This window comes from Mus musculus, chromosome 2 (assembly GCF_000001635.26).
Source record: "Mus musculus strain C57BL/6J chromosome 2, GRCm38.p6 C57BL/6J".
In the NCBI taxonomy this organism is placed as follows: domain Eukaryota; kingdom Metazoa; phylum Chordata; class Mammalia; order Rodentia; family Muridae; genus Mus; species Mus musculus.
Genome location: NC_000068.7, coordinates 14,387,885 through 14,509,293, shown reverse-complemented (window position 1 = coordinate 14,509,293; position 121,409 = coordinate 14,387,885). Strand labels below are relative to the sequence as shown.

Genomic DNA, 121,409 nt, shown 5'->3' with positions numbered 1-121,409 from the left:
TCAAAGGAATACTAATTGGAAAGGAAGAAGTCAAAATATCACTTTTTGCAGATGATATGATAGTATATATAAGTGACCCTAAAAATTCCACCAGAGAACTCCTAAACCTGAAAAACAACTTCATTGAACTAGCTGGATATAAAATTAACTCAAACAAGTCAGTGGCCTTTCTCTATACAAAAGATAAACAGGATGAGAAAGAAATTAGGGAAACAACACACTTCACAATAATCACAAATAATATAAAATACCTTGGTGTAATTCTAATTAAGGAAGTGAAAGATCTGTATGATAAGACCTTCATGTCCCTGAAGAAAGAAATTGAAGAAGATCTCAGAAGATGGAAAGATCTCCCATGCTCATGGATTGGCAAGATTAATATCGTCAAAATGGTTGTGTTTCTAAAAGCTATCATAGATTCAATGCAATCCCCATCAAAATTCCAACTCAATTCTTCACTGAGTTAGAAAGGGATATTTCCAAATTCATCTGGAATATCAAAAAACTTAGGATTGCAAAAACTCTTTTCAACAATAAAAGAACCTCTGGTGGAATCACCATGCCTGACCTCAAGGTGTACTACAGAGGAATTTTGATAAGACTGCATGGTACTGGGACAGTGACAGACAGGTAGATCAATGGAACAGAATTGAAGAAATGAACCCACACACTTGATCTTTGATAGAGGAGCTAAAACCATCCAGTGGAAAGAAGACAGCATCTTCAACAAATGGTGCTGTGTCAACTGGCAGTTAGCATGTAGAAGAATGTGAATTAATCCATTCTTATCTCCTTGTACCAAGCTCAATTCTAAGTAGATCCAGTAACTCCACATAAAACCAGAGACACTGAAACTTATAGAGGAGAAAGTGGAGAAGAGCCTTGAAAATATGGGCACAGGGGAAAGAATCCTGATCAAAACACCAATGGCTTGTGCTGTAAGATCAAGAATCAACAGATGGGACCTCATAAAAATGCAAAGCTTCTGTAATGCAAAGGATACTCCCAATAAGACCAAAAGGCAACCACCAGATTGGGAAAAGATCTTTACCAATCCTAAATGTAATGGGGGACTAATAACCAATATATATAAAGAACTCAAGAAGTTGGACTCCAGAAAACCAAATAACCCTATTAAAAATGGGGTACAGAGCTAAACAAAGAATTCTCAACTGAGGAATTCAGTTGAGGAATGGCTGAAAAGCACCTGAAAAAAAATGTTCAACATCCTTAATCAAAAGGGAAATGCAAATCAAAAAAACCCTGTGAGTCCACCTCACATCAGTCAGAATGGCTAAGACCAAAAACTCAGGTGACAGCAGATGCTGGCAAGGATGTGGACAAAGAGGAACACTCCTCCATTGCTGGTTGGATTGCAAGCTTGTACAACCACTCTGGAAATCAGTCTGGTAGTTTCTCAGAAAATTGAACATAGTAGTACCCAGAAGATGTTCCAACTTGTAATAAGGACACATGCTCCACTATGTTCATAGCAGCCTTATTTATGATAGCCAGAAGCTGGAAAGAACCCAGATGTCCCTCAACAGAGGAATGTATACAGGAAATGTGGTACATTTACACAATGGTGTACTATGCAGCTATTAAAACCAATGTTTATGAAATTCTTAGAAAGATGGATGGATCTGGAGTGAGATAAACCAATCACAAAAGATCACACATGATATGCATTCACTAATAAGTGGATATTATCCCAGAAGCTCAGAATCCTTCTTAGGAGGAAAACAAAATACCCATGGAAGGATTTACAGAGACAAAGTTCAGAGCAGAGCCTAAAGGAACAACCATACAGAGATGCCCCACTTGGGGATCCACCCCATAAACAACCACCAAACCCAGACACTATGGCAGATGCCAAGAAGGGCCTGCCGACAGGAGCCTGATATAACTGTCTTCAGAGGGCCTTTGCCAGTGCCTGGCAAATACAGAAGTGGATGCTGACAATCATCCATTGGATGGAGCACAAGGTCCCCAATGAAGGAGCTAAAGAAAGTATCCAAAGAGCTGAAGGGATCTGAAGCCCCAAAGGATAGACATTAATATGAACTAACCAGTACCCACAGAGTTCCTTGGAACTAAACCACCAAACAAAGAAAACACGTAATGGGACATATGGCTCTAGGTATGTAAGTAGCTGAAGATGGCCTAGTTGGTCATGAATGGGAGGAAAGGCCCTGGGTCCTGTGAAGGTTCTATGCCCCAGTATAGTGGAAGGCCAGGACTGGGAATGGGAGTGGGTGGGTTGGGTTGGGGAGCAGGGGAACGGGGAAGGGATAGGGGTCTTTCAGAGGGGAAACTAGAAAAGGCAACAACATTTGAAATGTAAATAAAGAAAATGTCTAATAAAATAAGTAAAAAAAAAAAAGCTGAGAGCAATGAACAATAACATTCAGTTCCCTTTCTTTTTTAAAAGCAAAGTCAAGAATCTCCCCCATGGAATGGTGTTGCCCACATTGAGGTTAGGTCTTTCCATCTCAATTAAGCACATCTAGAAACTCCTTCACTGATAAACACAAAAGTCTATGTCCTATGTAATTCTATGCCATCACTTTGACAAAATTAACTAGCACAGCAGGCCCACTCCAGTCTGATGTGGTCCTAGGAACTATGTGAAAGCTGTGTAGTAGTCTGATCCAGTAGCCAGTGCCATTTCTTACCTGCTCTCCTCTACCTTAGGTCAATGCTTATTTGCCATGCTGTGTACTACTTTCTCTCCTTTGGGAATGTGGTGGTGCCCTTCTTGAACAGCTATAAAAAAAGTCCCAGGTCAAACCACTTTGAAAAGCCAAATGTAGCCAAGAGATACACTGGTATCAAAGTGGTTAAGCCAAAGCAAAGAGGAGCATGAGAAAGACTGTAAATTCACAAGAAAATATGGAGCAGCAAGCATTTCATGAGGAAAAATAAGAAAGTTCATATTTTCTCTTGAGTGAAATGTCAAACCATAAACTGAGATTTCTGGTGCCTTCCCAATGTGCTGGATAGTCTCTTGTCAACTTGACACAAGCTAAAGTCATCAGAGTGAAAGGAGCCTCAACTGAGAAATTGCTTCTATAAGATCGAGCTGTAGGCAAGCCTATACAGCTTTGTTTTAATTAGTGATTGATAGGGAAGGGCCTAGTATATTGTGGGATGTGCTACCTCTGGAATATGGTCTGAGTTATATAAGAAATCAAACTAATCATGCCACAAAGAGCAAGCCAGTAAGCTGCACCCCTCCATGGCATCTCCATCAGCTCCTGCCTCTAAGTTTCTACCCTGTTTGAGTTCATGTTCTGACTTCCTTTAATGATGTGCTACACTGTAGAAGTGTAAGCCAAATATGTCCTTTCCTCCTCAAACTGCTTTGGATCACGGTGTTTCATCACAGCAGTAATAACCTTAAGTAGGACACACAGTTTTACTTTCCCAAGTTCATCATCTGTGATTTGATCACCTTCGTTCTATGATTCACCTAACTACCATTGCTCTCCAAACTTGTATGCATGTCCTGTGTTTTTCAAGGCCTTTCTTACCACCTGGAAAATTCAGCTGTGGTTGACAAACCATCCACCCTCACAGAAACAGATCAACTCCCTCTTCTAGCACAAATCCAAGTGATCACAGGGTCTGGAAGGGTTGAGTGAACTGTGGATAGCCACACAAGTTTCTTGGACCAGGATCCATATAGAATGGACTCTGTGTATATGTTGTGCAGAGTACAGGGCTCAGAGGTCAGATCCTGGCCAAAAACTGGGCAGACATGAGAAAGTGGTTAAAAGCTGGATCTCTAAACCAAGAAAGTTAAACGAAGAGCAAAAGACAACAACAAAATAGCATCTCCATGAAGAAATCAGATGTTGCAAAACAGCAGGAAGCCAACGAACAGTTTCATGCTGGCATGAGTACCAACTGAACTGAATCTTGGGGCTGGAATCTCCTGCTTCTTCTGAGTCTAAATGCTGATCCCACTCCTCAGCAAACCTGGCATCACTGCAGTAGCTCCCCATACACTTGCTCCACTTCCCTGCAGATGATGAACTCCTGGATGACTAGTGCTCCTTCCACACAGTAGAAGGCACAGTGCCTTTCAAAAATAAAGTTCAATGGCTGTGTTGATTTGGTGGATGGAGCATGAGTTAGAGCTCTGGGTGCTTTTTGTCCTCTAGCTTATCAAACACTGTGGGAAATAGTTATGGATTGCAGCTAGAAGAGAGAAATAACTGATAATGTTCTGTAGCATAGTAGGAAAACCGTTGATGACAATACTTAATTGCATATTTCAATAGGTGCTATAGAGGCCTCTTAATGTTACCAACACAAAGTGATATGTTTGAAATATGGCTCTATCAGGTTAGTTGATATAATCATTACACCTGCATACTTATATGTCACTTTACTCGGTACCCTGAAATGTTGCACATCACCTAACAACTTTAACAATATTTATAAAAATTACTTGAATACAGAAGGGATATACATGGATTCTCTGACCGTACCACCACCATATAAGCCACCAGAATTCCTCTGTTTTCACAGTTTGAGTACGAAATGCCTCCCAGGAGGCTCAAATTTTAAAGACTTAGTTCCTGTCCTGTTGTTTTATTTGGGAAGGTTCTAGAAAGTCTAGGAGGTGTTACCTACATGGAGGGTGTCGGTGAATGGGTGGAGGCCCTTTGGGGTGACTTGTCTGTGACCCTTTCCTCTCTGCTTTTCTGTAGCTCTCCTCTGCCATGTATTCCCATTATGATGATTTGCTCAAGTGCATGGGGTTCAAGCAACTATGGAACAAACCATCCAAATCTATGAATCCTAAACAAATGTTCATCCTTTAAGCTGTTCTCTCCAATATTTTTGTTGTACAAATGCAAAAGCTAACAAACCTGCATATTTAGTCAACTAATAGGCTCTGTGATTAATTTACTTATTCACCATCCACCATTCCCATCTGGAACTCAAGCCCAGAAATGCAAAGTGATTTTACCAACACCAATGAAGGTTTAGCAGAACTGGAACCAGGATATGCTAGGCTTCATGGTCTGCCTCTAGAAGTCTTAGCTGTTTCCCAGAGATGCTGCTCACAGGTACACCAGCCTGTCCACCTGTAAACTAGAACAATCACTTACCGTGGAACTTCTTCATGGGTCTCTGATTGAGAAAAGAACACTGTAACCAGGAGATATAGAGCCACTAACACGGTCTTCGGAATCCTAAGTGTCCCCCTTTAACAAAGACACATTTTCCTTCACCCAATGAAATTTCTAAAACTAATTCATTTTCTATAACAAAGATGAGGGGTAGGGAGATGGCTCAGTTGTAAAATCCTTGCTATGCAAACATGAGGACCTCAGTTTAGATCCTCACTACCCATTTTTTTTAAAGCCAGGTATAATAGCATTTATCTGCAACTTCAGTGCTATGAGGCAGAGACAGGCAGATCTGTGAGACTTACTAAGTAGCTAGTCTAGGCAAACCAATGTTCTCCAGGTTCACTTTGAACCACATTTCAAAATATAATGCAGGGAAGAGTTTGAGGTAGATGCTTGATATAAACCACTGGCATTCATGCATGTGTATATAGGTACATGAGCACCATTTATACAAATGTTCATATATACACATGAATACATGCACACACAAACAAATAAAGGCTTGAGAGATGTCTCAGTTAGTAAAAGTACAAAGATAAGTTTTATCCTCAGCATCCACAAAAATCAAACAAAGCAAAGCAAAACAAAATAAAACAACAACAACAAAACCCCAATAAACAAAAGCCTCATAGGCATGGTAGTGTGTGTGTAATTACAATGCTTGGGAGACAGAAACCAGACTCTGAGTCTTATTGGCTACCAGTCTCTTTGTTGAGTTTCAGACCAGAGAGAAACCCTCTCTCCTAAAAGGTAGACAGGACCTGGGGAGTGATACCTGAGGTTGTCTTCTTGTTTCCATACTTTTGGGCAAACTTGCACCCATGTATACATATGAATATGTGCTTGTACGTATACACACACACACACACACACACACACACACACACACACACACACCACCACCACCACCACCACCACCACCACCACCACCACCACCAATTTGTAAAACCTCATTCTCTCAGATTAGAAGCATCCATTATGTAATGACTCACCAACAGAACAAATGAGTGCCAAGGCCTTGATCCTCTGCATCCTCATGTTCTTGGTCCTAAATAATAATACCAAAAAGGAGCTGCTGAAAGTTGAGCCACATGGGGCAAGAACAGCATCCCAGTTCTGCAAGCAGCTGAACAGTGAATATTAGTTCAGGAAGAACAGGGCAAGAAAGGATGCTTTCTCTTAGTTCTTTAGAACCTTTTAAATCCCCAGCTTGTGTGGAAAAGGAGTAGGAGGTGGTATTGAGTTATCCTAACAAAGCTCTGGTACCCAAATCCCCAAGTCATGCCCAAGACAGGAGATATGTGGGGACCCTGGTAGGTTGATTTCCTGGGAGGTTTCCCCATACAATCCAGGCAACTTGGAGCCTGCATATCTGTCACCATAAAACACTAACAGGAGGACAGCTCTACTGCAGTGTTGACCTTATCTGAAAGGCTTTATGTGACCAGAGGAGACTTGGCAACCTACACAGACTGCAGGGAGGAAGGGGCTGTAGTGCCGATGTCTGCTGCCCCAGCTCTTTTCAACTAGGTGAGCCAAATGAAGGCATAGCAAACAGGGTGTCAATGTGATGACTGAGGGAACGCAAACCAGAGACAGCCTCGCCAAGTTAAGTACATTCAAAGGAGAAATATTTATGTTTTACATTTTAAATAGTCCCTGAGGGACATGCAATGTGTTTCTCATCTCACTTGTGTTTAAGAATGTACCATGCTTGAAAAGTGAAGCAGGCCCCCAAGCTGTGTATTCAAGTGATAGCGAACTTCTTATCAGATGGATCAAAATAACAGACTCTGAACACAAACACACTTTCTATGCAAATGGAGGTTTTTTTCTGGAAAAGGGAAAAGGACAGTCCTAATGACGTGAGCACATACTGTCACAAGACCTGGCCCTCTGGACACAAGGGACTAAAAGATGCCATGTGCACTGAGTTTTTCCTGGGTACTTATGAAACAGAAATGCACACTCTCTGGAATGTGGTTCCTCCTAGAGGAAGATACTTCCTTGAGACAGGTACAGATCTTTGAAATGTGAGAATCAGAAACATTTCAGAAACTCCCAGAAGATGTCTATCTCGGGGTGACCCTCAATGGAAATAGAGATGGCATCATTCTAAACTAGTCAGGGAGACAGGATGGTCATTTTTCAAGGTTCCTAAATGATCAGAAAGAGGATCATGTAGTTGTTCATCTCAGTAGAAACCCAGGCAGATGAACAGACAGAACTGGGTGGTAGAGTGTTAAACAGCGCTGTTCAGGGGAATGAGGAAAGAAGTTATCAGGTAGGGCCCTTCAGCAGCTAAGTCACAGGCCCAATTTCCATCAAGGGCGACAACATATGGAAAAATATCAGACTAGCTTCTGAGAATGAAGGAATGAGTCTACTATGTTCTACCCCTGTGACTCAGACTAACTTAACCCCCGTGACTGCTTCCTCCTGCTGAAGAATGGGGTAAACTGGACTCCTCTCTGCCCATTTTAATAAACACACACAGCTAGTACTATGTGGCAGAAACTGTTCTAGGTAATAACTATTTAGGCATTGATTCTTACAATGACAGTTCCAATGGTTAGAATGTATCATGTGCTCATATGGCATGTGCTTTTGGCCATGTTAGCTTCTATTAACTTATAGACATGACATGCTTTCCAAAAGTTCATGAGTTGAAGTCCTGGTTCCCAGTACAGAAGTCAGAGACAGTACACTGGCAACTGACAGGATCATGAGGGTTCTAACATAATCAATGGACTAACATACTGATAGATTCTTAATTCAATGGTATTATTTTGTTGGTGATAGAAAATAAAATCTAGTTGAAGAGAGTTGGTCATTGGGGGCTTGCCTTGAGGGGAGCACCTATCTCCTAGCATCTTTCCTAGTTCTTTCTATTTCCTAGCTGCCCCCCCCCCCGACACACACACAGTGAGGAGTTCTCTATTGCCACAGATTTCTACTACACTCTACCTTATCATGCCCATGTGATTGCACCAGCCATGGATTGGAACCTCTGAATCTGTGGGTCAAAATACATATTTCTTCCTTGAAGTTGTTTTTCAAAGTGTTTTGTTACAGCCATGCAAAAGTGACTGACATATGCCCCTTGCATATATGAATACTTCAAATTAGAGAGTTTTATATCCAAGATGAGCAGTGATGCATGAAGAACTTAAAAAATTTGCCTAAATCAACACAGGCAATGTCAGAAGTATACTTCAAAACTCAAATTATCTCACTATTTCAGTCTATGACAGTTGGGCTTGATAAATGAGGTACAGTACTAGTGAGTGGCTGCAGATTCTTCTTGACTTAATAGGATTATGTACTGATAAACTCTTAAGTTGAAAGTAGTGTAATTTAGCAGTAGATCTAAGACATCTCATCTATCAAATATCATAAATCATGCAGCTCTTTCTTAATCAATTGTTATTACCCTTTAGGAGGAATGCTTACATCAGCCTTACATATGGGGCAAACCCATATGGCACAATCCCTATTTTATGTTACAGTGTTGAGCAACTTTATTGAAAGCCCATATTAATAAAGTGCTGGCAACTGGAGGGTATCGGATGTTCGGTGTATTCACAGTATAAAACATGACACATGGTAGTGCAAAGAAGGCATGATGGAGGTGCTGATGCGAGATAGACCTATTATATTTGGTGAGACCTACCATGGTCAGAGAACTTCCCCAGGAGGCTGTGCCTAAAGCCTGACAGACAAAAAGACCACTCAGTAAATACATGGAAGTGAGAAGCAGCAGGTGTGCACAGGGATCACACAAGCACACAATTGTGTGGGAGCACAAAACACAAAGAAGATGATGGGGCACACAACAAGGGAATTTGGAAGACTAGTCTCAGATAGTCTTGATTTTCTGTTAATCAACAAGGGTATGTCTGGAAGGCAAGAAGGAGAAACAAAATGTTTTGATTAAAATTAAGTGACCTGGGTTGTTTAATATATCATCTTAATTTTGCATTTGCTAGCAAGATGAACAAGTTGTATGGGAGATGGCATGTTTACATGAAAATATTAAATCTAAGGTGAAGACAAGCAAGGGTTAGCTTTGGAATCTCTGCTGAGTGCCAGGACAGCAGTATGAATATTTGAGAAGAGCACACTCAAATATAGTTAGCAAACCAAAGGAGCTCCAAAAATGTGTAGGAAAATGCTTCCTTTTTCTGAACTGTATGTAGAACAAAGTTTGGGTCTTTGTAGGGCAAATACACTTTCATTCTCTAGTTTGCCTTTGCAGGAGTATCTGTTTCCAGATTTTGGTGTCTTAGAAGTTACCCAGCTCTCCTCCCTTTCTCTCTCTCTCTCTCTCTCTCTCTCTCTCTCTCTCTCTCTCTCTCTCTCTCTCTCTCTCTCTCTCTCTCCATCTCTCTCTCCCTCTCTCCTTCCCTCCCTCCCTCTCTCTCCCTCCCCCTCTCTCTCCCCCTCACTCTCTCTCTCCCTCTCTCTCCTCCTCCTTCTTCTCCTCCTCCTCCTCCTTCTTCTTCTCCTTTTACACACTGATTTCTTACTGTTTTGCTACTATGTGAAGCAGGCTGGACTTGAACTCATGGTGATCTTCCTATTTGTCTTTTCTTAGTGTTAGTAGCATTCCAGGAACTTGCAATATGTACACCCAGCTATTTATTTTTCACAGTGTCCTGCTTACCTCACTCTTTTCCACTTTAAAAATGCTCCATTTTTCCATCATAAGCTTTATCATATTAATTACACCAATTTACACTCCTAGTCTAATAACTCCAACATCTCTGTCCATCCTGAACCTATCTGTGGCTCTTGCACTGTCTTTTTACCTATGTTCTCTTGTCTTTTTGACTGCCTTGTAACTTTGCAATGAGAGCCAACATTATATTTTTGATAAAAAGAAGTGATTCATATAGGCCTTTAACAGAGTTTTATGGTTATCTGGCCAGGAGTCAGATTTTGTGTATTCTAAACAGATCATTTCTTCTATGGTTCTTGCCTCCCATATTCTGTCTTTCACTGGAGAGTCCTCTGGACTGTAAGATTTTTCAGTTTCATTCCCCTCTGATTCTATAGGTACTGCACTCTGCTGTACTGTGCACGGGAGAAGATTTAATCCCATGATTAAATCTTAATCTTTTAACCTAGGGTCCTAGACCTTGACCGCTATAACTACATCCCTGTTTCATTTATTTTTGCCTTCTAGTATGTGTATTACAACACACATATGTAATACACACATGTGTATTACATACACACACACATGCCACTTTACAATTAGGAAGAGGTTTGTCATGATAAAGAGAGAAAAGCAACAGGGATTTACAAATTTGCAATGTGGCTAAGCAGAATGTGGGAAAGATCTTGTAGGACATATATTTTTTTCTTGGGGACATGAATACTGGGATGGATGTATTGAATTTTAGATATGTAGTGGTGTATGGGAAGGGGCCAGTTAAGCCCACTCCTGGCTTAGAGTAAAGCCATCTCTTAGTCTCTCAAAACTTCTCCTACATTTCATTTGCATTTTAAATGGTACACCATAACCTAAAGCTTATTTCTCAACACTAAAGGACGTTTGCTTGGAGTATATGTTCAGCCTCTACAGACCAGGGTACCCTTCTTAGGAGTACAAGCTGTTTGTACTCTCAGCTGGAGGACACTTCTCTATTTAAATAGACCAGGGCTCCATCAAGCCAATGCCCTGCTTCCCTGTTTTTTTGAGGGGCTGGTTTCAGAGAACAGAGAGGTTCAGTGGGACTACCGTTTTGTTTTCCTTGAGTCAAAATCAAGTGTTGGCAACAGCCTTGACCTCAGACAGATCCTTCTCAGCCAGCTTCCATTATCATTCTCAGAAGGATAACTGCAGAGGAGTATAATAGGTTTTCACATATTGTGAGAGAGAAGAAGTAAATGCAGAGGACTCATGCTGAGTGTAAGTATTATGACCAGAGTGATAGAGCTTATATGGGAGAGTGTGCAGAGTAGGGAGGGCATGCCAAAGGGGCTCCATCTCTTATTCTCTAGATGTGAGTAAAGGTGAAGCCCACTGGCACATGTGTGACACACACACATGCACACGCACATTTGCAGTATGTTATTGGCTCTCTGGAGAAGCTGGTTTGGAGGATTTAAAGAGAATTATAGAAGGATATGGCTTTTAATATGTTTTTGTCAGCCCTGAGGATTGAACTTACAGCCTTCTACATGCTAAGCAAGCAAGCTTTCTACTGTAATGCCTCAAGCCCAGGGGCACAATATATTTTTAAAAGGTTCAATCCCCACTCCACACCAATAAAAAGCCTTTCCTTGATGAAGAATACAGAACTAAGAAAGATTTGAATCTACCAGAAAAAGGAAATATCAACGAGAGGTATTAAATATTTTGAATCATTATTAATATTTTGCAGGCTCTGCGCTAAGTGTTTCACAAGCAGTATTTTATACTGACATCACCACAATCTTATTTTAATGGACAAAAAGGAATTGTCATTCCAAGAAGTATGGCTAGGGTTTGAACCTAGATCTCACTTTGGCACCTGAATTCTTAATGACTCAACTGATGAGCACAGACTAACCTTAGTGATTACCACTTGTGACCAGGTCCTTTATCTCCACTCCAAAGAGGAAAGAACATTGTCAATGGGCTATGTCTTGAGAAATGAGTCTCAAAAAGAGATTCAAAGTCTTACCTGCAATGCTAGGTTCTGGGAAAGGGCAGAGCAGTTAGGAGTGGCTACAGTTCATAGACATATTTACCTAAGAGTCTGGGTCAACTCAGCCTTCAGTTGTGAAGCCATTTCCCCAGACTTTACAAAGCCACACCATGAGCCAATTCCTCTGTCTCTAAAAAAAGACCTGTCAGTAGATGATAGATGCTTAAATAAGACAGATACATGTTCCACTCTTTGATTTTACCCCAGCAACATTTCTGGTTCAGTGGAAGAATAAGAATAGGAATACGAGGAGGAGGAAGAAGAGGAGGGGGGAAGAGAAGGGGGAGGAGGGGTAGTGAGGATGGTGGTAGAGAACAAGGGGGAGGAGGAAGAGGAGGAGGCAGACAAATCACTAATCAGAAGTACAATAGAGACCCCAACTGAGTCTTAGGAAACACACCTGCTCCAAAAATTGAAAAACCTGATTTAAAAAAAAAAAACAGTTTACCCTAAAAGAAAAACACTGTCAGTCTACCCAAATTTAAGTTCAGGTCATTTTCAGAGGGCAAGGAACTGTCATCATATTTTTACTATTATTACTGAATCTTGAGGAATAAAAACAGTTTTGAAAAAAGTATGTGTCTGTAAGCATGTGTGTGAATGTTGATACATGCTTGCTTGCTACAGTATACATATGGAGATCAGAGTACGAAGTTTGGAAATTAGTTCTCCCCTTCCACTTTGCTTTGGGGCCAGGTCTCACTTGTTCATTTAGGTCTCATTCTAGGCGAGGTGGCCCATGAAAGCTAAGTCAGCCTCCCATCTTGCTGCATGGGGACTGGAATTACAGATGCATGCTAACGTATTTCACTTTCTGTATGTGATTTGGGATCCAACTCAAGTTAACAGGTTGATGTGGCTCGTGCTTTTACACTGAATCATCTCCCTGGCCCCGTTTAGCAATTCTAAGACTACTTATGGTATGCTGCCTGGAACACAATTTTCATTATCAGCAAATCAACGATAAGGTAAAGAGGAGGAAAGGGGAACCCAAAAAGGTTCCTCAGAAGCTACTATGCCCTACTACCCTTAGGATGCTATCTGAGTGACTCAGTCTCTGCTTTCAATCAGGGAACACTAGTGATAAGCTTTTGAAGGGCTTGGAATGTTTCCTTCTGATAGCTGGCAGTGTTCAACCCCGCTGCACCCTATTCACAACCCTACCAGCATCAAGATCACTCAAAGCTGAAGGTCATAGAGTCAGTAGCTCACATCTCAAATTTTAATTTAGTTTGTTTAACCTTGAACCAGAAACACAGTCATCCATCACAGCTGTTCCAATTAAGCTAGCATAAATGAAGGCTAAATAACAAAATCAGAACATGGGCATTAAAACACGTCCACAGATCATATCTGGTACTTTGTGTTTGTAACCTCTACCCCAGGATGTCCTGTGCAAAGGAGTGCTTGTTCAATTTGCTTTACTCGCCTAAAACAGAAAGCTGAGGCTCTATTTGTCAGGTCTAGCTCGCTCTTTGAAAATCATCCAAGCACAGAAGTTTTAAGCAACTTAGTCAAAAACACACAGCTCTTGACCTGTTCTGTCTCAGAGCCAGGTCTGTCTGACTTTTTTCACCAATGGTGTACAGAGTCTGGCCACAGCTAGCATCTTTAACAATACCTGGGAGTTCTAAGTCAAGGTCTCAGTACTCTCTCAGACACACAGAGTCAGAAGTTCTGAGAATGGAGTCAGCCACTTGTATTCTCACTTATATAGTTAAGTTGTTCCTGAGGTACACTGAATTCTTGTACACAATAGCCCAAAGTCTGAGCATTCACCTAAGACAGCTGGACAAGTCCACTTTATTTTGAAATCAAAGCAAGGTGTTTTTTAAGTGACTATGTTTGGGTTGGGGCATGACAAAGAACTTCTACCAGTTGGTGAGTAAGAGGTAGGAGATACATAACTGTGTGCCATGAGTCACAGTAAAAACAAAATAACCTTTTCCCTTGTCAAGATCCACCATTAAAAACTAAGAGAAATAGAAGGCACCCATATTCTAAGGGACAAAATGACTAAAGAGTAGGTCATTTTCTATCTTAATAATTTTCTGTGTTATCAGTAATGTTCCTTGTTCATGAATTCACCTACTGCTATCCTCTTTAAAGTGACCTCAGAAACAATGCAAACATATGATTCATCAGTGAAATTACACACACACACACACACACACACACACACACACACACACACACACCTGTTCACCTGTTCTATAATCTGTGAAAGCTGAGTCGTTGGTTTTCTGCCCGACTCTTTGTTGCCTTATTGATTTGGGAACTTTGCCTTTTGTTTACAGTTCTTGTTGCCTACCACAGATATGTGCTGAGTTTGACAGGAGGACAGGTGGGATATTCTGCTGTATCTTTTAGACCTCCCCAAGTGGATTATTTACATAAACTGCTGAACCAAGGCTTGGTTCTTCCAGCTGATCATGTTGTACTAGCTTGTAAGAGAGGATTTGTTCAGAAAGGTAATTGAAACTAGCCTTTATTACATTTCTACAATTATATTTGCTTATGCTTTACTAATCACATAGAAAACAATATATTATTAACAATTTAAAAAACAACGACAAAAATGTCTGCTTCAAATATAAGGAATAAACATTCTTTTGTAGGGAAATAATATTTTTGCAGCTGACTAGAATTAAGAATTTTCTAACACTAAACATTATTGTGGCCAATCACAGTGTCAGAAACAAAAATAAAGATTTTAATCCAAGCCAGACTCACATATATATATTTCTAAAAATTTATAATACAGAATTAATAAGTTAAGATAAATGACAAATTCTTTGCCTCGAATATAAATACCAAATTAGTGATTGGCATAGAGAACATGGAAGATACGAGATATGAGCAGATAATTACATTTTGGAAGCCATTAGAGATTCTTAACTTATATTTTAATATTCTGTTCATATACAGCTAAGAGCAAAAGAGAAAACCAGCCAAGGACCAATCCGACATTCTGCAGGAGAAACGTCATCCAGGGTCGTTGTGTCTGAACATGAGTCATTTCAGGAAGCTAAAAAAAGAACAAGAAACCAGAATAAGATCCAGATATATTCAACTGCCGAGAAAAGCTTTGTGGGAAAGCACAAGCAATTCTGTTATTCAGAACTTAATACCCTTCAATGTTCCCCAAATAGTTACCCAATGTTTAGTTCCTATTCTTGACATGAGTTTGAAATGTAAGCTAACTGGAGCCACTTGCTGGTAGTGGGAAGGACACTCTCATTGGCGTATGTCTGAAAGCAACACAGCTTTCAACAGAAGCCAGCTCTCCCTTTATTTCCAGAATATGCTTAAATGTGAAATAGACAAGACTTAAAAAGTACAGTTTCCAATTGTTCCATTAGGCTTATGAAATGGCTAAATATATGAGCTTTTGCAAAGCACTAATGTTTATTTGCTGTCTAAGAGAAAACCAAGGTCCCCATGAAATTTAGAACAATGAAGAAATCATTTCCTAGGACTATATTTTATTCTCAAACAAACAAGTGGACATAACTTCATGTCTACCAAATGTCATAGCACCATTTGGAAAGAAAGGTGCATCTGGGCTTCTATGAGAAGAACCCAAAGTTGTTGGACTATGTATTAGTTCAAATTCCTCACCCTCACAAGACCATAGAGAATGTCATGGCATGACTGTTTCCTTTGGAGTGTGTAAAGACTCAAGTCAGTTTGGCCTGGAGATCTAACTTAATGTTGGTATCATTGAGAGCCTATTGTGTGGTCAGCTGTGTCCTTGGTTATACTAGATGTCATGGGCATATGCTCCCTTGTGATGACAATCAGACATAGATAATGACTTTGTCTAGTGTCTTGGTAATATGTTTACATCTAGGTTATATTAAAGTTTATGTGTGTAATAGGCAGTATTTATTCTTCGGAGCTTAGGTTTGGTGCTATCTTTAAAGAATTAACAATATGAACTGAACTTACCCAACATATTTGAATGTCAACAATTTTAAGCAATTTTTGATGGTTAATTTTAATGATAGGCAACAAAATTATATTGCAATCCTATCTCCCATGGTCATTTAATGGATCATATTTTGAATAAACTTATTTCCAAGTACTGAGCTAAGATTTCCTCTCTTCCTTATAGTTTGCAACTATATGAAAAGTTAGAGGCCAACATAGGATACATAAGACTGTCTCAAAAACTAAAAGTCACCAAAAACTTAAACAACTGTACTGTTCTTATCAAACTATGCCTACAGACTTGCTGCTTTACTTAGTGTCTAACAAATGAGAGAGGAACACACCTGTTTGTAAGAGCCACAGAACCTCCACCAGTGAGAAAATCATTGATGCTCAATTCTGTGCAGATGGCACCATGCTTGAGAAAACACCACAACTATTTTATGCAGCACAAATAGTGACAGCATTCACATTAAATATACTTTTAGAACACTTAAGCTACAAAGTCTGATGTACATTCTATTTGATTTTTTTTTTCCATTTTTTATTAGGTATTTAACTCATTTACATTTCCAATGCTATACCAAAAGTCCCCCATATCCACCCACCCCCACTCCCCTGCCCACCCACTCCCCCTTTTTGGCCCTGGTGTCCCCCTGTACTGGGGCATATAAAGTTTGCAAGTCCAATGGGCCTCTCTTTCCAGTGATGGCCGACTAGGCCATCTTTTGATATATATGCAGCTAGAGTCAAGAGCTCCGGGGTACTGGTTAGTTCATAATGTTGTTCCACCTATAGGGTTGCAGATCCCTTTAGCTCTTTGGCTACTTTCTCTAGCTCCTCCATTGGGAGCCCTATGATCCATCCATTAGCTGACTGTGAGCATCCACTTCTGTGTTTGCTAGGCCCCGGCATAGTCTCACAAGAGACAGCTACATCTGGGTCCTTTCAATAAAATCTTGCTAGTGTATGCAATGGTGTCAGCGTTTGGATGCTGATTATGGGGTGGATCCCTGGATATGGCAGTCTCTACATGGTCCATCCTTTCATCTCAGCTCCTAACTTTGGCTCTGTAACTCCATTCCATGGGTGTTTTGTTCCCAAATATAAGGAGGGGCATAGTGTCCACACTTCAGTCTTCATTCTTCTTGAGTTTCATGTGTTTAACAAATTATATCTTATATCTTGGGTATCCTAGGTTTGGGGCTAATATCCACTTATCAGTGAATACATATTGTGTGAGTTTCCTTGTGAATGTGTTACCTCACTCAGGATGATGCCCTCCAGGTCCATCCATTTGGCTAGGAACTTCATAAATTCATTCTTTTTAATAGCTGAGTAGTACTCCATTGTGTAGATGTACCACATTTTCTGTATCCATTCCTCTGTTGAAGGGCATCTAGGTTCTTTCCAGCTTCTGGCTATTATAAATAAGGCTGCTATGAACATAGTGGAGCATGTGTCCTTCTTACCTGTTGGGGCATCTTCTGGATATATGCCCAGGAGAGGTATTGCTGGATCCTCCAGGAGTACTATGTCCAGTTTTCTGAGGAACCGCCAGACTGATTTCCAGAGTGGTTGTACAAGCCTGCACTCCCACCAACAATGGAGGAGTGTTCCTCTTTCTCCACATCCACGCCAGCATCTGCTGTCACCTGAATTTTTGATCTTAGCCATTCTGACTGGTGTGAGGTGGAATCTCAGGGTTGTTTTGATTTGCATTTCCCTGATGATTAAGGATGTTGAACATTTTTTCAAGTGCTTCTCTGCCATTCGGTATTCCTCAGGTGAGAATTCTTTGTTCAGTTCTGAGCCCCATTTTTTAATGGGGTTATTTGATTTTCTGAAGTCCACCTTCTTGAGTTCTTTATATATGTTGGATATTAGTGCCCTATCTGATTTAGGATAGGTAAAGATCCTTTCCCAATCTGTTGGTGGTCTTTTTGTCTTCTTGACGGTGTCTTTTGCCTTGCAGAAACTTTGGAGTTTCATTAGGTCCCATTTGTCAATTCTTGATCTTACAGCACAAGCCATTGCTGTTCTGTTCAGGAATTTTTCCCCTGTGCCCATATCTTCAAGGCTTTCCCCCACTTTCTCCTCTATAAGTTTCAGTGTCTCTGGTTTTATGTGAAGTTCCTTGATCCACTTAGATTTGACCTTAGTACAAGGAGATAAGTATGGATCGATTCGCATTCTTCTACACGATAACAACCAGTTTGATTTTCATATAACCCCATTTACACATTCTTCCTTATGTTTCCTCTGACACCCTTAAGCTCTGTTTCCTCATAATTCTACAAGAGATAAAAAGCTTATTTCATAGCTTCAGTTATGTGGAAGCAATGTCTCTGGAAAGATAATAGCTCATTCAGAGCTATACAGATGTGATACTAGATCCAGGACCAGAGACAAATCAGCTCATTCAGGGGCAGAAAGCCTAACTGAAATTCATCCTTACCTGTTATGAAAATACCTTCCTATGTCATTAGAAAAAATGCAAAAATAACAATGTTAAAAGGTGTTCATTATATAGAAAACTTTCATTCTATATAAAGAAAATGATAAAAATACAGAACAAAGCACAAGTACAGCGGCATCTTTGCCATAAAGACAGCATAGCAGTAATATTCCATGTTTCCAAGACATATAATGTGAATTTAAAATCTACAGAGACAGACTGCCTTATGCTTCAAAAGTGAACAAGCAATGAAAATTCATATTTCAAAAGATTTTATGGAATTTGCAACCCCACATGGAAGTTTTAATTTTAATATAGGGGACCTGTCTGAAAGTCCCTGACCACTGCAAAAATGATTTGGTAACACAATGCAGGGAATTTGCTTTTGAGATAACACTTGCCTCTTACAGCAAAGTAGATATAGGAGTCACAGTGTTTCTTGGACACACATCAAAATCCCAGAGAATACTTTGGAGTGTCTTTTTAAGAGGGACAAATATAAAATGCCAAGGGTCAGGACATATGTAATTATCACTTCTCAGTTCTCAGAATCCACTCATAATCTACCCCATTTCAGTCAACAACTTTTCAAAGTAATAATGGGAATTTATTCTCAGGGGCATAAATTTCTCCCTGTTTTGAAAATTCTTAACAAGAATTGAAACTTACACTTGTCACCCCAAGGCTTCCGTTAATAAAAGTCTCCTTCCAGTACAGGGTAATAGACTTGTAGTATCGACCATTTTGATCATGCTTTGATATATAATAAAAAATAAGAGATGACTGGTTGACACCAGCCCCAAGCCACCTTGGGCGCAAACTCAGCAGACGGCCCCATGGTTCCCAGAGGACTCTCCACGCCTCAGGTGCTATAGCACACCCAGAATCTTGGGATCACTGGTAAGTGGAATGCAACATCTGTTCCAAAACAACCCAAAGGGGCTTGGGCCAGCAGGGAAACAGGAAACCTGCCTGACCAGAGGCTGGAGTTCCTTCTGGTCTGCACCAGCCCCGCGTCACCTTGGGCGTAAACTCAGTGGACAGTCCCATGGTCCCCAAAGGCACCCTAGCACACCCAGGATCTTAGGATCACTGAGAAGATTTGGCCTCCAGAGAGGGCTCTGATCCTGGGACTCAGGTGAGAGAGCCATCTTGTATCCCAGGTCTCTCAAAGACCAGTTTGCACAGGAGAGAGCACTTGGGCCACAGAAGCAACAGAGCTTCTTGGACAGAGTCCCTTCGTGCCTTCACCTTCAGTCAAGAGGTGGATCTGAGCTCCAGAACTCTGTGCACCTTCCCCGCAAGAGGAGAGATTGCCTTCAGAGAGTGCTCCTGACCACTAGGACTCATGAGACAGTTGGATTCCCAGGAGTGCTGACAGAGGCTAACAGAATCACAGGAGGAACAAGCTCCAGCCAGAGACAGCTAGAACATCTAACACCAGAGATTATCAGATGTAAAAAGGAAAACTTAAGAATCTTACTAAGAGAAACCAAGAACATTGGGCATCATCAGAACCCAAGATGCCCACCACAGTGAGTCCTGGATAACCCAACAAGCCTGAAAAGCAAGATTCGGATTTAAAATCATATCTCATGATGCTGGTAGAGGAGTTTAAGAAGGGCATTAGTAATTCACTTAAAGAAATACAGGAGAACACTGCTAAACAGGTAGAAGACCTTAAACAGGAAACACAAAAATCCTTTAAAGAATTACAGGAAAACACAACCAAACAGGTGATGGAATTAAACAAAACCATGCAAGATCTAAAAATGGAAGTAGAAACAATAAAGAAAACCCAAAGGGAGACAACTCTGGAGATAGAAAACCTAAGAAAGAAATCAGAAACCAGAGATGTGAGCATCAGCAACAGAATACAAGAGTTGGAGGAGAGAATCTCATGTACAGAAGACTCCACTGAAAATATGAACACAACAATCAAAGAAAATGCAAAATGCAAAATGCAAAAGGATCCTAACTCAAAACATCTAGGAAATCCACGACATAATGAGAAGACCAAACCTAAGGATAATAGGTATAGAAGAGAATGAAGATTTTCAACTTAAAGGGTCAGTGAATATCTTCAACAAAATTATAAAAGAAGACTTCCCTAACCTAAAGAAAGAGATGCCCATGAACATACAAGAAGCCTACAGGACTCCAAATAGACTGGACCAGAAAAGAAATTCCTCCCGACACATAATAATCAGAACAAAAAATGCACTAAGCAAAGCAAGAATATTAAAAGCAGTAAGGGAAAAATGTCAAGTAACATATAAAGGCAGACCTATAAGAATTACACCAGACTTCTCTACAGAGACTATGAAAGTCAGAAGATGTCATACAGACCCTAAGAGAACACAAATACCAGCCCATGCTACTATATCAAGCAAAACTCTCAATTACCATAGACGGAGAAACCAAAGTATTCCATGACAATACCAAATTCACACAATATCTTACACGAATCCAGCCCTTCAAAGGATAGTAAAGGGAAAACACCAACACAAAGAGGGAAATGACACCCTAGAAAAAGCAAGAAAACTGGGCAGTGTCGGTGCACACCTTTAATCCCAGCACTTGGGAAGCAGAGGCAGGTGGATTTCTGAGTTCAAGGCCAACCTGGTCTACAAAGTGAGTTCCAGGACAGCCAGGGCTATACAGAGAAACCATGTCTTGAAAAACTAAACCAAACAAACAAACAAACAAACAAAACACAAACAAACAAACAAAACAAACCAAGAAAGTAATCCTTCAACAAACCTAAAAGAAGACAGCCACAGGAACAGAATCCCAACTCTAACAACAAAAATAACAGGAAGCAAAAATTACTTTTCCTTAGTGTCTCTTAATATCAATGGACTCAATTCCCCAATAAAAAGACACGGAGTAATAGACTGGCTACATAAACAGGACCCAACATTTTGCTGTATATAGGAAACCCACCTCAGGGACAAAGAGAGACACTACCTCAGAATGAAAGACTGGAAAACAATTTTCCAAGCAAATAGTCTGAAGAAACAGGTAGGAGTAGCCATTCTAATATTGAACAAAATTGATTTCCAACCAAAGTTATCAAAAAAGACAAGAGGGACACTTCATACTCATCAAAGATAAAATCTTCCAAAAGGAACTCTCAATTCTGAATATCTATGCTCCAAATGCAAGGGCACCCACATTCATTAAAGAAGCTTTAGTAAAGCACAAAGCACACATTGCACCTCACACAATAATAGTGGGAGACTTCAACACACCACTTTCATCAATGGACAGATCCTGGAAACAGAAACTAAACAGGGACACAGTGAAACTAACAGAAGTTATGAAACAAATGGATTTAACAGATATCTATAGAACAATTTATCATAAAACAAAAGGATATACCTTCTTTGCAGCACCTCATGGTACCTTCTCCAAAACTGACCATATAATTGGTCACAAAACAGGCCTCATTAGATACAAAAATATGGAAATTATCCCATGCATACTATCAGATCACCACAGACTAAGGCTGACCTTCCATAACAACATAAATAATAGAAAGCCAACATTCATGTGGAAACTGAGCAACACTCTACTCAATGATACCTTGGTCAAGGAAGAAATACAGAAAGAGATTAAAGATTTTTTAGAGTTTAATGAAAATGAAGCCACAACATATCCAAACTTATGGAGTTAAATGAAAGCATTCCTAAGAGGAAAACTCGTAGCTCTGAGTTCCTCCAAAAAAAAAAAAAAAAAAAAAAAAAAAAAAAAAAAAAAAAAAACTAGAGAGAGCATACACTAGCAGCTTGACAGAACAACAACAACAAAAAAGCTCTAGAACAAAATAAAAGCAAATTCACCCAAGAGAAGTAGACATCAGGAAATAATCAAACTTAGGGTTGAAATCAACCAAGTGTAAACAAAAAGAACTATACAAATAATCAACCAAACCAGGAGCTGGTTCTTTGAAAAAATCAACACGATAGATAAATCCTTAGCCAGACTAACAAGAGGGCACAGGGAAATTATCTTATTTAACAAAATCAGAAATGAAAAGGGAGTCATAAAAACAGAACCTGCAGAAATCCAAAACATCATCAGGTCCTCTTACAAAGGCTATACTCAACAAATCTGAAAAACCTGCATGAAATGGACAATTTTCTAGACAGATACCAGGTACCAAAGTTAAATCAGGATCAGATTAAGAATATAAACAGTCCCATTTCCCCTAAAGAATTAGAAGTGGTCACTAATAGTCTCCCAACAACAACAACAACAACAAAAAAGCACAAGACCAGATGGGTTTAGTGCAGAGTTCTATCAGACCTTCAAAGAAGATCTAATTCCTATTCTCCTCAAACTATCCCACAAAATAGAAACAGAAGGTACTCTACCCAATTCATTCTGTGAAGCCCCAGTTACTCCAATACCCAAACCGCACAATAACCTAATAAAAAAAAAGAACTTCAGACCAATTTCCCTTATAAATATCGATGCAAAAAATACTCAATAAAATTCTCACAAACCAAATCCAAGAACACATCAAAAGGATCATCCATCATGATCAAGTTGGCTTCATCCCAAAGATGCAGGGATGGTTTACTATACAGAAATCCATCAACATAATCCACTATATAAACAAACTCAAAGACAAAACCATATGATCATCTCATTAGATGCTGAGAAAGCATTTGACAAAATCCAACACCTATTCATAATAAAAGTCTTGGAAAGATCAGGAATTCAAGGCCCATAGCTAAACATAATAAAAGCAATATACAGCAAACCAGTAGCCAACATCAAACTAAATGGAGATAAACTGGAAGCAATCCAAATAAAATCAGGAACTAGGCAAGGCTGCCCACTTTCTCCCTACCTATTCAATATAGTACTTGAAATCTTATCCAGAGCAATTAGACAACAAAAGTAGATCAAGAGGATACAAATTGGAAAGGAAAAAGTCAAAATACCACTATTTGCAGATGATATGATAATATATATAAGTTATCCTAAAAATTCTACCAGAGAAATCCAAAACCTGATAAACAGCTTCAGTGCAGTATCTGGATATAAAATTAACTCAAACAAGACAGTGTGGCCTTTCTCTACACCATGCCTGATCTCAAGCTGTACTACAGAGCAATTGTGATAAAAAAAAACAAACAAACAAACAAACAAAAAAACTGCATGGTACTGGTACAGAGACAGACAGGTAGACCAAAGGAATACAATTGAAGACCCAGAAATGAAACCACACACCTATGGTCACTTGATTTTTGACAAGGGAGCTAAAACCTTCCAGTGGAAAAAAGACAGCTTTTCCAACAAATGGTGCTGTGTCAACTGGTGGTTATCATGTAGAAGAATTTGAATTGATCCATTCTTATCTCCTTGTACAAAGCTCAAGTCTAAGTGGATCAAGGAACTCCACATCAAACCAGAGACACTGAAACATACAAAGGAAAATGTGGGGGAGAAAAAAAAAACCTCGAAGGGCACAGGGTAAAAAATTTCTGAACAGAACAGCAATGGCTTGTGCTGTAAGATTGAGAATAGATAAATGGAACCTCATAAAATTGCAAACCTTCTGTAGGGCAAAAGACACCGTCAATAAGACAAAAAGGTCACCAACAGATTGGGAAAGGATCTTTACCAATCTTAAATCTGATAGGGGACTAATATCCAATATATACAAAGAACTCAGGAAGCTGGACTATAGAAAATCGCATGACCACATTAAAAATGGGGTACAGAGCTAAACAAACACTTTTCACCTGAGGAATACCGAATGGCTGAGAAGCACCTGAAAAAAATGTTCAACATCCTTAATCATCAGTGAATGCAAATCAAAACAGCCTTGAGATTCCACCTCACACCAGTCAGAATTCCTAAGATTAAAAATTCGGGTGTCAGCAGATGCTGGCGAGGATGTGGTGAAAAAGGAACGCTCCTCCATTGCTGGTGGGATTGCAAGCTGGTACAATCACTCTGGAAATCAGTCTGGTAGTTTCTCAGAAAATTGAACATAGTAGTACCGGAGGATCCAGAAATACCTTTCCTGGGCATATACTCAGAAGATGTTCCAACTTGTAATAAGGACACATGCTCCACTATGTTCATAGCAGCCTTATTTATGATAGCCAGAAGCTGGAAAGAACCCAGATGTCCCTCAACAGAGGAATGTATACAGGAAATGTGGTACATTTACACAATGGAGTACAACTCAGATACTTAAAACAATGAATTTATGAAATTTGTAGGCAAATGGATGGATCTGGGGATATCATCCTGAGTGAAGTAACCCAATCAAAAAGGAATGCACATGATATGCACTCATTGATAAGTGGATATTAGCCCAGAAACTTAGACTACTCAAGATAAAATTTGCAAAACGCATGAAACTCAAGAAGACTTAGAATGGGGAACAAAATACCCATGAAGGGTGTTAAAAATACAAAATTGGAGCTGAGATGGAAGGACCATCTAGAGACTGCCCCACCTGGGGATCCATCCCATAAACAAGCCACCAAACCCAGACAATATTGCATATGCCAGTAAAATTTTGCTGACATGATCCTGATATAGCTGTCTCTTGTGAGGCTATGCCATTGCCTGGCAAATACAGAAGTGGATGCTCACAGTCATCTATAGGATGGATCACAGGGCCCCCAATGGAGGAGCTAGAGAAAGTACACAAGGAGCTGAAGGGGTCTGCAACCCTATAGGTGGAACAACAATATGAACTAACCAGTACCCCAGAGCTCGTGTCCCTAGCTGCATATGTAGCAGAAGATAGCCTAGTTGGCCATCATTGGGAGGAGAGGCCCTTGGTCTTGCGAAGATTGTATGCACCAGTACAGGGGAACACCGGGGCCAGGAGGAAGGGAGTGGGTGGGTTGGGGAGCAGGGTGTGTCAAGTGTATAGGGTACTTTCAGGATAGAATTTGAAATGTAGATGAAGAAAATATCTAATAAAAAATAAGAGATGAAAGTGTGGATAGAGTAAATTATCACTGAGGTATAGAGGCAGGAAAATAATTTTAGCAAAGCCATCTTTCCCAGAGATGTGTTAAGGAAAAGGTTCTTTATAGTTTTGCTAGAAATTTTGAAGCCTTGAAGTAAAAAGCAATTTAACTCTTTTATAACATGTTTGGGGCTTACTAAGTTGCTTAACTCAAATCAACATCTTATAACTAAGGAATTTTAATTTTCTGGGGAAACTCATCTTTACCCAAAGCAGTTTTTTTCTTTACGATCTATTTGACAATGTTTCGAATCATCATGAAGAAATATACCAGGGGCATATCTATGAAGGTCTTTCCACGAAATTAGAACTAGGAAGACAGTATCATCCCATGGGCTATGATTCAGAACTGAACAAAAAGGAGAATGTGAACTGAGCACCAGACACACGGTCATTGTCTTAGTTATGTTTTTACTGCTGTGATCAGACACCATGATCAAGGCAACTCTTATAAGGACAACATTTAATTGGAATTGGCTTACTGGTTCACAGGTTCAGTCTATTATCATCAAGGTGGGAGCATGGCAGGGTCTGGGCAGACATGGTGCAGGAGGAGCTGAGTGTTCTAAATCTTCATCTGAAGAGTGCTAGCAGAATACTGGCTTCCAGGCAGCTAGGACTAGAATATTAAGCCCACGCCCACATGACATAACCACTCCAATAAGACCACACCTTCTCCAGCAAGACTGAACTTCCAAATAATGCCACTCCCTGGGCCAAGCATAGGAATTATCACAGTCACACGTGTATCTGCCACCATGCCTTCTCCATATAATCGAAATTCCTCATATAAAATTCCAAAAAGCTGGAAAATTCATACAAGGCTAATAACATTCTAGGCCCCTCTAAAATTAAGTCAAGCAAGAATAAGCAATTTAACTGGTTATTTAACAAGCGTTAGTATTAGAGACATCTCCCAACAAAGACACTTGTAGAAATTGATGAATTACTGTTGAATTCTACCACATTGTAATAGAAGAGTACTCCTCAAAACATTCCATAACTGACCTGAAAGCCTTTTTCCTGAAGACTAGCTCTCATAATATCCAAAGATGCCATGCAAGCTACCAAAGGAGAAAACTAATTGACAATTGTTAATGGCTGTGAAACCCACCAACCACAATACCATGGCAAAATATCTTGGAATCAACCAATAGCTGTCTAATTGAATTTAAGTCTCACTCAATAGGATGGAGTTCGTGACTGGTACTATAAACCTAACTGACTATCTATGTCTGGAGATCATAAACATACTGCTGCCTCTTTTCTAAACCATTATAATTTCTGACTGTATTCCAAATTATTATTCTTATACCTAGAGATAGGAGTACCTTTCACTCCACATCAAACAAACTTGACTATCACAGAAACCCACAACTAAGTGCAGAGAAAAATAGACAGGTTTAGATGTATCAACCTCAATTGATAAATATACAATACAATCCTGACACTTAAGGCTCAGGGGACTTGTGATAGAGGGAGCATAAGGACTGTAAGAGTCAGAGAACCATGTTGTCTTTTGAAATATAAGGTTATCTACAAATGACTAGGAAAATTTCAATAATGAAATCACAAGTTTGTGGTCACCTAAACAAGATCACTTCAGAATGACATCATTGACTTGTCAAGATAGATGGGAAGACTTTCACAAGGCTCCATCCATAAATGAAGTGCTATAGGTAATATGGCTACTGAGAAAAAGAGAAGCCGTCTTCTTGAGGGTTGAGTCCCTTGACAGCTTATCCAATTCCAAGTGGTCAGCCATAAATACACATATGAGCAACATTAAATGGACCCATTAGGGTGTGTGAGCATATGTGAGCATGTGTTTATATGTGTGTATGTCTATAACAATAATTAAAGAACAGTTTGTAAATTCAAGGAGAAGCCATGAGGAGACTTAGATAGAGAATTGAGAAAAATAGAAATTATGTAAATACAGTAAATTCTTAAAGTTTAAAAAATTTTAATTACAAGAAAGTCCCACACAACTGAAAATGAAGGAATACTGCCAATCTAATTCAATGAAATTTTAAAATAAATTTCAAGTGATGAAAAAGAAACAGATCAAACTTATAAATCAATTTTTCTGATGAGCACATGTTCAAAATTCTCAACAAAATAGTTGCAAGTCCAATTTGACATATTAAAAAAAAAAACACAGTCAACTTAGTTTTATTCCAAGGTTGCAAGAATGTTTCAGCATATGCAATTCTAATAAACATAATATAGCACCTAAATATATTTAGGGATAGAAATCACATGATTATCTCAAATATATGCAGAAAAGACCTGTGACAAAGCTCAATATCCCTGTATGATGAAGCCACAAAGATACTAAGAATATGTGCTGGATCTTTATTTATTTGTTGTCAACTTTACACAAGCTAAAATCACTAGAGTCATCTAGGAGGGGTGAAAAATTGCCCCTATCAAAATGGGCCATAGGCAACTCAATCAAGTATTTTCTTGACTGATGACTGGTATAGGAAGACCCAGCCTACTGTGGGTGGTATAACCCTGGGTAGGTGGTTCTGGGTTGTATAAAGAAGAAAACAGAGCAAGCCATGGGAAGCAAGCCAGTAAACAACATCTTTCCATGGTCTCTACTTCTGTTCCTGCTTGAGTTCCTGTCCTGATTTCTCTTAGAAAATGAACTTTGACATGGAAGTTGTAACTCAAATAAACTCATTCCTTCTCCAAGTTAGTTTGAGTCAGTACTTTATCACAGCAAAGAAAACTAGGATTGAATGTATGGCTAATACCTCCACATAATTAGGTTTATACATGTTAACTCTTTTCAATATTATATTAGAAAAGATGGAAACATTTATTTCAGTATTAAAAATGAGACAGTGATATCTACATTCTAGTCATTCAATATAATGTTTGAAGTTGTAGTACAAGCTAAGTAATTCAAAATGTCAGAAACAGGTAAAGAAGATGATATGACAATATGCTGAAAGATACTATAGTCCCCATGAGAAAACTCTTAGGCTTGATAAACACAGTAAAGTAACAAGCTACAAAATCTGCATACAAAAATTAGAAGCTTTTCCTAAAGATCAATAATAAACTCATGAGATAGAGATTAGAGGGAGATTCCTATTGACCATAACTTTAAATTTAAACCTTAAATAATTCCAAGTAAGGAGATAAAGGACATCACAATATACTAGAATGCCCCCAAGTGAACACCTCCAAGGATTATCAGAATGAATATAGACAACATTACGAAAACTGGTCTGCCAATTAAATCCAATCTCTGTAAAATTTCCAATAACTTTTTTTATAGAACTTGCAGAAAAGCTAAAATTCACATGAGTGCACAGGGCACTCATGGTCAGTGTGAAGCAGAAGGAACAGTGTGAAGGTTATTCAATACTTAATTACAAGTTATACCATAGACCTATAGTAACAGAAAAGCATGGTACGGGTACAAAATATGAAAGATGAAAGAAAATAGAGGTGCCAGAAATAAACTCACATAATTTTCAACAAAGATTCCAAAACCACACATTGGAACAAAGATAGCTTCTTCAACAAATGGTGCCTGGAAATTTTCATCCGCCTGGAGAAGAATGAAACTAGGTTCATATCTATCGCTGTGTAAAAAGAGCCTATTCAAAATGGATTAAAGACCTGGATGTAATTGTGAGGAGAAACTACGTCAGAATACAAGTGTCAATAAAGATGTGATGAAAGGGCTCCAATCACTCGGGAGGTAAGGCAACAACGGGCAAGTGGAGCTGTGTGAAATTACAAGCTTCTGTACAGCAGAAAAGCTAGCTGTGGAGAAAGAGCCAACAGAATGGGAAGAAGTCTTTGCCAACCATAAATGCTGATGGGGGATTAGTCACCAAATCTACAAAGAACTCAGTGGGTGACAGACTTGCTGAATAAGCATGAACATCTGGGTTTGAGTTTCCAGCACTTACATTAAAACCAAGGCAAGCATGGTTGCACACATACAAACAATGCTATGTGGAACTGCCAGCCCAGCTCTAGGTTCAGTGAAAGATTCTGTCGCCAAGAAATAAGGTACAGAGTGATAGAGCAAGACATGCAGTGTCCTCCTCTAGACTCCAGTTATGTGCACATAAATTCACAGGCACAAATATGCAAATGTGCACACATCTCTCACACACATACACACATAAGCATACACACAAACACAAACAAAGAGAACTCAAAATTAAACACAAAAGGTCCAAATTATTCAATACATAAATATACAAATGAACCAAGCAGAGAGTATGTATATGTGTATATGTGAAATGTGTATATGCACACACATATGTATATATATGTGTATGTGTATATATATATATATATATGTATATATATATATATATATATATATGAAATGTTATGTAAAACAGATATTTGACAACCTTAGCTATCATAGAAATACAAATTGGAACTATAGCACATGAATTTATTGAGTGATTTTGGAGACTGAGACTATTTCATGTTAATTAGAATGACTAACTTGAAGGAAAACAGTCAGGGGTTGGGAAATGACTCAGTGGAAAACATTTGTCATGCAAGTGTAAGGATCAGTTCAGATCCCTGAACCTCCATAAACCTGGGATAGCCATATCTGTCACCTATAATCTCAACATTGAAGAAGCAAAGACAGGGGATTCCCACAGCAAAGCAATCAGTTGGACCATCTACAATTGGTACACTCTGGGTTCAGATAGAAACTCTACCTATGGAAAATAGAATATGGGGGAAGTCATCAAACATCAATTTCATGTCTCCACATGCATGTGTATACCATATGCATATGTATCTATATACATATACACATGAATTACTGTACACTAATATACATGCAAGAAAAGAAAAACCCAGTAATAATTCTGGTAAGGGTACATGGAAAGGAACTGTTACACACTACTGTGGGAATGCAACCTAACTCTGCTCCTGTGGAAATGAGTGGTGACAGCAAGTGTTCTTACCCTCTCAGTGATTGTGCTGACCCCTGTTTTTGTATCTGTTGTATTCCTAAATGAGAATTGCTATGATGCAATTACACCACTCCAGTACACAACTCAAAGGGAATCTCAGACAGCATGGCACCAAGATGGGTGCACACTCACGATTGTTACAGCACTATCCACAATAGCCAAGACATGGATCCTTCCCTGACTTTCCCTTCCACAGATGTTATCAGCCACCTGGCCATGGGTGTAAGCAGAGCAGAGTCGGGGGAAGAGCAGAGTTCAGACAGCCTCAGAGTGAATACCGGAACAAAATCTCTTGCTTCTGGCAGGGGTAGAAAAAAATTGTTTATGTTAAATAAGCCAGATTTCCTGCTCATTCTAATGAGGCCTGTCTACAGGGAGTAATTAAGCAGAGCCTGACTTTATTGGTTTTAATAGATCCTTAGTAACCTACACCTGGCAGATGGGGCCTGACCAACTCTAACTGCCCCCAGCCATTCTTCTCTCTGTGGGCAAAGAAGGAGGCAAGACAAGCACAACTGAAACATCACAAACACAGAGTAGGTTCACAGGACTATGTGGGGAACCTCACAACCTATCTAAGGATTGGGATACAAACCTGTTATCCTAGCACTCAAGAGGCTGGAGCAAAAGGACCATAAATTCAAAGGAAGTCTGAACCAAAGATTTTCAGGTAACAAGACCACAATTCAAACAATATACCAGGAACAAAACAAGGGTGGGCATAATTACTAATAGGGTAAAAACACTTGCTGTCAGTCTGATGACTGGAGTTAGATTCCCCAGGACCCACATGTGGCAGGCAAAAAATGACTCCCCAAAGTTGTCCTCTGACCTTGATGTGCACATTGAGGTATGTGCCCACAAAATTAGCAATATTAATAATAATAACAAGAACAACACACTAACCTGAACATAGAATTCCTTCTTACCTTGCTTCTACATTACTAAGGCCAATTTGGCTCAATTCCTTTTATCTAATATATTAGGCCCAATTCTGAACAAAAGCAGGATTAGCTCATAATAAATCAAGAGATAGTTGAAGGAGATAGCAGGCATGTTGGAATTACAAGACCAGAAACATTTTAATATTTCAATTAACAAGTTAAAGAAGTAAATGGGAAAGGGAAACAGTGGATAAGTAGAGAGAGGGAAATTTAACGATGAAATCACAATATATATATTGGAAATAAAATACTGTAACAGAAAACAATGTGATTGGTGAGCTCAATAAAGAGATCAAGCGTGGCCATAGAAAGAAGGTCTGAGTTTGAGGCAAACACACAAGAAACTTCAACAAGAGCAGAGAACAGGGAGACCAAAAAGATACAGGATATCTGAGAATTTTGAGAAAACTACAAAAAATATGAATTATAATTAGAATACTGCAGTATATCTGATCACACTGTGAACCCTGAGATTACATTCTGGAAAAACCTATTTCTAGTTGTGGTGTGGCTCGGCCCTAGCACACACTTTAATCCAAGAGTGTTCTGTTTATTGTAAATAACAGTAAATAAAGTCAACTGTAGGCAAAGAGGCAGAGCAAGCAACCAGTTGACAGGGAGTGAACATAGAAGAAAAACCAGAGAGTGGAAGAAAGAGTCAGGAGAATGGATAGAGAGAGATGTACAGGAAGTAGAAAGGAGGAACATACAGTTTGGAGAGAGTATTTAAGAGAGAAAAAGGAGAACATGCTCTTTTCTTCTGGGACATCAGTTGAAAAAGAATGTCATCTGGGTGCTCTGTTCTGCCTCTCTGAGCTAATAGGCTTTCACCCCAGTATCTGGCTCCTGAGTCTTCATTCAGTGAAACTGAATGATTGGGATTTTGTTTAAAAACAACATGGGGAGAAAAGAAAGAATTCTATGTATTAAAGAGTTGTTATCAAGAATTTTCCCAAATAGATGTCAAGAGACTAAATATCCAGGAAATTCAGAGATTACAAAGCAGTATAAATGCCAAAAATTCTGTATCTTGATCAAGCATTTTAAAACTTAAGTCTTACAAGAAACCAGAATACACTGCCTTACCTTTAAATAAATGAAAATAATAACTATATGGCATGTCTGTAGAGACTATGGAAGCAAGAAGTTGGAGTGGAATACTCAACTAGTAAAAGAAAAATACATATACCAGCAAAACTCTACATATTGTATAACAGTATCATTTAAAACTGAAGGAGCAGTCTGGTGACATGGCTCACAGTAAAGGGCTTGCTGCACCAGCATGAGAGACTGAAGTCAGATTCACAGCCCCCACATTTTAGAAGAAAGCCAGGTGGTTCTGATCCAGTGATAGGGAATGAGACAGCCAATCTATCCAAAAAAACATGAATCCTAGGTTCGGTGAGAGCGCCATAGAGAAAGACACTCAATAACAGCCTCTAGCCTCCAGATCTGCATACCCAGGCAAGTACAGCAGTGCACACACACACACACACACACACACACACTTACATACACAGAGAAAGACAGAGGACATAAATGATCTTGCAGAATATAAAGTCAAGGAAAATATTCAAGTATTCTGTTCTTTACTAACAAATAGCACAAACAAACTTACCTTATGATAAAAGAAAAAAATTCTTGATAAAAGGAAAAGTGTAGAGGTCAGCAACGTAAGTGTACACATAGGTATATAATTCAAGAAAGAGTGAGTGAAATCAAATAGTTTTATTATTATTGCATTGCTACCAGAACAGCAGAGAGCTTTTAGAAAGTAAACTTGAGATTGTTGTAAATTTATATTGCAACTTGAAGACAAACTGGTTACTCTTCTAGAGAACCTGGTTTTATTCCCAGCACCCACATGGCATCTCACAACTGGCAGTCAGATGATTCCATGGATTTAGCTCTCTTCTAGCCTCCATGAGCACCAGACAGAATATAGTGAGTAGACATACATGTAGACAAAACACCCATACACATAAAAACTTTTAAAATGTCATCAAAGAATTAAAAAAATAAAAAGGGATGCTAAACATCCTGCAAAGAAGAAAAAGTAGAGTCAACATAAAATGCTATTTTATGAACCATAAAGAGGCAGGAAATAAGTACAAGAGAAAAAAAAGAGTACAGAACAAATAAAAGTAACATGGTAGAAATATGGTAGATGTTAATACAAATATGTCTGTAATCATCACAACAGCTGTGGTCTGAACACATCCATTGAAAAGCATTATCAGAGTGGGTCAAAAAGCAAGACTCAATGATACAAGTCTACCAGACGCATGCTTTTAATGTGCAGGTGTTTCGGGGTTACAAGGGCGGCTATGAGAAAGATTCACCATGCAAATACTACTAAAGGAGTCAGAGTATCTGTGTTAACTCTAGACAGAGCAAGCTGCAAAACTAGGAAAGTTATCAGGAGTAAAAAGAGCATTCCATATGATAATATATAGCACTCCAGGAAGACATAAAATCTTTAGTTAGTAAATACACCTAAAACACAACACTGTGGGACAGTGTGAGCTGTGCACAGACAGTCTGGTACCCAGACGAACACAGGCCTTGAACCCCAGTGACCCTAAGGGATGGCAGGTGTTCAGCCAGGCCTTCTGGGCTATTGGCTCCTGTTTCAGCTACAGTCTCCCCCACCCCACCCCCTTGCAGAGAGGTGTGTGGCCATCAGTCACATAAGCAATGCCCCAAGCTCCTGGTATTCTGTCTGAACTCTACCCCCACAGTTACCTGGCAATAACCAGGTAGGCCGGGCCCACTATAAAAGGGGCTGTTTGCCCACTCCTCCCTCTCTCTCTTACTCTCTTACCCAGTTGTTCTTACTCTTTTACTCTCATCTCTTACCCTCCTGCTCCCTCTCCCTTCCCTCCCTCTCTCTACATGGCCATGGCCAGATTCAACTTCTCTACCCTTCTCCCTCTCTGCCTTTCTACAATAAACGCCTTTTATCTATGGACTGACTCTTCTCATCAAGACCGCCATGCTGGAACAATGGAGCAGGTCTTACCTAACAAGCTAACCTCCCACCAGGAGGCCTCCCTGCACTTCCAGCCATGGCCACCAGCCAACTGAAGCCAAGCCGCCCAAACAAGCCCAAGACTCTCATCCCCAAGGGACCTAGTCAGAGTTCTCTCCTACTGTTTTCCCCTCGGCCCCTGGACAGAGTCTATCTGTGGGCCCCTACTCTGTTCTCAGTTCTTCTGTGACATCCAGCAGCATCTGCAGTGTCCAAGACTGAGAACCTGACATCCCTGACCTCCATGTGGCACAGGGACCTCACAACCAGCTCTTCCACGGCACCCTGTGGTGCCTGAGAGTCTGAGCCCAACTCTGGCAGGTCCATGGGGACTTCAGACTGCACCTTCCCCACCTCCGGAGCGGGGTCCTTCAGCTTCTCACAACCCAATGCCTGCCCAGTGGTGTTGTGGAGGTGCACACAGTAAAAACTTCCTGCGTCCCATCTTGCCCAAGCAGATGCGGGACCCCATTTCTGACCCACACAACACTGGGATATATGAGGCAAAACTATTAGAATTAACAGGAGAAATACATTAATATATGTTGCTCTGTGTGTGTGTGTGTGTGTGTGTGTGTGTGTGTGTGTGTGTGTGTGTGTACGCGCCACTATATACCTCCATGTGGAGATCAGAGCACAACCTACAGGAGTTTGTTCTCTTCCTGTGGGTCCTGAGGTGTGAACTCAGGTCTTCAGGCTTGAAGGCAGGCACTTTACCCACTGACTCATCCCACCTTCCCTGTTCCAATGTACTATTTTAACTACAGACTTTAACTCCTCTCTGTGATAAAGACACTGGATTCAGTAGCACCAGCAGCAACTGAGTATAGCTGGCGTCTATAGGCTCCTCCATCCTGGGAGACCAGACTACAAATCTTTCTGTAGATCAAACAGAACATTCAGTAAGACAAATCATTTCAGGTCGTAAGACATATCTGGACAGCTACAACTTTAAGAACTACAAGCCATATAGAATCTGCTCTTACAATTCAACTAAAGATGTGTAACAAGAAGACTTCAAGAAAAACCCTTAAGTTAATGAAAAATGTTCATAGCAGCTAAATTATTTTAAGTATAAAAAGATAAAATAAATTTCATCAAAATATACGGGGTGAAGGAAAAGCAGTAAAAAGAAATTCATATTATTGAGGACATGTTTTAGACAACAAGAAAAATTTAAACTGATATTCTAAACTTTGATCTTAGCAAACCAGGAAAAAAACAAATTAAATCCAAAGTAACCAGAACAAAAGCAATATTATATTAAACAGATTAAAGACATTTAATGAAATTGGATAACACTAAATAAAACCTAATGCTGATAGTGAGAGACAAAAGACCCAGAATACTAGCTTGGTATTGACAAATAAGAGCAAAGTTGGAAAGTTGTTACCTATCATCAAGGCTTGGTATAAAATTTCAAAACAATCAGGATGACATTGGCAAAACAAGAAATAGATTGATGTTCTGGAAGAATCAGATATAGACCCAGCTCTGCAAATAGTTCTGAAGCAATGTAGCCAATGTAAAATATTAAGACTCTCTAGCATCCTCATAAAGTATTTCAAAAGAGATCATATATCTAATATAAACTAAGAATATTAGTTGTCCTTGTATATAATAATCACTTTAGAGGAGGAGCCCATGTGTATGTAGGTATGCTCACCTCTCTGTGAATGTGTATCGACCAATGGTTGTAGTCCACCTTAATTTTTGAGACAGACTTTCTTACTAAACTGTGGCTAGTAAATCCTAGAGTCCTACTTTTTTTTTTCTATGCTATAACACCCCCTGCCATTGTTGGGATCACATGGGATGCATGACACAGCTCCCATATTTTATAAGGGTGCTGAGAGTCTGACGTTTTACTGGCTGAGTCTTCTCCCAAGCCCCCATGGAGCACCTTTTAGATGAAATTCTTGGTCCATTTTCTGTCACTAATCAGATAATATGGAGTGAATTATTTATAAGGATATAGGCGTTTATTTGGCTTATAGTATTTCAAGATGTGATAGCTGCCATTTGTCCAAGTCTTTCTTGTTGCTACTAATTACCTGTCAGAATGGTTAAGTCAGGAGAATAACTCCAAATGCTGGGGCAAGAAGAAAGCTCATTCACTGATGGTGGGATTGCACAATGGTGCAGCCACTCTCCTACAAAACTAAGCATATTCTTTTTTATTATTAAACTAATAAAATTTATTTTAAAATATACAACTCAGTATTGACATTTTTTAAGTCATCAAAATAATTTCTAATGCCTAAATGCCTCTTAAATATACATGGTATCTTCTGAAGCTAAAAGTAATATGCACTCAACCAATGTTTAAAATCTATTTGAAACATTAAACATGATAGAAGTAGGAAAAAAACTCATAAAGTCCTCTATGAAAGTAAATTATGACAGGTTCCTGATTAGACAGAAACCATTGCATCTCCAAAGGAGAATATACAGCATAACTGTGGCTTCATAGAATGAATTGGGTAGTGTTCGTTCTGTTTCTATTTTGTGAGATAGTTTGAAGAGTATTGGTATTAGGTCTTCTTTGAAGTTCTGATAGAATTCTGCGCTAAAACTTTTTGGTCCTGGGTTTTTGTTTGTTTGTTTGTTTGTTTGTTTTTTGGTTGGGACACTTTTAATGACTGCTTCTAAATCTTTAGGGGTTATGTTTAGATGCTTAATCTGATCCTGATTTAATTTTGAAACTTGATATCTGTCTAGAAAATCGTTCATTTCATCCAGATTTTCCAGTTTTGTTAAATAGGCTTTTGTAGTAGGATCTGATGTTTGTTTTTTTTAATTTCCTCATTTTCTGTTGTTATATCTCCACTTTCATTTCTGATTTTGTTAATTTTGATACTGTCACTGTGCCCTCTTGTTAGTCTGGCTAAGGGTTTATCTATCTTGTTGATTTACTCAAAGAACCAACTCCTGGTTTGGTTGATTCTTTGTATAGTTCTTTTTGTTTCTACTTGGTTGATTTCAGCCCTGATGTTGATTATTTTCTGCCATCTAGTCCTTTTGGGTGTATTTGCTCCTTTTTTGTTCTAGAGATTTCGGGTGTGCTGTTAACCTGCTAGTGTATGCTTTCTTCAGTTTCTTTTTGGAGGAACTCAGAACTGAGTTTTCCTATTAGCACTGCTTTCATTGTATCCCATAAGTTTGGGTATGTTGTGCCTTCATTTTTATTATATTCTAAAAATTCTTTAATTTCTTTCTTTATTTCTTCCTTGGCCAAGTTCTCATTGAGTAGGGCATTGTTTAGCTTCCATGGGTATGTGGGCTTTCTGTTGCTTTTGTTGGAATTTAAGACCAGCCTTAATCCATGGTGATTTGCTAGGATGCATGGGATTATTTCAATCTTCTTGTATTTGAGGACTGTTTCGTGACCAATTATATGGTCAATTTTGGAGAAGGTACCATGAGATACTGAGAAGAAGGTATATTCTTTTGTTTTAGGTTGAAATGTTATATATATATCTATTAAATCCATTTGATCCATACCTTCTGTTAGTTTCAATGTGTCTCTGCAAAACTAAGCATGTTCTTACTGTGTGGTCCAACAGTCATGCCTCTTAGCATTTGATCAAAAGTCTAAGTTGGAAGGAACTAAGCTGCTTGCTAGTAGGTAGTGAATGAAATGTATTAGATTTAGGCAATGGAATATTTCTTAGAAAAAAGCTATAAATTGATGAAAATCATAAAAGAAACGTGTTTTCACTTTTTGTTCTTTTTTCCAATGTTTTGTAATTAAAATGATTACACAGTTTCTCCATTCCTTCTCTGCCCTCTAACTCTCCCTGTTTATCCCCAAACCCTCTCAAATTCATATCTTCTCTTTTTTATTGTTATACATACATGTATATGTACATATATGCATAAATATACAAATACAACGTAATTAGGCCATTTAGTGTTGCTTGTATGTATGATCTCAGGGCTGACAGTTGGTACTGGATATGCAAATAGGGAGCTCATCCCTGGCAAAGCCTATTTTACCTGCTTTCAGAATTCCCTAATTGTACATAGTTGGAAAAAGATAACTTTCTGAGCAATAAGCCTTAGTTTCTCAATGCATAGGAACATGGTATTTTCAAAGAAACAATAAACATATTATAGCTTTTGAAAAGCAATCAGGAACCAAACAAACATGTTTCTCCTTTGAATCCAAGAGAAAGTCTCATTTGTTCCTGGGGTTCATTTCAAGGGGTACCTGTGTTATGATTGCTATACCTCCTTTCTTCTCATCCATTGTTCACTACAGGGAAAGAGGCTCATACTTCAAAAAGCAACTGCCACAGACACCTGGGTCTGTTTTCCTCAGTTGAACTCAGAGAAGTTTCATGGGCACAACTCTATCAGCTAGCAAAAGTAGGGTCTTAGATGTGTATATCTAAGTATATGAAGACAAATTAAAATGGCAGTATGCTAGAAAACTATGTTTTTATATGGGAAAAGCATATAGAAACGATAAAAAAATAAATGTGGTTGACATACATTAAAGGAAAGGAAGGAAGGAAGGAAGGAAAAGAGAGAGAGAACAAGAGAGGAGAAAGAAAGAAAGAAAGAAAAAAGAAAGAAAGAAAGAAAGGAAGGAAGGAAGGAAGGAAGGAAGGAAGGAAGGAAGGAAGGAAGGAAGAAAGAAAGAAAAGAAAGAAGGAAGGAAGGAAGGAAGGAAGGAAGGAAGGAAGGAGGGAGGGAGGGAGGGAGGGAGGGAGGGAGGAAGGAAGGAAGGAAGGAAGGAAGGAAGGAAGGAAGGAAGGAAGGAAGGAAGGAAAGAAAGAAAGAAAGAAAGAAAGAAAGAAAGAAAGAAAGAAAGAAAGAAAGAAAGAAAGAAAGAAAGAAAGAAAGGTAGGTAGGTCAGAGAGAGCATGAATATATTTAGGTGGGTGAAAATACTCTGTGTAATATGACAGTGACAGAGTCATGGTATCATGTATCTGTCAAAATCCATGGTCACAGAATACTCACAGTGAACACTAATACAAACTGTGCACTTTGAGTCACATTAACATGTCAATGATCAATGTTGGGGTCAAAGATTTTAAGAGTTGTGCGATTTCAGGGTACTGATAGAGGAGTAAGTGTGCACATGTGGGACCAGAGGCACAGAGAACTACTCATGCTCTCTGTGTCTTCAGGTATATGTTTTAGGGGTGTTGTTTTGGGAGGTTTGGTACTTGTTAGTGGGTATGCACATGCAGGTGCATATAGAAGCTACTGTTGGATGGTGGTGTCTTTCCTCAACCACTCCCCACCTTCATTAATTAACTAATTAATGATATACACTTATGAATGTGTGTGTGTGTGTGTGTGTGTGTGTGTGTGTGTTGTGTGTGTGTACAGCTGTAATTCTTTATTAGCTCTTCACCTTATCACCTTGCAATAGAGTCTCTCCATGAAAAGGAAGATCACATTTTCAGTGAGGCTAGCTGGCCAGCAAGCTCTCAGGGATTACTGACTCTGTCCCCAGTGCTAGAGTTATAAGCCCATGCAGCAGTACTTAGCTTTTATGTGGATTCCAGGGATTCTAATTCAGACCCTCATGTTTTTAGAGCAAGAGTTATCCTCTAAACACCTGACATCTTTATCTTCTGAGACAGAATCTTCTAGGAACCTGAAGCTTATTGACTCTGCCAGGCTTGATGGCCGATGACTTTTAGGGTTTGCCTGTCTGTATTCTCCTCTCAAACCCTACCCCATGCTGGGATTAGAGATCTGTGTCCCATGTCTAGCCTTTTCTTTTTGATGTTGTGATTGAATCTCAGGTCTTTATGCTTTCCAGGAAAATACTTTACCAACTGAGCCATCTTCCCAAAACCTGTTTTTGGTTTTATGAGATAGCTTCTCATTGTGTACCCAAGTTTGTCTTTGAACTGCCAGTTCTCCTGCCTCAGCACCATAGGGCTGGGATTCCTGATAAGTGCCGTCATAATCTACTTTATATCAGCAGAGTTCAACCTGTGGGTCATGATGCCTTTGGGGGTCAAATATCACATATCCTGCATATCAATATTTACATTACTATTCATAGCTATCAAAATTACAGTTATGAAGTAGTAACAAAAAGGATTTAATGGTTGCAGTTCACAATATGAGAGGCTGTATTAAAGGGTCACAGTACTAAGAGAGTTGAGAACCACTGATCTATATGCTATTATTAGTTTGATGTGATTCTAAAACTTGGAAATTTATAACTAAAAATTCCATTTTCTAGTTACCCTAGTCTCATTTGAATGATCTATATGAGATTGCCACTGGGGTGGTGTGAGGAAGGAAGCTGCTTCCCTATGCCCAGTGTAAATGAAGGACACAGCCTTACTTCTACATGATCTGTACCTGTCTAAGGAAGGATGATAGTGCTGTGGAGCAGTGTGTGTGTGTGTGTGTGTGTGTGTGTGTGTGTGTGTGTGTCTTCCTTTTTTTTTTAATTGGGAAAAATTTAATAAGCATCAAATCCACTATACATTGATAATGCAATACGGAAATTGTTAAATTTTAAATATTGTTTTCTCAAAAAAACTTAGTGATTTCTTTTTTTGTGAGACATGTGGAGACAGAACTAAGCGTTCACGTGGCCAGTCCAGATTTAGTTGACACTAATGTCTAAATAGTTGTTCATATTTCATCTCTATAGTAAGGTAGATTGTGAACTGCTTGTATCTCTGAATCTCAGCATAGGTTTCATGAGACAATTTATAGGATTGTCAAATATTTGATGTGCAAACTCAAAAAGCTCTAGATTGGAATTTGGTTTTGTTCAGCTTTACTTCAGTGCACTTAACTTGAGGACACAGCAACTATTTTCTTTCCTAATTCCTATGAAAAAGATTTCTGCAGTAAAGCTTGTTTCTTCTTTACTATAACTGGGTTGTTTTTGAGAAAGATTATCAGCTTTGTGGTTGGTTTTCCACTTGGTAAAAATCTATCAAAAACATCCTATTATAATTTGTAAGGAAAAAGAGTTGTTAAAGGCTGTAGGATCAGGAAAGAAATCGTCCTTCTTAGCTGTGTAAGCACAAACACTCAGACTCCACGGTGTTCAACTGTCCTGTACAAGTGAACAAATGTCTATTTCTGTCACTTCCAGGCTACTGGTAAGCAGAATGAGCTGCACTGCAGTTGTTTGCTGTGTGTCTTCTGTCCTATAAAATATCCATTCTGAACTTTATATGCCTCAGTACGGGGGAACGCCAGGGCCAAGAAGTGGGAGTGGGTGGGTAGGGGAGTGGCAGGGAGGGTCTGGGAGACTTTTGGAATAGCATTTGAAATGTAAATAAAGAAAATACCTAATTAAAAAATAAAAATAAAAACAAACAAACAAACAAGCAAACAACAACAACAACAACAAAAATCCATTCTGTTCCATGTATTTTTGAAGTAGAAAAAAGAAGAAAAACCCATAGCCTATTCTGAGTTACTGTGACAGGTATATAAGTGAAAAGCTAGATTGTACCATTGTTACATCATCTATTAATGTTCAGCAAAAGAAGATTTGGTTCAAGTATTTTATATAACATTATACTTATACCAGTAAGTGGATTTTTCTAAAAAAAAAAAAAAAAAAGTGATAATCACTCCTGTAAAACTTCACTAAACATATTCCTGTATTCCAACACATGGCATAAACAACAAGAAGAAAAGTTATTTTCGACCATCTACTCACTCATTTTGGAACAATACTCATATGACATTCAGCTAACTTTCATCTTGAGTTTCAAAGTATAGCTACTGACACCAGGTTATTTTGATAAATGATTACCAAGACACCTAGAGTCCTCCATTATACAAGCAGATAAATAAATATGATCCTTAGTGACAGCCAAATTTTGCAGTTTTTACAAAATATAACAATATGTATAATCCTTTGTTTATGCACTATCTCCAAGAGAATTCACATTAAAAAAATCATCTGTAAGCCACCTTATCAAGAATTGGTAAATTAGGAAAATTGTTCATAGTAGTGCATCTTTCTCTATCTGTGTAATTTAAAATCAAAGAAAACTAAAATATATATTAGATAACCAAAGTTCTGATTTCTGTTTCTAGCTAGTTTGAAGAACCTAACAGCCTTATGTGATTGGTATGGAATCTTCTAGGCTTATAAATGTGTTTCTTATTTGTGTATTTGTATTTACTATAACATAATACTATCTAAAAATAATTCCTTACAGTATATATCCTTTTGTTAAATAATAACTTCTTATGTAGCATCTATAACTTTTTAACTCCTAAAATGTTGAATAAACTTTGTTAGAACTTAATCTGACACTGTGTGAAGAAAGAAAGAAAGAAAGAAAGAAAGAAAGAAAGAAAGAAAGAAAGAAAGAAAGGAAGGAAGGAAGGAAGGAAGGAAGGAAGGAAGGAAGGAAGGAAGAAAGAAAGAAGAAAAAGAAAAAAAAATCTCAAAATTGACCAAAGGCCTAAATATTTGAGATTCAATATTACATAATTATTAAAAGAAAATACAGAAGATTTATGAAAATTGACTTATTTTTCCAAGATATGAAACTCATAGGTAAGAAGAGAATAGTAGATAAAGTGAGCATTATCAAAATTTATCCTTATGCTCACTGGGAGGTATGTTTCTAACTCTCATTTTTGCTTTATTTCACAGCAGATACAGAGTATGGAAGACATCCACAACTGGTCAAAACACAGAGAACAGGTCATTGGGATCTGCCCAACCCCAACCAATACATCTACACTACATCTCCTACTCCTAAGACTCAGGGAACATCCGAGACTCGAAGCACAAAGATTTCAAGCATCAGAGTACCAGGATAATTGCTACAAGATAGCATCTTCTACATATGACAGGAAATATCATCCATTTAAACCTCAACAATCTGGTCCCTAAAAAAGCCCCGCAAAATGACACCAGTTGGCATACTAACACGTACAAAGGAAATCTTATAAGGTCCCACACCTAGATGATGAGCTATCAGCAATTAGTGACTGCTGGGATAGGGAGAACCAGTCCTCTCTAGGTGTGAGCACCTTTTAAGTTATCTTATCCCGAGAGGTCAGCCCTAGACACATACATATGAGCAGCACTAGATGGACTTAGCAGAATATGTATGTGTGTATTAGTATATACACATGTGTGTGTACACGTATATATGTATATATGTGTGGTATGTGTGAATGTATATGTATGTTAAAATATTAATTTAAGAAGAAAAGGTCAGTAATTCGAGAGGTAGTTGTGGTTTGTGGAAGCAGGAGGGGAAAACACAAGGTATAGAAATGAGTTAAAAATAGTATAGCATATAAAATTCTCAAAAACAAAAAAAAAAAAAAAAAACCTAAAAGACTAAAACCTGGTCACCTGTAGAATTTGTGGACTTTTATGTCCAGTTCTGATTTATGAAATTCTATCTTCCCTTGTATGTTCACAGAGACCACCCACTTCACACTCCTCTTATGAGACATTAAGCCCATTATACAGGCTCCATGCATCTGACCCCATCAACACTAGCTACCATAGGCCCTTCCTCCTAGTTTCATCATTATAGAGATTAAAGTTGATGTTTGCCTTTGATTTACCAGTTATGAGATTATAAGCATATATCATAACATAAAACATTTTATCTGAATCCTGGGATGGGATTGTGGCCTTATAAGATTTCCTTAGAACAGGAGAAACTGTCTTCCTCAGGAAGAGGCCTCCTAACTGGTCATTCGAGACCATGTGATGTTACTGCTGAGAGACACTTCTCCTGAGTACAGTAGCTAGTAAATTCCTCTAAATAATGCCCTTTACTCTGGCTTTTCTTCTTCCATTATCACATAAGACATGCATAAAAAGTATTGATAGTCTTGAAAAGGATGAGCCATTGTTAAGGAACATCCAAAAATGTATGGGACAAGATTCAGAAAACTGTGGTATGTTGATGGGTGTGTGCACGTGTGGGCAAAAACAAAACAAAACAAAACAAAACAAAACAAAACAAAACAAAACAAAACAAACAAAAAACTGGGCATCTAGTCATTCCTCAGTATCCAGGAAACCTTTATTCCAGGGATTCCCTCCAGTGCCAAAATTTGAAGATGCCCCGAGTAATTCAATATTTGCACATAGTCAATATAATCCTCCTTTATACTGTGAATCAACTGGTCGTTTATAAGATGTTAGAAGACAAAGATAACACAAACATAATTGTTATTCTGTACTGTTTAGAGAAAAATGACAAGAGAAATCCCTGTGTCCAGTGCAGATGGAATTCTTTCTTAGGTTCTCTGGTCTGTGGATAACCACCTCCTTAATACTAAAGCTATAGCTATGCAGAACTGCCTAAATTCTCAACTGATTTGCCTTGGATTTTCAAGGAAATGGTACCTGAATTCTACTTGAGTTTTCTTCTTTCCACACTGCCACCTCAGTGAGATTTAGTTCTCTAATATCCACTAGTTCTATTAACACAGTGGACCCTGGGCACTTGTCCAATTCCCCCAATTCCAGAGACATCTCTAGTTACAACTGCAGTAAGAGTCCCTTGAGGTTTATACTCACTTGTTGCTATAGAAACTGACTTTCAGGATCTAAAACCTTAGGAAAAATGCCTGAAGGTTTGCGACTTTGCCTCAGCTCCAAAAATAAACCATCCTTGGCATAACCATGTATTTTTTTAAAAAATTAATTCATGTATTATAGAATACATGATAGTCATTCAAAAATGAAGCTTCTCTACCCAGCTTGCTGAAGAACTTACTTTGAGGGTTCATTTCTCCTTACATCTAAGTGATTTATTAAATTGAAAGATGCTGAGCCTGAGAAATCCTGTACACTTTCAATTCTGAGAATTTTCTCAGAAGGGATTTTAGTTTCTCAGACAGAAAAAAATGCATTTACAAAGCTGTCTCCATTTCCAATTACATCTAAACATAAGATGGTACCAAAGGGATGGATACGTTTTCAACAGCTGCTATTAACAGATGACCATAAACTGAGTATCTTGAAACAATAAAAATACACTATCTTATAGTTCCATGGGTCCCGATTTTAGCAAGACTCCTGCCAGGTTAAGATTCCTGTGCGGGGCTTTATTCTTAAGCTTTGGAGAAGAGCCAATTTTCCATCCGTCTTCTAGACTAGAGAGTACCCATGTTCCCTAGCTCCTGGCCTTTCCCTCTGTCTTTAAATCTAGCAATGTTACATATCTCTAACCTTCATTTTATCATTTTCGCTTTTTTCCCACTGATCATAGCCAGATCAAGACTTTCTATTTTCCAGACTCATTTTCAAACATTTAAACCTCCATGACATCTGCAAGTCCTTTTTGAATTTAGATAATGTAGTCACAGACTCTTCCAGATTAGGAGGAGTTATATGTATATAACTTTGATAGAATGTTGTATCTATAAAGATTATTTCTTATAAAATATTTGTAGCAAACAGGAGACTAGGAATGAAACATCAAACCAAAGGAATCTGGTTATAATTAAGATTTGGAGCAAATGTAACAGCAAATGAAAACAGAGGGGAGGAATACTGAAGATGGAAATGTGTAAACAGAAATGGGAAGATATGGAGTGTGGAAAGTAGTTATGTGAAACTAAGGGTATATGAAAAAGCCATATGGAAATGTATTACTTTATAAGCTAATTTTAAAATATTGGCAAAGTCCTTTAGAAAAAGATATTTAGTGATGGTACTATGCATGACTGGGTAGTACTGATCCCAGAAAACAAGGTTTATTGAATGAAAATCCTAGTGCCAGATATGGGACACTTCCCTAGGTGTAGATGGTCAGGAAGGCCCTAGAAATTTATCCAAAATAAATTGAGTGGGTTATGGTCATTGTTATTAGTTGTTCACAAGAACTAGATGTTAGGAGCCTATTGCTGAAGATATCACTTATTTTGGCTGCAGAATAAAAGAAATCCCAGCTAGAACTGAACTGGAAGCTTACGCCCTTGTGGCTAGCGTTTGTTGTGACAGAGGTTACTATGTGGGCACCTGGGGAAGGAGAGCTAGCAATGCTGTTTCCAAACGTTAGTCTTTGCATCCTACAGTACCAACTTGCACAGCAAGACCTGCTTACTGGAACAATAATGGCATGATAGTTATAGGGGAAAACAACTAATTTCTGATTAGATCTGATGCCTGCTCCATAGGAGGAAGTTAAGGCCTAGTACCAAAGACCTTATCTTAAAGGCCCATAGCTGGGAGGACATATAAGTACAAGGAGTGAACTACTACCATTGTTTGCTATTGTCAAACTGCCACTAAATTGTTCATTTACACCAATAGGCAAGTGGTATCCTAAGCATTAATTTTAAAAAAATGATCTCTTTGCAGCAAACAGCATCTAATTCAAAGATTCATGTTTGGTCAAGATGCTGAGAGCTAGTCACTGTTGAATGTTCATGATTAAACAGGATACCCATGTCTGTCCTCCACAGTTCAGGAAACATTAAGAAGAAAGGGTATTTTAAAAACGGGTATAAATAATGGAAGAGCTACATGATAGAGACAGGGCATAAAATGCTGACTTATAGGCATAACATGGTGTGGCACTCACAAACTCACAATAGCTGTGGATGCCCACATACAGAATTCAGAAAACAAATCCAGTAAACATCTATCCACTGATGGGGGAGTGGCTGATGGGACCTCAGACCACCCCAGGGACATAATGACTATCTAAAGTTATCAGGAGAGAGGAAGTTATGGTCTTTAGGGATATACCCTACAATGAGTTACTCATCCTCTAGTAGACAACTTCATACCCATGCCTGCATAAGGGGTCCTGATTAAAACTAATGGGTCAAAAAGAGAAAACAAAGACATGAAAATGATATGGAGACTGAGTGGGAGGAAGGCAGTGGAGGCAGGAGAGAGATAAGAGGGTAGAAAAATGACTGTGACTACAGTATAATACATATAAGCATATAAAGTTTTCATATACTATAAATATGTATGAAATAGCAAATATATGTATAAGACTGTCAACTACTATTTTGGTGGCTGCTCTTGGTTGTCAACTTGACGACACCTGGAATTAGCTAAAACCAAGTTGGTTGGGTACAGATTATTTTCTTAATTAAATTCCTTAAAGTGGGAAGACACACTTTTATCTAGAAATTTTAAGGTGGGAAATACACCTTTAATCCAGATATTTAATGTGGGAACAGGCTTCAATAGATTCGATAGATAGATAGATAGATAGATAGATAGATAGATAGATAGATAATTATTCTAGACAGATATATAAATTCATTTTATAAATTTGATTACTCTAGAGAAACATGATTAATATAATTATATGTATGTGAAGTATATGTATCATATAGATGTGTACAAAATTATATATTACGCATATTAAATATATATTACAAATATTATACATGTATTAAAGCATATATATAAAATATGAAAGTGTCATATATTATATACATGTAATAAATTGTCCAAGGACAATTTAATCATTTGTAGAACTTGAACAAGCAAGGTGAATGGACAATAGAGATATTGGTAATGTCAGACACTTCTGCTACATCCCCTTCAAGTAGTCTGAGTTATACCTCTTATTTCCCAAACAGTTAAGACAAGAAAGACACCAAGGCAAGGATGTTTTCTCAAACAGAGATGGTAGAAGTGTCAGTTCACCAGGGAGATACAGCAGGCATGCAATGAGTGTTACATGTGTCTCTCCAGAACTTACATATGAAAACCATACTACCTACTGAAAAAGCCTTTGAAGATGAGGTCCTGAGAAGTCTACCAGCTGCTTTTCTACAGCTATCACCAAAAAAATCCATTCTGAAAACTTACAGAGAGGAAATGTTTGTTTTAGTTCACAGTGTGAATGTGCCCACGGACACTTCGATCTGTAATTCTGTGCCCATGTTGTGGCAGATCATCATGGGGTGAGCAACATATGGAGATTTTTCACTTCATGATGGAGCGAACACACTCACATACACATAGAAGTGGGAAAGGTGGAAGAAGAGAGAGAGAGAGAGAGAGAGAGAGAGACAGACAGACAGACAGACAGACAGACAGACAGACAGAAGACAGAAAGGGAGTGGGGCCAAATATACCTTTCAAAGATACATCATTAGTGCTATAATGGCTGTTCCTGGTTGTCAACTTGACTATATCTGGAATGAACTACAATCCAGAAATGGAGGACACACCTGTGATCCAGATCTTGAGGCTGGAAGATTCAGGCTTCTGACCTGGATCTTGACATGGAGATATTGACATGGATCTTGGCCATAAAAAGTTTAGGCTGAGACAAGGTACTACATGCCTTAATCCCAGGAGATTAAAGCAAACAGATCTCTGAATTCAAGGTCAGCCTGGGACAAAGCAAATTCCAGATCCATGCATGGTGGTACATCTCTGCTGGAGGTCTACATAAGGATAATGGAAGAAGGAAGATTCACTCTTCTTTGATTGCTTGCACTTACTTGCTAGCACATCTGTTGGAACCTGCTTCTACAGAAGATCAACTGAAACAACTAGCCTCATGGGACTGAGCAACTACTAGACTCTTGGCCTTGTCATTCACAACTGACCATTGTTGGGTTAGCTGGACTATGGACTATAAATTATTCCAATAAATTCTCTCAATAGAGAGAGACATTCCATAAGTTCTGTGACTCTAGAGAACCCTGACTAAGACAATGCCTTACTTCCTATAGCACACCTCATTTCTTATTTATTTATTTATTTATTTGCATTTTTATTGGATATTTTCTTTATTTACATTTCAAATGTTATCCCCTTTCCCGGTTTCCCACTCCTTTCCAGAAATGTCCTATCTAATGTCCCCTCCCCCTATTTCTATGAGGGTGTTCCCCTTTCTAAGAAGGACCCAAGCACCCACATGTTGGTCTTCCTTCTTCTTGAGCTTCACGTGGTCTATGAATTGTATCTTGGGTATTATTAGCTTTTGGGCTAATATCAACTTATCACTGAATGCATATCATGTGGGTTCTTTGTGGTTGGGTTACCTTACTCAATATATTTTCTAGTTCCATCCATTGCCTAAGAACTTCATAAATTCATTGTTTTTATTTTTATTTTATTTGTAGAAGATGATTTTAATATTTTCAACTGTTGATCAACAAACAATAATTATTTTAAGATATATTTTGTTGTTATGTCTCCCTTTTCATTTCTGACTTTATTAATTTGGATACTCTTTCTGTGTCCTCTGGTTAATCTGGCTAAGGGTTTATCTGTCTTGTTTTTCTCAAAGAAACAGTTCCTGGTTTTGTTGATTCTTTGTATAGTTTTTGTTTATACTTGCTTGATTACAGCCCTGAGTTTGATCATTTCCTGCCATCTACTCCTCCTGGGTTTATTTGCTTCTTTTTGTTCTAGAGCTTTCAGGTGTGATGTCAAGTTGCTAGTGTAAGCTCTCTTCAGCTTCTTTCTGGAGCCACTTAGAGGTATGAGTTTTCCTCTTACCACTGCTTTCATAGTGTCCCATAGGTTTTGTTATGATGTGTCTTCATTTTTATTAAATTCTAAAAAGTGTTTAGTTTCTTTCTTTATTTCTTGCTTGACCAATTATCATTGAGTAGAGCATTGTTCAGCTTCCATGTGTATGTGTGCTTTCAGTTGTTTTTCTTAATTTAAGATCAGCCTTAGTCTGTGGTGATCTGATAGGGTGCATGGGACTATTTCCATCTTCTTGTACCTGTTAAGGCCCGTTTTGTGACTAATTATATGGTCAATTTTGAAGAAGATACTATAAGGTGCTGAGAAGAAGGTTTATTCTTTTGCTTTAGGATGGAATGTTCTATAAATATCTGTTAGATCCATTTGGTCCATAACTTCTGTAAATTTCACTGTGTCTCTATTTAGTTTCTGTTTCCATGATATGTCCATTGCTGAATGTGGAGTGGTGAAGTCTCCCACTATTATCATGTGGGGTGCAATGTGGGCTTTGAGCTTTAGTAAAGTTTCTTTTATGAGTGTGGATGTCCTTGCATTGGCACATAGATGTTCAGAGTTGAGAGTTCATCTTGGTAAATTTTTCCTTTGTCCAGTATAAAGTGTCCTTTTTGATAACTTTTGGTTGAAAGTTGAGTTTATTCGATATTAGAATGGCTACTCTAGCTTGTTTCATGGCACCATTTGCTTGAAAAATTGTTTCCCAACCTTTGATTCTAAGGTAGTGTCTGTCTTTGTTCCTGAGGTGTGTTCTCTGTATGCAGAAAAATGCTGGGTCCTGTTTACATATCTAGTCTGTTATCTTTGGGGGGATTGAATTCATTGATGTTAAGAGATATTAAGGAAAAGTGATTATTACTTCCTGTTATTTTTCTTGTTAGAGGTGGAATTATGTTTGTGTGCCTATCTTCTTTTGGGTTTGTTGAAAGATTACTTTTTTGCTTTTTCTAGGGTGTAGTTTCCCTCATTGTATTGTGTTTTCCATCTATTATCCTTGCTAAGGCTGGATATAAAAAATATGTTGTGTAAATTTGGTTTTGTCATGGAATATCTTGTTTGCTCCATCTATGTTAATTGAGAATTTTGGTATTTGGGTATAGTAACCTGGGCTGGCATTTGTGTTCTCTTAGGGTCTGTATAACATCTGTCCAGGATTTTCTAGCTTTCATAGTCTCTGGTGAGAAGTCTGGTGTAATTCTGATAAGTCTGCCTTTATATGTTATTTGAACTTTTTCTCTTATTGCTTTTAATATTCTTTCATTGTTTAGTGCATTTGGTGTTTTGATTATTATGTAATGGGAGGAATTTCTTTTCTGGTCCAGTCTATTTGGAATTCTGTGGGCTTCTTCTATGTTGTGAGCATCTCTTTCTTTAGGTGAGGGAAGTTTTCTTCTATAATTTTGTTGAAGATATTTATTGACCCTTTAAAGTGGGAATCTTCACTCTCTTCTATACCTATTATCCTTATGTTTGGTCTTCTCATTGTGTCCTGGATTTCCTGGATGTTTTGTGTTACGAGCTTTTTGCATTTTGCATTTTCTCTGACTGTTGTGTCAATGTTTTCTATAGTATCCTCTGCCCCTGAGATTCTATCTTTTATCTCTTGTATTCTGTTGGTGATGCTTGCATCTGTGACTCCTGATCTCTTTCCTAGGTTTTCTATTTCCAGATTGGCCTCCCTTTGTTATTTCTTTATTGTTTCTATTTCATATTTTAGATCTTGGATTGTTTTGTCCATTTCCTTTGTCTGTTTGATTGTGTTTTCCTGTAATTCTTTAAGAGATTTTTGTGTTTCCTCTTTAAGGGCTTCTTGCTGTTTACCTGTGTTTTCCTGTATTTCTTTAAGGGAGTTATTTCTATCCTTCTTAAAATCCTCTATCATCATCATGAGAAGTGATTTTAGATCCAAGTCTTGCTTTTCCAGTGTGATGGTGTATCCAGGACTTGTTATGGTGGATGAATTGTGTTCTGATGATGCCAAGTAACCTTCTGTTTCTTATGTTCTTGCACTTGCTTCCCACCATCTAAATATCTCTAGTGCAACCTGCCCTATCTACCTGACTGGAGCCTATCCTTCCTGTAATCCTGGTTGTGTCAGAACTCCTCATAGTCCAGCTGCCTCTGTGATCCTGTGATTCTGTGTGTGTCAGAGTTCCTGGGAGTCAAGTGGCCTCTGGGACCCTGACATCCTGGTGTGACCAAGCTCCTGGGATCCTGTGGACCTGAGCATGTTAGAATGGAGCTTCCTCTGGGTGTTGTGGGACTAGCTGCCTGCTTCACCTCTTAAAGTTACTAGTACCTTACAAATCATCCAACTAGCTATGAGTCAAGCATTTAATATATAAACCTATCACACATACATCATATTCAAACCACATCAGAAATTAATTAGGACATGAGTGTCAGTCCATCATGGCAGAATTAGTACCACTGTAAGAGATGAGGGATTGAAATTCTGAAATTCCCACTCATTGCTGGGTCCCCCCATTAGATCATAGCAAAATGATGTCTGTCTGATACCAAGAGTGCTTTGAGCAGGGACCCAATTGGCCAAAACCTTTATCTTATACTTCCTAGTCTGTACTATGATGATAAGTACTTCTGTTGCAAGGTCCACCAAGACTGTGGTGTTTTATTACAGCAGCCTAAACTGACAAAGGAAATATTCAAATATATATGTAGCTAATGACAGAAGCCCAGACCCATGAAACAACATGGCAGAACTAAGAGAAGAAGCAGGCAACGCACAGACAGGAACTGATAGATTTAGCATTAAATCAGTGGGAGAAATCGGGAATTAATCTGAAAATATGACTCATAGTATTAATCAAATTGAATTAACTGGTGCTCTCATAACTGCATACCTAACAACAAAAAAATTATCCATCAAAATAGATTGTGTGGTATACAAGTCTCAAGGCATACCTGTGCACCAATATAAAAAAACATACCTGATCTAAAATTCCATTTAATTAAGTCAGCAACTGAAAGACATTTAGATTTCAAATACTGCTTAGAAAATATACTTTTATATAATCCATGCATCAAAAAGAAAACAAAATAACAGAGAAATTTGAAAACAGTTCAAAGGAGCATACTGAAAGCACAAACTATAAGTGGGTCGGTAAGTGATGCCTTATGGGAAAATGTCTAGCTTTAAATGCTAATGTTAGGAAAAAAAGCTTTGAACCCATGACAGATACAACATTCTACCTCATAAAGTAAGTAATTAAAAACAACATTCAAAGTTTAAAGAAGTTAAAACTAGAAGTCACAGCAGACACAACAGCAACAAACTATCTCACCAAGACCCTGTAAGATCAAGATTAGTCTTGCACACTTCACTGCTGTAGTCCTACACTGCATCCCTCTCTTTTGTACTGATGTCATGTCATTGGGCACCCCAAGGAAACATCTCTGTCACTCAAGCACAGAACTGTGGAGAGAGAATGCCTATAGGAATATATTTGGACAAGAGTAGGAAGGCCCATATGTAACACCTTTTAAAGCTGAGGAAATAACTCCAATGGTGAAGTGTTTGACATTTACATCTGGAACACAAGTTTTATCCCTAGCACCCATATAAAAAGTGGCATGCACTTATAACTCCAGAACCAGGAGTTAAAGACAGGGAGATCGTGGGGGCTTGCTAGCTAGGCAGCCTAGCCTAATCGGTGAGGCTTGGCTCTGAAGAAGTGTCCCTGCCACATAAACAAGATGGGCTCTTTCTGAGGCATAGCAACTGAGGTTGACCTCTGACCTCTGACTTGCAAAACACACACACACACACACACACACACACACACACACACACACACACACGGCAGTGAGAGGGGTTGTTTCCATGTGTCTTTGTCCCTGTTTTGAGGAAAACAGTATATTGATTTCCCTGGTCACACAGAGCTGTGGTAATTCTTCATGCCATTTAGAAAGAACTCAACACAACTTGGAGTTCATGGGTTTGGATAAGGCCATCTCACTTGGGAGAATGAAGGCTGGCAGTTTTCCCTAGGGAAGACTTCCTTCCAACTTGACCTCATTGCTAATGGCCCCTTCTTGCCCACAATTCTTTCTCTTTAGGAGTTTCATGCCTTCGAAACAAACAAACAAGCCACACATGTAATTTATCTTTTCACGTTGACTCTCCTCAGGGCAAGCCTGATAAACATGAAGGATTCGCAAACTGCATAGCCCAAAGATGGTCCCTCTACCCTTCAGTTACTTTCATTTATTTTCCTTGATGTTTTACGATTTCTGAACCATGTTTTCCTCTTTCTAAATGACAGACTGTTTTGTTTGGCACAGCCCCAGAGCACAGCAACAGTTAAAGTCGCCGCTATGTGAAAGATCTGTATTTGTTTAGAATTTACTCTGAAGGCCGTGAGAGCAAGGGACCTGGATTTTAGAAGCAGCCCCAGGAAATTCACAGGATTTTCTTTCCTGTCTTCTTGCCAGGGTGCTGACTTTTCTTTAGCAAATGGCAAGTTTCAGTACAGTCAAAAATTTATGCAAGTTCATCTCTTGTAGGATATCAGTCTGCCTTGCTTTTTCTCTCACCCTTACAGGATACACAGCAGGAACAGTAATAGGGAAATGACAACACTAGCTTAGGCTTCCACATGACAAATGGGACAAATAATCTTCCACAATCTATTTTGGAGAGAGAGATAGAGATTAGAGATAGAGATAGAGATAGAGATAGAGATAGAGATAGATGGAGATGAGAGGGAGAGGGAGATGAGATGAAGAGGGAGAGGGAGAGGGAGAGGGAGAGGGAGAGGGAGAGGGAGAGGGAGGGAGAGGGAGGGAGAGGGAGAGGGAGAGGGAGAGGGAGAGGGAGAGGGAGAGGGAGAGGGAGAGGGAGGGAGAGGGAGGGAGAGGGAGAGGGAGAGGGAGAGGGAGAGGGAGAGGGAGAGGGAGAGGGAGAGGGAGAGGGAGAGGGAGAGGGAGAGGGAGAGGGAGAGGGAGAGAGAGAGGATCAACTCTGCAGGACACATCAATCATAATTTGAAGAGCAATCCAGTCTAGGTTAGAAAACAAAATAAACTTTAAAAAACAATACTGCAACTGTCCACAACTGCCCCAGAAAGGACAAAAGAGTAAGAAGCTGCTAGAGGGAGGAACTGAAGCAGAGGCTGTAGAGAAGCACTGCTTAGTGCCTTGCATCTCATGAGTTGCTCAGTCTGCTCTTTTCTACAACTCAGGACTACCTTCTGAGGGTTGGCATCACCAACATCAGGCATTATTCAAGAAAATGCCCAATAGGCTTTCCCACAGGCCAAGCAAATGGAGGGATTTTCTCAGTTGAGGTTTCCTCTGCCCAGATTACCATAGCTTGTATCAAGTAGATAAGAACAAACAAGCAAACAAAACTCCCAAACTAACCAGCACACATCCCATCCCAGATTTCTAATACAAAACTGTAAGAAGCAACTTTCTGTGCCTATACTCTCCCCCATATACTTCTAAAAAATATAACAGAATACTGTTATATTAACCAGAACTGTCTAAGGCAGGTATTTTGGTCCCTTTGGGACCCGATGCATTCTGTGTGTCTCTGTTTTGATAGGAAGGGCAAAGTTATCCTCATTTCTGGAGTCTGAGGAGGAATCCAGTTGAAGACAAACACAGAAGAGCAACAAAAATAGCTTGAGGAATTCGGTCCAACATACAGCTACCACAGCTGTAATGTACATTTTTATAGCATCCATATTTTGAAAGGGAAAAGAAACAGATGATATTGATTTTAGTAATATATTCCATGTAACTTAAAATCCAATTATCGCCATTTCAACATGTAATAAATATACAAAGTCAAAAAAAAAAAAAAAACAAAAACAAACAAACAAAAAAAAGAAGCTGCAGCGGGAGACATAGAAGTGAACTAACAAAGGCACTTGAACAATGAGTAGCTCACCTCAATTAATGGGAAATGGCAGCTTGTTTTCAAACTTACAAAAAGTTAGAAAGCACGATTCCTTACTTCAGAAGGATCACAGGAGCACCGGTGACCTCAGCTTCAGATGCAAAGGTTAGAGGTAGAATTTGATGTACTTTCAGCTTCATTATCAAAATTAAAATGTTTTGTTAGCATGGCAAGTGACACTTAGAGACATTCATAAACAAAGAGTGTGCCTGGTGTTGACTTTATCCACTTGACTCTGATTAAGAAAAGCTGCCAGGGATCGGAAGCTCAGGGTCCAAAAGCTGGCGCTTACCCTGGGAACCACTCTGAAATCTGTCCTCAGGACACTCTGATCCTCTGGTTGTAGAAACTCCAGTTCCTGTTCTCTTATTTTTTTCTCTTATGGAACAACTCTGTACTTACTTCCTGGACAGCAAATAACCAGGTTCCACACCACCGTTAGCCAATCCCTAAGGAGCTGCTCTACAAATCACCTTCAAGATTGTTTATTTTGCTTCATCTTCTCCAGGATACAGGGAATAACAGAATTTGCTTTTGTTCAGGCTGAATTATCCATTAATTTCATTTTTCTTTGCTATCTTCTAACTCAGAAGAAGGGTTGATAATTTAGCTTTTACTCTGAGAACCTTTGCTTTGGTTTTGAGATAAGGCCTGTAGCTTAGGCTGACCTCAAACTCTTTATATATTGGAGGATGAATTTTTAACTCCTGAACCTTCTGTCTCTATCTCCTATGTGCTAGAATTACAGGTATGCATCACCATGCCTGGCTTACATACTGTAGGGGAATGAACTCTGGGCTCTGTGCATGTGAGCCAGGTACTCAACCAACTGAGATATATCCCCAGCCCCATCCTAAAACTTTAAAATGTGAACACGTCCAAGAGAAGGTGACTTTAGAGAAAAATGGTCTATTTTATGGAGAGGAGAATTACGCAGGAAAGAAGGAAATAAAGAAAGGGAGACAGAAGAAAGGAAAGAAGGCAACAAAGAAGTGGGAAAAAATGGGTGGGTAAAATTTCCCAGGTTCTAGTTTTCTTAATACGATTATAGAGAATGAAAATTGGTGAGCAGGTTTTCATTATTATTACCAAGAATCTCTTTAGGAAATACATGCAATTAAGATGCCAAATGGCTGTCAGAATCTTCCTTATTTCATCAGAATGATAGTCCTTCCTTATTTAAAAGTGATCTGTTTTTTTAAGGCATGTGGTTGTTTGTGAATCTAATGACAAATTTTGATGAACTATTGTGTATCATATAGGCAGAATGGCTGTTTGAGAATACTTCCATTTTCATCTGCAAGTCTAGGCTCTTTGTACTGACACAGAGTTGTGATAATATGGTCTGTTGCTAGGTTTGGGACTATGATTACAATCTTCTACTTCCATTACTATCAGAACATCAGCATTTTCTGAGTCTTGAGTTCCATTCTTTCTGCCTACTATTTACTTTCTTGGATTCCACAGAGTGTTTGCTTTTCTATATTCTAACTACATTTTACAACTCCTAAGACTCTCCCATTTTAATGAAAATTAATTAAAAATCTCCTGTTTTCAGCCATTTTTCACATTTCTGGTGTCAGCATATCAAAACAGAAATCCATAAAGCTTACCATCCCCACCAAAGATAAATATAAGAACATCCCAGCAGTCACTGTTAAAATCCAGTCTTGGACACGTGGGTCAGCAGATACTGAGAGACCAATGTACAGTCCTGCGAAGGCCGTCAGGGCACTTAGAAAATTCATCAGGATGGCAGTCCTGACAGAGAGTCCTGAGCTTAAGAGCACTGCAAAGTCTCCTGGAATTCAGGGGTCGGGGGAGAAGCAGAGAATATGCCATCATCACTTATGTGAAGATGCTTTCCATAAGTTCATATACTACTAGTTTACTTTTAATTCCAGCAAATAGAACTGGTTTAGGGAGTAAGATGAATGATTGGTTAGTTAAACACATCTACCTTACATCTCTGGGGCTCACTACCCAGATGAAGTTGAGGGTAGAGAGGTTCTATTCCTTTGCCTAGACATAACTCATCCAGGGAGGTCTATGACATGTTCTCTATCCCCTGATACTCAGTGGCATTCTAAAGTCAGATAAATACAAAACAAAGACACTCTCTACCCTGGAGTTTCTGAGTTGGTTTCTGTTGTTGCTTTGCCCTAGATTCTTGCTACGAGAATCATGATACTCTATAGGTTTTTGTGATGTACTTATTTTGGATCTGTTTGTAGGGAAACTACTTAATTAGAGATTTTTTAAAAATCCTTAAAAAGTTAATGAAAGAAACAAAATCTCTCTTTAGAAAATGATCATCTACCTTCATGATCAGCGAACACCATACCTTGCCTTACCTTTGTGTCAAAAGATGAACATTCTACCTCCAGATCTAGAGTGTTTATTTCTCAGTCTCCACCACCCAATAGAAGCTCAAATGAAAAAAAAAAAAACCTGTGGCTCGATTTCCTAACTCCATTGCATAATGGGTCGCAGAAATAGCTCTTAATACTACTGCACTGTCCTGTTACATACTGCTATACTGCTAGGTGATCTGAGGTTGAAAGTCAAATACCATGCCACTAGTATAGCAGCTAAACACAAGGCCATAGGGCATGATATACAGACCAGTTACATTTTAATGGGTGCAGGAAAGACTTTGGCTAGAGGGGGTCAATACTAATTTGGTAACTGGACTTTGGGGAATGGACATTGAACACAAGAGGGCAGGAGTTGCCCATGGGACAGCATGAACTTGAAATTGAAAGCAGAATGAGCTTATCCTAGCTTCTTTTTTCTTGCTATGATTATACACTCTGACCAAAATCTTAGAAGAAGAAAGGATTTATTTTGTATTATACTCCCAGGTCACAGTCCATCATTGCAGAATATCAGGGCATCAACTCAAGCAAGATCTTGAATCAGAAATCTTGAAGGGATATTGATTGCTGGCTCAACCCAGTTTATGCCTAGCTAGCTTTCTTAAACAGTTCAGACACCCAGATCAGGGAATGATGCTGTCTACAATGGAGTAGGCTCTTTTACCCATCAATGAACAATGAAGATGATCCCTCACAGACATGGCCCCAGACCACTAATCTCATCTAGGCAATTACTCAAAGTATACACCCTTCTGAGTATGACCCTATGCTATGCCAAGTTGACAATTAAAGTTAGCCAGGTATAGGCCTCTCTCTAGTGTAAATGTGTAGACAGCTCCCTCTCCTCTGATTCCAGGCCTGTTTTAAAAATCCTTATTTTAGTTAGTCTTGGTCCCTCAGAAGCACGATTGTTATACAAGGTAACTAAGTTTATACAGTTAAAAAAAAAACATCTTATGTGTATCTTCTACTATATATCTTTTGCTTCAATTTTATGCTTAGCTTTGATTTTTCTATATTAATCATGTTGATTCATGCTTTGATTTTAATTTAAATATGTTATCTCACAGCCCCATTTTTTAACACAATGGTTTCCTTCTTAACATGTTTACTATATTTGACATGCATATTTTGAAGTCTTTGCCAAAGTTCTTTAGAATGACTTCTCTGAGTGCCTCTTTCCTATACTGAATCAGCTTGAATCCCTGGGGCATAATTCCTAACCCTGGGAAAGAAGACAAAGAGTGTATTTGAGCTTTATCTCAGGGTACATGCTTTCATTTTAGTTTGATATCTTTTGTTTTGTTTTGCTTATGGTTTAAATAAATAAAAATGGGAAGTGATTGAAAAATAAGATTACCATTTTTTTTTTAAATTATGAGTCTGGAGAAGAATCTAAGCAAACTATTGGTGGGGATGGACTAGGACTCCCCCAAGAAACAGAAACACTTACCCATTTCATGTGGAATTTCATGACACAAGATAGCAATTGTTGTGGTCACTCCTGACTCCAATGAAGAGGAGAAGGCTGTGCCTATTACTAGGCCATCTGCAAAATTGTGCAGGCTATCTCCAACCAGGATCATAATGGCCAATAAGCTGATGGTTTTGCCTATAGAACCAGAGGAAGAATTGAGAAGCATAAATAAAGTAGCAGTGATGTCAAGTCACTGCTCCCTCATATCCAAACACCTGTCTCCTCTCCTCTAACATTCTCACCTCAGACCTCATTAGCAGTCCTACTATTCTCTGCTTTAAAGATAAGGCAGAACTGGAAATAAACTGTGGGCCCAACAAAAATGAAAGTCACTATTTTTTAACTGCCTTGACCAAGTATAAAAATAAATTATGTGCTGACATTTGAATTCTTCATTTTATTGAGCTAAGCAACAGTGGTTTGAATTAGACCGGACCCCCATAGGTTCATATGTTTGAATACTTGGACTCAATTGGTGAAGCTGTTTGGTAAGGATTGGGAGTTGTAACTGTAATGGAGGAAGTATTGCTGGGGGCAGGCTTCGGAGTTTCAAAGGCTTGCTTTATCCTGATTGCCTCTTTACCTTCTACCTGTGGTTTGATATATGATCTTTCTGCTGTTCCTGCCTTTATGCTTTTCTTCCACCATCATGGACCCTAACCCTCTGAAGCCATAAGCACAACTAAATGCTTTCTTTTTTGAGTTGCCTTGGTCATGGTGTCTCATGACAGCAATAGAAAAGTAGCTCATAATATGCTAAAGATGTAATCTAAAGCACTGCTGCAAACTTGTGAGAAGCTACTAATATCTTTCCCACCATGGTCTTTGTAAGGCATTATAACAGCCTTTAAGAACTGTGCTGTGTGCAGGAAGCTGATGACCTTTTGATGTGGTGCTACAGAGGAAGAAAAGCCTTGTAGAAGTTAGGTGATGAGTTGGAGCTATTGCCTTACCCTGCTCACCATGAAAGGGCTCAGTGGGAAGATACTATCAGTGAGATAAAAAGTGGGCCCATTCCTCACCTTAACCTTGGCCTTGGTCCTTTAGGTTCAGACACTAGAATCATCTCTATTACCCACACATAGAAATTTGTTATAGCACAGAAGTGTTAGTATGCTGAATACAAAACTCCCTGTTGGGGATCATTTGCATGCTGCTGACCACCTAGAGCTGCTGCTCTGAACCTGATGGTCTTCTACCCGTCTTCTCAGTGTACTTCCTGTCGTCATGGAATCTTTGTATTACCTAATGTGACTGAGTTAATGACCCTTCTAAACTGCCTTGTTCACTGCCCAAATGTGTCCAAAACAGAACCATAATTGACTCTTTGTCTCCCAAGATATCTTTGTAACAATTACTCACTGTGCTTGTCTTGCTGTAAAATACCCTTCAGTTACCAGCACAGTTATATACAGAATAAAATAAAAAAGGCATTTTGTTTACATATATTTATTTGTTTATATTATATTATATTATACACGCTATCTGCTTAGTAGTTGATAAAAATAAATGGATTATAATTGGGTTTTAATAAAAAGAATTTCTATTTTAAAAAAGAAAGAAAGAAACCCCAATTGCATATTGCAACCCAATTATAGATTTGAACAACTAACAAAAACGACTTTGAGAATAACACTTGTTCTGACAGTAAGAATACCTGGGTTATTTCAGTTAATGAGACAAGACATTTACCAGTTACCACAGTCTAAAACTTAAGCTTCAAATAAGCTGTTAATGAGGTATACAGAGTAGCCTATTGTCACTATTGGAACTAGGTATATTTTCCAAATAATTTTACTTACTTAGAAAGAGGACTACTTTCTCATTCATTAACTATTTATGTCCTAAGAGTAAGAGGTACTATACACCAACATGAATTGGTATTTTGTAATAGTAATATAATTTGGTACACTGTATATTTCACTAAGTGATGACATAGTTAGTATTTTCAAGAAAGAGATAGCTACATCTACTATGTTATAAAGATTTCCTATGAAATTTACTCCCAAAGTTCATACTTGTTTGCAAATATTAAGAATTGAGCTGGGCAGGCATACTGGAGTTCACTTTGTTCCTAGCACTCAGGAGGAAAAGGCAGCCTAGTCTACTGAGTGAGTTGTAAGACAGTAAAAGTTGTTACATAGAGAAGCCCTGTATCAAAAACAAACAAACAAACAAAGAATTGAATTGACTTAATGTATCAGGGTATAGTACAGTGATAAAGCTCCTATCTGGCCTATATGAAGGGCTAGGGTTAATCTTCAGTCTGAACAAGGAAAAGATAGAACTCACACCTTTTCAGGGTTTACTAACTCATTTAATTCTTTGTTAAAACTGGAAAGAGCTCCGGAAGTAATTAATCATAAACACACAGGATGTGACACCATGACATCACTTAGCTGCTCCTGCCAATTTTCAAAAGAAAGTTTATTTTTATAAAGTAATTTAATTTAAAGTGATACATTTATAAAACAGCTGCCTGAGGGGGAAAAAAGTGTTTTCCTTATGCCTACAGGGCAGTTTTGATACCATTACTGATAGAAAATAGTCAAATGCAACAGCTTCAGAGATCTAGCCCTTTCTAGGAGACTGTATGGCCTGTTTCCATTGTCTATCACTTTATCTCTGATTAAAGGCTTCTAAATGCCACAATATGGATAGATAAGAAGACACAAGGTAAATACACACATGTGCATGTAATCCACAAAGAACTGTGTATCTGTGCATATTCAGCAAGATCATTTAAGCATTTAGGAGAAGATAAGCATTTGCTGGCAATTTAATAAACTTGATACCAAAATAACTCTAATATTAAGCCTTTGTTAATGTGGCTGGCAGTCTCCAGAGTCACGCATGTCTGAACTATCTGAGATTTTCCACCATGAAGAATGGGCTAGAACTAATCTGATTTGGAGTTTTGTTTATTTAAATCAGACCATGGATAGGATTTTCACATCTTGTCTTTTGAAATACAAGTTGAGTCCTACCAATGAGGTAATATGAGACACGTAATCATAGAGTCATAGCTAACTCAGTGTTTTCCAGGCAAATGGCAGCTGCATGTTTTAATTTGGATTTGCTCACTGTTCTTTCTATATGCCAAGCTTGATACCTGTAGTAGGAAGATTATTTGCAAGCAATGTTTGTTGCTCCCTGGTATGGTTTCCACACTCTTCTCCTAATTAGATTTGGCATATCCTTTCTCCTTTCCTTTATTTCAAAGAAAAAACAAGAAAGTCTGGCATAGACCACTATGTGCCAAACATTGCAAATTCATACTGGAACTAAAAGTTATACAAGAATTAAGCAATATCTTTAAACCATAGAGATGACTTGGTAGGTAAGTACACTATCTGCTCTAAGAGAGGACCCACATTTGATGTCCAGCACCTACATGGAGATTCACAATCGTCTTTAACTTCAGTTTCAGGGGCTCTGACCTTCCTTTGGCCACTGATGGTACTGAGCACACATATGGAGCACAAACATACATGCAGACAAAATACTCACATACAGAAAATTTAAAGATTATTACAAAGAATTAAATGTCATCCTGAAAGCAGAAAGGGACAGAATATGAAATTACATATTCTGATATTGGTAAATTCTATGACTAATATTGCTAAAAACAGAAAATTATTATCATGATAGCATATGTAGTATTAATATATTTTTATGCTTATTAGTATTCGCATTCCAAGCTACATGGCAAACTACAGACAATGAACATGCTTGTTCTGTTATTCAGTATATATACAAGACCTCAAGAACAACACATCTTTAGACTATTTTGTTCATGCTGATGATCAATTCCAGGGCCAGACAAATGCTCTAACACTGAGCTGCAGCCCCAGCTCCCCAAAGTAGATCATTAATGAATAAGAGAATTGAGAAAATCCATCAGCATGTGCAGGAAAAATCACAAGGAAAATTTGATAGACTAACATTTCCTATGTTCCTCTATGCCAGAGCTCACTATTTGTGTGGCCTCACCAACAAACAGTTTATTCATTTGAATAACAGGAATACTTACTCTCATTTTATTGTGCTATTGGAGAATTGAATGAGAAAATCCATCCCAAATGTATGGATCCCACTGTGCCTGACATACAGGAGGTGTCCATTCCATGTTAACCTTTATACTTGATCACTAATTTATTGCAGTAGAATTGGAGTAGCTAATCATGATTGATTAGCATTCAAACATTATATTTGTTACAAAATGGTAACATAAATAAGAAAAATGCTGGTATAAGAAAAAGTGATGAAAATCACACCAAACACAAACAGAACTTCAAAGAATTATCCAGAAACATAAGCAATGAAGAGTGAGATGAGAAAGCACATGAATTAAATTCAGAAATAATAGAAACAGACCATGCAGGATGGCTGTGGCCTGTGTGCCTAGCACTTAGGAGGCAGAGGCAAGACAGGAGCCATGAATGACAGGTCAACCTTGTCTACATAGTGAGTTCCAGGCCAATCTGAATAGAAAATAAGATCCTGCCTCAAAAATCTTCGTCCCGGCAATAGAAATAAATTAAGTGTGGAAAGCAAAGAAATATAGATTGATAGCTCACCATCAGAGAAATAAATGAGTAGTAGAATAAGATATGAATGCAAATTGCTGTTTGGAATGTTGCTATGTCAGGGAACGAAGTGGATATTTCTTGTTTCTTTGGAGTCTCAGTTGTGTCATGTGATGTTTTTCTGGAAACTGTCTTCTGAGAGGATGGTTTTACTAAAGCAGACATGAGGAAGAATGTTTTTCCAAGAGCAGACATGTGGCATTTTTCTGGAAACTGCCTTAAAAATGGTGCGAGATGTTTTGCTAGAGCAGACACTTCAGAGAACACATGATGTTTGGAAAGGATATAAATATAACCCACAGAAAGTGGATGATGCTGGGTGGTATTGGTTCACCTTGCCACTGTTTCCCTGATCATTATTGGTCATGACTCCACAGAGAAAAATTCACCAAACAACTTCTGGTGGTGTTCTGGCAGCTTCTTGTGGTTTCCATGGACTCAGGATGATTGGCACAGACTCACAATTTCTTTTAGATCAACCTGCCATTTCTGATTTGTGAATGATGTTTATGAGTGGATTGAGCTGCCACTGCCAATTCATGTGAAATGAATTGCTGATAATCTGACAACACAGATTGAATTTACCCCAAAGAACTATTTCTAAACAGGTCCACATCTTCCTTTGCCCTATTAACCTTTCCTTTCTACTACCTCTGGTGGTGGTTGGCTAGAAAGAATGTTATAGCATTTAAGTATACTTATTAAAGTATGCTTTGAAAAATATAAGCCTATAGGTAACTGTGTAACAAGTGAGACAAACAAGAAAGAAAATAAATAAAAATGGAATCATGCCTACATAAGTAATAGTGAATTAAAGGTCTAGAACAGTGTAAAAGTTTAAATGGAATAAAGTTTATATTAGTATGTGATGTTCTTGGAAGGCAGAAAAGAAATGGTGCTCCCTGAAGATTTTATTCAAAAGCTTTTTATGTATTATACAATCTCATTGCTTTTTGACATATTTGTTTAAAAACAGATACAACATTTTTCTGTATCACTTTTTATATTCAATTTCTAAATACTTACTTATTTATGTATTTTATGTATATAAGTGTTTTGTCTTCTGTATACCAGAAGTGGCGATCATATTCCATTATAGATGGTTGTGAGCCACCATGTGATTGCTGGGAATTGAACTCCAAACCTCTGGAAGAGCAGTCAGATGCTCTTAAACACTGAGCAATCTCTCTAGCTCTTATTGTTTAACTTTTGACTGTGTAAAATTGGTACTCACCATTTCTGTTGGAGGCTGGCACATTGCCTATGGGTAGCACAGTTGTCTGTGAATCTTCTGGGCCTTTCTATGTTGAATTAAAATATGATTAATAAAGAGTGAGTAACTGTGACATTGGGTTGACATTTGAAATATCTAAAGAGTTACACTGACATTTAAAAGACATTTGAACACTCCAGATACATATCTGACCTGCCATCTTACATACACACCATACAAAGTAGAGCAAGGACTATGAGGAGAGCATACTTTTGTATTATGCATGTTAGGGAGAAACCATATCCTCTATAGAAGACGGAATGCCTCTCATCAAGCCTGTGGTTCGTTTAAACTCTTTAAGCTACATAAGCCTTCTCTAAAGACAAAAGTAAAGTTTGTTTTTGACCTAATTTGGCATGTCTTCTGAAGGCTGTCCTGGAATGGCCTCATCTCTCAGTCTATAAGTGGTTGGTACACACAGCTAGAGAAGAAAATCCCAAGGTAACCCAGTGTCATATGCCTTTCTCTATGGCATAATGCTCTCTTATTGATTTGCCAGTCAGTAAAAGAATTTTGCCCATACACAGAGTCAAACAACAGACACAAAATACAACTAGCAGGTTCAAAGTTTTCAACTTTGTGAGATTTTGAAATCTCCATGTACTTGAGTTATGATTTTAATTTCAGAGATTGAACTGTATATAGTTCAATTTCTGGTCCACAGTCTCTGTGCTTACAGTTTTTACTCTGACTTGTAAAGAGGGCACATTTAAAATAGCCATGCCACCCAAGTCCAGCTTAGTAAACCAATGTGCTTATTGTGCTTCCTTATAAGCACTTAAGGAACATGAGTGACCTCAAAACAGTCATATGACTAGAAAGTCCCACCCCAGTGTGGATCATGAATTCCTCTTAGCTGCATAAGGTTACATTATATCCACCACTAAATACTTGTTTTAAAAGTATCTCTGCCTTCTGGTTGGTACCAGCTCCAGGCCACCTTGGGTATCAACTTGGCAGATGGTCCCATGATCCCCAGAGGACTCTCTACCTCCTAGGTGCCCTAGCACACCCAGGATCTTAGGATCACTGATGAGTGGAACACAACATCTATTCCAACAAAAGTGGAAGTGCCTGGGGCCAGCAGGAGCAGGGACACAAGAGACCCGATCAACCAGCAGCCCTGGTTCCTTCTGGTAGGCACTGGTCTACCTTGGTTTTGAACACAGCAGACATCCCCACAGTCCCCAGAGGAGGTACCACATCCAGGTACTCTAACATGCCCAGGATCTTAGGATTCCAGGATCCCAGGGTAACAGGAGCTTGGTCACACCAGGATCTCAGGGTCTCAGAGGAAGCTTGACTACTGACACACCCAGAATCTCAGGATCACAGAATCCCAAAATCACAGGATCATAGAGAAAGCTGGACTCTGAGGAGTTCTGACTCAAATGGGATTACAAGAAGGACAGGTTCCAATCAGATATATTGAGGGCAGGGGGGCACTTGAGATAATCAGATGGCAGGAGGCAAGCATAAGAACAGAAGCTAACCTTCTGGTCAGCGCCAGCACTGGGTTACCTGGGGTGCGGAGTCGGCAGACACCCTCAAGGTCCCTTAGAGGACTCTCCACGTGATCTTAGGACCACCGATTAGTGGAACACAACTTCTGTTCCAATCCAATTGCGTGGGAACTGAGACAGCATTAGGGAAGCTGGAAACCCGGCCTGACCAGGGTCACAAGTCCCTTCCGATCTGTTCCAGCACTGGGTTACCTGGGTGCAGAGTCAGCGGACACCCCCAAGGTCCCTAGAGGACCGCTTCTGAGACAGACGCCATTTTGGGCTCCAGTCATCCAGGCACCTTCCCTGCCAGAGGAGAGGTGTATGCACTGCCTGGGAGGGTTTTGCCAGAGCACCTGGGGGAGCCATCTTGGTTCCCGGATCTCTCCGAGACTAGTCTGCACAGGTGAGAGTGTGGACTACAGAAGCTAACCGATTCTGTGATGGGCCAAAGTGACACAGCTTCTGGGACAGGTCCTGTTTCTGGCCTTCATCTTCTGCCAGGAGGCAGATCCAAATGTCAGATATCTGTGCACCTTCCCTGAAAGAGGAGAGCTTGCCTGCAGAGATTGCTCTGACCACTGAAACTCAGAGGAGAAAGCTAGTCTCCCAGGTCTGCTGATAGAGGCTAACAGAATCACAAGAGGAACAAGCTCTAACCAGAGACAACTATAACAACTAATTCTAGAGATTACCAGATGGCAAAAGGCAAATGCAAGAATATTACTAACAGAAACCAAGACCACTCATCATCATCATTCCTACCTCATCCAGTCCTGGGCACCCCAACACACCCGAAAAGCAAGACCCAGATTTAAAAGCATATCTCATGATGATGGTAGAGGACATCAAGAAGGACATTAATAACTAACTTAAAGAAATACAGGAGAACACTGCTAAAGAGTTACAAGTCCTTAAAGAAAAACAGGAAAACACATCCAAACAGGTGATGGAAATGAACAAAACAATACTAAACCTAAAAAGGGGAGAAGACACAATAAATAAAACCCAAAGTGAGGCAACGCTGGAGATAGAAACCCTAGGAAAGAAATCTGGAACCATAGATGCAAGCATCAGCAACAGAATACAAGAGATGGAAGAGAGAATCTCAGGTGCAGAAGATTCCATAGAGAACATCAGCACAACAATCAAATGAAGTGCAAAATGCAAAAAGATCCTAAGTCAAAACATCCAGGAAATCGAGGACACAATGAGAAGACCAAACCTACGGATGACAGGAGTAGATGAGAATGAAGATTTTCAACTTAAAGAGTCAGCAAATATCTTCAACAAAATTATAGAAGAAAACTTCCCAAACCTAAAGAAAGAGAAGCCCATGAACATACAAGAAGCCTACAGAACTCCAAATAGACTGGACCAGAAAAGAAATTCCTCCCAACATAAAATAATCAGAACAACAAATGCACTAAATAAAGATAGAATATTGAAAGCAGTAAGGGAAAAGGGTCAAGTAACATATAAAGGCAGGCCTAGCAGAATTACACCAGACTTTTCACCAGAGACTATGAAAGCCAGAAGATTCTGGACAGATGTTATACTGACACTAAGAGAACACAAATGCCAGCCCATGCTCCTATTCCCAGCCAAACTTTCAATTACCATAGATGGAGAAACCAAAGTATTCCACGACAAAACCAAATTCACACATTATCTTTCCACGAATCCAGACCTTCAAAGGATTATAACAGAAAAACAAAACAAAACAAAACAAACAATACAAGGACAGAAACCAAGCCCTAGAAAAAGCAAGAAAGTAATCCTTCAACAAACCTAAAAGAAGACAGCCACAAAAACAGAACGCCAACTCTAACAACAAAAAATAACAGGAAGCAACAATTACTTTACCTTAATATCTCTTAATATCAATAGACGTAATTCCCTAATAAAAAGACATAGACTAACAGAATGACTACACAAACAGGACCCAACATTTTGCTGCTTGTAGGAAACAGATCACAGGGAAAAAGACAGACACTATCTCAGAATGAAAGGCTGGAAAACAATTTCCAAGTAAACAGTCCCAAGAAACAAGCTGGAGTAGCCATTCTAATATCTAATAAAATCGACTTCCAAATCAAAGTTATCAAAAAAGACAAACAGAGACACTTCATACACATCAAAGGTAAAATTTTCCAAGAGGAACTCTCAATTCTGAATATCTATGCTCCAAATGCAAGGGCAGCCACATTCATTAAAAAGACTTTAGTAAAGCTCAAAGCACACATTGCACCTCACACAATAATAGTGGGAGACTTCAACACACCACTTTCATCAATGGACAGATCATGGAAACAGAAACTAAACAGAGACACAGTGAAACAAACAGTAGTTATGAAACAAATGGATTTAACAGATATCTACAGAACATTTTATCCTAAAAAGAAGGATATACCTTCTTCTCAGCACCTTATGGTACCTTCTCCAAAATTGACCATATAATTGGTCACAAAACAGGCCTCAACAGACACAAAAATATTGAAATTGTCCCATTCATCAGATCACCATGGACTAAGGCTGATCTTCAACAACAACATAAATAATAGAAAGCCAACATTTTCGTGGAAACTGAACAACACTCTTCTCAATGATACCTTGGTCAAGGAAGGAATAAAGAAAGAAATTAAAGACTTTTTAGAGTTTAATGAAAATGAAGCCACAACATACCAAAACTTATGAGACACAATGAAAGCATTTCTAAGAGGGAAACTCATAGCTCTGAGTGCCTCCAAGACGAAACTAGAGAGAGCACACACTAGCAACTTGACAACACACCTAAAAGCTCTAGAACAAAAGGAAGCAAATTCACCCAAGAGGAGTAGACATCAGGAAATACTCAAACTCAGGGGAGAAATCAACCAAGTGGAAACAAGAAGAACTATTCAAAGAGTCAAGCAAAGGAGGAGCTGGTTCTTTGAGAAAATCAACAAGAGAGATAAACTCTTAGACAGACTCACTACAGGGCACAGTGACAGCATCCTAATTAACAAAATCAGAAATGAAAGGGGAGACATAACAACAGATCCTAAAGAAATCCCAAATACCATCAGATCCTTCTACAAAAGGCTATTCTCAACAAAAGTGGAAAACATGGATGAAATGGACAAATTTCTAGACAGATACCAGGTACTAAACTTAAATCAGGATCAGTTTAATGATCTAAACAGTCCTATATCCCATAAAGAAATAGAAGCAGTCATTAATAGTCTCCCAACCAAAAGAAGCCCAGGACCAGATGGGTTTAGTGCAGAGTTCTATCAGACTTTCATAGAATATCTAATTCCAGTTATTCACAAACTATTCCACAAAATAGAAGCAGAATGTACTCTACCCAATTCATTCCATGAAGCAACAATTACTCTGATACCTAAACCACAGAAAGACCAAAAAAAGATAGAGAACTTCAGACCAATTTCTCTTATGAATATCGATGCAAAAATCCTCAATAAAGTTCTCGCTAACTGAATCCAAGAACACATTAAAACAATCATCCATCCTGACCAAGTAGGTTTCATCCCAGGGATGCAGGGATGGTTTAATATAGAGAAATCCATCAACATAATCCACTATATAAACAAATTCAAAGACAAGAGCCACATGATCATCTCGTTAGATGCTGAGAAAGCATTTGACAAAATCCAACACCCATTCATGATAAAAGTCTTGGAAAGATCAGGAATTCAAGGCCTATACCTAAACATGATAAAAGCAATCTACAGCAAACCAGTAGCCAACATCAAAGTAAATGGTGAGAAGTTGGAAGCAATTCCACTAAAATCAGTGACTAGACAAAGCTGCCCACTTTCTCCATACCAATTCAACATAGTATTTGAAGTTCTATCCAGAGGAATTGGAAAACAAAAGGAGATCAAGAGGATACAAATTGGAAAGGAAGAAGTCAAAATATCACTTTTTGCAGATGATATGATAGTATATATAAGTGACCCTAAAAATTCCACCAGAGAACTCCTAAGCCTGATAAACAGCTTCAGTGAAGTAGCTGGATATAAAATTAATTCAAACAAATCAGGGGCCTTCTCTACACATAGGATAAACAGGCTGAGAAAGAAATTAGGGAAACAACACCCTTCACAATAGTCACAAATAATATAAAATACCTTGGGGTGACTCTAACTAAGGAAGTGAAAGATCTGTATGATAAGAACTTCAAGTCTCTGAAGAAAGAAATTAAAGATCTCAGAAGATGGAAAGATCTCACATGCTCATGGATTGGCAGGATCAATATAGTAAAAATGGCTATCTTGCCAAAAGTAATCTACAGATTCAATGCAGTCCCCATCAAAATTCCAACTCAATTCTTCAACGAATTAGAAAGGGCAATCTGCAAATTCATCTGCAATAATCAAAAACCTAGGATAGCCAAAACTCTTCTCAAGGATAAAAGAACCTCTGGTGGAATCACCATGCCTAACCTAAAGCTTTACTACAGAGCAATTGTGATAAAAAGTGCATGCTACTGGTATAGCGACAGATAAGTGGACCAATGGAATAGAATTGAAGACCCCGAAATGAACCCACACACCTATGGTCAGTTGTTCTTTGACACAGGAGCTAAAACCATCCAGTGGAAAAAAGACAGCATTTTCAACAAATGGTGCTGGCACAACTGTCGACTATCATGTAGAAGAATTCAAATTGATCCATTCCTATCTCCTTGTACTAAGGTCAAATCTAAGTGGATCAAGGAACTCCACATAAAACCAGAGACACTGAAACTTATAGAGGAGAAAGTGGGGAAAAGTCTCGAAGATATGGGCACAGGGGAAAAATTCCTGAATAGAACAGCAATGGCTTGTGCTATAAGATAGACAAATGGGACCTCATAAAATTGCAAAGCTTCTGTAAGGCAAAAGACACCATCAATAAGACAAAAAGGCCACCATCAGATTGGGAAAGGATCTTTACCTATCCTAAATCAGATAGGGAACTAATATCCAATATATATATGAACTCAAGAAGGTGGACTCCAGAAAATCAAATAACCCCATTAAAAAATGGGGCTCAGAGTAAAAAAATAGAATTCTCACCTGAGAAATACCGAATGGCTGAGAAGCACCTGAAAAAATGTTCAGCATCCTTAATCATCAGGGAAATGCAAATCAAAACAACCCTGAGATTCCATCTCACACCAGTCAGAACGGCTAAGATCAAAAACTCAGTTGACAGCAGATGCTGGCGAGGATGTGGAGAAAGAAGTATACTCCTCCATTGTTGGTTGGATTGAAAGCTTGTACAACCACTCTGGAAATCAGTCTGGCGGTTCCTCAGAAAATTGGACATAATACTACTGGAGGATCCATCAATACCTCTCCTGGGCATATATCCAGAAGATGTTCCAACCGGTAAGAAGGACACATGCTCCAATATGTTCATAGCAGCGTTATTTATAATAGCCAGAAGCTGGAAAGAACCCAGATGCCCCTCAACAGAGGAATGGATGCAGAAAATGTGGTACATTTACACAATGGAGTACTACTCAGCTATTAAAAAAAAGGAGGAAGAAAATCAAACCCATAAAACAGTCTATTATTAATTCAAAATTTTCTTTTAATCCTATGAAAAATGAATCGTGGCTATGTCAAAGTGTGGAGTGTGCAGGCAGTTCAAAACTCACTAAGTCAACCTCAGAGATTTGCTTCCATGTATGCTGGTGTTCCAGACCCCTTATTCCAACCCAAGCAATAAAGCCAACAGGAATATGATTTTTCAAACTAATCCTAGCCTCAAGATATCCTCTTTCATATCAAATTTTCATGTACCTGAACAATAAATATAACAAGGCTTTAAAATAATTTTTATTTCATTAACTAGACATCATCGTCATCATCATCTTTTTGTTTTTCTGAGATAAACTTTCACTATGTATACCAGGCTAGCCTTAAACTCAAGGAGGTCCACTTGCTTCTATCTATCTATGCAGTGCTAGGGTGTGCACCACCATGGCCAGCTTTAAAATTACTTTTAAAGGAACTCTTTTATGTTCCTCTCTGAGTTAACATTAGATCTGCAATCTCCTGCTAAATTTCACTGCTGCGTGTGTATTACATGTGATTCCAGCATCTCTTTACATACAGCTTAGCCTTGAACTTCAACCCCTATTCTTGTTTATAAATTTATACTTGTGTACTATCCCTATTTGTCCTGTCCCTATATGCTTTTGCTTAAGAATTAGAATGAGAATATTTCGTGACCCTGATTGGAATTTTATTTTAAAAATTAATATGGAAAACTGTTGGGGAAAATCCATTTGCATCAAAGTACTCACTGTGGCACACATCACTAGAGCAAATTGATTCTTTCCTGGACTGTGAAGTGAACACTCTCATCCTAGACAGACTAGCAAATCCCTTGCCCAGCATTTATTTGTATCAACCAAGAAATTACTTAGGGTTATACAAAGTGGAAAACCCAAAGGTCAACTGGCTTATTGAGAACAAAGAACAAAAATAATAAAAAGTATTAAGTTAATTATATTTCACAGTGCAGATGGTGCCTTAAATCTGTGATGAGTGTGTTTTGTGCTAATAAATAAATAAATAAATAAATAAATAAATAAATAAATAAATAAAAGCTTTCAGGTGCTTGCGAAAGTTTCTCAACAGCTTTTCTCATGGTCAAGAGCAAGCAAATCAGGAATATGTCCTGATCATTTACCATACCAGCTTCTTCTATGCAGTGAGGCTTAAAGAAATGGCAACTGAGTCTGCAAACCACTTCAGATTACTGACGTACCAGTTGGATGGTTGAGATAGACTTGCCTCCACTTGACTGGTCATTTAATTCTGGATTGAGTCCAAGATGGTGTGTATGTCCCACATGTTCATTAACTAATGGCAGACCCTGCAGGATAAGGACAGCACAAAATTAGTCAGAGGCCAGAAACAAACATGCATAGACTTTTTAAATCTCATGACTCTATGCTATGTTTTGCTTATCAATATTTTGAGCTGGACACATAAAATAATAAAATCTCATAGTGATGAATATTTATTAAAAACTATCACCTTGGAAAACCATTCCACATACTCAGAATGCATTAACAATATACCCTCAGAAAGTCTAGCTATGATTGAAAGAGGCTGAAATGAAGGTAGCTTAATATTGTCATTTAATTTACTAAAAATTAAACTTACATAATAAAAAATTTATTTTTTATTTCTCTTTGATATGGGTACAAAAATTATTGTCAAATTGTACTGTACCCTGGAACTACTAAGATAATAGCTCCCCAATTACATTATCAATTAAGCATTTGTGAACATTTGAGCATCTATATTCCTTTTACACTATGCAATAATATAGACCTTAAATTATGTTGTTGTTGTGGTTGTGGTTATGGTTGTTGTCCTCCTTATTTTTTATTATTATTATTATTATTATTATTATTATTATTATTATTGTTGTTGTTATTGTTATTAATAAATGTTTCTCACATGTGCATAAGCCCCAGAACTTGTATGGAGGTAAGAGGACTACTTTGTAGACTGTAGGCCCCTGTTTTCCCCAATCTCCTGAAACATTAATAACCATAGTTAAGAACAACATGTTAGTTAGAGTGAGCTATATGTTGTTTAAATTACTGTGTATTTCCTTACACCGATGGACCCATGAAGATGTCACTGTGACAGAACTGAGGATCACATCCAGACTCTTGCACATGGAGGCACTCAACGATCAAAATAATCGCCGGTCCTTTAATTTTTTTTAAACTTTAAACTAATTAGTTATTGGATTAATTTTGTCAGTTAGAGATAGCCCAGGCTGACCTTGAACTCTCTACATAGCTAAGGATGACCTTGAACTGATCCCCCATTCTCCATTCCTCAAATACTGGGGTTATAGTCATGTACCATCAAACCCAATTTAAGTAGTGCTGGGGATCGGGTTTGGGCATGGTAGGCAAGCACTACACAGCTGAACTACATCCCTAGGCCATTTTTTATTTTATTTGTTTGTATTTTGAGAGTCTTGTTCTGTAGCTCATGCTAGAGCTGAAGTTGTGATCCTCTTGTTACCCTATCAGGTACCTGGGATATAAGGTGTGCATGTCCACCTACTGCTTACTTTTACCCTTAAACAAGACTTTCTGAAATCAAGATGAATCTAATAAAACCTCAAAGCAAAGGATAAAGGAGACACAAACCTTGGTATTTGGTGATACAAGAAGGATAAAACATTTTTCTATCAAGAAAAATCCATGGATGCCTCCAAGTAGTCCCAACAGCTTCCAAATAGGACTTTGGCTTTCATGGAAATGCCCAAACTCTGCTTCCTGCTTATGTAAACCAAGAACCTAAAAAACAAACAAACAAAAAGACTCAGGCCAGGAAAGCAGATAGGCTAAGAGCAGAACTTCACCTCTGTCCCTACTCCTCCAAACCCAATCTCCCAGTCTTATCTTATCCCCAGCTTTGTAACAGAACATTTGCTGTGGCTTTACTCCCTCACGTTACCACCCCATCCCCATTTCCAATGAATTACACAGGTCTTCCACTCCAAATTTCCCATCCTAATTCATTACTATATGGCAGGCCCCAACACCAGCAGGCATGCCCTAGGAACCCATGGGCTATTAAAGCCAGGGAAGCCAATAGGCTAACTACAGAACTTTACTCCCCTCCTCTCCTGAAAGTTCAATCCCCCCTTTGTGTCTCCTGATCTGTGGCAGAGCTCTTGCTACAGCCTTGCCTCCCTTGCTGACCTCTGTCTCCAGTACACAGACCTCCTCTGACCTATCTTTGCCCTACTTAACATTTTTTCTTCTTTGTGTGTGTATGTTTGAGTGTACATTTGTGTTATTTTTTTATTAGATACTTTCTTTATTTACATTTCAAATGTTATCCTCTTTCCTGGTTTCCCCTCCAAAAGGCCCCCTCCCTCTGCTCACCATTCCACCCACTCCTGCTTCGTGGCCCTGGGATTCCCCTATGGGGCACAGAACTTTTACAGGACCAAGGGCCGCTTTTCCCATTGATGACCAACTAGGCCATCCTCTGCTACATTATGCAGCTGGAGCCATGAGTTCCAACATGTTTTTTGTTGTTGTTGTTGTTGTTTTTGTTTGTTTGTTTGTTTGTTTGTTTGTTTTTTGGTTGATGGTTTAGTCCCAGGGAGCTAAGGGGGTTCCAGTTAGTTTATATTGTTGTTCCTCCTATGGGGCTGAAAACCCCTTCAACTCCTTAGGTACTTTCTCTAGCTCCTTCATTGGGGACACTACTTAACATTTTGTCTCAATCCTCAAACCCAGCAGGCAATCCCTGAGACACTGCCCGAATCAGGTAAACTAACTGCAAGTCTTTTCCTATCCCACCCTGTTTTCCAAGTCAAAAGTCCTAGTCTGATCATTTCATCCATCTCCAGAGCTGACCATCTTGGTCCCCATCACCAGGTAATAACTCAGGTCTTCTCCTACAACCTTCTTCCTCAATCATCCTCATTCAGGTTCCCAACTCTACTATCCTTTCTCTGGGAACCCACCAGCCAAGCCTGACAGAGAGAAAGGTGAGCTTCAGATCTTTCTCTCCTCTGCTCCAAATCCAATTCCCAGGCTCAACCCCAGTTCCTCAGCAGACTGCCATTTGTGGTCTCTCCTTGCTGACTCGCTGCCCTCATTCCCAGGGACTAACCCAATCCTGGAAGAACACCTGCTTTCTTCTCTCCAACAGACGCCCTTCCTAGCCCATACCCATGCCTAAGTGTTACTGGGAACCACCAGTGACCACACCTACCAAAATACCAGAAGAATTTTCTATCAGGCAACACACAGCTACCACAACCTAAGAACGAGAGAGGGCAACAGAAACCAAGGAACAAATCACCCACCCAACAAAGACAAGACCAAATATCAGCAACAAGAATTACAGTCTTCCAAACAAGATGTCTAGAAGCCTGCATAAGAACACAATCAACAAAACCCAGGACAGTATATCTCTACTAGAGCCCAATAACCCTACCACAGAATGTCCTAAATCCACAACATAGCTAAAGCATAAGACAAAGACCTTAACATAGCTTTTGTGAATATGACAGAGGTCCATAAAGAGGAAGTTTTTAAAAATTCCTTCAAGAAATCTATTAAAACACAAACAAACAGTAAAGAAAATGAATAGAACAGTTCAAGGCATGAAAGTGGAAATAGAATAATCAAAGAAAACACAAACTGAGGGATATTTGGAAATGAAAATTTAAAAACCTCAAACAGTAACCTTACAGGCAAATACAAGAGATTTAGATACAAGAGAATCTCAAGCATTAAAGACATGAAGGAGCCAGAGTAAGAACCCAGAGAGCTGAAGGGGTCTGAAGTCCCATAGGAGGAACATCAATATGAACTAACTAATACCCCCAGAGCTCCTTGGAACTATAACACCAATCAAAGAAAATACATCATGGAACTTGTGGGTTTAGCTATATATGTAGCAGAGGATGGCCTAGTTGGTCATCAATGGGAGGAGAGGCCCTTGATCTTGTGAAGGCTCTATGCCCCAGTATAGAGGAATGCTAGGATCAGGAATGGGAGTGGGTGGGTTGGGGAGCAAGGGGAGAGGGGAGGGGATAGGACATTTTAGGAGGGGAAACTAGGAAAGAGGATAACATTTGAAATGTAAAAAAAGGAAAATATCTTTTTTTAAAAAGACATGATAAAATAAAGGGATACATTAGTCAAAGAAAATTCTAAATCTAATATATTCCTTGAGTACAACATCCAGGGAATCTGGAACACCACAAAAAGACCAAATCCAAGGATTATAATAGAAATTGAGGAAGGAAAAGAAACTTAAGGCAAAAGCATAGGAAATATTTCCAACAAAATCATAGAAGAAAATTTCCCTAAACTACAGAAGGAAATGCCTATCAAGGTATAAGAAGCATACAGAACAACAAATAGAAAAGAAAAGAAAGTTCCCTCAGCATGTAATAATCAAAACACTAAACATACAGAACAAAGAAAGAATATCAAGAGCTGCGAAGGAAAAAGATCAAGTAACACATAAAGGCAGATCTGACTAATACCTGACTTCTCAGTGGAAAATCTAAAGGCCAGAAGAGCCTAGACAGATGTCCTGTTGACTCAGAGATCACAGATGCCAGCCTGCATTACTATACCCAGCAAAACTTTCAATCACAATTAGTGGAGAAAATATCATATTTCATGATGAAATCAAATTTAAGCAATATCTATCTATAATACAGCTCTACAGAAGATGCTAGAAGGAAAACTCTAAAGAGGTTAACCACACTCAAGAAAACACAAGAAGTAAAAAACCCCAGACCAGCAAATCAAAAGAGAGGAAACACACACACATACACATTCACCACGCACACACATGCACTCACAACTACAATATCAAAACAGCAGGAATCAAAGAACACACTCTTTGACAATCTCTCTCAACACCAGTGATCTCAATTCCAAAAAAAAAAAAAAAAAAGACAGATTAACAGAATGAATGCAAAACCAGGATCCATCCTTCTGCTGCAATCAATAGACACCTTAATATCAAGGCTAGACATTACCACATAGTAAACTGTGGAAAGAATCTCTTGAAAATAAAAAATGAACCTAAGTAGCAAGCTCATACAGTCATTTTAATATCTGAAAAAAAATACTTCACTCAAAACTCATCAGAAAAAATAGAGATGAGCACTATATACTTAGGAAAGAAAAAATATCCACCAAGGGGCATTGCAATTCTTAACATATATGCCCAAATACAAGAGCACCCAGTCATCAAAGAAATACTACTGCAGATTAAATCATATATTCACCCTCACACATGGATAGTGGAAGACTTCAATAGTATTGAAATTCTCTCTCCTATAAATAGGTCATTCAGACAAAAACTAGAGAAATGCTGGAGCTGATGTCACAAACCAAAGGGACCTAAAAGATATTTACAAAACATTTTAGCCAAACACAAAAGAATATACCTTCTCAGTACCTCATGGAACGTTATCCAAAACTGACCACATGTGGACACAAGCAAGACTCAATAAATACAAGACAATTGAAATAACTCCCTGCATCCTATCAGGCCACTGTAGATTAAAGTTGGACATCATAAACAACAGAAGCAACAGAAAGCTTACAAACTTATGGAAACTGAACAACTCATTACTGAATGAAAAATGGGTCAAGGTGGAAATTAGGAAAAAATTAAAGACTTGCTAGAAATAAATACACCACATTCCCAAACTTACTAGTCACAATGAAGGTGGTCCTATGAGGCAAGTTCACAGGACTAAGTGTGTACATAAGAAAATTAGAGAGATCTTAAACTAGTAACTGAACAGCAGACCTGAGAGCTCTAGAACACAAAGAAGAATTCACACCCAAAGAAGTGTAGCAGGCAAGAAATAAACTGAGGGCTGAAATCAACAACATAGAAACAATGAGAACTATAAAAAGAATTAATAAAACAAACAGTCAGTTCTTTGAGGAAAGAAATATGATTGACAAAGTCTTAGTCTAAAGGAGGAGAAAGAATATACAAACTGACAAAATTAGAAATGAAAAGGGAGACATAACAACATACACCAGAGAAATCCAGAAGATCATAAAGACATACTTTAAAGATCTGTATTCCATCAAATTGTAAAATATAAAAGAAATGGATAGTTTTCTTAATACTTATCCCTTTACACAGTTAAATCAAGATTATATAAGCAATCAAATAAACAGACCTATATAACCCCTAGTGAAATAGAAGCAGTAATTCAAAGTCTACTAAAAGCAACAGAACCTGAGGCCAGATGTATTTAATGCAGAATTTTACCAGACTTTCAAAGAAGAATTAATACCAATACTCTTCAAATCATTCCACAAAATAGAAACAGAAAAGAAATTGCTAATTAATTTTATGAGGCCCTATAACCAATCTACTTAAAGCAGTGGTTCTCAACCTGTAGGTTGCAAACCCTTTGAGAGTCATATATCAGATATCCTGTATATGCCATCTATTGGCTTTATAATTCATAACAATAACAGTTATGAAGTAGCAATGAAATAATTTTATGGTTGAGGATCACCACAACATGAGGAACTGTTTTAAAATTGACCCAGCATTAGGAAGGATGAAAAACCATAACTAAAGGATCCAACATAGAAAGAGAATTACAGAAAAATATCCCGTATGATCATAACTGTAAATATCCTCAATAAAATACATTCAAAGTAAATTCAAGAACACATAAAAAAGAGTATCCACCATGATCAAGTAAGTTTCATCTCAGAGAGGCACAGATGGCTGAACATATGCAAACGAATAAATGAAATCCACCACATAAACAAACTGAAAGAAAAAAAATCAACATCTCATTAGATACAGAGAAGGCATTTGGCAAAATTCAACAGTACTTCATGATAAAAGTCCTGGAAAGATTGGGAGTAGTACAAGGGACATAACTAAATATAATAAAGGTAGTTTACAGCAAGCTGCAGACAAGATCACTTTAAATGGAGAGATACTCAAAGCAATTCCACTAAAATTAGAAACAAGACAAAGCTGTCCATACTCCATATATATTCAATACAGCACTTGAAGTCTTAGCTACAGCAATAAGATGACTGAAGGAGATCAAGGAGATATATATTGGAAAGGAAGAAGTCAAAGTGTCTTTATTTGCTGATGATATAATAGTGGCCCTAAAATTTTCCTTAGAAAACTCGTACACCTGATAAACACTTTCAGCAAAGTAGCTGAGTAAAAAAATTAACTCACAAAAATCAGAAGCCCTCCTATATACAAATGACAAATGGGCTGAAAAAGAAGTCAGGTAAAAAACACAAGAGCCTCAAATTATATAGAAATATTAGGGTAATTTTAATCGGGCAAGTGAAAGACTTGTATGATAAAACTTTAAGAAATTGAAAAAGAGATGAGAAGATGGAAAGGTCTCCCATGCTCATAGATTGGTAGAATTAATGCAGTAAAAATGGTTATCTTACCAAAAGCAATGTAAATCAGAGTGTAATCTCCATCCAAATCCCAACACAATCCCTGAAAGGACCGTTTTTAGCATCATGGGAACACACACACACACACACACACACACACACACACACACACACACACACAACCTCAGGATAGCTAAAAAAAACAAAAAACAAAAAACAAAAAAAAACAAAACCCTGAATAACAAAAGAACTGTGAAATGTATCACCAACCCAGATTTCAAGTTATACCACAGAGCTATAGTAATAAAAAAAATCATGATATAGCACAAAAACAGATATGTTGGTCAATAAAATAAACGTGAAGATTCAGATATAAATTCATATATACATGGATATCTGATTTGTAATAAAGAAGCCAGAAATACATAATGGAAAAAAAAAACCAGACAGCATCTTCAACAAACGATGCTGGTCAAACTGGAAGACTGCATGTAAAAGAACCCAAATAGATTCATACTAATGACATGGCACAAAATTCTACTCCAAATGGGTCAAAGATCTTAACCTAAAACCAGATACACTGAATCAGATTTTTAAAAAGAAGAAGAAGTGGGGACTAGCTTATATTCATTGCTCAGGAAAAGACTTTCTAAACAGAACACTGTTAATACAGGTACTGAAATAAACAATAAATGGAAACTCATGAAAATGAAAAGCTATCCACAGGAAAAGATAGCATCATTTTAACAAAGTAGCAGCCTATAGAATGGGAAAATTTTTGTTTTCCCAACTATACATCTGATAGAGGACTAATATCAAAACAATAGCTATCTAAAAATAACCCAATTAAAAATGGAGTATTAGTGAAGATTAAGATTAAAATGGAAATCTATATAGAAAATTCTCAATAGAGGAATCTCAAATATCTGAGAAACACTTAAAGAAAATTTCAGCATGTTTAGCCATCAGGGAAATGCAAATCAAAACAACTTTTGAGAGTTCATCTTACAACTATCAGAATGGCTAAAATCAATAAAACCAGTGACAACTCATGTGACAAAGCTGGAGTAAAGAGAACACTCATTTATTGTTGGAGGGACGACAAATTTATATAGTTACTACAGGAATCAGTGTGCTGGTACCTCAGGAAGATGTGAATTGATCTAGCTCAACCTAGCTTTGGAATTTTTAGAACAAGACTCTATCTACCATCATCTGTAGACAAGTATTATCCCTTTGAAAGACAGCTTTTGGTCAGTTACTGGGCCTTAGGAGAAATTGAACATTTGATAATGGGCCACTAAGTTAGCTAAGCTATCATGCAACCTGATCTGAGCTGCCCATCATGAGCTAGGTGTTATATGATCTAACGAACCATAAAGGAGGATGTGCATAGTAGTCATCTATTATTAAATGGAAGTGGTATGTACATTGTTGGGCTCAAGCATTTCCTGAAGGTACAAACAATTTAGACAGAGAAGTGCCCAAATAACTATGGTTTCTACTCTCATTGTGATTCTGTCTACTGCCAAGTATGCACCCATAATCTCATGGGTTGTTTCCTATGATCTGCAGAAGAAGAGAAGAATAGGGCTTTACAATCCTTTCCTGGGACAACTCTAAAAGACATCAGTGAAGAGAAATCTTCACAGTGGGCAGAACTCCAGGCAATATACATTGTCATACATTTTGCTTGGAAGGAGAAATAGGCAGATGTGTGACTGCTCGCTGATTCATGGGCTCTAGCCAATGGATTAGCTGGATGGTCAGGGACTTGGTAGAGCATGACTGAAAAATTAGTGTGAAAGACATCTGGAGAACTATGTTGCTAGATCTCTCCAAATTGGCAAAAGACATGAAGATGCTTTTGTCCCATGTGAATACACATCAAAAGGTGACTTTAGCTGAGAAGGAGTTCAACAATCAAGTATATATGATGACCCATTCTGTGAACAATCTGCCTCATTCCTTCATGGCTGTCACTGCCCATAAACAAAGTAGCCATGGTGGCAGAAATGGGAGAAATGGGGGTTGTGCTTGGGCTTGACAATATGGACTTCCACTCATCAAGCCTGACCTGGCTAGAGCTTTTGCTGAGCGACAGTTCTGCCAATAGTAAAGACCCCAGATATGGCTGTCACCATTCCCCAGCATGACCAGCCAGAGACCTGGTGGCAGATTGACTACAATGAAACATTTTCTCTGTGAAAGGACATCACTTTGTCCTTACTGGAATAGACACTTATTCTGGTTATAGATTTTCCTTTCCTGCACACAATGCTTCTGCCAAAATCACTATCTATGGACTTACAGAATGCTTTATCCACCATCATGGTATTCCATGTGGTATTGCTTCAGAGCAAGGGACTCACTTTACACCCAGTGAATTACAACATTGGACCCACCAAAGAACTTATTCATCTGAGGAAGTATAACACTGGGTCCATGATCATGAAATCCATTGGTCTTAATATGTTCCCCACTATCCTGAAGCAGCTGGCTTGATAGCAAGGTGGAATGGCCTTTTGATGGTACAGTTAACTTAACCAATTTGGTAGCAGCAGCCAGAGGGCTGGGACAGAGTTCTTCAAAAGGTAGTATATGCTTTGACTCAGCTCCCAGTGTATGGTACAGTTTCTCTCATAGCCTGGATCCACAGACCAGGAATAAAGGGGTGAAAAGGGAATAGTTCCACTCACTATCATCCCTAGTGGCCCACTAGGAGAATTTTTGCTTCCCCATCCCACGGTCTGTATGTTCAGGTTCCAGTGTGGGGAGCACTCCTGCCAGGATCCACAAGCAAATATTTTATTGAATTGGAAGTATAGACTTACTACTTGCCACTTTGGGCTTCTAATGCTCTTAAACCAACATGGTAAGAAGAGAATAACAGTGGTAGAAAGGGTGATTGATCCAGATTACCATGGAGAAATTACATTCCTCACCACAATGGAGGTAAGAAAGATTGTGTCTAGAATACAGGAGATTTCTTAGGGCATCTCTTTGTGCCACCATGTCCTGTGATTAAAGTCAATGGGAAATTACAACAGCTTCCAGTCCAATAAAATATTTGCTTGTGGCTCCAGGCAGGAAGACAAAGAACACAGACTTGTCAGGAATGAAGATATATGAGTCATTCTTCTAGGAAAAGAACCAAGACCTGCTGAAGTGCTTGTCAAGGGTGGAGGAAATATAGAACTGGTACCAGAGGAAGGTAGTTGTAAATAGTAACTTGTAACCAATCACAGAAATGAGAATTATAGTTGACATGGATATTTCTGTTATATTTTGTTAAGATTGTGTTTGTGCTTATATTTGTGTCTTTTCTCTAGTTTTTATCTTTGTATAACAGCAATTAAGTGAATATTAATGGTTATCATATTTAAGTTTAAAAGAATGTCCCTCAATGGACTTTGTCACCTATTCTGAATTTATAATGCATTTGCAATTGCACCAGGGATAGCATGTTGAATATAATTATAACCTGGTTAAATATATAGTGTGCTTTTAAATTAAGTTTAAATGTAAATGTTATTCATGCTTAGGCATTATTGTGACCGAGTTGTTGCTTTCATTTGGAAATTAATCACGACATAAGACAATACGATTGTGTGTCATGTTGACAAGGGGTGAAGTTGTGATAGCTACTCTTGGTTATAAACTTGGCTATATCTGAAACTAAAACCCAAATGGAGGGCATGCCTCTAAGAGAACTTTGCTTAATTTGAAGTAGGAAGATATCCTTCTAATCTGGATCTTTGAAGCAGGAAGACACACTTTTTATCTGGATCTTGAGGAGGGAAGATCCACCTTTAATCTGGACCACTCTTTCTGCTGAAAAACCTATATAAGGACATGGAAGAAGGGATTTTTGCTATGTGCCTGATTGTCCTTGCCCTGCTAGCAAGTCCATTCCTCCACTGGCATTAGATTCTAGAATGCACTAAAAACCAGCTGAGACATCCAGCCTTGTGAGCTAAGCATCTACTGGATTCTTGGACTTTCCAGTTCCAATGGATAAGCCATCCGTTGTTGGATTATCAAAACTGCAGCCTGTAAGTAATTCTAATAAATCTCCTTTCTATAGATAGATAGATAGATAGATAGATAGATAGATAGATAGATAGATAGATAATTCATTCTATAAATTCTGTCACTCTAGAGCAGTAGTTCTCAACCTTTCTAAATGGTGAGAACTCTTTAGTATAATTCCTCATGTTGTGGTGAACCATCACCTATAAATTATTTTCAGTGCTATATTGTTTTGTAATTTTGATACTATTATGAATCATAATGTAAATATTTAGGGAGATAGACGTTTGCCAAAGGGATTGCAACCCACAGGTTGAAAACTGCTGTTCTAGAGAACCCTGTCTTAAAACAACCACTGGAGCATATATATATATATATATATCCAAAAGATGCTTCATTCTAGCACAGAGACACTTGCTTAAACATGTGCACTGTTGCTCTATTCATAATCACCAGAAATTGGAAACAAAATAGATGTCCCTCAACAGAAAACTGGATAAAAGCAAATACTCCTATTCTAAAAAAATAAGAATAAAAGTAGTAAGAACCTACAGGCAGACATTATACAGAATGAGAGACCACAGAACATTCAACCCCAAACAAGATGTCTACATCGAAGCCCTCCCCTCAAGGTTCAGGAAACCCTGTGAAAGATAAGGCAGAAAGAATGTAAGAGCCAGAGTTTATAGAGGAACATAGGAAACAAAGCCCTCTCAAACAGCATGATTGATGTAGATACAAACTCACAGAGACTGTGGCAACACAGAGGGCCTGTACAGATCTGCACAGTTTGGAGTCCTAGAGCTGGAAGGAGAAGTGGACACAAGGCACAATCTCAACCCAGAAACATCTCTAATTGATAACAAATTGCAAATAAAAATGCAGTTTCCTTCAGGGGACTCTCACTGGGGAAACAAACTAGGGTAGGCTACATGCCCAGAGGGCCAACTGAAAATTAGCTCAGTGACATCTTTGGAGGTTCCTTGTCTTATAATGTTATATCTTATATAATTTTACCTTATTATTTTCATTTTATTTTCTCACCTTTTACCCCGTAGTACTTTGCATATATATTATGGCTTCTAGTTTAGTGTTTTTGTGAGATTCCGGAGCATGCAAATGAGTGTAACTGTCTGTTTCTTGTGCCTTCTCTTGTTTGTTTGTTTGTTTGTTTTTCTTGTTTTATTCCAATACAATGCGTTAGTTTTATTTTATTTTATATTTTATTTTATTTTTATCAGTAGCCTGTTTATTTTCTAATGAGAAACAGAAGTGGGTATGGGGATGGAGAGCTGGATAGGAAGGGATGTGGGGAAGACCTGGGCAGGCTACAGGGAAGCCATAGTCAGGATGTATATGACTTGATGGGAAAATCTATTTTAAATAATGGGAAAAAATGAAAGAAGGGAAAAACTTTCAATGACTTAATTAGCAAAGAGAAAACCTAGAAGTTGAATGAACTCAACTCTTTCTGTGGAATGCCATGACACCTGAAATCATTCAAATTTCAGGGCATGTGAAAATCTCCATGAAGTAGTGTGATCAGTATCAGAAAAGGTCAACAACACACAACAGAGATAAAATTTGACTAGCTTCTGCTAATGAATAGATGGGTGCCAATGCTCTGTTCTAGCACCTGGCCTTGGTTTTTACATTCTGCTGGTTTATTTTCTGGAAGTCGCTGTGTGTAGAAATGCTTCATAACATGTCAGTATGCTGTACACGTGGAACACATGCAAGGGTCAATGTGCCCTCATATGCCTCTCCAATTAAACTGTTAATTCAGTTCTACCTGAATAAAAAGGTCTACCTGAGTAATCAACTTTCCTCCAGTTAACTTAAGCTTCACATTCAGCACCTGAATGACTTTAAGATTGCTTGTAGGCAATCATCACCTGGTATATTCCGTTTACAAGACAGCAATTTGTGAAATAGCTCACTGGTTTGTAGAAGTAGGAAAATTTGAGCTCCAAAAAAAGAAAATGGAAACTATATAAGGATATATCTTATATATCTCATATATCTCAGATAGGTAGATAGATAGATAGATAGATAGATAGATAGATAGATAGATAGATAGATAGATAGATAGCCTTGGGATATATATCCACCAAATAAAGAATAAAATACTCAGAAAAAATAACTGCATTTCTCCTGATGCCTTTCTTGTTTTTATTCTCTGAATAATATAGTGTTGCATTTATTTTATAGTGTATCACATACTTTGAGTGATCTAAATATCATTTAAAATAACAAGCTATACATAGGATGTATGAAAGTTCTAAATAATTTTCCACCAAGAGACTAACATGTGTGGGCTTTCATACCCTCAGAAGTCCTAGAACCAATCCCCTCTAGATACCATGTGTACACATGTAAGCACGCATGTACACTTAAAACTAAAAACCAGACTATGGTGGTCTACTTATTCTAATTTGTTTGGTAAAAACACTAATGTCTATCCACCTCATACTCATAATGATCAGTATTTCATAAAGTATGGAGCATTATAGTACCCTACAGCTAAATAAAAGAACAACTCACAATCTTGGGTTAAGACAGATCTTTCCATTGAATACATTTAGCAGTTATAAAATCAACCAAGCAGTGCTATCCTCTTCCTTCTGTACAGATCTCTGAAACTGCAGATAACTTCCGAGGTCTACTGCTATCTCCAGCTCTCCCTCGTTACATTAGATCTTTCCTCCTCTTCCCAGTAACCCTTGTCCTCATCTCTTTTCGCAAGCCAAACTGCTGCCTTCTAAATACCACAGACACAAACTAACGATTTCACTCAGACCTGCAGCATTTTCAATGCACCCCAAGTCCAGGCTTGCTCCCCAGCTGTGCCCTGCTCCTTGGAGCCTCCTGCTATTTCCCATGATCCCAGTGACCTATAAAATGGCTATGGCCATTGCCTTGTGCCAATACACGAAGTCTTGAAATATTTCCTGAAAACTGGATTCTGGGGGAACTTAAAACCAATAGTGGCTTGTTTGATTTCTCCAATGCTAACTTTGCAAAATTTTTTAATATCAAGTAATTGTTGAGCCTCTAAGCAACAACAGTGACCCCAAGGAAATTGCCAGAGGCTTGTAGAAATGTTTGTCATTCCATACTTCACAGAAGGCATGCTCCTTAGTCTGCTGTCACCATCTCTATTATAAGCAAATGACAATATCCTTTGCAGTGCCTTCTGTCTCACCTCTGCCACCACCTCAAGTTTAGTCCTTCTATTTCTGATGAATAAAAAAGCTTCAGAAGACTTGAAGAGATGGCCACTTTCCTGATGCTTCAATCCAGAAGATTCCTTACACTCATGTGAAAAGCTGGATGTCACAGCATGTATCTGTACTCCGGAGCTGAATGAGATGGGTGGATCCCTGTAACTCAATAGCCACCAGTGTAACCAAAGGGATGAGCTCTCCTCAAACAGGGAGGAGAGGAGTGACTGACAAAGACACTGGTGTTGATTTCCAGGGTCTACACTCATGCCCAAACACATACATATATAACCCACATATGTTCACGAGCATACACATGAGCATGTACACACACACACACACACACTCACACACACACACACAGAGCAAAAGAAATCCAAACACCATTACTAAGGTGAGGAAAAGAAGTCTCTTCCTCAGGGATCAAAGACAAAGATACCCACAGTGATTCTGTGGCAGAGACTTATGCAGGATCAAGAGACAGGCACCCAAAGAATAGTAATCCAAGAACTTATTTCCACCTTAGCTCTGCAGGGGCTAAGGTAGGAATTGAGATTGCTCAAACTTTGAGAGAGGTGATACTGAGTATGGAGCCTCAAGATATAACATGACACTTGTCAGCTACTTTTGGAGAAGGTACCACAGCCAGAGTCTGGAGTGAATTGAAAGAAAAACAACCTTCCCTCTTCCTTCTGCCATGAATTTCCCCTGGTGCTTACCATTGGCAGAAACAAAGCAAAAATTCAACTGGCAAGAAACATGAGAAGAAACAAACTTGGGGGCCAACACAACAACAGAAAAATGGATCTGATGCATGAGAGTGGAGGGAAGAAGCTGAGAAAGTCAGAATCACACTTGTAGAGATATATGTGTGTGTGTGTGTGTGTGTGTGTGTGTGTGTGTGTGTGTGTGTGTGTATACACAGGACATTTGCCTTCTGATAATGAATATGGACCACAATGTCTCTTCTCTTCTACAGGTTCAGAGATACTTAGGGCAAATGGTATATTTCCCAAGGAAAACACCACCCATTGTCTTTGTTTACTAAAGTTCACACTCAAAATTGTGCATAAATATCTCAAGTTTTGGAATGAAAAAAAAACAAAAACAAGATTACCTGAGGTATGAGATGGAGCAGGGCATCCCCAGAGAGCGTCCCCACAGCCAAACCCACGAACAGCTGTAAAATAAGACTGTAGTTCTCCTCACAGCTGTGGAAAAGGACCAGCGCTGTCCCAAGCATGGAGCCCAAGGTTAGGAGTGTCACTGCCACTGTACTGTAGCCATATTCTAGTCAAAAAAGAAGATAAAGGCTGTCAGTGTGCACTGCTCACCACTCACACCTCAGCTAGCAAAAATTCAAATCCACTCTCCGCTGATAACAATCCAAGGGGACACACATGGATTTCTAAGTGTTGTATGGGATAGAGGATTATTTTTATTTGTAATGCAGAGTGAACTTATTATTCCTCCTCCCCAGCCCCCAAGGTGAAAATACAAAGAAGGTGAGGACTTCAGGGGGTCATCAGGTTGGGAGAACTCTGTTCAAGTGGATGAGGTAGATGCTCCATTAGGAGGAGACAGTGAGCTTGTTCCATTCTATTAACCAGAAAGTAGACTCCATCACTGCCACCATTAAACATACAATCTACCAATACCTTGACCTTGAGCTTCTTCGCTTTCAGAAGTGTGGGAGACAAATTTCTGCTCTTTATAAGTCACCAGGATTATTTTATTACCACAAAGACTAAGAAAAGAAGTTTTTGTTTGTATCACTCTGCCCCTACCCCCACAGGCTTTGAGGCTATCCTCTGCTTTATTTAAAAATCACTGAAACAAGCACATCCCCAATCTACCTATCACCCACAGAAAAAGGTAGGTAAGCCTCAGTCAGGTAAATGCAACACTAGCATTGAGAGACACTACTACTGAGTCCAGCTAATTACACTTAAGTACTTTAAAGGTGAGGAAGTTGTGCTGAGAGAATGTGGAGCATGGCTCCACTGTAGACCACGACTTATACACAACCTGAGCACACACTTCAGAAGAACTGGTTTCTAAAAGCTTTGAAAACTATTCGATATATAGAAGTTAATGACATTCTCAATAACAAAACAGCTGATCGTAGAGGTGAAAACCTGATAATATAAATTTTTACAGTTTGTATTTTAGATTCTTACAAAAATTCTTATAACCCCTAAAGTATATTCCATGCATCTAGGTTCCAGACATTGGCTTTATAATCAGTAAAGTAAATGTGGTAGTTTGGATTGATTATTGACTTGCAGAATCTTGAATCCCCTAGAAAACAAATCTTAGGGACCTTCTCACTTAGGTTATTGATGGTGGCAAGATTTACCTTCTATATAGAAGCACAATCCTATGAACTGAATAAAACAGAGAGAGCAAGTGGATTCTCCTGCTTTCTGACTTCATATAGAATGGAATCAGATTCCTCAGGTTCCATTATGATGGGCTGTTCCCTGGAACTGTCAATCACAGCACATGCATACCCTCCCTTCTTTAAGTTGTGTTTCTCACAGCAACTATAAAAGCAGACAATTCAATAAGAGTTTAAGATTAGTTTTCTTTTTTAATTAACTTATGTGTATGGAAAACTAAGGAGCAAATGGAACCCTTCAGCTATCATGGTAAATCCAATTGTGGTTTTACAGATTTTATTTTTATTATTTTTAGTTATTCACATGTGTGCACAAAGCACAGCTTAGAATAAGCATGGGAGGAACCAGGATTGTCAATCACACAAGACTATGTCCTTCAACATGCGAATGCTAACTGGTCAGCCAGAATGTCAGAGTGAAAAGAGGCCAATCAGCCTGGTGATCCTTTGCTTGTATATTAGGAGCCAGTCCACCTGAATCCTCCAATATCCTGAATATTTTAGGCCCTAATCCTACAGTGAATAGAGCACATCCCTAAGAAAAAGGTCCCAAAAATTTTGCTTCCTTCATCAATTCAATCTATCCTTATGTGCAATAAAGATCTTTCCTCTAGGTCTTAGCCATAAGTTCTGTTTATCAACAGAGGATTCATTCTTACTGTAAAGGTCACAGGTTACAAATTCTACTGTGTTGTAATGTGTAAGAAAAATAAACTATGAGTTCAGTCCCTGGAGGTCTTGGCCCAGTGCCTACAAAGATGGTAGTGTCCCAAGTTTCATTCTGTACTTCACATTGGATCATCCCACTTGTGCAGGTGGGGGCACAGTGAGGGGGTGATTGAAGAACTAGCGTGTCTCTAACTTAGACTTAAAAGCCATTTTAGATCCCTTCCAGTCGGCACCAGCACCGGGTCACGTGGGTGTGGAGTCAGCAGACACCCCCCAAAGTCCCTAGAGGACTCTCCACGTGATCTTAGGACCACTGGTGAGTGGAACACAAATTCTGTTCCAATCCAACCGTGTGGGACCTGAGACAGCATTAGGGAAGCAGAAAACCCAGCCTGACCAGGGTCACTAATCCCTTCCCATCAGCTCCAGCACCTGGTCACCTTGGGTGCTGAGTCAGTGGACACCCCCAAGGTCCCTAGAGGACAGCTTCTGAGGCAGACCCCAACTCGGACTTCAGATATCCAGCACCTTCCCTGCCAGAGGAGAGGTGTCCGCCCTGCCGTGAAGGGCTTTGTCTGAGCACCTGGGGAGCCATCTTGGCTCCCAGATCCCTCTGAGACTAGTCTGCACAGGTGAGAATGTGGAATACAAAAGCCAACAGCTTCTATGACAGGCCAAAGTGACACAACTCCTGGGACGGGTTCTGTTTCGGGCCTTCATCTTCTACCAGGAGGCAGGTCCAAAAGCCAGATATCTGTGCACCTTCCCTGCAAGAGGAGAGCTTGCCTACAAAGGGTGCTCTGACAACTGAAACTCAGAAGAGAGAGCTAGACACCCAGGTCTGCTGACAGAGGCTAACAGAATCACAGGAGAAACAAGCTCCAACCAGAGACAACTAAAACAACTAACTCCAGAGATTACCAGATGTTGAAAGGCAAACATAAGAATCTTACTAACAGAAACCAAGACCAGTAACCATCATCAAAACACAGCACTCCCACCTCACCAAGTCCTGGGCACCCAAACCAACCCAAAAATCTAGACACAGATTTAAAAGCATATTTCATGTGATGGTAGAGGACATCAAGAAGGACTTTAATAACTCACTTAAAGAAATACAGGAGAATACTGCCAAAGAGTTACAAGTCCTAAAAGAAAAACAAAAAAACACAACCAAACAGATAGAAGTCCTTAAAGAAAAACAGGAAAACACATCCAAAAAGGTGAAGGAAATGAAGAAAACCATACTAGACCTTAAAAGGGAAGTAGAAACAATAAAGAAAACCCAAAGTGAGGCAACACTGGAGATAGAAACCCTAGGAAAGAAATCTGGAACCATAGATGTGAGCATCATCAACAGAATACAAGAGATGGAAGAGAGAATCTCAGGTGCAGAAGATTCCATGGAGAACATCAGCACAACAATCAAAGATAATACAAAACGCAAAAAGATTCTAACTCAAAACATCCAGGAAATCCAGGACACAATGAGAAGACCAAACCTACAGATAATAGGAGTAGATGAGAATGAAAATGTTCAACTTAAAGGGTCAGCAAATATCTTCAACAAAATTATAGAAGAAAACTTCCCAAACCTAAAGAAAGAGATGCCCATGAACATACAAGAAGCCTACAGAACCCCAAATAGACTGGACCAGAAAAGAAATTCCTCCCAACATATAATAATCAGAACAACAAATGCACTAAATAAAGATAGAATATAAAAGCAGTAAGGGAAAAGAATCAAGTATAAAAGGAGGCCTAGCAGAATTACACCAGACTTTTCACCAGAGACTATGAAAGCCAGAAGATCCTGGACAGATGTTATACTGACACTAAGAGAACACAAATGCCAGCCCATGCTCCTATTCCCAGCCAAACTTTCAATTACCAGAGATGGAGAAACCAAAGTATTCCACAACAAAACCAAATTTACACATTATCTTTCCACAAATACAGCCCTTCAAAGGATAATAACAGAAAAAAAATACAAGGACAGAAACCACACCCAAGAAAAAGTAAGAAAGTAATCCCTCAACAAATATAAAAGAAGACAGCCACAAGAACAGAATGCCAACTCTAACAACAAAAATAATTGGAAGCAACAATTACTTTTCCTTAATATCTCTTAATATTAATGGACTAAATTCCCCAATAAAAAGACATAGACTAACAGACTGGCTACACGAACAGGACCCAACATTTTGCTGCTTACAGGAAACCCATCTCAGGGAAAAAGACAGACACTACCTCAGAATGAAGGGCTGGAAAACAATTTCCAAGCAAATGGTCTGAAGAAACAAGCTGGAGTAGCCATTCTAATATCTATAAAAATTGACTTCCAACCCAAAATTATCAAAAACGACAAGGAAGGACACTTCATACTCATCAAAGGTAAAACCTTCCAAGAGGAACACTCAATTCGGAATATCTATGCTCCAAATACAAGGGCAACCACATTCATTAAGAAACTTTAGTAAAGCTCAAAGCACACATTGCACCTCACACAATAATAGTGGGAGACTTCAACACACCACTTTCATCAATGGACAGATCATGGAAAGAAAAACTAAACAGGGACACAGTGAAACTAATAGAAGTTATGAAACAAATGGATTTAATAGATATCTAAAGAACATTTTTGTCCTAAAACAAAAGGATATACCATCTTCTCAGCACCTCATGGTACCTTCTCCAAAACTGACCATATAATTAGTCACAAAACAGGCCTCAACAGATACAAAGAAAATCAAAATGTCCCATGCATCCTATCAGATCACCATGGACTAAGGCTGATCTTCAGTAACAACATAAATAATAGAAAGCCAACATTCACGTGGAAACGAACAATACTCTTCTCAATGATACCTTGGTCAAGGAAGGAATAAAGAAAGAAATGAAAGACTTTTTAGAGTTTAATGAAAATGAAGCCACAACATACCCAAACTTATGGGACACAATGAAAGCATTTCTAAGAGGAAAACTCATAGCTCTGAGTGCCTCCAAAAAGAAACTAGAGTGAGCTCACACTAGCAGCTTGACAACACACCTAAAAGCTCTAGAACAAAAGGAAGAAAATTCACCCAAGAGGACTAGACATCAGGAAATACTCAAACTCAGGGGAGAAATCAACCAAGTGGAAACAAGAAGAACTATTCAAAAATCAACCAAACAAGAAGCTGGTTCTTTGAGAAAATCAACAAGATAGATAAACCCTTAGCCAGACTCACTACAGGGCACAGGGGCAGTATCCTAATTAAGAAAATCAGAAATGAAAAGGGAGACATAACAATAGATCCTGAAGAAATCCAAAACAGCATCAGATCCTTCTACAAAAGGCTATACTCAACAAAACTGGAAAACCTGGATGAAATGGACAAATTTCTAGACAGATATCAGGTACCAGTGTTAAATCAGGATCAGGTCAGTGATCTAAACAGTCCTATATCCCCTAAAGGAATAGAAGCAGTCGTTAATAATCTCCCAACTTAAAAAAAAAAAAAAAGCCCAGGACCAGATGGGTTTAGTATAGAGTTCTATCAGACCTTCAAAGAAGATCTAATTCCAGTTCTTCACAAACTATTAAACAAAATAGAAGCAGAAGGTACTCTACCCAATTTATTCTATGAAGCCACAATTACTCTGATACTTAAACAACAGGAAGTCCCAACAAAGATAGAGAGCTTCAGACCAATTTCCCTTATGAATATCGATGCAAAAATCCTCAATAAAGTTCTGGCTAACTGAATCCAAGAACACATCAAAACAATCATCCATTCTGACCAAGTAGGTTTCATTCCAGGGATGCAGGGACGTTTTAATATACGGAAATCCATCAATGTAATCCACTATATAAACAAACTCAAAGACAAAAACCACGTGATCATCCCGTTAGATGCTAAGAAAGCATTTGACAAAATCCAACACCCATTCATGAAAAAAGTCTTGGAAAGATCAGGAAATTAAGGCCCATGCCTAAACATGATAAAAGCAATCTACAGCAAGCCAGTAGCCAACATCAAAGTAAATGGTGAGAAGCTGGAAGCAATCCCACTAAAATCAGGGACTAGAAAAGGCTCCCCACTTTCTACCTACCTAATCAATATAGTACTTGAAGTCCTAGCCAGAGCAATTCGACAACAAAAGGAAATCAAGGGGATACAAATTGGAAAGGAAGAACTCAAAATATCACTTTTTGTAGATGATATGATAGTATAAATAAGTGATCCTAAAAATTTGACCAGAGAACTCCTAAACCTGATAAACAGCTTCAGTGAACTAGCTGGATATAAAATTAACTCAAACAAGTCAATGGCCTGTCTCTACACATAGGATAAACAATCTGAGAAAGAAATTAGGGAAACAACACCCTTCACAATAGTCACCAATAATATAAAATACCTTGGTGTGACTCTAACTAAGGAAGTGAAAGATGTATATGATAAGAACTTCAAGTCTCTGAAGAAAGAAATTAAAGAAGATCTCAGAAGATGGAAAGATCTCCCATGCTCATGGATTGGCAGGATCAATATAGTAAAAATGTCTATCTTGCCAAAGCAATCTATAGATTCAATGCAATCCCCATCAAAATTCCAACTCAATTCTTCAACGAATTAGAAAGAGCAATCTGCAAACTCTTCTGGAATAACAAAAACCCTAGGATAGCAAAACTCTTCTCAAGGATAAAAGAACCTCTGGTGGGATCACCATGCCTGACCTAAAACTATACTTCAGAGTAACTGTGATAAAAACTGCATGGTACTGCTATAGAGGCAGACAAGTGGACCAATGGAATAGAATTGAAGACCCAGAAATGACCCCACACACCTATGGTCACTTGATCTTTGACAAGAGAGCTAAAACCATCCAGTGGGAAATAGACAGCATTTTCAACAAATGGTGCTGGCACAACTGTCGGTTATCACGTAGAAGAATGCAAATTTATCCATTCCTATTTCTTTGTACTAATATCAAATCTAAGTGGATCAAGCAACTCCACATAAAACCAGAGACACTGAAACTTATAGAGGAGAAAGTGGGGAAAAGTCTCGAAGATATGGGCACAGGGTAAAAATTCCTGAATAGAACAGTAATGACTTTTCCTATACGATCAAGAATCAAAAAATGGGACCTCATAAAATTGCAAAGCTTCTGTAAGGCGAAAGACACCGTCAATAAGACAAAAAGGCCACCAACAAATTGGGAAAGGATTTTTACCTATCCTCAATTAGATAGGGGACTAATATCCAATATATATAAAGAACTCAAGAAGGTGGACCCTAGAAAATCAAATAACCCCATTAAAAAACGGGGCTCAGAGCTAAACAAAGAATTCTCACCCGAGGAATACCGAATGGCTGAAAAACACCTGAAAAAATGTTCAGCATTCTTAATCATCAGGGAAATGCAAATTAAAACAACCCTGAGATTCCATCTCACACCAGTCAGAATGGCTAAGATCAAAAATTCAGGTGACAGCAGATGCTGGTGAGGATGTGGAGAAAGAGGAACACTCCTCCATTGTTGGTGGGATTGCAAGCTTCTACCACCACTCTGGAAATCAGTCTGGCAGTTCCTCAGAAAATTGGACATAGTACAATTGGAGGATCCTGCAACACCTCTCCTGGGTACATATCCAGAAGATATTCCAACCGGTAAGAAGGACACATGCTCTACTATGTTCATAGCAGCCTATTTATAGCTGCTATATAGCCAGAAGCTGGAAAGAACCCAGATGCCCCTCAACAGAGGAATGGATACAGAAAATGTGGTACATTTACACAATGGAGTACTACTCAGCTATTAAAAAGAATGAATTTATGAAATTCCTAGGCAAATGGATGGACCTGGAGAGCATCATCCTCAGTGAGGTAACCCAATCACAAAGGAACCCACACAATATGTACTCACTGATAAGTGGATATTAGCCCAGAAACTTAGGATACCCAAGATATAAGATACAATTTGCTAAACGCATGAAACTCAAGAAGAATGAAGACCAAAGTGTGGACACTTTGCCCCTTCTTAGAATTGGGAACAAAACACCCATGGAAGGAGTTACAGAGACAAAGTTTGGAGCTGAGACGACATACTGGGGATCCATCCCATAATCAGCCTCCAAACGATGACACCATTGCATACACTAGTGAGATTTTGCTGAAAGGACCCTGATATAGCTGTCTCTTGTGAGGCTATGCCAGGGCCTAGTAAACACAGAAGTGGATGCTCACAGTCAGCTATTGGATGGATCACAAGGCCCCCAATGGAGGATCTAGAGAAAATACCCAAGGAGCAAAAGGGATCTGCAACCCTATAGGGGGAACAACAATATGAACTAACCAGTACCCCTCCCTACCTGCCTGGAGCTCGTGTCTCTAGCCGCATATGTAGCAGAAGATGGCCTAATTGGCCATCACTGGGAAGAGAGGCTCATTGGTCTTGCAAACTTTAAATGCCTCAAAATAGGCGAATGCCAAAGCCAAGAAGCAGGAGGGGGTGGGTAAGGTAGTTTGGGGGGAGGGTACAGGGAACTTTCAGGATAGCATTTGAAATTTGAAATGTATATAAAGAAGATATCTAATAGATTAATAATAATAATAATAATAAAGCCATTTTATACTTAAGATAAACTAGGTTCATTACTATTTGTGGTGAAACATGTTTCTCAGTGATTGGGCTATGCCTCAATTGTAACTTTAACTACAAATGGTACCGTACTGCCTGTTCCAAGAATGATGATCAAGTCTTTGTTTCAAAAGGTTAATAACCATCTTGCAACCCTACCTTTGTTTCAAAGGGCAGTTATGGCCACCTTCTTATGACTTCCTGTTATTATAACCATATTGTCTTTGTTTCAAGAGGCCATTGGGAATAATGTGTTTATACTTATTTTCTGCCCTGTAACCCTGCCTATTTTGCCCATCAAATTGCCCATTTGTAAATTTCCTATCCCTTGCCTTCCTTGAATCCAATGGTGACCTATCCAACCCCCATCTTAGGGAGAGGCAGTCTATATATATTTTAAGCTTACTAGCTTGCCTTAATTGCTTGCTTTAATTCATTTGGCCATGATGATTTGGGTCAGTTGTCTTTCTCCTCCCATCTTTGATATTAACATTGTTTGACATATAAAAATGTCTATGTTTATGTGGAGCAATATGTAGGTGCCTATGTAGGCAGCTGTAAGCTATTTGACATGGATGCTCAGAACCAAACACAGGTCCATAAGAGCTGTCTACACTCTTACCTGCCAAGATGTCTCTAACCCCTCAAATGTTGTCACAAAGAAAATATTCTCTTACACTGTGTTATAATAGACGAAGGCTTGGGGAGGGGAACATGAAGCTATATACTCCTAGCTCAGGGGCTATTGGAAGTCAATGGCTGCTGGTGGAGGGGTGTGATCTCTCTGCAGGGGTGTGGCCACTGATAGATTTCCCAAGTTCAGCTATATGGCTCCACACTAATTAACATGAAGGCAACACTAACTGGATTCCCTGAGTTTTGTTGTTTGTTTGTTTGTTTTGTTTGTTTTGTTTTTAAAGAAGAGAGCAAGAAGTTGGGAGATGTGTTTGTTAGAGGGCTCTGGGTAGTGGAAAGGAGACCTAGAGGTAACTGATCAAGATACAGTGTATCCATGTATGAAATTGCCAAAGAACAAATTGCAAGTATTGTTTTTAAGTAATTCTCCTTTCCTACCACACTTGCATGTTTCTAGGTTTGCCCTTCACATCAGATCCATGTTAATGATGTAAGAAGCTCTAGATTTTAAGAGCTGCTTTGTTGGTTCCCAGCTCTCACTTCAGAGGGATAAAGGTTGTTGGTAATGTCCTGAGAAAAGGCAGGAAGCTGCCAGTCCTTCTTCTCACCTCCTCTGCCTTGGCTCTCACCTTCACTGTGCAGTCCCTCTATAATGCTCTAGGAGAAAATGAAGAGCTGGCCTTGGTAGTTTGGAAATATGAAAAGTTAGCTGTTCCATAGCTACACGAATACACAGAGCACTGCTGAACTATACAAACAAAAATAATTGAGGAGTTAAGAGCCCAGGCCAGTGGTACAGCATGTGCTTAGAATTCATAGTCCTGGCTCCCTTCCTCTGCATCTAAAGCAAAAAATGAAGGTAAATTTTATGATGTGCATATTTTACAACAGTTAATTTTAACAACTTTAAGGATGGCTGGGATGCTCATATACCTACACAGTTGTTATATTTCATTCTAATTTATTAAGCACACAAGAACTCCCATGTTATTAAAGCATCTTTGAGGGTTTTTATAGCCCATCCATTCCCAGCCGGACTTTATTCATGGATGGCATTGTTTTCACCTAAATGCATAAAGTTATTAGAATTTCAACATGGGCAATGGGTTTTTTTTTTTTTTAGTAGAACCTGTAGGAGACCATAATGTGTCAAAAACTATTAAGAAAAGTCAGATTCTGAAATTGTCTCACATTCCCTTTGTTCTGTGGGCAGCTACAAGTGATGCTGAAGGAAAATGAATGTTTCATGATTTTGCAGCTTCTTAAGATTCTGTGAATTAGATTTTTGCCTACTTTCTTGTGTGTGGAATAGCCCAGAAATGATAAAATCTCTGATGTGCTGTAAAATCCTCTGCTGATTTGCCATTAGCCCCAGGCTAAGGATCATGGTATCTTGACCTGTGTCTGTTGACTTAGCAACAGCTTCTGTCTCAATTATTTCCCATCATGACAGAACTTGCTGAAATTTGATCTGAACATTGTCATATGCTCCCTTCCTAGAAATGAGATTGAAAGTGGTGTTTTCTGTACATTATTAATAGGATATTTTAAAAGATTTCCCTAGAAGAATCTAGAGGTTTACAAAAAAGAGCATAACCCATTCTTTTATTTTCCATAAATATTGAGTTTAATTAGCTTTTCTGTAAGGGGCTTGTTTGTACCAGGTACCGTACCAGAGGGTATGAGTGTGGACATACCCAAGGGTGCTCGGAGGTACCCTTCCATCCTCAGCATTGTGGGCATCACTGAGCACACATATCGAGTTTCTGAGCTCTTCACTTTCATGGAGTCTTTCTTCCCTCCCAGTAGCTATGCAGTTTTAAGTATTTAGACATAGCATGTTTCTGTTCACATCAAACCTTCAGATGAACTACTTACCACTCAAGGATCCATTGTAACTTAGAGAGGAATAGCTGGGTAATTCAACTTTTAAATGGTAGTCAATACAGTCTAACACAGACACTAAATACACTGCTCTCTATATATATTTATATATGTTCACAGATATATCATGTATATGGTTATCAGTTTAATGGCAATTCTTTCAGGCTGTATATTTTTACTATGTCATGACTATCTTTAGGCCACCATTTTCAGGAGACAGGAGTCATAAGTATAGTGTTTCAGTGGGTTAGACACCTTCTTTCACTCTTTCTCTAATCTGAAATGCATAGGTTCCCTATAAAGTCAATGAGAAAGCTTTCTGCCACAGGAACTCAGTGGGATGCAAGAGGATAATGAGTGGTACCTTCACTTTCAGGACCCACCAGTCATTCCCCGAAGACTGTCATCTCCCTGGACTGGGCACCGCCAACACAAACCAGCCCATGTACTTTTATTTTCCCCAATATGTCCTCAGCTTTCACATGTTCTGGGTTGTGTGGATTACTGAAAACATAGTACACCCACTTCACAGTGAGTTGAAAAGAGCCAGGCCCCAAAACTGGAAGAACAAATTCCTCGGAACCGGACTGCCTGACACTGAAGAACATGTTTTCTTTTTCACCTGCTACTTCTTCCCGTCTCTGTCTGTCAATATCTTTGTCTCTGTCTCTGTCTGTCTCTGTCTCTCTCTATTTGTGTGTGTGTGTGTGTGTGTGTTTGTGTGTGTGTCCATGCATCCATATGCACACACATGCATTCATGAATATGAAGACTGGGCTCAGTACAGGGTGCCTTCCTCATTTGCTGTATATTTTATTTGTTTTGATTCCGTTTTCAAATAGGGTCTCTCACTGAACCTAGAATTTATCAATCTGCCTGTATTCCAAACACCTGGGATCCTCCTGTCTCTGCTTCCCAGAACTGAGATTACAGCTGCATGCCACTACCCTCAGCTTTTGTGCCTGAGTCCTAAGAACCCAGTTCATGTCCCCATGCTTGCCTAGTCTGTGCTTTACTGACTGATCCAGACTCCTTAATCGTAGAATTTTAAGTTGCTTCATGAAGGACAGAATCAGTTTATATAAAGTATATTAAAAATATTAGATATTCTCTGAAAATCATCTCGCATGTTGGTACATATCCACTATCGCAATATTTGGGAGAACAGAAGAGGAAGATCACAAGGTCAAGACCCACTTGTGATACAAAGTCAAACTTCATCTGAAAGGTAACAGCAAAACTTCACTGAAAAGCATCAGAGACTCTTGACTTGGCTTGACTTCCAATGCCATCATGTTAACAAGTGTGTAACTTTTAACCCATGGCTTAACACATTCATACCTGTGTTCCTTCATCTCTAAAATGGGAATGGCAGTGATCATCCCTCCTCTTTATGGAGGATGAAATAGGTTGGTAAATGGATAATGCTTAGGATAGTGCCTGCTACACAGTGGGTACGTCCAATTTCCTGCTATTACGACATGCATTGTGCACATGGGTGAGGAACCCAGACTTACTCTCCAGAGTGGTGGGTGGGGGCTTTGCTTGCTGGTCCTTGGGCATCTGACAAGAGCAGCTGAGAAGTTGCTGGATGATCCCTGGACTTAGCTGCTTAAAGTCCTCCTTAGAAATGGACAGACTGCTATGATTCTGTAGAAATATCTCCACCAACTGCCTAGCAGAGAAGCAAGCCTGTACAAAGAAAACACAGAGTTACAAAGCTCAGCCTTGAATCATCTACAAGAACCACTCAAGGAGGCAGAGCTCCACAGGACATCCTTAGCCCGTTGCTATCTCTCTCGCAAGATCTCCATGGTATTCCTGGGATGTATCTTTTCTTTCTGGCAGAGACTAATTTACAACATTGCATGGTGTTCTAACCAGTGACCCCCTCAGGAGTTTCCATGTCTTTGTTTTCTCCCAGTTTTCAATTGGGGAAACTTTGTATGTACAAAGCCAACTTTATATGCTAAAAAGGAACCTCGTGGTAATGAAATTGGTGGCTTTGGTACTATCTCACTTAACAGGGCTGAGTCAGAAACATGTTTTTCAAAAGAAATGAAAGGTTAGATTTGAAGGGAATTAGCTACGTCAGCTAGGCTGTATAAATATTAAATAGTAGAGTGGCCTGTCTCTGTTAACATTCTATAAAAAATAACAGCAAAAATGATTGTTATTTCTGACTGACTTTATTTTTATCCTGTTTACCTATAGTTTTGTTCTTTCGTATTGTATAGGTATACTTAGACAAAACTCCTAAAATAAATGCAACATGCCTCTAAAATCAGCCCAAGGTTGTTTTTGCATTTTAAAAGTAAAAAGTAGGCTTATATACATCAAAAATTGCAACTTAAAAAAGTCTTGAGTAAAGGTCCATACCACCAAGCCTGAAGGTCTCAGTTCAATTGGTGAGACCCATGTGATCATGTGATAGAAGGAAAGAACTGAATCCTTCATGTTGTCCTCTAACCTCAAAGAAGGTAGGTGTGTGTGTGTGTGTGTGTGTGTGTGTGTGTGTGTGTGTGTGTGTAAAATGTTCCACAATAGTGTTTCTTATTAAAATATATATGTGCTTACTTACTCAAGCAACATTTCCTAAATAATAATATAATAAAGAACAAAGAATAAAGAATATGTTTTTAACCAAGCTATATGCACATTCTGTGTCTACAAATTTAAGCAATTACTACCTCTATGCCTTATCACTAGGATGAAATAATACAAAGGTAGTCTTACATAATAGTTTTCATATGAATGTGGTAATATAATTACATTCCCAATGCATAATAAATAGTCAATAAGTGTAAGCCATTACCAGGGGACATTAACTTCTGAACATTTTAATGAACTATGCAGAAAAATATTCTACCATAGAAGTCTGAGCAATGCTAGGATTCTTGAGATTAAAGAAATTTGTTTTTTAATGGATTTCTCAAGATTCTCATGTGACACAGTGAAATATCTGTCTTAAGAATGGCTTTGCCCATGAGCTGACCATGCAAGGTCAGTACAAAGAGCAGCAAAACCTTTGATCCCAGCTGCTGGAGGGATAGAGGCAGGAGCCCTACAAGTGCAAGGCCTTTCTGGATAGATAAAGAATTCAGACAAGACTGGGGAAATTAGTGAGACTCTGTCTCAATATAAAAATTGGGGGTTGGGAAGATAGCCCAACATGTTAAATAATTGCCATGTAAGTGTGAGAGTCAGAGTTTGGATTCCTGGAACCCACACAAAATCTGGGCAGGTCTGGAAACCCACATGTACCCTTGGTATACTGCAAGTACAGAGAAGGGACTGCCAAATCAAGCCCCCTTGCTACACTAGCAGAATTGGTGAGCTCTGAATTCAAGTGAGAGAGCTTAACTCAATATATAAGGCAACAATCAGGAAGACTCTACTACTACCCCTTCTGATCTGTACATACATTGTACACAGGTGCATACACAAACATTCATGTATACACATGTCAAGAAAAAAATTTTTAAAGAGCTAAGGGTGTAGTTCAATGACATTATACTTATGTAGCCTAGGTTTCATCCCCAGAGCCATTTAAAAGAACCAGTCTATTAAACAAATATGCTTCTGTTACTCAGCACACAAAGGAATCTCTTCCTAATCTTCATTAGATCTAAAGGATCTGCTTACCACTGTTGTTACACATGTGATTATTAAATCCTCTTCTGATCTGCATGGTTCTTACAGCCAAGGTCTATCTTTGACCAATGTGGCATTCCTCATGCCAAGATAGCACTAGCCCGTATTAAATGCTTAGTGTATCTTTTCTAAATTACTTACTCATCCATCTATGTAGTATGGACCTAAGAGAAACCCTAAATATTTTTGCCCTATTTCTATGCCTGTAGAAATCCACTTACAGAAAAAGAAAACCATAATCATACCACAGAGATAGAATACTTTGAGAAAAATGCACATTACCTTCATAAGGCTTTTTAAAAAATTTTGATAGAACTTGCTTCAGCAATTGAGAATGATAACATAAAATAAAATGGAAATACCTGATCCCAGGAAGGAGAATGATCATCAGACTCTTTGTCCATTGCTGTAGATGTCTTGGGGTCTCTCAAACTGTGTTCCTCTGTGTTTTGTTTCCTTTGGTATTGATGGAGGTATTTATCCTCTTTAGCACAGGTCCTTCTGGTCGTGAGCATGTTCAGAAGTTGCTCTATTTCTAAAAATTTCATATAAAATCTGGTGTCACATAGAATAAACAGGTCACATTGAGAGTAGTCGCAACTTCCATGGTCACAGCATAAAGTGTTTACAGGATAAACTGGTTCTACTGAAAAAGTTTGAATTGGAACAACAAAAGGATGTTTGTTCTTCCCATGGGTACTATTTCCCTCAAAAGACCTTGGCCAAACTTAGGTGATTAGTCTTTTAAGAATAATCCTACAATGTTATACCCAGGACATAATAAAAGTGAGCACCCAGTGGACATATATTTCACTGATGAAGGAGAAAGGAAATAGCTCAAGGGTAAAGGCATTTGCTACCAGACTTTATGATTCACTTTGATTCCTGGTTCCCAAGTGGTGGAAGCAGAGAACAAACTCTAAGCAAATTTCCTCTGATCTTTACTTGTGAACTGTGGCCTGATCTTCAGGAAATTTACTCTCTTACATTATCAAGAGATTTTATAGTTCTTTAATGTATACAAATCAATCAAAATGCTTTCCTTTTAGATGTATATGCAAAAAAAGAGAAAATAGGTGAAAGTAAGCAGATTAGAGAGGTGCGCTAGATCTTATTTTTAATTCTGCTGTTGATGGTACGAATATATTGTACTCTTCATTCATCTCTTTGCTATTAAAACCATTAATACAGAGAACAATTAAATAATATGGCCATTTTAATATGGCATTACTTTTAAGTTAAATATAATTTTCCTAAACAGTATAAACAGTATTATTAAAATTACCAAATAATTTTATTGTAAATGGCCAATTTTAAACAACAATAAAAATATTACCAGCTTTCTATATAATTTAGAAAATGTGACCTATGTTCAGGACAAACAGCAATGAATGGCTACATCTCAGAATATTCCTAGACATAGAATTTCATACCCAAAGTCCCCAAGGGAGCTAGCAATAGTATGTTTAAGGAACTAAACAAAACCATATTTTAAAAACTAAAGTGAAGCATAGCAATAAATTAGATAAAACCAATTTTCAGTAAGAAGATAAAAGTTATATAAAATTTCCAGCAGATATTCTGTAGTGTTGAGAGAAACTGAAAAATAATTATAAAAAGTACACAATAATTCCAAAAATTCCTGTAGAATAAAAAAGGTGAAGAACTGGAATGAATTTCAGAAACCTAGAAAACAACAGTTATTATCAACAGATATGTATTGGCAGCCACAGACAAACAGGACAAAGGCTAATGAAAAAAAAACTGATGAAAACAATGGTAAAGAAAGCAGGTGTGTTATAAGATCTTTATTAGATGCTCAGGAAGCTTATCAAACACAAAGAGGTTAAAAAGGAAACATCTGTGCCCGCACACATTATATCAAATGTTTAAAATCTAAGATAAAGTTTTTAAAGAAACAAGATAACGTGATTCAAATATATAAAACAGGTGATGGCTGACTTCCCACCCAAACAATAAAGGCCAAATTTAATAAATAGATAAAAAGTAACAAGGATGATGTATTCATAGGATGGAAAAAAACAGTTGTTAATGGTTTTATACACAACAAAACAACCCCTCAAAATAAATTGGGAAAAAAAATCCAAGTAAATAAAGAATGAGAAATTTCTTTGGCAGTGGACATATAGTACAAGATATATAGAATTACATTTTTCTTTTATAAAAAAAATTGTGTTTAGTTTTGTTTATATACATGTATGTGTATATGAGTATGAGTGTATGTATGTGTATGTGTGTGCAGTTGCATATAGAGGCCAGAAGAGGGCAGTGAGTTGTCTGGAGCTGAAGTTTCAAGCAAGTTGCAAGTCTTCTGACATGGATGCTGAGAACAGAATTCCAGACTTATGAAAGAACAGCAAGTCCTAATTACAACACTGAGCATCTTTCCAGTCCTGGAATAAAATTCTTTAGGCTGAAATGACCTGAACTTTCTTTGGGGTAAAATTTCAGTTTGTTCAAGTTTACTATAAGTGAAGAGCTTCAGAAATTGTGGGTTAACATAAGAGACTCTATAAATATATTTGTAAATATAAATAAATTTAATGATAAATATTACAGCTTTTTTTTCAAACTCAGAATGACAGGAAGACAAGCCACCTACCATATTCTTGAATATTATATTGCAATTATTAAACAAAGCAGGCAGATGAGAGGGCAAAGAATACTGCAGGAATTGGAAGGAGACTATACTGTTTGGATATGATACAAATGTGTGTGTGTGTGTGTGTGTGTGTGTGTGTGTGTGTGTGTGTGTATTTGTGAAACTCTTTAGGAAACCAATGCAAAAACAGCAGTTTTCATGATGCAAATTATAAACTTAATCTATAAAAGTCATATATACATACACTCTACAGAAACACATATATAGGCATGTGAAGTTGAGATATATTATTGGATACAATGTATAATGTGTTACAAATGGCATTCCTACCCAAGCACTGTGGGTGATCTACAAGGGCCCTTGGTCTACTGTCATCATGTGATGATGTGCCTTCCTCTACTCTAAAATGTACCATGAATCTCTTATATACTGTGTGTTTCTTTTCTGAATTCTTCCAATGGATATAGATCAAAAGGACTAGAGAGAAGGCCAGAATAGAAAATTAGATCATCCTTTTATATAAGCTTCATACAATCACTGTAGACAATTACCAGAAGATTATGAACCTCGTACAAAAGATAAGCAAATATTATCAGTTCTCTGATGGGAGCATCAGATGGTACTCTTCAATAAATAACTGAAAATGAATCAAATTTCCACACACATCCACCAACATACAGGAAGTGGATAGTGTGAGTGTTCATGTTAATTCTGAATGCAACCAGCAATCCATGGGCAAGCACCCCTTTACTCTCCCAACAAAATAATTCATAATAAAATAGACAAGATGGGGGTAGATGCATATGCCACTTACAAGGAAATGAGAAACTGAGCAACATTTTACATTTTGCAGATTTTAAATGTAATTTGTCTATGTGTGTGCATGTGTATATGCATGAGAATAGGCGCACATGTGCATGACCTGCATGTGGAACTCTACATTGTCAGCACTTCACCTTGCTTGAGACAGAGGCTCTTGATCCCACTATGTATTTCAGGCTACCTAGACCATGAGCTTCTGATGGAGTCTTCTCTCTCTGCCTGTTTTGCCATAGGAACACTGGCAACACTGATCTCTACCATGTCTGGTCTGGCTTTATTTAAATGTAAGAAGCTCAACTTAGCTTCTCATGTTTTCACAGCAAGCACTTTAACTGTCTTCCTAGTTCATTTTGTGGATCTTATCTGGACCCTGATTCATTAAAATATATATATATATGTAATTTTAAAACTCAGGAAAATGTGGTCCAGCATTCTACAGTGCTGAGAAGTGATTACTTTGGGCCTGGTATTGGTAATGAGATTAAAAAGAAAATCTGCCTTCAGACACTTAGGTTCAGATATTGAAACTTTCAATTCATTTCTGATACTTAGCTTTCAAGCCATTTTCCTTATTAAATGCAAAGAACATACAAAATCAATATTCAGATTTCCTTCTTGGCAGCACATTTCATCTTGGAGCCTCCAAATAATTTTATCAGAAATGAAATATGTAGTGCTGAATTAGTTAAACCACTTTGCCTCGAGGCAAAGCACACATGCTGCACCCACCCAAGAGCTCTCCAGATTCATGAAAGAAAGAAATACACACACACACACACACACACACACACACACACACACACACACACACACACCAATTTTGGTATGCCTTAAGTAGCTCAATGGTTGGGTACTTCTTAACTTCCTCATGGTGAGCAAGCACTTCCCTCCAGTATTCCTGAGTTAACATCTTCTAAAATCTGTATTTCATCTCTGCTACCCCAGACCCAATCAGGAAAGTGGCCCCTAGGGCTACTTTCCTGGATTCTTACACGCCATTGGACCTTGAAGCTTCATCTCTGCTTTCCCATCATGGTGATTTTCTTCTTCTTTCCCTGTCACTTAATCCCTTGCCTGATAAATCTAAAAGTCCTACCCCATCTCCCTGCCCAGGCATTGGCTGCACAGCAATTGCTTATTATCAATCGAAGCCACCTGAGGGCAGGGGCCCTCAGATCTGGAAGCTAGGCTTTGGGAGCAGAATTCAGGTGAAGCATGAGAACCCGTTCCCAACAGAAGTAGATGAATACATGCAAGTTACCTCTGCTGAGAGAGAAATGGCTTACATTTATAATTACATGCAAGCTGCTACAGACCCTCTTAGGCCATTTTGAATAACATTGTTATCATTCCATAGTGATCTGCCATCTCAGGTCCAATGTTATGTGCAAAATAGGGAGGAGTTTAGTTAGTTCTCAAAGACAGGTTTTTAAATCTGTCCGTTTGATTCCATATCCATAATTTGGATCCCTACAAACATGGGCCAAGTTCATGTGTATGATTCATCAACTGATAAACTTCTGCCCTAAAAGGACATCTGTGCTCTCTTATTGCATGCCAAGATAAGACAATGCTTAAAACAGACCTAGATAAATTCCATCAACAAAATACTCAAGCCTTTATTTTCTGGCACAATCAATCAGACAGATGTGACTTGGGAATGAAATTTGTGAAAAACAATCTTACCAGATAGGTGGAGGGTATTGGTACTATTCAGGAAACTGAAAATATACTCTGTAAAATCATCTGGAGAAGGCAAGGCTTTTCTTCCCAGACAAACTCCTTGGAGTGACAGAGCGATGATGGTTGCTGCCAGCTGAGGAAGTGTCTTTTCATCAGCACCATTGCTGCCCTGAATGCCAGATTCCCTCTGCAGAATCTTAGTTTCCATACACTACAACAACAAGGAGGACATGTTAACTTCTGGAGTTCCATTGAGGAATGGCATATCTAAAAGAAGATTGATTTGTAGGCATGATGCCATCACTCTACTACCTACGGGGAAACTGGATTTGGGAAACACTGGACGTTTTCATATCTAATCCCACCCTCCTACATCTCAGGTATCTACCCTTCCTTATGATTGTCTTAAAGATATACTTTCTGAAGTGCATGCCCACTCATAGCTTGCATCCTTTCCCTTGATGAATTTTCTTCCAGATTCAAGGATTCTTGTAGGCTAGATGCATCCTAGCACTGATGCACACACTAGGACCTGCAATGATTAATCTTAATTGTCAACTTAATGAAGTTTACCATCACCTGGGAGAAGGGTTTCTAAGCATGTCCATGGGAGAGTATCTCGATAAGGTCACCTGAGGTGGAAAGTGCCATCCAATGTAGGTGGTGTCACTTCCTAGGACTGGGATTCTAGGCTGTATAAAAAGGACAACACAGGCTGATACAAGTATTCACTGCTGTCTTCCTATTGGATGTGGAACTGAGTGACTAAGTGTTTCATGCCCCTACTGCCTTGATGTCACTGTCTTGATGGGCTGTACTTTAACTATGAGCCAAAAATAAATTTATGCTTCCTTAAATCTATCTCATCAAAGTATCTTGTCATAGTAATAGCAAAGTAACTGAGACACAACCTTTACTTCTACATCTCCCTTGAGCCCAAGTTCACATTCACTACAGTGAGTAGTCCACTCTAACACAGCATCTGCATTCTTTGAATTCCTATGGAACATAGGACAAGTGGCATTCTTGTGTGTGTATTCAATTTTCCTGATTAAGTTATACTTATCTGACAAGGCAGAATTTTACCATAAATACTGTTATTGATCTCTTTTACTTATTAAAATAAAATACCCACTATGTGCCATGTCCTATGGCACAAATGAACTGGAGTGAGTTGCTCATCCAAAGAGGACACAAACATGGGCTATTATGTCAACATTCACTTCTTGTGACTTTGAAGAATGAATAGAAGCCTAATGAGTTAATCTCTCTGAGGTCTAATAGTGAGTTTGACAGGCGGCTACTCATAGCTGTAGTGGAAATCTGGAGGTGGAAATTAGGAACTCATGCAAGCTGAGCAAGTGTTCTACTCTGGGCTTCACTCCCAGCAATGTGACCAAATTATTGATACTTGAAAGTACTATGAGAGAAAGGAACAAGTTGAGACATAGCAGCATGACCCTCACGGCGATGTAAATTTTTCATAGGCTATAAAAACGAATGTTATAGTCACAAGGTTCTGTTAAGGGTAGAATCTCCAGCCATTTTTTTTTTTGACCCAAGAAGACCTTACAGTACAATCAATACTTATCTTCCAGAAGAGACTGGGCTAGGATGAGGTAGAAAGCAACAGAAAAACCCGCAAAGGCTTCAGCACTTGGGGATATTGATTGAAGACAATGAAATGCAGTTACTTATGGAAGTGATAGTGAAGGAATGGGGTGAAGTGTGTCTGGATGAGAACACTAACATGTAAAACCACTTCTCCTAGAAGTTGGTTGAGGAGCATCTAAAATGGCTCCTAGGGTTGTGGCCTGTGGATGTCAAGTCCTGTGCATTTTAAAATCTAGGACTGCAAGGGATAGGCTGGTATGTAACTCCTATGCTGTCTAGAACAAAGCATCAGTCTGCAGAGAGATGTCACCAGCCTTCTGCAAAGGCTGGACTGACTGACTACCTAAGTCATTGTGGTTAAATAGACTACAGGAACCATCCAGAAGTCATATACATACATTGGTATCTTTAGGAGATCACTGTGCTAAAGCAAAGAAAGGTGCATGACAGTAGTTTACTCTTGTTAACCCGATGGGGAAAAAAAGTAGTTTTCTGTGTCCTGTTATTTTATTCTCTATAGATGTTTGATCTTACAAATACCACAAAGACTGACCACTGACTATGTGGGCAGCATAAGTAGAAACCCACTCATACCCACCATTTTGCTTTAAGTACTGGATTTTCATTTCTATTTAATCTGCATCAAAAGGCAGTAAGGGGACAGGATGTCTAAAATCCTAGTAGATAATTCGAGCCAATTTAACATCATAGAGAAATCACAATGAAGATGTTACAGTTAGGAACACTTAAGGAGGTGTTCAAGCTAAAAATTGAATTCCATCAAGGAACCTTTTTCTAACATTGGAACAGGATCAATTAGGCCAAAGATTAATATTCACAAGATTGGAGGTGCCATAAGATCTTTGCAAGGTTCTTAGTAAATATGTTTTTCCTTGTATACCAAGTTAAAAGAGAAATTAAGTACATTTGTAATATATAGAAAGGGTGTTTGTTGGTTGTTGAGACAGAACAGGCTAACAGAGACTTTTCCTCCTAACTTTCCTATTTTCTTCTGTATAAAAAATTTGATGCTCAATTTGACAAATTACATTCAGATTCTACACAATCTTGCATGTTGGTCTGTCTGTCATTTGCCGACTCTTTGCCCACCTGCAACCAGAGACCCATTCCACACAGACAAAGGGACCCAGAGGGTCTGCGGCAAAGCTTGTTTTTTACAAATCAATGAATAATTCAAAAGATAATAAAGATTCACAACCATTGTTTCATAAATAATGTTCATACCCCCTTCAAATTGTGGTATGGGTCCTCAAAGAACTCTTCTGGGACTATGACTCAAGATTTATGAAGCAGAGGGTGTAGCTCAGTGGCAGAGTTCTTGCCTAGTAAGCATAAAGCCCTGGGTTCAATCCCCAGTATCAATGATGACGACGATGATGATAATGACGACGACGACAACGATGATGGTGTGTGTGTGTGTTGTGTGTGTGTGTGTGTGTGTGTGTGCGTGTGTGTGTGTGTGGTATAGGCATATGTGTGTAAATGTGTAAGTGTCCTGAGTGTGACCATGTAGAAGCCAGAAGTCAATGTTAATAATTATCCTCTACCTTTATTTTTTGAGACACTGTCTGTCAATAAACCTGAAGGTTGCCATTTTGGCTAGACTGACTGACCACAATTCCCAAATAACTGCCTTTTCCCCTCCAACCTGGTGATTGCAGGAGTAATTGTAACCCCTGGTTTTTACATAGGTACTAGAGACCCAAATGCAGGTGTCTGTGCTCATGCTTCCAGCATGTCACCTGCTGAGGCATATCCTCAACTCCATATAATGAGAATAATAATAATAATAATAATAACAAAAACATTGCATTCAGATACCTTTGTTTGCTGAAACTTCCCATTGTGCATCAGAAAGTATGCTTGAAAGGCAAGCATTTCTAGAATAGTAATGAAAGCAGGTACCCATGACCTGAGAGTTGGGGCTAGGGGTAGATGAGAAGGAGCCCGGACACACAAGGCTAAGCAGTAATCCTTTTACAAGTGATTTCATCAGTGAAATCACTAATGATAAATCATCTCTTAAACTGTTTCTGCCTTCTTCTTTGACCAGAAGCCATGACAAATGGACACATGGCTTTTGACCACTGTAGTTCATCTCTTGGATGTGGATCAAAAGCTTTGAGTCATTGTTATTCAGGAGATGAGAGCTGTCCTGTCACCTGGCCTGCCTACCCACCCAGCTTCTGACTAAAAGTCATCTACCATTAATCATTCCATTTCCACTTGAACTTTTGGATTATGTCACTATCCTAGAGTTAAACCAGAAGTACATATCTCTCTTAGAAGTTCATCCATGTCCTAGGAGTAAGTGGCAAAACTATGAACAAGCCTACAGCTCAGCTGTTCCTCACTTCTTACCTGGCTACTGGAAGTGCCAAAGTACTTCCTGGTGAAAGCCAAGATGTCATCAGTCTCCTTCTCTGAAAGGAAATAGGAGTCTTCATCCTGCCTAAGGCCGAGTAGGCTGTGCAGGTAAAACTCATATTCTCTGTTGCTCATGTTGAGCTTGGAAGAACAGATCTCTTCCTGATGAATTATGTAGTAGAGGAGAAGAAGAGAAACTCTCTGGACTACCTCCTCTCTTAGCTCATCCTCCAAATTTCCCCCAGCTGTGAGTAACAGTGCATCTGCTTCCAAACACTATAGGGGAAGATAAGAAGGAAAGAAGACAAAGTTAAGCTTTATACAAGACTGAATTATTCCACACAAGGTATCAAATTCTTATGCCTTGTAAGTACAGGGTATAGCAGTTAGTTCCTGCAGCTACAACCATGAGAGAGTGAGTCATGGTGAGACTTTTGTCTGATCACCATCTCCTCCTGGGGACGCTTTCTGTAAAAGGGGCTTTGTCCTTCGTATAAACCCAGCCAATTCCTTGGCTTTTGAAATGATGTCCCATTCCACATTGCATCTTCCACCTGTCTCTATTCTTTCTCTTCTGACTCATATTATCCTTTCTCTCTAAACTTCTGATCTTGTGGTTTTGTTTCTTTGAAGTCCCATAAAGATCTTTCCACAGTCTTGCAGGCCTCCTTTTTGCTCTCATTTTTTCAGGTCTTAAATGTCACTCTTAGCCAGATGTGATAGTGCACAACTTTAATCCCAGCACTCAGAAGGCAGAGGCAGGAAGATTTCTGTTGAGTTTGAAGCCACCCCTATCTACAAAGCAACTTCCAGGACAGCCAGGATGGTTACACAGAGCAACCCTGTCACAAACAAACAAACAAACAAACAAATGTTACTCTTTACATAGGCCTTCCCCAAGGCTCTCAATCTATATTGTACCTCACAATGTTGTTCTATAAAAATAGCATGCAAAATACACATGACTTTCAATTTTTCTTGATGGCCACATTTTAAAAGTGAAAATAAACAGGTGATATGTATTTTAGTACTTTACAAATTTTTTACATATTTAAGATAAAATTATTTAAGCATGTAATTGAAAAGTCTAAGAATGACTAATGAGATAATTTATGCTCTTTTTGTAGGTCAAGTCTTTGAAATCTAGTGTACATTTGTCAGGATATTTATGTCACACAAGTCACACATATCAATATTCTTGGTATTTATTATTTATTCAATAAATATTTATTCAACAGTCACTTGTAGCTATAGCTACTGTGTTGGACAGACATCTCTAGCATTGCATTTTTTTCAGAGCACTACATTATAAAATTTCTGTTGACCTGATCATTGTATTTTGTCTGCCACCAAGAACAAGAGTTTATCTGGTCAGGTTTCCAGGACAGGTCTAACCATCAGCATGTGGCACAGAACCAAGTACTGAGCATCTTGTAAAGATGCAGTGACACTGCCCCTCCCCAGGCCTCTGCTATTCTTGCCTAGGAGAACTGCCAAATGATTACATCAAAGGGAATCAGAACATACCATACCTAAAATATATCTCTTTTACATGTAGACAATTTTGGCTTAAAGGCAACTGGGAAACAGTAAATATGGAAGCAGTCTCTGCACTCTCTCTTTCTTCCTAAAGGCAAAGATTAAATTTCCATTGAGAAATGTGTCCTTTATGTACCAAGAACAGAACATTCTTATTCCAGGGAACTGATATAATTCTGTAAATTCACATAGACTTTACCAAATCAACCTCCACCATCTATGATTTAGGGTCTTTTGTATATTTTCCTAGTGAGTTCTCACAATTTACTACCCTGAAGCCATCTTTCCTCTTGTCACATCTCTACAACCCATTGTTGTTGCTGTTGCTGTTGTTGCTGCTGCTGCTGCTGTTGTTGTTGTTAAAGTGGTATACATTCCCTACTCCTTAGGGGGCATTTTTGTCATTTTAGATAGCTGTCTTCACCACATAAAATATCAATACAAATAAAACTTACAGACTTTTATCCTATTAACCTGACTTATTTTTCTGTTAACATCACTGATATAGTCTCAGAACCCTTCAAGGTTGAATGAAAAGATTTTTTTTACCCTACACTCTGATGCATTGTTTCACAAGTCACAGAGAAATGTGGATTCTCTGATTTGAGATGGTCACATGACATAAGACCTTCAATATAACATCATTGGACAGTGAAAAAATGACAGGGATTCTGGCTAAAAATTTTTTTCAAAAAAAAAAAAAAACACTTATTCATGGAAAGTTAAGAAGTTCTCTCAGTATCTAGAAGCAGCTCTGCTGCCAAGCTACAACCTCAGGCTGAAGCATTGGGTGATGTCTGTCTCAAGTTTCAGGGAGGTTCACCCCACTGTGGAGATAATTACCGAGGGTCTTTTAATATGTTATCTTGGAGGTTCTAATAACATGACTGCTATGTGACATGCTGGGTAATAGCTGGTGCACACAGTACACATTAGTAAGAAACTGCAGATATCCATCATCAAAGCAAAGCATGAAGGTGTTCTTCCTGAAGCCACATACACTGTAGACCTCGTGCTTTTCAAATCAATTTCTGGGCACATACAGAGGTCACACAAACTCCACTCTGAAGCCACAACAAACCTTTTGCTTTCTGTAAGTAGGCCCCATCCTACAGAGAGTGTATGAATTGGGAACTGATGATGGAGCTGAAACCAAGACACAAGCAGTAACTGGGTTGACACTACCATGATAAGGCCATCCTATGTAGTAAATAACCTTGTGAAGCTCACACTACACATAATGCTACTTATGATTTACGGACAGTGCTCTGCACAACAATCACACACTCAGGTGCTCTTCAAAATGTAATCTAGCTAATGCTAGAAAATATAATTTTGGGTGGCTTCCAACTCACAGACAGAGACAGGTATATTTGTCTCTGCCTTGCACGTAGTAATTTTTTGATGGTGGAAATTCCATTCTGCTATTTTTAATGGAAAAAAATTCTCAATCTCTTTAATAATCCTCTAAAAATAGCCACATGATGTAAGGCATTTGGAATACCAATCACTCCATTATTTAATATTTAATAAGTTAGCAGATAAATTTGTATTCAACATGCAAGGATATTGAACTGAATCAAATATGAAAAATGTTGGTCCATAGTATAACTTATAATGAAATCTAAAAGATGCTAAGTTACTTGATTAAAGACCCATAGCTAGTAGTGGTTAGCTATGTAAACATTAAATTCTTCAACAAATCATTTTCTGTCCTTCCTATTTGGTAGGAAGATGTACTGGATGGTCCTGGTGCTGTTTGTATGTTGATGCTAATTCTGCTTTTCTGGGAGGGTCTTCAGACAAGGATTGAGTCATACTCAGGTGACTTCTCGTGAACCAATTCCCTAATGAATAAAGGAGTCAATCACTGGGCAATTAGGCAGGACTTCCGGGTTGAAGAGAGGAAGAGAGGGGACAGGAGAGAATTAGGTCTTTTTGGACAGGGATGGATAGCATCTCTGGTTTCAATGGTGAATCTGTCAGGATTCACCAGAGGAGGATTTGGGTTGAATAAGGCTTACAAGATTAGGATTTTAGCTGTTGTGCCCAATGAATGAGTTACCATTGTTTCTGAACTAAGTTTGTGTTGTGTTTTCCTTCACGTGGAGGCTTGTCCAGGTTCAAGAGAGAAAGGTAGGGCAGCAAAGCATGGACTTGCATGAGGTACACCACAAAGGCTGTGTGGGATTTGAAGCATGGGAATGGTGTGGTAGTGACCCACCAGTGGGAACCTAGTAAGTTGGGTGGAGAGACTGTGGAGTTCTGAGTCAGAGTCTCCATGAGATAAAAAAAAAACGATCAGCAATTGCCTGCCATTGCATAGCCAGACAGGCCACCAGGGCAGAGGCACAAGCTTGGGAATGTGCAGGTTCTCATTTGTAATATTTCCTGCAACCGGAAGATAGGTGAGCTGAAAAAGGAAAGAGGATTGGTAAGGGTCTAATGTCAGTAATGAAAATAAGATGGTGGAGAAGGATGATTGAGCATTTCAGGGGAACTTTGTTGCCCTGATTAAAATGTTGCCAGAGACACTGGGTCAAGGAAGCTTATGAGGCCACCGAGTCAATCACATGTTGTCGTGTCAGCAGACATAAAGGAGTGCACAAAGTCCCCTGTGCATACTCTATGGTGTCTCTATGGAATGGGCAGTGTAGAACCATTTGTAGTTAAAGTGACAGGTGTGGCAGAGCACAATCCTTGAGAAACAGAGGTGAACAGGAATGAGCCTGGTTTGTCTTTACTATAAAATAGCCTTTAAGCCTAAGATGGAGGCAGGCTGGCTCTTCACTTAATCATGACATGGGTCCATTAAAACTCTATCCAGGGGCTGGGAAAACAGGGCAACTGCCAGAGTTCTTTTCTATCGTGCATAAAGCCCTAAGTTCAATTACCAGAAATAAAAAACAGAAAACATTCCACTTATTCTTACAAAGACAGGGGGGGGGGGAATCAGGACCAAACTGTTCATTTTTAAAAACTACAACTTGAATGGCTTTATTTTTAAATTCCCCATGTTCATACTGATTTTTCTAATTCCACTTTACCGTTTTTTCCTCATCAGAAATTAAATGACACTACCTCAGTCTTTCTTTCCCCAAATACTGAGAGATACAAACCCACCCCTTGCTCTCCTGGTTTCTCTCAGAATATCCAACATGAGCATGACCTGCCAAGAATATGTCTTAAATTAATGAAGAGACTCAACAACAAAGCCAAACCCTGAGGTTTAGTGTCAGAACCTGAATGCTGGTGCAACTGAATGACCTTTCCTCCGCTGGCTTTTCACAAAGGACAAGAAAATGTTTCTTAGGTGTCGTACAAAAGGAATATTCAGGAGAGTCAAACCCTCTCCTATCAGTTTCCCTTTTCTTCAGTTTCCCAGAGAAAGAGAATGAGCAGCCCTAAGATGCCGCACTCTTAGACTGAGCATTTCCAAGCCCTGGGACAGATATAATTCAAGAGGAAGCCAAACAGCCAAACCCTTATAATGTCACTAAAAATAAGATAAAATACCCCTTCCCTCCTCTTCAGCTCCAAACATGGAGAACAGTCTTGCCTGTTTATGTTCACCCAGTAAAACCAATATTTAAGCAGCCTTAATAAGGCACTTCATATCATTAAAGGAGACCATGGCCCTGAAGCAGATTCTCAGCGGAAATTAATAAGATCTGACTCCTGGTTATTTCCAGTGGGATGTCTGTTGTTACTATCTATATCTATTAATGTCATCACAGAAGAGCTGCTTATTATAACACATCTCCTCTGGGAACCATTGGGTGTTTTAATAATTATGGCATTATTTATCATTCACAGAGAGCAGAGAAAGCATCCTATCTGTGCAAGACCCTTTTTATTACAAGGACAAAACCAAAAAACATTTGGCCAGGAAATGCACACCCACACCCCATCCTCAGCCCAGATCTCTGTGGGACTGAGAAAGACAATCCAGATTGACTTTGGAAGCAGACATGCACTTCTGGTTTGCTTATACATGCTTTCAACTTATCTATATACCTACAAGTTTTTCCTTTAAAAATTCATTGACCGGGATGGGGTGACAAAGAGGGATTTTGTGGGCAGTTATTTTAAGACCCGGGTTCTCCTCCACAGTGAGACTTGATGGACCTCCTCCAGGGACTTCAAACATCCACAATGGAACCTGATGGACCTCCTCCTACAACAACCAAACCCTGGGATTAGTAGTCCCCCCAGTTTTATGCTGAAGCAATCTGGGGACGGTTACAAGGGAGGGGGTGGGTTTAAAGGGACAAGGAGATGAGTGGGATTGGGGTACATGATGAGAAATTCACAAAGAATCAATAAAGATAGAGGGGCAGAGAGAGGGAGGAGGAGGGGGAGAGGGAGGGAAAGGAGAGGGAGGGGAAGGAAGGGGAAGGAAGTGAGGGAGGGAGACAGAGACAGACACAGAGACAGAGACAGACAGAGACAGAGACAGAGACAGACAGAGACAGAGACAGAGACAGAGACAGAGACAGAAGGGAAACTAATCATGATCAACAGCAACACATCCATCCTAGGCAAATCAAGATTCAGCCTGGGAAAGAGGAAGCCTTTATGCAGTAACTTCGTGTGAGCTGCACAACTGATTCTGGTGAGAAGACAGGATAGGGTTTGCTTGTTAGGTCGGGAGAAGGAAAGCTGTAGGGAAGGCTGTGGAATAGGTCTCGGGAAGCATGGCAACAGTTTCAACTCTAAATGCAGCACTTCTCTCCTGAAGCTCTGATTGCTCCCTGCTAGTGATTGTCAAGGCACTAACTCGGGACCACACAGACTTTAAAAAAACACTAACTGACACCTAGGAGTGCATGCTCAGGAACTGAATGTCAGGCAAATATCAGAATGCTGGGATTGTCTCACAGAAGATCAAAAGCCTCTGTCTAATATCATCCATGGTCATTGCAGGACAAAAATAAAAGGATCTCAGAAAAGCAGAAGGAAGGACGGGCCAAGCACTCATCAGCAAGCCAGTGTCCCTAAAGAAGCAGAGGGGCTCTAGAAAGCATAAACACTTTTTCCTAATTGAAAAACAAAATCCCTTGTGAATGGTTTGTTTTAAGGAAGATTCGGGACATTATTGTGCCAGGCTGAACTTCTAGCTTGCATATGAACTTTGCATGTCATTTCGTTGTAATAAAGCCATCTCTATGTGATCCACTGTTCCCTTTGGAGCAATTCTTAGTACCCGACCCCACTTTATTTCACTAACCAGCTTGCAGTCTCCTTGTGTCCAATCTGTTCTCTGTGGACACCCAGTCCTCTCCAACAGAATTTTGATGAGGCTTTGTGGATGGTTGAGGGACCAGTGGTCACCAGCAGAGAGGACCCTCAGAACTTCTAGCAGGCCTTGGCTCCCAGCTCTGCTGTTATTCTGAGTGAGGGTTTTGCCGGTCTCAGTAGAGGAAACGAGGCTGAGGGAGTGGGACAGTAGGATCATCCACACTGAAAGATTGGTCCAGAAGCACATGTCCACTCTTGGGCTTGGGTTGTGTTGGGGGTGAATGGGAGGCTTCATGCAGGACAAATTTACAACCAGAGGGTTTCCTGTGGTAGAAAAGAGAAAATAAACACTTCAAGACTTTCAACATGTTTGAAATGACTCACTAATTGGGTGCCTGGGCCGATTTGCAGCAACAGGGGATCTGCATGCAGCTTATAACCCCAAAGACCAGGAAACTTCCCACCTCACAGTGGGCAGGAAACTATGCCTGCACTAATCAGTCAAATGGTTAAATGAGGGTGCACTTTCCATGTCTGCAGCCAGTGCCTGGCCCAGGACACAGAGTGAGCTGCAACACCTTAAAAAAAAAAATCTGTGCAGTCAGTGGAGAAAATTAAAGAGAAAATTTCTTTTAACACACTTCCAATATCACACTGAGTCAGAAGCCTTTGAAGAGGACAATGCCCTAGAGAAAAATAGTGATTTCAAGAAACACTAGTTAGTTTTTAGCGTAATAAAACCATCCACGAAGACACTGGAGAATGAACTATCTCTGAAAACCTCCAAGACCCCAAAAGGATAATAAATCTACTTACTCTGAAAGAATGGGAAATCACCTTAGAGTCTATCAGAATTTTTGGAGAAAACTAAGTCTTGAATTGATTGTTTAAGGAGTCAAAAATGTTAACAGCGTCTCTTGTAGTATCCAGAGACGATCCAGTAATGACCTCCAGGGTAGTAACAAGATCCTAAGATTATCTTTATAGCTTAAACAACAGTTTCAGACTCTTATGCTAGCATTTTAAAAAGAGACATAGTGACACAGACGTTTCTAAACCCATCACTTACCTCAAGAAGAGAAATAGTTGTTTATCTCTAGCTCCCTGGGCCTTTAAATTTCTGAGAGCATTTTGTGGTCCCACAGTTCTCCGTTTTAAAATTCCTTAACTGTGTGCTGAGAGCTGGAGAGGATTATTTCAGCCCAGAGACATTTCTAGTTGCTATGGAGAGAGCTGCTCAGACGGTAAGAATGAAGGTGGATGAAAGCGGACAGTTGCTGGCTCGCAGATTTGCAGGATAATCAAATAAATGTGGTTGAGGAATTATTCTTTTATATCAACATTTAGCACAGTATTTTAAAAATTATCTACAGTCATTTGCCTTCCAAGGGACAGAATCTAGATAAAAAATAAATAAAATTCTACCTTGCAAAGTGAAAGAGATCATTGTTTAACCTAGGCTTAAACCAAGAGTTGACAGAAAGATTGACCCTTTAAAACTGTTTCACAGCTTGCAAATATTTAAAAGATGCAAGGATTTTATAAATAATGGTTTAAACTAAAAGTACTTGATGAAAGAACGCACTTCTAACCTGAGAAGTAAGTAGATACAAATGGGGGACCTGTGCCAATCACCCATTGTGTGTGGAAACTGGGTACAACCCATGAGATAACCAGGGTTCA

The 121,409-nt window shown here is 38.8% G+C and overlaps 1 protein-coding gene across 2 annotated transcripts; it reads right to left on the bottom strand.

The window, feature by feature from the left end:
- Positions 1-14,316: 14,316 nt before the first annotated feature.
- Slc39a12 (solute carrier family 39 (zinc transporter), member 12) lies at positions 14,317-120,978 on the bottom strand. 2 transcript variants are annotated; one of them, NM_001012305.2, is made up of 13 exons: positions 120,796-120,896; positions 119,716-120,050; positions 112,941-113,222; positions 108,948-109,155; positions 104,179-104,351; positions 101,680-101,854; positions 89,066-89,238; positions 74,939-75,088; positions 73,528-73,635; positions 65,216-65,282; positions 59,369-59,527; positions 57,151-57,338; positions 14,317-14,873 (listed from the first exon to the last, which is right to left on the bottom strand). In NM_001012305.2, exons 2-13 carry the CDS (start codon positions 119,971-119,973, stop codon positions 14,745-14,747), a joined length of 2,070 nt encoding a protein of 689 aa, NP_001012305.1. In that variant the 5' UTR covers positions 119,974-120,050; positions 120,796-120,896; the 3' UTR covers positions 14,317-14,744. The 2 variants fall into 2 exon arrangements, with proteins under 2 accessions (NP_001012305.1, XP_006497544.1); XM_006497481.2 differs by lacking the exons at positions 57,151-57,338; positions 59,369-59,527; positions 65,216-65,282 and having other exon boundaries at positions 14,730-14,873; positions 120,796-120,978.
- Positions 120,979-121,409: the final 431 nt, after the last annotated feature.

What these genes read in the sequence shown, in the direction of transcription:
- Slc39a12 (NM_001012305.2), bottom strand. Translation starts at nt 119,973, where the DNA reads ATGTGCTTCTGGACCAATCTTTCAGTGTGGATGATCCTACTGTCCCAC. An exon ending in ATTCTCCTTCCTGGGATCAG is followed by an intron (nt 101,855 to 104,178) that starts GTATTTCCATTT and finishes TTCTTTGTACAG; the next exon opens with GCTTGCTTCTCTGCTAGGCA. An exon ending in TGAAATTCCACATGAAATGG is followed by an intron (nt 57,339 to 59,368) that starts GTAAGTGTTTCT and finishes CCTGAATTCCAG; the next exon opens with GAGACTTTGCAGTGCTCTTA.